Here is a 136571-nt window from a genome sequence, read left to right as displayed (position 1 = left end):
AGCAATAGGACTCACCTGCAATACCCCTATTTTTCCTTGGATCACTAGTATAGTGACAGTAAAGAAAACACGTTTTCAGAAACAGCAGAATTTACGGACTTTAGGATCATCTCACTGGACCACGTGAGGGTAGACAGTGGAGCTTTTCAAGTCTAGCTAACAGGAAGAAGTTTTCATAAATATGGGAGAGAAAATATTTGCAAACCGTATACTAAAAAAGGCAATATATATGAAAAACTCTCAAAACTCAACTGTGAAAGAATAATGGCAAAATATTCTTTTGCTTACATGATTCATAAGCCAGGTGTGATGCCATTTCAGTCAGCTTTCTCTTGGGATTGACCCCAACCAGGGCCAGGTGAGAATCCTGGCCACAGGAACCTTCACTCTATCCACACCAGGTATCTGGTAAAACATTATTTCTGGGTGTGTCTGTGAGGGTGTTCCTGGAAGAGATTTGCATTTGAATTGGTAGACTGAGTAAAGCAGATGACTCTCCGCAATGTGGGTTGGTATCATCTAATCCATAAACAAAATTCCTGAAGAGAACCGAAAGGAGGAGGAAGGGAGAATTCCATCTTCCTACCTGATCGCTTGAGCTGGGACATTGGTCTTCTCCCGGCATTGGACTGGGGACTTGTACCCCTGTGCTCTGGTTCTCAGACCTTCATACTTGGAATGGAACTACACATCCAGCTGTCTTGGGTCTCCAGCTTGCGGACAACAAATCATGTAAGCCTGTCTCCATAATCATGTAAGCCAATTCTTCATAATAAATGTGTATATATATCTTATTAATTCTGTTTGGAGAACCCTAAGACAGAAAATTGTACTGAGAAGTGGGGTACTGCTATAACAAATATCTAAAAATATGGAAGGGGTTTTGGAACTGGGTAATGGGTACAGGCTGGCAGTGTTTTTTAGGCGTGCTAGGAAAAGCCAACGTTGTCATGAAGGGACTGCCGAAGGTAGTGCTGGTGAGAGCTCAGAAGGGAAAGAGAAGAGCGGTAGAGAAAGGTTCCATTTGCTGAGAGAACACAAATAATCATGTATGGAATGCTGGTAGAAATATGAACAGTAAAGGCCATTCTGATGAGGTCTCAGGCACAATTGAGGAACGTGCTATTGGACAATGGAGCAAAGGCTGTCAGACTTCTTAGATTGTTCAGGACAGGTTGACAAAGTCCATTAAAGCTATTTGACTGTTAAGTTGCACCATTCTTAGAGAAAAGGGAAGAATGTCACCTGAAAACAAATCAGGGATCATCAGAGCCATTACCTTGGGTTCAACAGGCCAGATGACGTTCAGCCAAAGCCATGGGAGCAGTGCCTCTGGGGATGTGGGCCTGTGATCCCCTGTCTAACAGTCTTAGAGGTGCAACCCCCACAGACAGTCCCAACAAGATGTGGGATGACCCCCTTTGGCATTCCAGTGGGCCTGGAGGGTAGACCATAGATCTAAAGAGCATTATTTTGGAGTAATAAGGTATCACGGAGTTTGCCTTGCTAGCTTTTTACTTTGATATCATTAATCTACAATTACATGACGAACATTGTGTTTACCAGACACCCCCCATCACCAAGTCCCCCCCACATACCCCATTACAGTCACTGTCCATCAGCATACTAAGATGCTATAGAGTCACTACTTGTCTTCTCTGTGTTGTACAGCCCTCCCCAAGCCCCCCCTACATATGTCTGCTAATAGTATTGCGACTTTTTTTGCCCTTATCCCTCCCTTCCCACCCATCCTCCACAGTCTCTTACCCTTTGGTAACTGTTAGTACTTTCTTGGGTTCTGTGAGTCTGCTGTTGTTTTGTTCCTTCAGTTTTTTTCTTTGTTCTTAGATTCCAAAGATGAGTGAAATCATTTGATTCCTGTCTTTTTCCACCTGGCTTATTTCACTGAGCATAATACCCCCTAGCTCCATCCATGTTGTTGCAAATGGTAGGATTTGTTTTCTTCTTATGGCTGAACAATATTCCATTGTGTGTATGTGCCACATCTTCTTTATCCATTCATCTACTGATGGACACTTAGGTTGCTTCCATTTCTTGGCTATTGTAAATAGTGCTGCAATAAACATAGGGATGCATCTGTCTTTTTCAAATTGGGCTGTTGCATTCTTAGGGAAAATTCCTAGAAGTGGGATTCCTGGGTCAAATGGTATTTCTATTTTGAGCTTTTTGGGGAACCTCCATACTGCTTTCCACAATGGTTGAACTAGCTTACATTCTGACCAGCAATATAGGAGGGTTTCCCTTTCTCTGTATCCTCGCCAGCACTTGTTGTTCTTAGTCTTTTCAATGCTGGGCATCCTTACTGGTGTGAGGTGATATCTCATTGTGGTTTTAATTTGCATTTCTTAGATTATTAGTGATGTGGAGCATCTTTTCATGTGCCTTTTGGCCATCTGAATTTCTTCTTTGGAGAAGTGTCTGTTCAGATCCTCGGCCCATTTTTTAATTGGATTGTTCGCTTTTTGTTTGTTGAGGTGCGTGAGCTCTTTATATAATTTGGATGTCAACCTCTTATCAGATATGTCATTTATGAATATTTTTTCCCGTACTGTAGGCTACCTTTTTGTTCTATTGATGGTGTCCTTTGCTGTACAGAAGCTTTTCAGCTTGATGTAGTCCCCCTTGTTCATTTCTGCTTTTGTTTCCCTTGCCAGGGGAGATATGTTCATGAAGAAGTTGCTCATGTTTATGTCCAAGAGATTTTTGCCTATATTTTTTTCCAAGAGTTTTGTGGTTTCATGGTTTACATTTAGGTCTTTGACCTATTTCTAATTTACTTTTGTGTATGGGATTAGACAATAATCCAGTTTCATTCTCTTATATGTAGCTGTCCAGTTTTGCCAGCACCAGCTGTTGAAGAGGCTGTTATTTCCCCATTGTATGTTCATGGTTCCTTTATCATATATTAATTGATCATATATGTTTGTGTTAATATCTGGGCTCTCTTTTCTGTTCCACTGCTCTGTGGGTCTGTTCTTGTGCCAGTACCAAATTGTCTTGATTACTGTGGCTTTGTAGTAGAGCTTGAAGTTGGGAAGCGAGATCGCCCTACTTTTTTCTTCCTTCTCAGGATTGCTTTGGCTATTTGGGGTCTTTTATGGTTCCATATGAATTTTAGAATGATTTGATCCAGTTTGTTGAAGCATGCTGTTGGTATTTTGATAGGGATTGCATTGAATCTGTAGGTTGCTTTCAGCAGGATGGCCATTTTGACAATATTAATTCTTCTTAGCCAAGAGCATGCGATGAGTTTCCATTTGTTAGTGTCCTCTTTAATTTCTCTTGAGAGAGTCTTGTAGTTTTCAGGGTATAGGTCTTTCACTTCCTTGGTTAGGTTTATTCCTAGTTATTGTATTCTTTTTGATGCAATTGTGAATGGAATTGTTATCCTGATTTCTCTTTCTACTAGTTCATTATTAGTGTATATGAAAGAAACAGATTTCTGTGTATTAATTTTTATTTTTTTATTTTTATTTATTTATTTATTTTTATTTTTTTTTATGTTTACTGTTTATTTTATTTATTTATTTTTTTAATAATTATTTTTTATTGAAGGGTAGTTGACACACAGTATTACATTACATGAGTTTCAAGTGTACAACACAGTGGTAGAACATTTATATACATAATTCTAGGTTCCAGCTATCACCCTACCAGGCTGTTACAATATCTTGACTATATTCCTTATGCTATACATTACATCCCGGTTACTAATTTATTTTACCATTGGAAGTCTGTCCTTTTTTTTTTTTTTTTTTTGTGAGGGCATCTCTCATATTTATTGATCAAATGGTTGTTAACGACAATAAAATTCTGTATAGGGGAGTCAATGCTCAATGCACAATCATTATTCCACCCCAAGCCTAATTTTTGTCAGTCTCCAATCTTCTGAGGCATAACAAACAAGTTTTTACATGTAGAACAAATTCTTACATAATGAATAAGTTACATAGTGAACAGTACAAGGGCAGTCATCACAGAAACTTTCGGTTTTGCTCATGCATTATGAACTATAAACAGTCAGTTCAAATATGAATACTGATTTGGTTTTTATACTTGATTTATATGTGGATACCACATTTCTCTCTTTATTATTATTATTTTTACTAAAATGCTGAAGTGGTAGGTAGATACAAGATAAAGGTAGAAAACATAGTTTAGTGTTGTAAGAGAGCACATGTAGATGATCAGGTGTGTGCCTGTAGACTATGTGTTAATCCAAGCTAGACCAGGGCAATAAAACATCCACGTATGCAGAAGATTTCTCTCAGAACGGGGGGGTGAGGTTCTAAGCCTCACCTCTGTTGATCCCCAATTTCTCACCTGATGGCCCCCCTGCGACTGTGCCTGTCTTAGGTTGTTCCTTCCTTGAGGAATCTTACCTGTCTCTGGCTAACCAGTCATCTTCCGGGGCCATACAGGGAAATGTGAAGTTGGTAAGTGAGAGAGAAGCCTTATTGTTTGAAAAAGTTAGCTTTTTACTTCTTTGCATATTTATGCCCTGTGGCTTCTATGCCCAGCATTTGTCTTGAGGTATCTTTACCACTTGGAAGAATTATGATACTCGGTAAATTTGATATGAGGCACGAATTCTATTTAAGGGTTGTAATTAGGAAGGAAGAAGAAAAGCTATAGAAGTAGCAGGCGGAAGAAAACATGGGAAGATTGATTATTTCCTTGACATATCTTCTTGTAGAGTAACTTCAGCATGTATAGGTTTTAAGCTACTACTTAAATTGCACACACACATTAACATAATAGGAGTATAGTTACATAACCAAAGCATATCTGTAATTACCAGCCATCTGCAGTGAAACCAAGAAAACCAGTTAGGCACCTTAGGCATTTGTGAAAACTTATCTATGATATGGTGGATATTGTCCAAATGAACTTGAACAGTCTGAGAGAAATCAGACAAATTAAAACAACCCATTCCTGGGGACTGTTCACATGCCATATGTTCTTTTAACAATAAATAGTTTGTAGTTTTAAGACTTTGGAGCGCTACAATTTGCACTTCTCCAAATTCTTGGTTGAGTTCCAACAGTATAGATCCAGTCCAATTTTGTTGTGTTACTGTATGCACAGGCCAGCTTAGATATCTCCTTCCTCATTCCCATGGCAGGTCCAGGAACTGGTGGGATGAGTGCATCTACAGCTGTAGCAGTGCGTGGATCTTTGTTGGGGTTTTTTGATGATCATCTTCTGGCATGAGTCTTCCAGAGGGTGCAGATGTTGGAAGTTCTTTTTCATATCGTATCTTAGTTCATTTTCGGGGTAGCCCAATTAGGCTTTGATCCTCTGTTAGTCCATTCTTGAGTTCTGTGATTCTGCTGCTGTTTTTTTCCTTCAGTTTTTCCTTTGTTCTTATATTCCACAGATAAGTGAAATCATTTGGTATTTCTCTTTCTCCGCTTGGCTTGTTTCACTGAGCATAATACCCTCCAGCTCCATCCATGTTGCTGCAAATGATTGGATTTGCCCTTTTCTTATAGCTGAGTAGTATTCCATTGTGTATATGTACCACATCTTCTTTATCCATTCATCTATTGATGGACATTTAGGTTGCTTCCAATTCTTGGCTATTGTAAATAGTGCTGCAATAAACATAGGGGTGCATCTGTCTTTCTCAAACTTGATTGCTGCATTCTTAGGGTAAATTCCTAGGAGTGGAATTCCTGGGTCAAATGGTAAGTCTGTTTTGAGCATTTTGATGTACCTCCATACTGCTTTCCACAATGGTTGAACTAACTTACATTCCCACCAGCAGTGTAGGAGGGTTCCCCTTTCTCCACAGCCTCGCCAACATTTGTTGTTGTTTGTCTTTTGGATGGCAGCCATCCTTACTGGTGTGAGGTGATACCTCATTGTAGTTTTAATTTGCATTTCTCTGGTAATTAGCGATGTGGAGCATCTTTTCATGTGTCTGTTGGCCATCTGTATTTCTTTTTTGGAGAACTGTCTGTTCAGTTCCTCTGCCCATTTTTTAATTGGGTTATTTGTTTTTTGTTTGTTGAGGCGTGAGAGCTCCTTATATATTCTGGACGTCAAGCCTTTATCTGATGTGTCATTTTCAAATATATTCTCCCATACTGTAGGGATCCTTCTTGTTCTATTGATGGTGTCTTTTGCTGTACAGAAGCTTTTCAGCTTAATATAGTCCCACTTACTCATTTTTGCTGTTGTTTTCCTTGCCCGGGGAGATATGTTCAAGAAGAGGTCACTCATGTTTATGTCTAAGAGGTTTTCGCCTATGTTTTCTTCCAGGAGTTTAATGGTTTCATGGCTTACATTCAGGTCTTTGATCCATTTTGAGTTTACTTTTGTATATGGGGTTAGACAATGGTCCAGTTTCATTCTCCTACATGTAGCTGTCCAGTTTTGCCAGCACCACCTGTTGAAGAGACTGTCATTTCGCCATTGTATGTCCATGGCTCCTTTATCAAATATTAATTGACCATATATGTCTGGGTTAATGTCTGGATTCTCTAGTCTGTTCCATTGGTCTGTGGCTCTGCTCTTGTGCCAGTACCAAATTGTCTTGATTACTATGGCTTTATAGTAGAGCTTGAAGTTGGGGAGTGAGATCCCCCCTACTTTATTCTTCTTTCTCAGGATTGCTTTGGCTATTCGGGGTCTTTGGTGTTTCCATATGAATTTTTGAATTATTTGTTCCAGTTCATTGAAGAATGTTGCTGGTAGTTTCATAGGGATTGCATCAAATCTGTATATTGCTTTGGGCAGGATGGCCATTTTAACGATATTAATTCTTCCTAGCCACGAGCATGGGATGAGTTTCCATCTGTTAGTGTCCCCTTTAATTTCTCTTAAGAGTGACTTGTAGTTTTCAGAGTATAAGTCTTTCACTTCTTTGGTTAGGTTTATTCCTAGGTATTTTATTTTTTTTGATGCAATTGTGAATGGAGTTGTTTTCCTGATTTCTCTCTCTGTTGGTTCATTGTTAGTATATAGGAAAGCCACAGATTTCTGTGTGTTGATTTTGTATCCTGCAACTTTGCTGTATTCCGATATCAGTTCTAGTAGTTTTGGGGTGGAGTCTTTAGGGTTTTTTATGTACAGTATCATGTCATCTGCAAATAGTGACAGTTTAACTTCTTCTTTACCAATCTGGATTCCTTGTATTTCTTTATTTTGTCTGATTGCCGTGGCTAGGACCTCCAGTACTATGTTAAATAACAGTGGAGAGAGTGGGCATCCCTGTCTAGTTCCCGATCTCAGAGGAAATGCTTTCAGCTTCTCGCTGTTCAATATAATGTTGGCTGTGGGTTTATCATAGATGGCCTTTATTATGTTGAGGTACTTGCCCTCTATTCCCATTTTGCTGAGAGTTTTTAACATGAATGGATGTTGAACTTTGTCAAATGCTTTTTCAGCATCTATGGAGATGATCATGTGGTTTTTGTCTTTCTTTTTGTTGATGTGGTGGATGATGTTGATGGACTTTCGAATGTTGTACCATCCTTGCATCCCTGGGATGAATCCCACTTGGTCATGGTGTATGATCCTTTTGATGTATTTTTGAATTCGGTTTGCTAATATTTTGTTGAGTATTTTTGCATCTACGTTCATCAGGGATATTGGTCTGTAGTTTTCTTTTTTGGTGGGGTCTTTGCCTGGTTTTGGTATTAGGGTGATGTTAGCTTCATAGAATGAGTTTGGGAGTATCCCCTCCTCCTCTATTTTTTGGAAAACTTTAAGGAGAATGGGTATTATGTCTTCCCTGTATGTCTGATAAAATTCCGAGGTAAATCCATCTGGCCCGGGGGTTTTGTTCTTTGGTAGTTTTTTGATTACCTCTTCAATTTCGTTGCTGGTAATTGGTCTGTTTAGATTTTCTGTTTCTTCCTGGGTCAATCTTGGAAGGTTATATTTTTCTAGGAAGTTGTCCATTTCTCCTAGGTTTCCCAGCTTGTTAGCATATAGGTTTTCATAGTATTCTCCAATAATTCTTTGCATTTCCGTGGGGTCCGTCGTGATTTTTCCTTTCTCGTTTCTGATACTGTTGATTTGTGTTGACTCTCTTTTCTTCTTAATGAGTCTGGCTAGAGGCTTATCTATTTTGTTTATTTTCTCGAAGAACCAGCTCTTGGTTTCATTGATTTTTGCTATTGTTTTATTCTTCTCAATTTTATTTATTTCTTCTCTGATCTTTATTATGTCCCTCCTTCTGCTGACCTTAGGCCTCATCTGTTCTTCTTTTTCCAATTTCGATAATTGTGACATTAGACCATTCATTTGGGATTGCTCTTCCTTTTTTAAATATGCTTGGATTGCTATATACTTTCCTCTTAAGACTGCTTTTGCTGTGTCCCACAGAAGTTGGGGCTTAGTGTTGTTGTTGTCATTTGTTTCCATATATTGCTGGATCTCCATTTTGATTTGGTCATTGATCCATTGATTATTTAAGAGTGTGTTGTTAAGCCTCCATGTGTTCGTGAGCCTCTTTGCTTTCTTTGTACAGTTTATTTCTAGTTTTATGCCTTTGTGGTCTGAAAAGTTGGTTGGTAGGATTTCAATCTTTTGGAATTTTCTGAGGCTCTTTTTGTGGCCTAGTATGTGGTCTATTCTGGAGAATGTTCCATGTGCACTTGAGAAGAATGTATATCCTGCTGCTTTTGGATGTAGAGTTCTATAGATGTCTATTAGGTCCATCTGCTCTACTGTGTTGTTCAGTGCTTCCGTGTCCTTACTTATTTTCTGCCCAGTGGATCTATCCTTTGGGGTGAGTGGTGTGTTGAAGTCTCCTAGAATGAATGCATTGCGGTCTATATCCCCCTTTAGTTCTGTTAGTATTTGTTTCACATATGCTGGTGCTCCTGTGTTGGGTGCATATATATTTAGAATGGTTATATCCTCTTGTTTGACTGAGCCCTTTATCATTATGTAGTGTCCTTCTTTATCTCTTGTTACTTTCTTTGTTTTGAAGTCTATTTTGTCTGATATTAGTACTGCAACCCCTGCTTTCTTCTCACTGTTGTTTGCTTGAAATATGTTTTTCCATCCCTTGACTTTTAGTCTGTACATGTCTTTGGGTTTGAGGTGAGTTTCTTGTAAGCAGCATATAGATGGGTCTTGCTTTTTTATCCATTCTGTTACTCTGTGTCTTTTGATTGGTGCATTCAACCCATTAACATTTAGGGTGACTATTGAAAGATATGTACTTATTGCCATTGCAGGCTTTAAATTCGTGGTTACCAAAGGTTCAAGGTTAGCCTCTTTAGTATCTTACTGCCTAACTTAGCTCGCTTATTGAGCTGTTATATACACTGTCTGGAGATTCTTTTCTTCTCTCCCTTCTTGTTCCTCCTCCTCGATTCTTCATATGTTGGGTGTTTTGTGCTGTGCTCTTTCTAGGAGTGCTCCCATCTAGAGCAGTCCCTGTAAGATGTTCTGTAGAGGTGGTTTGTGGGAAGCAAATTCCCTCAGCTTTTGTTTGTCTGGGAATTGTTTAATCCCACCGTCATATTTGAATGATAGTCGTGCTGGATACAGTATCCTTGGTTCAAGGCCCTTCTGTTTCATTGTATTAAATATATCATGCCATTCTCTTCTGGCCTGTAGGGTTTCTGTTGAGAAATCTGACGTGAGCCTGATGGGTTTCCCTTTATAGGTGACCTTTTTCTCTCTAGCTGCCTTTAACACTCTTTCCTTGTCCTTGATCTTTGCCATTTTAATTATTATGTGTCTTGGTGTTGCCCTTCTTGGATCCTTTCTGTTGGGGGTTCTGTGTATTTCCGTGGTCTGTTTGATTACTTCCTCCCCCAGTGTGGGGAAGTTTTCAGCAATTATTTCTTCTAAGATACTTTCCATCTCTTTGCCTCTCTCTTCTTCTTCTGGGACCCCTATAATACGGATATTGCTCCTTTTAGATTGGTCACACAGTTCTCTTAATATTGTTTCATTCCTGGAGATCCTTTTGTCTCTCTCTATGTCAGCTTCCATGCGTTCCTGTTCTCTGATTTCAATTCCATCAATGGCCTCTTGCATTCTATCCATTCTGCTTATAAACCCTTCCAGAGTTTGTTTCATTTCTGCGATCTCCTTTCTGGCATCTGTGATCTCTTTCCGGACTTCATCCCATTTTTCTTGCGTATTTCTCTGCATCTCTGTCAGCATGTTTATGATTCTTATTTTGAATTCTTTGTCAGGAAGACTGGTTAGGTCTGTCTCCTTCTCTGGTGTTGTCTCTGTGATCTTTGTCTGCCTGTAGCTTTGCCTTTTCATGGTGATAGGAATAGTCTGCAGAACTGGGACGAGTGACGGCTGGAAGGACTTCCTTTCTTGTTGGTTTGTGGCCCTCCTCTCCTGGGAGAACAGCGGCCTCTAGTGGCTTGTGCTGCACAGCTGCGCGCAGACAGGGTTTCTGCTTCCTGCCCGGCTGCTATGGAGTTAATCTCCGCTGTTGCTGTGGGCGTGGCCTGGCTCGGGCAGCTACTCCAAAATGGTGGAGTCGTGTTGGAGCAGGAGCGGCTGGGAGGCTATTTATCTCCGTAAGGGGCCTCCCTGCTCCCTGCAGCCCAGGGGTTAGGGTGCCCAGAGATCCCGGATTCCCTACCTCTGGATTAAGTGGCCCGCCCTGCCCCTTTAAGACTTCCAAAAAGCACCCGCCAAAACAAAACAACGACCACAAAAAAAAACAAGAAAAAAAATTTTTTTAATTAAAAAAAGAAAAAAAATTTTTAATTAAAAAAAAAAAGGTGGTCGTTCGTTTTTCTTTATTCTCCGGTGCCAGCCTCAGGCCTCTGCTCTGTGTATTAATTTTGTATCCCATAACTTTACTGAATTCAGATATTAGATCTAGTAGTTTTGGAGTGGAGTCTTTAGGGTTTTTTTATGTACAATATCATGTCATCTGCAAAGAGTGACAGTTTGACTTCTTCTTTACCAATCTGGATGCCTTGTATTTCTTTGTTTTGTCTGATTGCCATGGCTGGGACCTCCAGTACTATGTTGAATAAAAGTGGGGAGAGTGGACATCCTTGTCTTGTTCCCAATCTTAGGTGAAAAGCTTTCAGTTTCTCGCTGTTAAGTATGATGTTGACTGTGGGTTTGTCATGTATGGCCTTTATTATACTGAGGTATTGCCCTCTATACCCATTTTGTTGAGAGTTTTTATCATGAATGGATGTTGAATTTTGTTGAATGCTTTTGCAGCATCTATGGCGATGATCATGTGGTTTTTGTCCTTCTTTTTGTTGATGTAGTGGATGATGTTGATGGATTTTCGAATGTTGTACCACCCTTGCATCCGTGGGATGAATCCCACTTGATCATGATAAATGATCTTTTCTATGTATTTTTTAATTTGGTTTGCTAATATTTTGTTGAATATTTTTGCATCTATGTTCATCAGGGATATTGGTCTGTAGTTTTCTTTTTTGTTGAGATCTTTGCCTGGTTTTGGTATTAGAGTGATGTTGGCTTCATAGAATGAGTTTGGAAGTATTCCCTCCTCTTCTACTTTTTGGAAAACTTTAAGGAGAATGGGTATTATATCTTCTCTATATGTCTGATAAAATTCAGCAGTGAATCCATCTGGCCCGGAGGTTTTGTTCTTGGTTAGTTTTTTGATTACCGATTCGATGTCATTGCTGGTAATAGGTCTGTTTAGATTTTCTGTTTCTTCCTTGGTCAGTCTTTGAAGATTGTATTTTTCCAGGAAGTTGTCCATTTCTTCTAGGTTTTCCAGCTTGTTGGCATATAGATATTCATAGTATTCTCTAATAATTCTTTGTATTTCTGTGTCCACATGATATTTTGAAAGCACATAATTTAACTGGTTTCACAGGTTCACAACTGGTGAGGAACTTTGCTTCAAGATGAATTGTACCTTTAATCTCATCCATATCTGAGTTAGATGAGATTCTGGAGTTTAGATAGTAGACTTGTTTAGATTTAAGACCTGCTGGGTCTGTTGTGATGCAATGAATATATTTTACATATCAGGAAGGCATGAAATTTTGGGGGCCAGGAGCAGAATTCTATGGAATGAACATTTGTGTCTCTTTCAGATTCATATGTGAAAGCTTTACCCCCAATAACTTGGTATTTGGAGTTGGTATCTTTAGGAAGTAATTAGGCTTAGATGAATTCATGAGTATGGAGCCCTGTGGGAAGTTGGGTTCCCTTGGCCAGGATCCTCACTAAACTTAAACCACCTGATGATGTAACTGACCTGTTGCTAGGCTACTGCTTCCACACCTTTAGGCAATAAACTATTATTGCACTGTATAGAGAGCTGGGTTCAGTGCCCTGGGTGGAGGCAGAGATGCTTGTGCTCGACCTACTGCAGGGAGAACAAGCTGGGTAATAAACCCTTTCACCCCAAAGAACGTTTTGCTGTCAATTTCTTTGCTCACATAGATTCTATAGTGAACTTGCCCAGGGCTGAAACCCATTGCCAAGAGCAGCACCATAGTGGGACTTGTCCTTTTATAAGAAGAGGAAACCAGAGCCCACTTTCATTGTACCATAAAAGGACACAGCAAAGAGATAACTGTCTGCAAACCAGGAAGTGGGCTTTCACCAGAACCTGAACATGCAGGTTCCCTGATCTTGGACTTCTTAACCTCCAAAACTGTGAGGAATAAATTTGTTGTTTAAGTCACCCAGTCTATAGTATTTTGCTAAAGCATCCCAAACTAAGCATTTATCCAGAGAAATGAAGAGTATGTTCATTCAAAAACCTGTACCCAGATGTTTATAATAGCTTTTCATTATAAATTAACATAATGGGCCCAAACTAGAAACAACCTAGATGATCTTCAATGGATGAATTATTTAACTGTGGTACATAGACTACTACTAAGCAAGAAAAAGGAACAATTCCTGATACACACAACACCTTTGATGACCCTTAAGGGAATTATGCTGAGTGAAAAGAGCCAATCTCAAAAGGTTACTGTATGATCCCATTTATGCAACCTTGAAATGACAAAATTATAAAGGTGGAGAATAGATTAGATTGCCAGGGATTAAGGAGGGACTAGAGGGAAATATGTATGCTTGTTAAAGGAATACACACTATAAGGATCCTTGTGATGGAATTACTGTTTTCTTGACTGGGGTGATGGTCATGTGAATCTACACATGTGATAAAATTGTATAAACTAGAGAGTCAAGATGGTGGCATGAGAGGTGAGACACAGAACTCTGCCCCAAACCACAGATAGTGTGAAAGTATAGTTAATACAACTAATCCTAAAACAGCAACATGAAAGAAGGCTGAACCAGACTGCATATAGACCTTAAGAACAGAGCAGACCTAATGGAACAGGGTAATGTACCAAAGCCTTGATCTGGTGGGATCCAAGCCCTTCCCCCACTCCCGCTCACCAGTGGGAGGGAGAAACAGAGCAGGGAGGTGGTGGAGGCCTAGAACTTCTGAACACCCAGCCCTGGAGATCTGCTTTGCAAGCAGAAACCTACATTGTGTGGTGATCTGGAGGATGGGGAGCTGGGACAGGTGGAGTGCTTGAGAGACAGATTCTGGCCATTTGTGGATGGCAGGATCCACACCTGGCCACTCTGGGACAAGGGAAAGGCAGGGAGTGTGAGAGGCTTTCTACCAGCGAGAGGGCTGCTGAAGGGGCAGGGTTTGCAAGGAGCTTGCTGTGCAGGAGAAGGGATAGGGGGACAAGATTGTCTGGGCATGCTCTGCCCAGCAGATTGGGAACTTTGAGGAGCTTCAGGTGCTCCATCCCCATGGCTGGCTACTTGGCTCTGAGGACCCCACTGTGACATGCAGCCTGCTGTGCCTTCCTCCTAGCCTGCTGGCACTGGCTCGCAAATTGGCAGTCACTGTGCTGGCGTCAGGCCAGCTGGAGGGAGGCCCTACCTACAACATTTAGAGAAGCCTAGCACAGAGGCTTACACCTTTGTGCTTGGTCCACTGGTTCTGACACTGGAGACAGGCATGGCAGATGGGAATCAGGGAACAGATCTTTCCTCCCCTCCCAGGCAACAGCTCCACTCCTCTACAACCTCTAACCTCACTATAGGGGCTAAGCAGATGCAGAGACTGGAGCTTCTCGGCACTGGAGGGCACCACACAGAAATATGAAACGTCAAAGGAACATGGTTCAGACCAAAATCTCACAAACCCCAGAAAAAAGGCCAAATGAAACTGAACTCACCAATCTTCCTGATAGAGAGTTCAAAATAAAAATCATAAAGATGCTTATGGAGGTACAGAAAAATATTCAAGAACTCAGGAATGGATTTAAGATAGAGATTCAATCAGTAAAAAATTCTGTATGTGAAATGAAACATACTATGGAGGGATTTAAAAGCTGATTAGATGTAGTAGAAGAGATGGTAAATGGAATAGAAATTAGACTAGAGGAATACAAAGAAGCTGAGGCACAGAGAGAAAAAAGAATCTCTAAGAATGAAAGAATCTTGAGAGAACTGTGTGACCAATCCAAACAGAGCAATATTTGCATTATAGGAGTACCAGAAGAAGAAGAAGAGAGAATAAGGGTCATTGAGGAGGTAATTGCTGAAAACTTCCCCAATCTAGGGACAGAGATAGTCTCTCAGACCATGGAGGTGCACAGATCTCCCAACACAAGGGACCCAAGGAAGACAATATCAAGAAATATAATAATTAAAATGGCAAAGATCAAGGGTAAAGACAGACTTTTAAAAGCAGCTAGAGAGAGAAAAAAGATCACATACAATGGAAAACCCATTAGGCTATCATCAGACTTCTGAACAGAAACCTTACAGGCCAGAAAGGAGTGGCATGATATATTTAATGCAATGAAGCAGAAGGGCCTTGAACCAAGAATACTCTATGCTGCAAGGTTATCATTTAAATTTGAAGGAGGGATTAAACAATTTCCAGATAAGCAAAAGCTGAGAGAATTTACCTCCCACAAACCACCTCTACAGTGCATTTTGGAGGGACTCCTAAAGATGAAAGTATTCCTAAGTCTAAATAGATGCCACTGAAGGGATAGAAAAAGTACAGGATATGATTCATAACATACAAAGAATGGAGGAGGAAGAAAAAGGAGGGTGAAAAAAAAGAACCTTTAGGTTGTGTTTGTAATAGCATATGAAGTGAGTTAAATTAGACTATTAGATAGAAAGGGAATTACCCTTGAACCTTTTGTAACCACAGATCTAAAGCCAGCAATGGCAATAAGTACATACCTATCGATAATCACCCTAAATGTAAATGGTCTGAATGTGCCAAAAAAAAGATGTAGAGTCACTGAATGAATAAAAAAACAGGACCCATCTATATGCTGCCTACAAGAGGCTCACTTTAAATGCAAAGACATACACAGAGTGAAAGTAAAGGGATGGAAAAGGATATTTCATGCAACTAATAGGGAGAAAAAAGCAGGAGTTGCAGTACTTGTATCAGACAAAATAGACTTCAAAACAAAGAAAGTAGCAAGAGACAAGGAAGAACATCACATAATGATAAAGGGGACTGTCCAACAAGAGGATATAACTATTATACATATCTATGCACCCAATACAGGATCACCTACATATGTGAAAGAAATACTAACAGAATTAAGGGGGGAAATAGAATGCAATGCATTCATTTTAGGAGACTTCAACTCACCATTCACTCCAAAGGACAGATCCACCAGACAGAAAATAAGTAAGGACACAGAGGCACTGAACAACGTGTTAGAACAGATGGACCTAATGTATATCTACAGAACACTCCATCCAAAAGCAACAGGATACACATTCTTTTGAAGTACACACGGAACATTTTCAAGAATAGATCATATACTAGGCCACAAAAAGAACCTCAGTAAATTCAAAAAGATTGAAATTGTACCAACCAGCTTCTCAGATCACAAATGTATGAAACTAGAAATAAATTACACAAAGAAAATGAAACAGCCCACAAACACATGGAGGTTTAATAACATGCTCCTAAATAATCGATCAATCAGTGACCAAATAAAAACAGAGATCAAACAATATATGGAGACAAATAATGGAGACAAATAATATATGGAGACAAACTCAACATTGCAAAATCTGTGGGACACAGCGAAGCCCAGGCTAAGAGGCAAATATATTGCAACACAGGCCTACCTTAGGAAAGAACAATCCCAAATGAACAGTCTAAACTCACAATTAATGAAACTAGGAAAGGAAGAACAAATGAGGCCCAAAGTCAGTAGAAGGAGGGACATAATAAAGATTAGAGCAGAAATAAATAAAATTGAGAAGAATAAAATAATAGGAAAAATCAATGAAAGCAGGAGCTATTTCTTTGAGAAAATAAACAAAATAGATAACCCCCTAGCCAGACTTATGAAGAAAAAAAGAGAGTCTACACACATAAACAGAATCAGAATGAGAAAGGAAAAATCACTACAGACACCATGGAAATGCAAAGAATTATGAGAGAATACTATGAAAAATTATATTGTAACAAACTGGATAATGTAGAAGAAATAGACAACTTTCTAGAAAAATACAATCTTCCATGTCTGACCCAGGGAGAAAGAGAAAATCTGAATAGACTGATTACCAGCAAAGAAATTGAATTGGTAATCAAAAAGTAAGTAAGAACAAAATGCTGGTACCAGATGGCTTCACTGCTGAATTTTATCAAACATTTAGTGATGACCTAATACCCATCCTCCTTAAAGTTTTCCAAAAAGTAGAAGAGGAGGGAATACTTCCAAATTCATTCTATGAGGCCAATGTCACTCTAAAACCCAAATCAGGCAAAGACACCACAAAAAAAGAAAATTACAGACCAATATCCCTGATGAACATAGATGCAAAAATATTCAACAAAATATTAGCAAACCAAATTAAAAAATACATAGAAAAGATGATTTATCATGATCAAGTGGGATTCATCCCACGGATGCAAGGGTGGTACAACATTTGAAAATCCATCAACATCATCCACTACATCAACAAAAAGAAGGACAAAAACCACATGATCGTCTCCATAGATGCTGAAAAAGCATTCAACAAAATTCAACATCCATCCATGATAAAACCTCTCAACAAAATGGGTATAGAGGGCAAGTACCTCAGTATAATAAAGGCCATACATGACAAACTCACAGCCAACATTATACTAAACAGCGAGAAGCTGAAAGCTTTTCCTTTGAGAAAGGAACAAGACAAGGATGCCCACTCTCCCCACTTTTATTCAACATAGTTCTAGAGGTCCTAGCCAGGGCAATCAGACAACACAAAGAAATAAAAGGCATCCAGATTGGTAAGGAAGAAGTTAAACTGGCCCTGTTTGCAGATGACATGATATTGTACATAAAAAACCCTAAAGAATCCACTCCAAAACTACTAGATCTAATATCTGAATTCAGTAAAGTTATGGGATACAAAATTAATACACAGAAATCTGTTGCTTTTCTATACACTAACGGTGAACTGGCAGAAAGAGAAATCAGGAAAACAATTCCATTCACAATTGCATCAAAAAGAATAAAATACCTAGAAATAAACCTAACCAAGGAAGTGAAAGACTTATACTCTGAAAACTACAAGACACTCATGAGAGAAATTAAAGAAGAAAGCAATAAATTTAAACACATCCCATGCTTATGGATAGGAAGAATTAATATTGTCAAAATGGCCATCCTGCTGAAAGCAATCTACAGATTCAATGCAATCCCTATCAAAATATCAACAGCATTCTTCAACAAATTAGAGCAAATAGTTCTAAAATTCATATGGAACCGTGAAAGACCCTGAATAGCCAAACAATCCTGAAAAGGGAGAATAAAGTGGGGGGAATTATGCTCCCTGACTTCAAGCTCTACTACAAAGCCACAGTAATCAAGACAATTTGGTACTGGCACAAGAACAGAGCCATAGACCAGTGGAACAGAATAGAGAGTCCAGATATAAACCCAAGCATATATGATCAATTAATATATGATAAAGGAGTCATGGACATACAATGGGTAAATGACAGCCTCTTCAACACCTGGTGTTGGCAAAACTGGACTGCTACATGTAAGAGAATGAAACTGGATTATTTTCTAACCCCATACACAAAAGTAAATTTGAAATACATCAAAGACCTGAATATGTCATGAAACCATAAAACTCTTAGAAAAAAACATAGGCAAAAATCTCTTAGACATAAACATGAGCAACTTCTTTATGAACATATCTCCCTGGGCAAGGGAAACAAAAGGAAAAATGAACAAGGGGGACTATATCAAACTAAAAATCTTCTGTACAGCAAAGGGCACCATCAGTAGAGCAAGAAATCCTACAGTATGGGAGAATATATTCATAAATGACATATCCGATAAGGGGTTGACATCCAAATTATAAAAAGAGGTCACACACTTCAACAAACAAAAAACAAATAAGCCAATTAAAAAATGGGCTGAGGATCTGAACAGACACTTCTCCAAAGAAGAAATTCAGATGGCCAAAAGGCACATGAAAAGATGCTCCACATCACTAATAATCTAAGAAATGCAAATTAAAACCACAATGAGATATCATCTCACACCAGTTAGGATGACCAACATCCAAAAGACAAACAACAACAAATTTGAGCGAGGATGTGGAGAAAGGGGAACCCTCTTACACTGCTGGTGGGAATGTAAGCTAGTTCAACCATTGTGGAAAACAGTATGGAGGTTCCTCAAATAACTAAAAATAGAAATACCATTTGACCCCAGAATCCCACTTCTAGGAATTTGCCCTAAGAATGCAGGAGCCCAGTTTGGAAAAGACATATGTATGCCTATGTTTATTGCAGCACTGTTTACAATAGCCAAGAAATGGAAGCAACCTAAGTGTCCATCAGTAGATGAATGGATAAAGAAGATGTGGTACATATATACAATGGAATATTATTTAGCCATAAGAAGAAGACAAATCCTACCATTTGGAACAACATGGATGGAGCTGGAGGGTATCATGCTCAGTGAAATAAGCCAGGCAGAGAAAGAGAGGCGTCAGATGATTTCACTCATCTGTGGAATACAAGAACAAAGAAAAAACTGAAGGAACCAAACAGTGTCAGACTCACAGAACCCAAGAATAGACTAACAGTGACCAAAGGGAAAGGGACTGGGGAAGATGGGTGGGAAGGGAGGGATAAGGGGGAAAAAGGGTTATTACGATTAGCAGACATAATGTAGCGGGGCGGGGGACACAGGGAAGGCAGCATAACACAGAGATGACAAGTAATGATTCTATAGCATCTTACTACTCTCATGGAGAGTGACTGTAATGGCGTATGTGGTGGGGATTTGATAATAGGGGGAGTCTAGTAACCATAATGTTGCTTATGCAATGGTTCATTAATAATACCAACAAATGTATTGTATAGGACTAAATACAAGTGTGCATGCACACACACAAACACAAATGAGTGCATGTAAAAGGTAGTTGGAATGTATATTGTCAATTTCTTGAATGTGGTATTATATTACAGCTATTCATAGTTATGCAAGATGTTACCATTGCAGTGAACTTGGTGAAGAGTAAATAATATCTCTATGTATTATTTCCTTTAACTGCATGGAAATCTACAATTATCTCTATATAAAAAGTTTTAAAAACTGAGCATAGAAATCCACCTTGTTTCATCTTATTCTATCACTCCCAGCTCTTCCTAGTTAGTTCAGTTCACTCCTCCCCATCCAAATCATCATGGTAACTTACAAATCATTATAAATTACTGGGAACATCATTAAGAGAGAGAATTAGCTGATTTGTTTTTTCTTGGATCTATTTGTGTAAATTGTCATTCTCTTCTAGTCTCTTGGGCCTGTTAGGAAATGTAGCTCAAGCCAGTCAACACTTGACTCCCCATCTGGAGCAGGGCTCCAATCCGTCTTTGAGTCTTAGAGAGTCAGGAATGCCACTTGGGATCTCCCCTACATCTAGAGTGCTTACTTATTTAATGTTGAGTTATTAGCTGGAGTGTAAACTCCAAAAGGATAGGAATTCATTCATTCACTGTTCATTTGGTAAATATTTATGGAATGTTTACGCTGTTGTGGACACTGTTCTAGGAGTCAAGGATATGCAGGGTGTGAAATTAGTAGGGGTGAAGTGTATGAGACTGAAAGCAGGAAGGCTGTCGCAGGAATTCCAGAGAGAAATGATGATGGCTACTAAGGTTGCAATAGTGGGATTAGAAAGAAGGGCCAAATTGAAGAGATGTTTATGAAAAAATGGACAAATGTATGTGAAGGATAATTCCCAGGACTCTGGCTTTAGTGACTTAGTCCCTGAAAGTGGGAATACCAGAGGGGACCAGGTTCAGGAAAAGAGGATATTCTCACTTAATTCCATTTTGGACATTTCAATTGGCACATGGAATATCCAAGTGGAATTGTTCCATGGGCAGTTAAGTTATGGAGTTGGAGTTGAGAGGAATGTTGCCTGGAGTTATCTGAAGGCACAGGAAGAAATGAGTTACTTAGCAAAAGTGTATAGATGCAGAGGAGGAAAGGAGAAGCACTAAATATAATGGCTGCCTTGATGAAGAAGAACTGTTTACTCTGTTTCCATAGGACTAAACCAAGGAGAAGCCAAAGGAGAATAAAAAGTTAAAGAAAGAGAGCCCACAAGTGTCTACTGTTGCAGAGAGAGCAAACGAAAGGATAATCCTAAGGAATTCTGAACGTGCTGTTCCCAGATCTTGTACACTCTAACCTTTGGGGTTGGGTGCAGCCTGAGGCCAGTAAACACCTGAAAGAACTACTGCCTCTAGGATCCAAGCCCTCCTTCATCAAAGGACCTTCTCATTATAATAGTCTAAATTTGCATTTTTCAAGGAACAATAACAACGATAATAGCTAACTCATATTTAATTTCGCACTTACAATGATCAAGTAAACACTTTACAAGAGGTTCATTAACTTGCCTAAGATCACATGAATAGTAATTCAGTTCCGTTAAGTCTAGAGCCCACAGACTGAAACAAAATGCTATGCTTTGTTTCCAGAAAAAGTGGATCGCCCTGAGGCAAACATTCTATTATATTTCTCACTAAAAATTCAAAAATAGGCAATTGGACATAATATAGATTTGTGAGTGATTTTGGTATAAGCAATTAATTGTCAATATTAGGAAGTTCAGACAGTGAAATAAATGGGAGAGAGATGGAAAGTTTGCAAGGCTAGTGTATTAAAGATGTTTTTGTTTTTACAGTTTTTTAAATGATGAGAGAAAGCTGCCTTTGTTAACTAAAGACAATGAGGCAAATGATCACATCAGAGAAAAGGGGGAAATCTGGGAAGGACCAGAGGAGATGACAGGTCACAAATGCAGAGTACAAGCAACAGGAACAACTTTGGTTTGGAGAAAAGCTATTTCACTGAAAAATGGAAGCAGAGGCAGATAAATTGCAGGATAGGGCAGGTGGGGGCTGCATACTTAAGATGGTCTCCATGTTCTCAGTAAAAAAGGTAGAAATGTCTTTGCTGTGAGGGTGGGAGACAAAAAAAGAGGAACCTTAGGGAAAACGGCACTGGTGAAGAAGCTGTCCTTCAAGAGGCAGCTGATTGGGAAAGGGGGGCATGTTCTTAAACCTGCTGGGTGGTACAGAAAGTTCAGCTGAGGTTAGAAACCAAGGCTTTTTCGGGACAACACTGAACAATGTTGTAATTTTTCTCTAGCAACTGTTGACAACCTGATGTAGGAACTGAGAAGCCTGTTGGTGGGAATGTAATTTCAGTTTTCAGTTAAGGCAGAAGAGTAAATACAGAAGGGGCAGAGAGGCTGTTCATGGTTTAAGCTAGATAGAGAAAGGATTGAACAAGAAAGATAAGTCATAGATTGGAAGGAAAAGGGGATCAAGAGACAAAAATAAGGGAGCTGGAAATAAAGAAAGTGGTGGTCAGAATATGAGATAGAAGAGTAGAAAAATTTAGAGGAATTTCTGGAGAGTAATTACAACATGCAATATTCTACTGAGTTTGCAATTCAACTAATTGAACTGAAGTACTTGCTGACCAACAGCAAGGTTACGTAATAGCCGAAAATGCTATTTGCAGAGTCCAAATTTTGCATTTACAAGACAATCAGGAACATCAAGTTTAATATATAAACAGGAAGTAAGAGGACTTTTGCTACTGGCACGTTCTGTTTCCTTATCTCTCTGGCACAGTTCATTCACTGCCCTTTTGGTTGGTATGAGGTAAAAAACCAGTATCTTCTTTCGTTTCAACTGCTACAGGACACATTCAATGCTTTTCTTGCTTTTAACCAGTATTTGTTAACTCCTAATAAAACCGTGCGGTCGTTAGGTGTTGATGAGATACAAATGAATAAGAGCAAATATTTATCCTCAGGAAGCTTAAGTGTGTCATTCAGATAGGCAACCATAGTACAGAATTATAAACCCTATAATTATGTTAAAACTGGGATCTTAATTGGGAGGGGGCACCTAATGCAACCCTGGGTAGTCAGAAAAGGCTTCTGTGAGAAGCCTCATCTCAAATGAAATAAAGAAGTAGGTATAATCCAGGCAAATGACCGAGGAGGGTGAAAATAAGAGGGACTCTTGATGTTAACAGAGGCATCTCTCTCTGAAGGGGCCTCTATTTTTTTCCTTGCTTCTCATGGTACCTTCATTCCTACAGGCCAGTCATCTTAGCATTCCCTACCTAAGGGACACTCTTCCCCACCAGGAATCACTATGCCAGAAGATCTACAGTTAAGTCTCAGAAGTATCTCTTGTTGATGTGACTTTAGATGTGTAAACTAACCTCAAGCCAGTTTCTTCATCTTAAAACAGGAACAATACTTACTTCAGAGTTATTGAAATGACCAAGTGAAGTTACACATGTGAGAGTGCTGTGTAAACTGTAAAATATTACACAGATGTGAACTATTCTTAGTATCTTCAGGTGGCATGCCTTATGCTTTTGTACTCTTGAGTCCATTATGGAGATTAAGAAACAAATAATCCTTGAGTCCGAGTGGAGCGAGCGAGCCGAGTGGTTGTGTGTTCGCGTCTCGGAGACCGGTAGCGCTTGCAGCATGGCTGACCAACTGACTGAAGAGCAGATTGCAGAATTCAAAGAAGCTTTTTCACTATTTGACAAGGATGGTGATGGAACTATAACAACAAAGGAATTGGGAACTGTAATGAGGTCTCTTGGGCAGAATCCCACAGAAGCAGAATTACAGGACATGATTAATGAAGTAGATGCTGATGGTAATGGCACAATTGACTTCCCGGAATTTCTGACAATGATGGCAAGAAAAATGAAAGACACAGACAGTGAAGAAGAAATTAGAGAAGCATTCAGTGTGTTTGATAAAGATGGCAATGGCTATATTAGTGCAGCAGAGCTCCACCATGTGATGACAAACCTTGGAGAGAAGTTAACGGATGAAGAGGTTGATGAGATGATCAGGGAAGCAGATATTGATGGTGATGGTCAAGTAAACTATGAAGAGTTTGTACAAATGATGACAGCAAAGTGAAGACATTGTACAGAATGTGTTAAATTTCTTGTACAAAATTGTTTATTTGCCTTTTCTTTGTTTGTAACTTATCTGTAAAAGGTTTCCCCCTACTGTCAAAAAAAATATGCATGTATAGTAATTAGGACTTCATTCCTCCATGTTTTCTTCCCTTATCTTACTGTCATTGTCCTGAAACCTTATTTTAGAAAATTGATCAAGTAACATGTTGCATGTGGCTTACTCTGGATATATCTAAGCCCTTCTGCACATCTAAACTTAGATGGAGTTGGTCAAATGAGGGAACATCTGGGTTATGCCTTTTTTAAAGTAGTTTTATTTAGGAACTGTCAGCATGTTGTTGTTGAAGTGTGGAGTTATAACTCTGCATGGGCTATGGACAGTCAACAATATGTACTTAAAAGTTGCACTATTGCAAAACGGGTGTATTATCCAGGTACACGTACACTATTTTTTTGTACTGCTGGTCCTGTACCAGAAACATTTTCTTTTTATTGCTACTTGCTTTTTAAACTTTGTTTAGCCACTTAAAATCTGCTTATCGCACAATTTGCCTCAAATCCATTCCAAGTTGTATATTTGTTTTCCAATAAAAAAATTACAATTAAAAAAAAAATAAAAAAAGAAACAAAGAATCCTTAATCATCACTACGTTTTTATAGGTAATTTTCAGTTCTGCCAAATTTAAGCTCTGAGTTGAATTGTTCCCTGAAGTTGTTTAAAATGTTTGAGTTAATGCCGTAAATTATTGTAATTCGTTCCCTACTCAAAAGCCACCACAGGAAAGGTGTAGCGGTTAAAGAATCACCCAGCAGTAGAGTGAGCAATGCAGTCTCTAAGATACATCGGCCATTCTGTGGATAAAAAGATCAGTAGACAGGAATTTGACAATCAGCAGGGCCTCTTGAACCATCAACATTTTCTTCCTCTTGCAGAGAGGCCCCACGAATGAAAAACCACTACGTGGAACTGGTTTCCTGTCTGGTGGGCAAAATCATTTGACAAATTTTTGGCAAAGAGGCACTTAGGAATGAGTTTGTATGCTTGAATCTATGTTACTAATGATTTGAATTTATGTTACTTTTAGCCTTTAGATAATGGGAGTAGGCAGACTTTATTTCAGTGTAATTACAATAGTTAACGTTACATTTTCTTTCCTAACTTTATAAGAAAAACTTCAAAATTACAGCTAGTTTGAAAGAAGTTTATGTACTCACCTGTATACCTACCCCTTAGATTCTACTATCCATATTTTACTACACCTTCCAGGCTTACTTTTTGAATTAAATATTTTATTTTGAGATAATTGGTGATTCCCAGGGCATTGTAAGAAGTAATAGAGAGAGAATATTTGTACTTTATTTGTTTTCCCCCAATGGCAGCATCTTGCAAAATTATACAACAATGTCTCAATAAGGGTACTGAAATGGATAAAGTCAACATATAGAACATTTCCATGATCCTGAGGCTCCCTCCTATTGCCCTTTTATAGTTCAACCTACCTTTCCTCCTCCTCAAACTCTAGAAGCTACTAATCTGTTCTCTATTTCCAAAATTTTGTTTTTCCCAAAAGGTTACATGTTACATAAATGGAATCATGCAGTATGTAACCTTTGGATATTAGCTTTCTTTTCTCTCAGCATAATTCTCTGGAGAGTCATCCAAACTGTTGTGTGTACTGGTGGTTCCTTCCTTTTCATTGCTGAGAAATATTCCATGGTGAGTATGTGTAACAGTTTGCTGAAACCATTCGCCTGCTGAAGGACATCTGGGTTGTTGCCAGTTTTTGGCTATTCTGCAAAAAGTTACTATTAACATTCCTGTACAGGTTTCTGTGCAAACATCATTTTCATTTCTCTGGGATAAATGCCCAGGAGTATAATTGCTGGGCATATGGTAGTTGCATGTTGAGTATTTTAAGGAACTACCAAAGTGTTTTCCAGAGTGACTAGTACCATTTTACATTCCCATCAGCAACGTATGAGTGATCCAGCTTTTCCCCGTCATTACCAGCATTTGACATTGTCACTATTTTTTATTTGAGGCATTCTCATAGATGTTTAGTAATGCCTCACTGTGGTTTTAATTTTCATTTCCTTAATGGCTAATGAAACTAAATATCTTTTAATGTGCTTATATCCCTTTTCAGAGAAATAAGTTTTTTGCCCATTTTCTGTTTGCAATTTTTTAACCTTGGAGTTTGAGAGTTCCTTATATATTTTAAATACAAGTCCTTTGTAGATATATGTTTTGAAAATATTATCTCCCAGTCTTTTTTTTCCTTTTTTTTTTTGGTATCATTAATCTACAATTACATGAGGAACATTATGTTTACTAGACTCCCCACTTCACAAAGTCCCCCCCGACATACCTCATTAGTCACTGTCCATCAGCATAGTGAGATGCTGTAAAATCACTACTTGTCTTCTCTGTGTTGCACAGCCCTCCCCATGCCCCCCCACATTATACATGCTAATCGTAAGGCCCCCTTTTTCTTCCCCTCCCTTCTCCCTCCCTTCCCACCCATCCTCCCCAGTCCCTTTCCCTTTGGTAACTGTTAGTCCTTTCTTGGGTTCTGTGATTCTGCTGCTGTTTTGTTCCTTCAGTTTTTCCTTTGTTCTTATACTCCACAGATGAGTGAAATCATTTGATACTTGTCTTTCTCTGCCTGGCTTATTCCACTGAGCATAATACCCTCTAGCTCCATCCATGTTGTTGCAAATGGTAGGATTTGTTTTCTTCTTATGGCTGAATAATATTCCATTGTGTGTATGTGCCACATCTTCTTTATCCATTCATCTACTGATGGACACTTAGGTTGCTTCCATTTCTTGGCTATTGTAAATAGTGCTGCGATAAACATAGGGGTGCATCTGTCTTTTTCAAATTGGGCTGCTGCATTCTTAGGGTAAATTCCTAGAAGTGGAATTCCTGGGTCAAATGGTATTCTTATTTTGAGTTTTTTGAGGAACCTCCATACTGCTTTCCACAATGGTTGAACTAATTTACATTCCCACCAGCAGCGTAGGAGGGTTTCCCTTTCTCCACAACCTCGCCAACATTTGTTGTTGTTTGTCTTTTGGATGGTGGTGATCCTTACTGGTGTGAGGTGATATCTCATTGTGGTTTTAATTTGCATTTCTCTGATGACTAGCGATGTGGAGCATCTTTTCATGTGTCTGTTTGCCATCTGAATTTCTTCTTTGGAGAACTGTTCAGCTCCTCTGCCCATTTTTTTAATTGGATTGTTTGCTTTTTGTTTGTTGAGGTGCATGAGCTCTTTATATATTTTGGATGTCAACTCTTTATTGTATCTGTCATTTGTGAATATATTCTCCCATACTGTAGGAATAGCTTTTTGTTCTATTGATGGTGTCCTTTGCTGTACAGAAGCTTTTCAGCTTGGTAAATTCCCACTTGTTCATTTTTGCTTTTGTTTCCCTTGCCCGGTGAGATATGTTCATGAAGAAATCTCTCATGTTTATGTCCAAGAGATTTTTGCTTATGTTTTTTCTTCTCCCAGTCTTTATATCCTCATCTTTCACAGAGCCAAAGGTTTTTATTTTGAGGAGGCTTAATTTATCAATTTTTCCTTTTATAAATCATGTTATTAGTGTCAAAACCTAGCACAAGGTCCTGAAGAATTTTCTCCTATTTTTTTCTGAAAGTTTCATGGTTTTACATTTAAGTCTATATTTAATTCTGATTTAATTATTGTATAAACTGTGAGACTTAGCTTGAGGGTTTTTTATTTTTGTTTTTTTTGCCTATGGATGTTCAATTATTTCAAGACCATTTGTTGAAATATCTATATCTTTCCTCCACTGAGTTTCTTTTACATCTTTGCCAAAATTAAACTGGGTGCACTTTTGAAAATCTATTATGTGCTAAACCCTGGATTGTCTTCTTTACTAAGTTTTTTTTCTCCTTTTCACAAAAACCTGCAAAATAGTTATTTAGCATCTGTTCTGTGCTAAGCACTGTGCTAACCTCACGGAATTAAGAGATGAATAAGACTTCCTGGAAAGCTCCGCAGAGGAAAAAACAAAAGCTAAACCCCCGGGAAGGAGCACAAGTCTGCAAAGAATGGGGGGATGGGGGCAGGGAGAACACTCCAGATAGAAGGAAAAGTATGTAAAAAGGAAGCAGCAAGTATTTTGTTTTGGCTAAAAGGAGGGGAGCATAAGGGAATTTTCTTGTGTTGAATTTAACGTATCTATGGATATTTCAATGGAAATGACCACCAGACAGTTGGCTGCATGAGTCTGGAGTTCAGGAGAGAGATTTGGGCTGGATGATATTAAGCTTTGGGAATTGTCATAGCACATTAATATTAGCCAGGGAGAAATTTAAATTAGAGTTAAAAGGAAAGAGAGCCAAGGAAACTTTGGAAACATTTGAACATTTAAGTGGTTAAAGAACTGAGAATAAACAGTTAAAGTAGGAAGAGATAGGAGAGTGGTATGACAAAAACAAACAGAGATAAGAAATTCTGGCTTTTGCTTTTCTGTTACGGGTAACATTTAGCATAAAAAAATCTATAAAGATATGTATTTCATAAAACTATTTTTAAAGAGTGTTTGGACTGTAATGGTGTATGTGCTGGGGACTTGATAATGGAGGGAGTTTAGTAACTATAATGTTGCTCATGTAATTGTACATTAATGATACCAAAAAAAAAGAGTGAACTAGAGTTTTCATCAAATGTAGTATTTAAAAAGTTAAATATAAACATGTTAATTGCTATTATGGAGTTTGACAATCAAGTAGTTTGATAATGGTGATAATATATTGCTATATACATTTAAAAAATTGAAGGAAAAATTCAAATAGGTTGAGTATTAAGAAAGCAAAAAAGTAGATAAGGAAATTTTTCTAGTTATTAATGCAAACCAACTTTCACCTGAACATCCTCCAAGTAATTTGGATTTCCACTTTAAACTCAGGAACTGGTGAATATACACATTAAAAAACAACAAAAACCCCTCCTTTTTACATAGCACCATTAAACGCACAAAATGCCCCTATAATGGGTTGAACAGTGTTCCCCCCAAATTTGTGACCATCCTGTTTTGGAAATAAGTTAAGGATCTCGAGATGAAATTATCCTGGATTTAGGGTGGACCTTAAATCCACCAACTGGTCTTTATAAGAGAAAGGAGAGGAAGATTTGGGCACAGAGAGGTGCACGGGCAGGTGGCAATGTGAAGAGGGATTGGAACGAAGTGACTACAAACCAAGGGACACAAAGGACTGCTGACAACCAGAAGCTTTTCTAGAAGCTGGGACAGAGGCATGGGACGGTCTCTTTTTCAAGTCCCCAGAGGAATAACCCTGCTGACACCTCGATGTCAGACCTCTGATGTCAGAGAATACATTTCTGTTGTTTTAAACCACCCAGTTGTGGTTTAAATTTGTTATAGCAGCCTGAGCACCTTAATACTGCCCTATCCCTCACCATCTTCCCAGGTTCCCAAAGGTATCATTAAATAAATAATTTTTAAATATTTATAAACAATATCATAGATTTTTATCACTGGCACTTATTTTTTTGGAGAGGGCAATATCCACAAAGTCATGCTAAGAGCCAGTTTTTTTGGATACAGCAATTCTAAGTGCAAACTAGTTTTACTCAAATAAACAAATTGCCAATTATTTAATTTAGTGCTGGCTGCTTAATGTAATTTCTCCTCAATCTTCTTCCAATTAATATTGATTAGTGTATGTTCATTGAGTTGGTTTCCTAAAATCAAACTCAATCCTGATTGGGAGAAAAGGGCTGAGATGGAGGTTAGTGATGGTTGCCTTAAAACCTGTCAAATGTCTGCATTATTAAAGATCCCTGGAGTCTGAGAAATACTATCTCATTGGTGTTGTTTACTTTCCTAATACTTACTTATGAAAGGGAAGTTTGAAAGCATAAACTGTTGGTAACTGTTTAACATAATAGCCACAATGAAAACATATTCAATTGACCTGTTCTCTGGCCTGGTTTTAGTTAGATGCAGGGTTTTCATAACATGTTGCCTTTGGACTTCAGTTTTTGATCACATATCTTTTCAGGCTCAGTCTGCATTTTGAATTTTGGCTATTGGGCATCTCTATGGTTTGAGGCTTCAAAGCTGACCCTAATGGTGTGATACTCTTCTAAAAATTTCATCTTTTCTTTGCTTTTGACAAATTAGGACTCTAAATATTACATATTATCTTTGAACATTTGTGGGTACAAAGTCTCCAGTTTCAGAGGGTTTACATTTTATGGCATTCTAATTTAAAAATATATTTATAATTATTTTAAATTAAGGCATCCAATTATAAAACAATTTGTAATGAAAAGTTGCATATATGTGAGAGGTTCTTTTCTAAATGGGGATTGGAGTGGGAGCAAGGAAGAGGGAGTGTTATCAAAATGAGAGGGATGCTATAAAAATGGACAAGGCCCTTATAACCTAATGGGGATATAAAGTCTTTGAGAAACTTTCAAATAAGACAATGTCTAAGATTCAGAAGCAACTAATTTATAAGCAAACTGTTGGAACTTAATCCAATTTTCTTTGGGCACTCTTGTGAATGTATTGTAATTACTATGTACAAACTGAAGGCCTAAAATAGAACCTTCCAAATGCTAAATGTTTTCATCTGGAGCAATGGCACCCAAATTATGTTGGACAAATGAGCAGAATGAGTTTTAGAAAATTTCCATGTAATTACTATTTAAAAGAAAAAGTCGAGAGCAGTATGAAATCCTTGGATTTATTCTCATGTGATATAATCATAAATCAGCCAAATTAAATAATCCATTGAGCATTTATTTAAGCCAGGGTTTCTCAGTCTTAGCCCTACTGATGTTTGGGCCAGATAATTCTATGTTGTAAGGAACTGCCCTGTGTAATGTAGGGTGTTTAGCAGCATCTCTGGCCTCTACCTATTACAAACCTGCCCTTTCCAGATGTAACAACCAAAATGTCTCCAGACACCTGGGAGAAAATTGTCCCCAGATGGGAACCACTGATTTTGAAGTCTTGAAAGAGAAAAGCAAACCACACACACACACACACACACGTTTTAAAACAAGAGCTTAGGTTTTTTTCTTCCAGTTTTGAGATACAATTGATGTATAACACTCTAAATACTTAAGGTGTACAGCATAATGATTGGATTTAAGACTTAATCTGTTGTGAAAGTTTAGTTTTAATCCTTACCAATTACTCCTGCCTGTTGCACTTGTAGTATCTTGAATCTGTCTCTATGGTTGCACTTACCATGGTTCATCATTATTTTAAAACATGGGGCTTGTCTCCTTTTCTCTCTGTGAACTCTTCCAGGACAGGGCTCTGCCTTATCTGAATGGCAGTGGGAGTCTATTAGTTGAATGACCTTTAGTGCTGGCTAAACACTAGAAATGTTCTTAAAGTAAGGGTTTCTTGGCAGTTCACTTCTTTTTAAGGGTATGGAATATCTGTTTTGCCTTTTGCCTCTTGGATTCATAATTCTTCTCTACTCATTTTAAATATTTCAATTAAAGAACAGTGGCGACACTAACACTTCATGTTGACTCAGCTTTGGGTAAGTGAACCATTTTCGTACTCAGTATTTCATTCTTCCTACTTTTAATCAGAAGACACCTGCAGACTAAGTAACAGAACTATGTGCAAAGAACAACTAGGTCATTATGTTTTGGAGTCCTTTAATGGTTTTGCCAAAATCAGCCTAGACCTGTTTTGGACACTTAACGTCCACCAAGGGCGCCCTCCAGCCGCTGGATAGCAACACTGAGAGATGCACGCAGCTTTTTCTGCGCCGGCGGTTGGAAGACAAGTACGTAGATATTGTTAATTTTCGAGGCTTGACTTAGTTTCCGAGGAATTTAACTCCACCTCTCCCGTCAGAAAGGAAAAGCAACGCCCCCAATCCCGCCCTTCACCACTCCCTGGCCTCGCCCACTTTCCTTTTGGTCTCCTTCTGTTACAGAAGTTCTGATTTTTTTCCTGGAAAGCTAGAGGAAAGTCAGGTACCAAAAGGGGAATTATTTTATCTTCTCATTTGTTCCGGTGGGACACGAGAGAGAAAATGACACTTTCTAACCGGCTCTCCGTGGGGAGAGGACATCTGTAGCCGGGAAAGCTTAAGCGCCGGCTTTTGGCTCCAGGTTTGATTGACAAGGACGGGCGTCACCAAAGCGCGGAGGCGGGGCGCGGGGGCCGCGGGGAACACGGGTAAAGCTCGAGACAAAGAGGTTTTGGCTGCCACGGTGAGAGCGAAGGACTCTGGGGTAACTAGCCTTTGCGCTCCAAGAGGGCATTCCGTAGGGTCTCTTTCTCCGGGGGAGAGAAGGCAGGCGGAGGCGCAGGGGGCCGGGCGGGGAGGGGGCGCGAGGTTGGGGGGTGGGGGCAGGGGGGGGGGGCGCTGTGCTGCGGTCACGTGGCCCCCGGCGGCGGCGGCGGCGGATTGGGGCTGTTCTTCCGGGTTGGAGGCTCAGCGCCGGGGCCCCATCCCGGGTCTGCCAGCGCGGCGTCCCCCTGCGCCCCGTCCGCGGCTGCGGGCCTCCCGCCAAGGTGAGCGGCGCGGCGCGGGCAGTGCGGCATGCTCCTGGGGCGCTGCCGGGAAGGGGACGCTGCTGGGGACGGACCCCCGCAGGGAGCGACACCTGTCAAAGAGAAGGGGGCGGGGTCGGCAATGACCTGACGCGGGGGCACCCGGGCGCGCGCTGGTCCCAGGTTGGGCCGGGAAGCAGGAGAACCGTGCCTCGAGGCCCCCCTTTTTTTGTCTCTTGTTGGGGCCACTGGAGGCAGTGGGCGAGTGAATTCGGGAAGTGGTCCTGGCAGAGAGCAGGGAACGCCGAGGCAGCCGTGCTGGTGCAAGTTTTGGGGTTTGTGGAGTGGCGGGAGTTGTACGGGGTCATTTTGGCCCGTAAGAAGGCGGGAGGGAGGGAGGTCATAGGGGACTCTGGATGGCGGGGTAGTGCACCCAGAGAGGTGGCAGCTGGACGCCCCGAAATTGTGCTTGAATCTTGAGGGAATAATGGGTGGGTGTACGGCTGGAGACTTAGGAGCTGGGGAGCGAAAAGTTGTGAGTGTAGATCCGGGCGGGCTGCTGGTGGCCGCGGCAAGCTTCGACCTGCGGATAATGGGGACTCGGCTGGCGGCCGAGGAGAGAGCGGAGGGGGCAGAGCTGATTGGAACCTCGCAGGCGGAATTGGTATTCCGCAGCCTCGGCCAATAGCCTGCGGGGTAAGGTTATAAATAGCGGTCCCCGGCAGATGCTAGCGAGTTGGCATCTTAGTTGCCGAGGGAGGGGCGGTACCGGTGGGTTTGGGCGAGGTCACGCTGCCTGCCAGTCCAAGCTTCTGTAGGGTATTGTGTCCTTGATTGGTATGTCCGGCTTTAAAGCATGACTTGTTTACGGTTGCAAGCGTCCTTTATTCGCCCTGCAATGCAGGACAGTCTTTAAGGGATCTGTTTGTAAGGAGTCTTGTAGGACAGGCTCTATTCGGATCCTTGGGGCTTGTTTGCCTACTTGTATTTAAAATGCTCCTCTCCACCGCACCCCTTTTATTTACAAATCTCGGCTGTTTTTTCTTTCTTTTTTTTTAATTGAATGGACAATTTAGGATTACTCTCTTGACCAGCGAATGTGCTCAAGCTGCTCACCTTTGCTGATGCAATCACTTTTCCACAAGTCTACACACCATTTCATTTTCAAAGGAAATTTCCTAAAGGTCCTTGCAGAATGTGTTCCATAGATACGCAGGTTTCAGTTTACCCAGCCCTAGTTATTCATTCATTCATTCAGTCAAACAGTACTGCTTGATTTCCTGTATTTTGTGCAAAGCACAGGGCCAGAAAAAAAAATAGCAATGTTGTGTCCTTTTAATCCTCACAACAACCCTGTAAGGCTGGTGCTATTATTATTTCTATTTTAATGATCAGGAAATCAGGTACAGAGAAGTGAAGTGACTGATTTGCCCAGCTAATTGTGGAGCTGGGTCTTCCAATCCACAGTTCAACCTGTTAGTTTCTCTGCTATTCTCTCTCAGGTACTTCCTCTCAAGGATTTTAATATCTGTTAGGGGAGTTAGTTACCCAAATAACATACATTAAATATCCATATTAAAAAAAGCGCCCCCCCCCCAATTTTGAGATGTAAAGTTTCCCTTGCATTGCTTCAGAGCGATAGAGGCACAGTGATAACAAAACAGAGACCTTTAAAGTGAAAGGAGAAAATGGTACGAGTAAGACAATACTGTTTTTGGTGTAAACAAGTACTGGCCTGTGATAACATGGCTCAGATACTCTCTGAGTATCTTTCAGGGTTGATTCTATTTGATTTGGGCTTAGTGATAGGGATTGCTCTTGCCAATAAAATACCTCCTGATCACATCTTGTATGCTCATAGCTTGAATCAAGTGGAATTTGTGGGGGGGAATTGGCCTCTGAGGGCTTGACTTTGTTGACATCTGTTGACAGGGATCTGTCCAACATCAGATGGCCATTTTTTGAGTAAATTGAGTAGGTAGAGTACATTTTCCAGATTCCAGGCCATGAAATAGGATGTTAGCTTTGAAGTATTGCAAAATCTCATCTCATCATAAACTTTTAGAGCCTAATGGGGCCCTCCAAACCACCTTTCCTATGCTCCTTTTATAGGTGAGCAGATTGAGGTGCATAGAGATTCAGGTCAAACAGTGAGTGAGTGCCAGACTTAGACGGTATGTGGACTCTATTTTAGCTAGCTTTGTTCCTTTGCTGATGAGGTCTGGGTAAACCTATCAGCTCTGTGAGAATGGTGGTTGTTGGGATGATGTGAGAAGAGAAACTAGGGTAAGTGTGGAGGTTGGGATAGGACTAGGTCATTGGTGATGGTAGGACAAAATCTCCCTCAAGACAAGAATTATCTTTTATGTATCTTTGTAGTTCCCTTGGTTCAGTGAATGTTTCGAATGTGTGGCTGTATTTTGAACTTATTTGCTCTCCATTCTCAGCCATAAATAATGCTACAAGTGGCCCATGAATAAATGAGGAGAGTGTTTATGAGACTCAGGAATGCTTAGGACTGAAATGCAATGACATATATGGAAACACTTTGAAAATATAAAGCATCCTATTCAAATGCGAAGAATTATTCATACTCATTTTTGATTGCATGCCTGAACACATCTTGAACACTCCCTTAGCTTTTTTCATATTACTCTGTCCATCTCAAATGCCTTTCCTTTTCTGAGTCCTGTAGGAGGACATGTTCTCCTTTGATCCCTTGAAGAACTTTGGACTTGCCTTACTCTGCTTGGTAGTGTTATGACTTGTTGACTTTCCTTATCTCCAAGTGTGGGCTTATTCCAGTTTGATTCTGCAGATGCTCCCAACAGCTGGGCCTCTGAGACTCAACCTTAGTACATATTTATTGAATTAAGGGGCATTTTAAGAATAAGCACCACCTGGATTGAGGATTACCATTCTCAGTGTTGCTTCCTGATATTTGCCAGAAGTTGCTTCAGAGAGTTGTGTCAGCAGTTCTGAATGAGTTAGGCCCTTCTTCCTCTGGAGGCTGGAAGATTATGGAGTCTGCTGAGAATAGGTGCTGGGCCCTCCGGAGGGCCTGTGATGGGGCAGAGCCTAAAGGCAGAGTTGGTGGAGTTAGTTGAACTTGACTGATAGAGTGGCGGGTTTTGTCTGCTTCCCAATTTTCAAGGAAAGAAGGATGGGGGAACATTGGGAATCATGGGGATGGTGGGGTCACCTTCCACATTCCCCTGAGGATCTGCCACTGAGAGCAGTGGAGGTAGCCACTGAACTCTAGGTCAGTGACAGCAAAGGTGCTTTGCAAATGGTGCTTTGCTGAGCCTGGTTAGAGCTGGCAAAAAGTGGCCACTTGTGTGACACCACTGGCAGAGTTCCTGGTTACACCAAAGTCAGCAAGCCCAAACTTGTGAGGTAAACATTTAAAGATAACCATGGAATTTTTCTGTTTTTTTTTATTGGAGTCATATGCTACACATATTTAACTTCTTGAAATGTGCACTTAGCACACAGGCAAGTCAGTTTGCATTTTCATGCCATGTCGGTGTGGGGGTCTCACAGCAGGAGCATCTTGCCGCACCCGGTTGCAGTGGGTTGCAGTGTTCTGTAGCACATGGTGGCTAAGCAGGTTTCTACTATACTATATTTTAGAAAATCTCAGGGAAATTCAAGAGTAACTTTGGTTATATGCAGTTTTTGCTGGACATGCAGACTTAGAAGATAACTTTCATGTAAGATGTGACTGGATTTTATGCCATCTTTTTTGGAACTTCCCAGCTACTTGAGGGATTGGTTAGACTTATGTGATCTAGCCTTAGAATTGGATAGTGAGTTTATAATTACAATTTAAGTGGGAAAGTAGATGCCAACTTTTAAATACCTGAATTGGAAACAGACTTTTGAAGTAGCTTCTGTAAGTACAGGGCATGCAAATACATTAGCTGTAGATGCTCACATATAAATGCTATCTTCCAAGCTCTTTGGATGAGTATTTTTCTGTTTTTGATGTTTAAAAGACAAAGTATGTTTTTCTCAGCACATAACCCTTTTCTTGTCTTTTCTCTTAGTGACTTACTTTCAAGAAAGTTGGGCATTCAGCAAGTTGGGAGCTCACATGAAAACATGGCAAGCCTACTGAAAACTGTGGTGACTGGCTGTTCATGTCCTTTACTTAGCAATTTAGGGTCCTGTAAGGTTCTCCCTGCAAAGAAGGATGTTTTACGAACCCTTCATACCCATCAGGCGCTGTGGTGTAAAGCCCCCGTAAAACCAGGTAAAGTCTCACTTCAATGTATCCAAATTAAACCTTGAAATCATAGGAGCTGATAGATGTCCTGATGATTGATAAAAGGAAAAGTTGAGCAGTCCTACAGCCTGGGGCTTGTGAATGGACATTTTGAATAAAAAAACCTAGTCAGTGCTTTCTTATACTTTCTTACATTTTCCATGTATAGATGTTCCTGATTATCAGTGCTAATAGAGAAGAAAAGTTAATAGAAAAAGAAAAATGATAAACCAGTTGGGTTATATCCAGGAAACTACTGCTCATGGTAATGAATGTTCGTAGCAGCTCTTCCTTGTTCCTCATCAGTGTTGGGGACTTGTACCATATATGGGCCATCTAGGCCCAAGAAATCAAGAAGCAGGAACTAAATGTATTAATTAATCTGCAGTTATGCTGCTCAGTTTAGTAAATGGCAACTTCATGTCATTCAGTTGCTCAGGTCAGCAACCTGGGAGTCATCCTAGATCCTCTTTGTAGGTATAGGTCAGCTCTACCTTGTATGTAGAATCTGTCTTCTCACCATCACCGTTGCTATCATCTTGGTCCAAGCCACCATAAACTGTCACCTGGACTATTACACAAGTCTTCTAAATGGTCTCTGTGCTTTTTGCCTCTGCCCCTCTGCAGTTTGTTCTATACATGACAGCGAGAATAATCTTTTTAAAATGGAAGGTCATGTCACAGTTCTACTCAAGATTTGCCACTAACTTCCTAGCTTATCCTGAGTAAGCGTGTAAATCTTTCAGTGGCCTACAAGCCCTTCTCTGCTAGGACCCCCACTTGCTTTTGTCCTGGGGCTCAGACCAGAAGCTAAGAAGGTTCTTTTAAACTAAGGCAGATTCCTATAAGCGTCTTGCCTAAAGACCCTCCAACCATTCTGTTTACACCTCATTGGCCAGAACTCAGACAGTGGCCACATGTAGCTGGAAGGGAGACTCAGATACTCAGTCTTTCATTGCAGGTGGCAACATGCTCGACTAAAAATGGGAGGAACAGGGATGGGCATTTGGGGAACAACCAGAAGTCTTTGCCACTCAGAAGAATGCCCTTTTAATTTGAGTTTGTAGGACTTTTTGTGCATTAAGGGCCCCTTACTGCTAGGCTTACTGCTAGGTTTTTTGATTTCTTATGTCTGCCTTAAGATTTCACAGCCTTTTGTCCTCACATGACAAGTCACTCTTGGCAGGGCATCTGCCCCTGAGAGCCCTCAACTTTATCTTCAGATTGTTTTTAAGTGTTCTGGAAAACCAGATTATCTAGTGTGATAAAACTGTATAAAAGTAAGTAACTGCATTGAGGACATGAGAATTGTCCTTCTAAGTAAAGGCATGGACTTCAAGGTCTCTTTATTGACTAAGACTTTTTTTGTTTAATTTCTGATTCTTGACTGTTTCCTAGATAATTGTTTTGTATCTCAATGATGAAGATTCTATTTACTTACTGTTACCACAACTTCATTACCACATTTAAAAGCATGAAAAGTCAGTGTTCATATTTTCTCAATTTTTCTTTTCTTTTCTTTTTTATAGTTGCCTTGCTCAAATAATGATCCAGAGTCTATGTGTTGTATTTGCTTGCTTAGGTCTGTTTTGATTTGTGCATTTCTCTCATTTTTTTTTCTTTTAATTTATTTGTTGAAGAGCTTAGTTGTTGCACTGTAATCTAAGAATTTCTTACATTTTGGTTTGGCTGACTGAATTCCCTTGGTATTTAATCAGTTTCTCTGTCCCTTGTATTTTCTACAACATTTAGCAAGATCTAGAGACTTGATCAAACTCACGTTTGCTTTTTTTGGCAGGGATACTTCAAAGGTTATGCTGTGTACTATCTGTTGCATTACATCAAGAAGTTTAATCAGTGAGTGTAGATACTAATTAGGTATTAGATTCATCCGTTATGAAGTTCCCATCAGTTTTTCACTCAAAGACTATAGCAGCCATTTGATGATCATTAGTTAAGTCCATGATATTATCAGGGGTTTCAAAATGATGATAGTCTATCATTCTGTCTTCATTTATTGGCCAGAATTTTTCTATAAAGAAAAACTTTTCCTGCATTATTTAATTACCTTGAGATTGTACTGGTAAGGTGGGGTGTAAGTTTGACTTTCCCATTATATACTGGTTTGGATAATAATCAGCTGATTCACTTCTGTGTTAATTTTCTGTTTCTGCTGTAATAAATGATCATAAACTTATTGATTTCATGCCACACAGATTTATTATACTTCTGAAGGCCAAATCTGAAATGGTTCTCACTAGGCTTCCATCAAGGTGTGGGCAGGGCTGCATTTTAGGGGAGATTCTGTTTACTTAACCTTTTTCCAGTTTCTGGAGACCACCTAAATTCCTTGGCTCATGGCCCTTTCCTCTGTCTTCAAAGCCAGAAGCATAGCATCTTCAAATTACTCTTTGACTCTTCTGCCCTGTTTGTCCATATTTAAGGACCCTGGTGATCACACTGGGCTCACCCAGATAATCCAGGATAATCTCTCTGTTTCAAGGTCAGTTGATTAGCAACCTTAATTCCATCTGCTACCTTAATTATCTTGCCGTGTATTGTAACATAGTCAATATGTTCTGAGGATTAGGACATGAATATCTTTGGGAGATTATTATTCTGTTTATCACCATTAATTCCTCCAAAGTCGACTGATGAAACTTAAAGAAAAATATTTACTTGTTTTTTAAGTATCATTATGAACTCATGGATTTTAACATCCTTGGGTATGTTTTACTACATTGCAATTTATTCTTTTTGATCCTTGGATGTATTTTACTACTTGGCAATTAATTATTATTTTTGGTGCTCAGATTGTCTCATATTTGGCCAGTGGAAGTGCTTTCAAGTTGGCTACACCAACTTGATGTGACATCGTTTGTCTTTGGTAGCTTCCTTGACTTATGGTAGGTAGGGTCTGGGTGATTAGAGGCTGTCAGATAAGTGAACGCCAGGTAAGTTTACATGATTTTACTTTGAATATCAATCCAAAATATTTGCCAACTTTCTGTTTTCCTCTAGCTCCTTCAAGTAGAGAATAAGATTCAGTATATGTTTGCCTTTGGCTTTTACTGTGGGCTCTAAGACTGTGTTCAAATGCAAATATTTTTAGGTTGATTTAATCTTTTTAAGGTCTCAACAAGTTACTCTGTAGAGATAATTTATTTTTTCATTATGTGTATCCAGAGTTCAGGTTGTTAGAGTGGATTTCCTAAACTTTAGTAAAACAGAGAAGCAGATACTCTTTATTTAGAAAAATCTGTTTATGCACACATGTTCTGTAAAACAACAGAAGAAACAAATGTTGTTTAGCTAAAGCTGGTCTGAACCTATATAAATATACAAGCTCTTTTGGGTTGCAAGGAACAGAATCACATCAGGCTATATTTTGTGACGACAGTTTATAGTATGGATTCTTGGGGAGTCTGGGAGCTCAGGAAACTCTTCATCTGCTTCTTAGAGTATGTTATTCTGGATTTCATAGCTGTGACTTCTCTTGGCATATCCGTTACTGATGTTTCTACTACAGTTGCTGCTGACCTCCTTTTGATGACTTAATGGCTGTGCTTACAAATAGCTTCTGTACCATTCTACCCTCTGTCCTTTTTGTGGGTCTTCCCGTTCTAACTTCCTGAGAGAGACCCTGATGGGGTTGGGCCAATGTAGAGTGTCCTTGTGTAAGTCATCTCATAGACTGCTGGTTTTCCCCATGTCTGGCCTGTAGACTATTATCTTTAACCCGACTGCTTATCCCTGGTCTACTCAGTTTTGGTAAAAAATGTAGGGTCTCAAAATATAACACCTGGAAATCTCTGAGGCATTGCCTGTGGCCAAATTTCCAGGAAGGGGACTTTGGGTGTTGTAGGCCATCAAAGTGTCTAGTATAGGATTATTCTTCAAAATAGCTAATTATTTCTGCCTTCCTTAAAGGTAAGGAAGGGGAGACTTAAATCCAACAGTTTGAAGAATTGAGTTAGCATGTTGAGTGTTCTCACAACTCAACTTTTTCCTAAGAAGAAACTAAGCTGCCATGTGCCTTGAAGATAGCCATTTGGTTAAATAAAATATTCAGAATATTCAGGAGAGTAGTCATAAAATTTGCCATCATTTATCAAAAAAAAAAAAGGGAGAATTAAGATTATGAATCAGGAACATAATTTTGAACAGCAACTTATATGTACAGTATATTTTGAATAGACTGCCTATTTCCATTTTCTGATTATTAAAACATTGATTTTTGGTGTTTTTTTTACTTTTTTTTGCCTTTGTAGGAATTCCATATAAGCAACTTACTGTTGGAGTCCCCAAGGAGATTTTCCAAAATGAGAAGCGAGTGGCATTGTCTCCTGCTGGGGTTCAGGCCTTGATCAAGCAGGGTTTTAGTGTTCTTGTGGAATCAGGTGCTGGTGAAGCTTCCAAATTCTCAGATGATCACTACAGAGCAGCAGGTGCCCAGATCCAAGGGGCGAAGGAAGTGCTGGCTTCTGATTTGGTGGTCAAAGTAATTATTCTTTTCCCCTCCTATTTATGGCATGCTGATTTTTTGAAATCTTTTCATAGAAAAATAAAATTACAGTCTGTTGTTATAGCTTTTCATAGTTTCAAATGATGTCTTTTGCTCAAAGAAATGGTTGCATGTTGTGAATGTTCTTCATGTTCCTGTAGAACTTTTATCAGAAAGTGTGATCAGTGCTTAACAATGGGAATAGAAAATGTGATCTTCATTTTTACATTTGCTATGTGGAAATTCCCTTTTATCTGGCAAGGGAAAATTTGTACTACATGATTTTTAAATATCCAGAATATGCACAGGTGAGTATTTAATTGCTGCTAGAATGGAAAGAAAGCATGGAACTCCTGGGACTGAATGTACAGTGATCTGATACCTAAGGAGGAACAGTGAGTTAACTGAGATAAATGCTGTTTCTAGAGGGGGCAGGACTATTCTGGAGAAGTCAGCATTGGGTTGAGTGGCAAGTAGCTTTACCTACCTTTTGATAAAAGGTCTTTGTATGTAATAGAAATTTATGTGCTGAAACATTTTAGAAATAAAATCTGAAGTAAAAATCATATAGAGAAAGGAAGAGAGACTGTATTAAGAGTCCAGTATAGGTGATTAATAAAGTTGAGCACTAAATTACATCCTAAGCCTTCTGCAACCTAGGCATCCTGAGAAGTATGGATTATATAAGGATGATTATCAGGTTAAAATAAATGCTTCACTTCTAAGTGAAAGACTAGCTTTTTTTGGTATTAATTTCTTAGGGGGAATCAATTACAGTTGTTTTTTTGTTTTTTGTTTGTACATGAAGTCCACAGAGTAATTTGATAGGGTCTTAAATAGTGGTTTTCGCAGAGGACATAAAACCGCTTTTTCCTTTGAAAAATTAATAGTAGAATTTATAGTATAGAGATAAATTATAATTCAGCTTTTAATCTTTAAGTTTTTTCTTGGTGATATAACTTGGCATAAGAAAAGAACTTAGGGAAAAGAGAGTAAGTATAGTCCATTCCAACGTATATTCTAGAGATCAGACCTTTTGAAATGTCCCACAATAAGGGGTCAGTAGGATGCATGTACATTTTGGAAATTCTCTGTGTACCTTTTTGAGATTCATAATGTGTTAGGTTAAAGGCACGGAGAAAGATGTATAATACAGAAACTTGTATAACCGTATCCTTGCATTAATAAACTACTTGACCTTGAGGCCTCTTTTTTGAGTCAAGCCAGTAAGTATCTTGAGGAATTAGTGATCTAAAAAGCACGTTCAGGGAAACATTCTGTTGGCCTATCTTGCTCAGATGCCAGCATCTCAGCTGAGCATTTGACAGGAGCCAGCGGAATTAATTCAAAGTTGTCCTCTAATTTTTATTAAATCTATAATATAGATTCTCACTGAGGAAAAACAGACCCTGTCAGAGAGTCTTAATTAAGTCCAGGACCTGAAGTCCCATGTATCACCAGATCAACAACTGAAATGGGAATAACAGATAAAGATTTCTCATAGGTAAATTGAGATGAAATGCTGTAAAATCAAAGTATTGATCCAGTGTTTGTGTTTCTGTTTCCTTTTAAAATGTTGTAAGTCCCAACACCGTTTTTTCCCCATGCTTACTTGCCTAAAAGCACTACTGTGAACTGGGAGCTAATGAAACGATCTACTTTAATTGAAGACTGATTTTAAACTTGGATATAGAACACATTTTCAAGTGGGCTTTTAAAAATTTGGCTTTGAAAAAGTGGACACTTGGAATTTTCATGTGGAGTGTGTGTTCATTGACTTAGTTGACACTAATTATCATAACAGAATATGTTGGAGTTTTTTGCTTAAACCTAATTCAGCAAGGCTAGTAGTTTGCATCATGTTCATCTATAAATATTTATCTGGAATTTTAGGGTGGCATAAGTCAATATGTACTACTATGGAGATTTTCATGTACAACATTTTTAATGTGTCCCACTCCAAATGTTTGTGCTTGCCAGAATTAGCAAGAATTTGAGCACACAACAAAAACTTCCTGTCCATTTATTCTAATATCTCTTAATCTTAGCAGAATAACAGATGTTGAGAGGACAGGTTTGTTATTGAGCCAACGTATTTTTCCATTGCTCTGCAGTTCATTGTCAGACCTGTTCCAACACTATTTCCAGGTGTGTGCTCTCTTTTCTCAGACCAATTCATAGGTCATGAGCCAGAGGAGGAATGGCATAGATCTTTGTGTACCTTGCCTTGTTTAGCAATTTAGTCAGAACTTTCTTGGTGAAAAACTACTTCTGGCTACTCTTTCGATCATGGCATATTATTTAAATTGTCCTACTTACTTAAAAATATGATAAAGGTATTTACGTTTTTAATCTGTGACTTGACTTTTTTCTCAGGTGCGAGCCCCCATGGTTAATCCAACATTAGGTGTTCATGAAGCTGACCTTTTAAAGACATCAGGAACACTGATTAGTTTTATTTACCCAGCCCAAAATCCAGACTTGCTGAATACACTTACCAAAAGAAAAACTACAGTTCTGGCGATGGACCAGGTTCCAAGAGTCACAATTGCTCAGGGATATGACGCGCTAAGCTCCATGGCCAACATTGCTGGGTAGGTTTATTCTTTTCCATTTCATTTGAACAAAAGCACTGTGGTACTACAGAAACATGCTCAGTGTAGCTCTTCTCTCTCGCAGTGATTTTACTTGTAATAATTGTTGGAGACTGCACCCTTTTGAGAGTGCACTTAAATTATTTTTAAGACTCATTTTATTATTTCACAGTCATAAGATAGCAGGTAGCTCTTCGTATTACACTGTGTTGTACACTCCTTTTTAACTCCTCTTAGATGTAAGTATTTCTTTCCACCAAAGGAAATGACTGTCACAATATACTGTAATTCATGTTTGTGTATATGTGTGTGTACATATGTACATTGGTTGAAATTGCTGTTTTTTCCCCCATTTTACTGAGATATAATTGACATATGACATTGTATAAGTTTAGGGTGTACAGCATTATGATTTGACATAGGTATATACTGTGAACTGATTACCACAGCAAGTTTAATTAATATAAGTTGCTGTTTTTATAGGTCTCAGAAATAGTTGGATATTGCCAGTTTCATGTGGTTCAATCTAATATATATACATTAGCAGATTTATCATCTTAATTAGGTTTTGCTTAGGTAAGTTCATAAAATAGTTAATGAATAGGGAAACTCTGTCATTGAAGAAGTTTCATCTGGTGTCAAAACCCAAATTGATGACTGAGAGCTAACTATGTCCTCTTCCTTTTAAGGCCAAGATGGCAATAAACTTCCTTTGCCTGCCAGCACCAAGGCAGTCCCTGTTTATTGTCTGGAGTGCTCTGTTGAGAAGGATTCTAAGGCCCATTCTGCCCAGAAATGTGCCTGGGCCAAAGTAATCCTGTCTGCCCTGGGGGAGGGAGAGGAGCAGAGCTATAGGAGTGTGGCATGTTGCTGACTCTGCCTAGGCAGTGGGCAAAATCTGGAAATTGGATGATGCTTATGAAATCAGCTCATCCAAGAATTAGATTTAAGAAAAATTTTTAATTTAATTTTTAAAATTGACATATCATTGATAGACAATCTTACATTGGTTTCCAATATACAACACAGTGGTTTGGCAGTTACCCATATTATTAAATCCTCACCACCACTAGTGCGGTTACTATCTGTCAACACAGAAAGGTATTAGAATCACTGAATATACGAGAATTAGATTTTAAGCATGAACTCTTAGTGGTGACAGTTTGCTAATATGAATGAGGCACCAACAAATGAACATGTTTAAAAAATAAAAGTGCATTTATAAAAAAAGACTAGCCTGAGTAAAGCCTTTTACAGCCTGACACATGAGCTTGAAGTTTTCTTAGGTTTTATGTCTTAGGGATAGCAAATGAAATATGCCACAGATTTTACTTTGGGTTTCAGCTGTTCACTTTCAGTATAAATGAGATGTAATAAGCTAAAGTGACAAGTTAAAAACACATGTTGTCTTCAACATGATTTGGCAAATGGTTGGTTTGAAGGTATTTTTTGTGGTGTAAATTATATACCAAGGAACAAAATAAATTTTGCCACATTTATTTAGTTTGTAGAAGTTCTATGTTATGCAGTGGGGACTTAACATTTTATATTAGAAAATGTACAATGTAACATTTTGAAAGGTTATCAAAACCAGTAACTCTAGATCAGTGGTTTTTAGCTTCAGAGTCTTCAGAGCAAATAAAATATTATGAGTTAATATAAACAAATCCAATTAAGAGCAAAGTGGCCTTAGGTGAATTAAGGGAAGGAGGGGTGTCCAGAAATATGTCTGTTTTCTGTTCCTATCCACTGTGGCTCCAGAGCTGGCTGAAATTTGAACCTTTGGGGATCAGTGGGACACAGTTCAAAGCATCGCTGTCTTGTGTCCTGAGCTGATATATGCAGAGGTCATAGTTTGAGATGAATCTAGTACATGTTCACACAATGTGTGATAAATCGTCATAATTGCCGTAAAGGCATGCTCCTTCCACTTCATTGATGTTCATTCTGAGCTTTTTAAATCTCATCAAAGAAATAGCTGCTTCTATTACTTTTTTCCACTTTCAACATTTTCTCATACATTTTCTGTGTGTTCAGTCTTTTTTTTTTCTCAGTATGACAGTTGAAAGTTATAGTAGTCAACATGACATGCTTTTGCAGCAATTAAAGTATTGTCTCATAAAAATATGATCAGGGAAAGGTTTTATTGTCACCTAGCTGGTGGATCTCATTAAATAGCTGCATTACAATATTAAGGTAGAGTGTGTGTTACCAAGTGAGAATGTGCGAAAGTGCCGTTTAAGTGGTAAAGTGATACGCAGATGAATTAGTGTAATATGTAAAAGTAGCCTATTAAAGAAAACATGGTATATTTTACTAGTTTTTATTGTAAAGAGTGTTTCTTTAGCTAGAAACACCAATATTTACCAAGCACGTACTATGACAGGCTTTTACATTAAACACTTCACCTGCATTATCTCATGTAGTCCTCACAACTCCAAGAGATAGATGCTTTCTCTGTACCTACTTTATAGATGAGGAAAGCAAGGATCAGAGAATTAAAGACACTTGCCCAAGGTCACAAAGCTAGTTACTGGTGGCACAAGGGCTCAAACTGAGGCCAGTGTGTCTCAGAATCCCATGCTTTCAGCCATTAGAGATCAAGGGAACTGTTTTTTATTCTGAGGTTGGAATTTTATTATGTACAAGCATATAGCTAATCTAATTTTTAAATTTTTAATGGTTTCCCGCTACTGTATAAAACACACAGTGATCAAAGAAAATTTGGATAGTATAATAAGGCAAAACAGAAAGTTTGAAGTATCTGTAGTCTCAATACGCAGAGAAAACCATTGTTAGTTTTCTTGCCTCTCCTTCATTTCTTTTTTATCCCCATTGCTCTGTAGTTTTTGTTGGGAAGACACCAGGAAGCCTCATGGCTTAGAGTCTGCCTTGGTAGGCTGGATGCCAGCATTAGACTTCCGGCTCTCCCATTCAGTAGCTGAAGTCTCATCATCTCCCTATAAAATGAAGAAAATAATTGTATCTATCTCCAGGACATTGAGAGCTATCATAAGATTAAACATAAAGCACTTAGAACTTCTTTTGACTCATGGTAGGTTACTATATAAATGTTAGGTATCCTCATTCTTCGACTAATTGATGGCTTATGATGATAGATGAGCCTGTGCTCTTTCACATTGTGGAATTATTTATCCCTTTATTTCTTTTTTAAGCTATAAGGCTGTTGTACTAGCTGCAAATCATTTTGGACGGTTTTTTACTGGTCAGATCACAGCTGCTGGAAAAGTTCCCCCTGCTAAGGTAGGTAACACTTGTCATGTGTCTTCCTGATGTGAATTATTTAAAGGCAAGGGTAGGTATAGTATTCAAATACAGTTATTTAACAGTTTGTTAGGTCTTAACTTCACACTGATGATTTTTGTGGCATATGCAAATAAGTGGTGGAGCCTCAAAGCTGCTGAAGATTGCTCAAAGAGAATTTTGACATTTCTGGAAGTGCTAGTTTCTATTTTTGACTTACTAATTTGAATTCTTAAAGGAATTTTGAATAACTTGTTCTGTGTAGTCTGTTTATTACAGATTTTTAAAGAAAGCTTTAAGATACCAGATACCATTCAGCAAATTCTTGATTTTCCAGTTGATCTGACATTTGATCCATAGAAAAGACTGTCTTGGGTTCCTCACTTTTTGTCGAATTTTGGGGCAAAAGGACAGAAAATAGGAAGTGGTGTAATCAGGGTATTTGGCAGAGAAAATGGCTATATTGTGACCCTTCAACACTGTGTACACTAAATGACAATATATGCACATTGGCAAGGTATAGGAAACAGGACTTTAAATGCTGTCATCTACCTGAAGAGGATACACTGTAGGGCATGTTTACTTGGTGTTTCCTACTTTTTTTTTATATAAGCCCTGAGCTCTCACATAAAATAAATCTCCTAGAAAAAATGGAAAAAGAATACTAGCAGCTTTGAGAAACCCAGTTATATGTTGCTTTAAAAACAGGCCAGGTGAAGAAAATGGCAAGTGGTTTAAGTGGAAGCCAGAATACTTAACAAGAAAGTGTGCCCAGACAACACAGAGATGTGGTATGTAAAATGATTTCATTGTGACTCTTTCTCAGGACCATAAGAAAAGGTCTGGCACTCATGGAGCCCAGAAGTTGAATGCTGTTCTTAGACTGGCTGATGTTTCAATGCACAAATCCACTACTCAGTTTTGGTTAGAAATCTTTCTTGAAGTGCATGCAAGTTGAGAGGAAAGTAGTGAATATAAAGGATTTAAAAGTGAAACTGAAGATAGGAGGCTTACAGGAAGGATAATCAGTCAGCTTTTAAAATGTGGAAAGTGGCTATCTTCACCAAAAATTTAAATTGCAACCCAAGAGACTTTGGTTACATGTCAGAAATAGCTTTCTGATACTGAAGGATCAGGCACTAGATGGGCCCATCAACGTAGCTTGCAGAATATTTCATGTGGATTTCCTTTAAATGTTGCGGGTTCTTACTTGTTTGGAATGAGCTAAAATCAATCACTGGATGGCTTGTGATATGCCAGGCACTGTTTTAGGAGCTGGAGATACGTTATGAGCAAGGCAAACAAGGTCCTCGCCATGTGGAACACTCTAGTAGGGGTCATGGTAGGGAGACAAACAAACAATCATAAATATATGAGGTAATTTTAGGTATAAGAGAAATGAGCAGGATGATGTGATAGTGAGCAATGAGAGCAGGCGCCTTTGTAAGGCTGATGGGAAAGGCTCCTCTGTCATGTGAGCTCAGGCTAAAGAACGGGAAGAAGGAAGCCAGGGCTCTGGGAGTCCCGGCAGAGGGCTCAGTGCATGCGAAGGCTCTGAGATGGAAGACAGGTCAGAGCGTTCTAGAAGAACAGAGAGACCTCTGGTCCTGGAGGGTGGGGAGCAGGTGGAATGCGACCTGGGATGATGTGGGAACTGTAGGTCATGGCTGAATGGTGAACGGCCTCTTACAGGTCTCGTTCTAGAGTTCAGGTTCTCTTGCAGATGAGGGAATACCTGATTTAGGATTGTTTTGGAGGTGCTTCTTGTTTCTGTGTGTCTCCTCTACTTTCACAAAAAATACACCATTTCTAATACTTCCGGTCGCCAAATGTGTGGGGATTTTCTCCACACCCAAGCAATTCTCTGATACCAGCCGGGTATTGTACGACTCGGTTCTAACGTTGTCTACCTGGAGGTTGTGTCAGATCCCACAGGTTAAGGACTTAGTCCCACACGACTGGCTCCACCCCCCTTCAGATGCCAGCCGTAAGTCCACGTGGTTACGTGTGCTTCTGACAGGCTGGCTGTATATCGTTCAGAGGTTCCCACACCCCCTCCTTGGTTCAGGTAATTTGCTTAGGAAAACACTTTATTTACTGTTGACCAATTTATTATAAAAAGATATGATAAAGGATATAGGTGAACATCCAGATGGAAGAGAAGCTTTGGGGCAAGGTATGTGGGAAGCTCCAGGCCCTCTCTGGGCACACCACTCTTGTGGCACTTCCATGTGTTCACCAACCTGGAAGCTCCTGAACCCCGTATGTGTGGGATCTTTATGGAGGCTTTGTCATGTATGCGTGATCAATCATCACTTTCATTTCCAGTTCCTCTCCCCTCTCTGGAGAATGCAAGGTGGGCTGAAAATTCCCAGCTTCTAAGCCATGGCTTGGTCTTTCTGGGGACCAGCTCCTATCCAGGGGCCGGCTGAGAATCACCTCATTGACCAGAAAGCACTGCTGTTACCCAAGAGATTCCAAGGGATTAGGAGCTCTGTCAGGAACTGGGGTCAAAGACCAAGTATTAGAACAAAAGATGCTCCTAGTGCTTTTCTTAACTTAGGACATTAACAAGGGTTTTAGGAGCTCTGTGCCAAGAGTGTGGCAGAGACCAATGTATATATTTTCTATTAGCTCCTGAGGATTAAAAAAATCATCTGGCTGTTCCATGGGAGAATGGATAGCAAGGGGAAGAGTGAGGAGACCTGTTAGGAATTGATTGCAGAAGGTAGTAGCAGTAGAGATGTGAAGAAGGGGGTGGATTGGGAGCTCTTTGGGGGTAACACCAAGAGTACTTGCTGATGGATTGGAGGTGGAAATAAATGCCAAGGGAGGATTCAAGATGACCTCCATGTTGTGGCTTGAACAGTTGCAGCTAGTGCCCTTTACTGAGATGGGAAGCTGCAAAGAACAGGCTACATGACTGGAAATCAAGAACATTCCCAAAGGTTGTTCCTTTCTCTTACCCTTTCCCCTCCTTAGGAGTTCTGTGTTAAACTCCTGGGTTAAAAGCAGTCAGGGTTTCGATTCCATTATTTCATGGAATAATCTTCTGTGAAGGTGTTCTGACTGCTTTATTGCAGTTGCTAAGCAGCTTGCTCAAAGTCACCCAGAACTAGTTCTTAGCAGGCATGATCTGACCTATGCTCTCTTTTACTGTGTCTTTTTCTCCACCCTGTTGCAGACAAAGATAAATTGCTTTTGTAAGATCCACATTGCTCTATTCTTGTGCAATTCCATCTTTCAAATTATAGGGTATTTTGTTGTTTCTAGATTCAGGATAACCTGGCCTAGTCAGTGATTTTTTACTTATTTTTATTTATGTATTTTTAGCAGTGTTGGGCTTCAGTGTGTGGAGTGGGGTTGGTGCCTTGGAGCCTGGAGCCTGCTTGTTCCCTCTGGTCCCTCTTTGTCCTCTTTCCTGCAGACCCCCTCCCTCAATACACCATCACCATCAAGATCATTTCACATAAACCTTGAGACACTGCCTAGAGGTCACTTGAGTGTAGTTTGACTAGCTTAGTCTTCTCAAAGATCCAGAAGGAGATGTGGGCATGATGGGTGGGTGGAAATTTATAAACTAACCTCTTTCAGTGGGTGACTTTTTTTTGTTGTTTGTTTTCCTGCAGCAACAAGGAGTTGCCTTCAGTTGACTGGGAAGTACAATAGGGCTTTTCTCTGGGAGGCTCACTGCAGACTGGAGACAACGTTCTTATTATTTTGTCTTAGAAGGCAGGGGAGACTCTTGTTTCTGAGGAATTCTTTGATTTTTCTTGGCTCTGATCCTTCCACGGTTAGGGAGATTAATTGCATTGCTTTGGATTTCAGGTACAGTTCATTCAAAATGGTTCAAGTTAGGGGGTGGGGCATCTGCTGTTCTTTAAGAAGCATTGGAGTTCTGGTGTTTCACCAAAGTTGTTATCCATCTTTGAAGATTATTCTGATATTTTATGAACTTAGAGAAACCTTAAAATCTGAGAGGGGAGAGGTAGCTAGAATGCTACACTGGGAATTTTAGTAGAAGAGTCTTTTATACAGAGGGAAAGAACCTGTTAATCTTTAATATACATAGTGCTGGTTGTGCTGTATGGCGCTTTTACACTGAGTTGCTGATTGTCAGGCTGTTTTTAATGAAGGTCGTTGGCCTTTGCCAACCATTGTTCCTTTGATATGTTTTTAAAAAGAGTGGTGGTTCAGTTAAAGAGTAGCCTGTCCACTCAGTACATTCACTGACGATGATCAACATTTGCAGTTGCTAAGCAGCTTGTTCTTCATTTCAGAAGACACTAGATACTGGATTTTGTTAAATGAGGATGATCATCACCACCACCACCACCTGGTGTCATACTGAATGCTAACTGTACACCAGCACTGGGAGTTGTTAGCTGATGATTTTTCTTAATCAGTTGATAATGAACTTTACTTAAAACCCACCGGTTCTGCCCTTCCTCCTAGATTCTGATAGTTGGTGGTGGCGTTGCTGGGCTTGCCTCTGCAGGTGCAGCCAAGTCGATGGGTGCAGTTGTTCGAGGCTTTGACACAAGGTGAGTGCTCTACTAGTGAGTGCTGTTAAGGTAAACACATTTTGTTTCATGTGGATTTTATGCTTTCTTGAGAATTTGTAATTTGCAGTAGCACACTGAAAACTGCTCTGTAAAGCTCTTCCCATTTAAAAATGTTTCCACTTTTTCGAAGTGAACTTAAAGGGGAAAGATATTACCTAGTGGGAAGAAAATTTAAGGACCCAGACTCAGTACCACAGAGAAAAAAACAACAACTGAAAACTAACAACTCACACTTTATTTTGTTTCTTCATGTGTATTAGCAATGGGGCCATTGTTATCACTATCCTGAGTTTCTAACATATCCTGTTGCTCTGTTGTGTCCTATTCCTGTTCAGAATGCGTTTAGGTACTAGGTAGGACATGAACAGAGATGTTTGTGAGTGTGTCAAAAGGGATTGTATATGCGACATTTTGGAGAACAGACTGGGGCCAGAGGGTGAGAGGTGTGTTCTGTGTTCCTGGATGGAAGCAGATAAAGCGGACTGGGCAACAGTAGAGCCTCTAAGAGAGAAAGTACTTATTTATGTTCATTGTGTATTCCTTTAAAGAGGACATGACAGTATTTTCCTAGAATTTCTTTAAAGAGAAGTTTGATTAAACTTGTTCTTCATTTCAGAAGGCACTAGATACTGGATTTTGTTAAATACCTATTGAGTATTGCTATCATTTATGTATTGCAATATTTTTTTGAGGTTGAAACAGTTATTTATATCAGTTGGGGTCAGTAGAGGAATAGTACTATTCTGCTATTTGTGAATATAGAATGATAAAAAAAATTTGCAACCAAAGTTGGAATGAATGTGACTATGCAGAGTGAAGAATGTTCTGTGGAATGTGGCTTACAGTGCTTACCTGGAGTTTAGAAAAGTGATGTGTCGATAAAAAGCTGACCCGCTGAAATGAGAAAAGGCCTTTTAGAAGTAATCAGGACACAAGCCAAGTATAGCTAGAGTTAAGCATGTCATTAGTCATACCTTCTCATTTTAATGTTTGCTGATGCGAAGTCTTTGAAGACCTCCAAACTTGGAGAAAGAGATTGTTCAAGTTTTCGATGTAGTGGACAATAGTATTAGAGTGGAAATGTATATATTTGGCTTAGAGATGATTTGCAACAATATTGGGTCAATGACTGTGAATTTATTAAAGTTATACTGGTATCATTGTTTTATATTGAGTAGACAGCTGGAATATGGCTGTTGCTAACTCCATTTTTATTTACAGTTTGTTAACATAAATAAAATATACAATAAAGGAAAATGTGGCTTAACTGATACAATATTTTTCTAAGAATTATAACTAAGTAATCTAATCACTGTTTTGAGACTAGGGGTATCATAAATATGAAATCCAAATTTATTAGAAAACACACTTGATTATAAGTTCTTTTCGGAAAACTGAATGGTATATGTTTCGGTTAAACATCCTAAAAACTTAAGGACAACTCATTGCCCAGTGATGTTAAAAGGGTGTGATTTTGGAAGTTTTTCAAATAATAGTTAGAAGATTTCCCTTGAAACAGTAGTACATGTCTTGCCTAATGCCTGAATTATTCCTATATTACAAAGTTTAGAAATATAAAACCTTTAGTTTCTTTTTTATCTCTCTCTGTTTTCCAATAAAGCTGTATTTACAAAAAAAAATTGGGAGGTCAAAAGCTATAGTGTTCAGACACCTGTACTAAATGTATATTCTCTCCTAGGCATTATGCTGTATGCTTTGTCTTATCGGTTTGTTACAGTAACTCTATGAAGGAGTAATTAGCTCTATTTTATACCCAGAAGGGGAAATAAAATCAATTTTATAGCTTACCCAGTTTATTTTTGGTCATAAAAATAATACATAGTATTTCTTGAATTCAGAAAAATATAAAAAAGTACAAAAAGTGAAAATAAAATAACCTAAAATCCTTTTTCCTGGAGGTAACTATTAACATTTTAGTAAATGTCCTCTTTTCTATACATTAATTCAAATAAAATTTTACTAAATAATTTTACTAATAGTACTATTTAACTTACTTTCTTTAACTTAACAATAGACCATGAAGATCTTTTCTTACCTACAAATATATTTAATGGTTTTATAGGATTCTTTTGTATAGAGACACAGTGGCTTATTTAACTAGTCCTCTATAAATGGACATTTTTGCTATATAAAAATAATACTGTGTATATGTATATGTAAGAACATACATATTTGGAGATATCTCATTATTTCTTTAGGATAAATTCCTGGAAATGGAAAATTTGGGTCGACAGATATTCACATCTTAAATTTTGATATATTGTAATAGGTTGAAGTGATGGCATTATTTTGAAGGCAAATTCTGTTTTTACTTACACGTACTCATTATTAAAAAATACAGAGAAGCATAAGGAAAAAAAAATACCTTGTACAATTTTATCAGCCAAATATTATAATTGCTAATGATTTTTTGGTATGCTTTCTTACAGATTTTTACGTGGATACATTTTGAACAAAGTCCTGGTCATTTTATATATACTTACACACACACACACACACACACACACACACACACACACACACACACACACACACACACACACACACACACACACACACACACACACACACACACACACACACACACACACACACACACACACACACACACACACACACACACACACACACAGACATAGAGACACACACACACATATTTTGAATTCATCTTATTTTGAATTAAAAATAGGAGACATTTCTAAAACTTTTTAAAGAGCTGTATCCCTTTGGCTGTAAGGAATAGAAAACACTAGCTCAGATTGGCTTAAACTATAGGAAAGCATATTCTGTGCCCTGAGTGAGAGTCCGTGGGAGGGACTCCCTTTTCACAGGAGGGTCAGCAGCTGTGGACACGCTCCAGGGTTGGCTTCTTCCTCTCTCTCCTCTCTGCTGCCCTCAGATTTGGCTGATTCCCTTTGTGGTCACAAGTTGACCTCCCTGGGAAGTCTGGGCTGCAAGCCTCCTTGCTCATGCCAGCAGACAGGGAGAAAACCTCTTGCTCAACCTTTGTGCCTACCATTTCTGTCCTTCCCTTGTGTCCTCTCCTTCCCTGACATGACAGTTACTAAGGACTGATGGGCTCAGACTAGTTTCCCAAACCTGCTTGATGGCAAGAATTATCTGCAGCTCTTGCTGAAAATATAGCCTATTGCCTCTCTGCTGGAGGTTGTAATTCAGTGGGTTTGGGAAGGGGCCTAGGAATTCGGATTTTTAACAAATATCTGGGGTGATTGTCATTAGGGGAATTTGGGATTTACTGTAGTGGGATAAATGTTGGTAAGTTTAACACTCTGTCTACCACAGAGTTGAAATCTTTATTGGCTCTAGTTTTCCAACCAGTATACAGTACTTGGCCAGCATTTATTTATTTTTTAAAACTAACTTTATTTTTACATAATTTAAATGCATTGGCTCTTTATATTTTACCATTTATACCATTTATCGGTTGCTTTTTTCTACAAACATAATTAATGAAGACAAGAGACAAAAATCAATTTGTTAAAATATTTCTAAATAAAAGAGTCATTTATGTGGGAAAAGTCCTCATTAGTCAGAACATTTACAAATGAAAACCAACTTGGGTGATTAGAATGAAATAAAATCTTCATAGAGATCAGATCTCACATCGTCATTAGCAGTGGGGCCATGAGAAACAGTTGGTTGTTGGAGTTGGCAGTGGTGAAATTCCTTTTGTCACTTAACCAAATAGAAGTTGGAGTTCCCTGTAATAGTTTTTTTTCCCCAGAAAAAAATTATTATTATACAAGTGTTACCTGCCTTTAGGAAAAAAAATGGAAATAGTTCAGGTGGAGATATCAAAACAAAGTCTCTAGTTTGAATATATACAGTTTGCTCTTTTGAAAAATGTGTATGTAAATGATGCTACTGATTCCTTCCTGTATTAAGGGTGCAGAATAACCCTTTGTCTTCAATAATCTCCAGAGCCGCAGCTTTGGAGCAGTTCAAGTCTCTTGGTGCTGAGCCCTTAGAGGTGGACTTGAAGGAGTCTGGTGAGGGACAAGGGGGATATGCTAAAGAAATGTCCAAAGAGTTCATTGAAGCTGAAATGAAGCTCTTTGCTCAGCAGTGCAAGGAGGTGGATATCCTTATTAGCACAGCGCTTATTCCAGGTATGTTGCTAAGTCCATGGTTATCATAAAGTGCTTTTATGAACGGTATTTTAAAATGAGGGTGCAACTTGTTTCACATTTAAGTTTCTGTAAGTAAAGATTGGTTTACTTTTCAGAAAATGAGGAAGCACATGAAAGGCAATAAAGACAAAACTCACTGCAGCCCCTAGAGAAAAGTGGTCACTAATAATTTGGTATATTTTCACCCAGTCTTTTTTTCCTGTCTATTTTTATGTAACTTCGTATGTGTAATATTATATTTGTAAGTGATTTCCTCTGTTCATACTTTTGATAATTGGTTTTCAATTTTTTTTCTGTTCTCTGTGTTAAAATACTACATTCTTGTTGGAAATTCAAACAGTACTGAAAAATATGAAGGAAGAAAGTACAGATAGGAAGTTCATGAGCAATAACTCTTACTATATTTTGATGATCACTTTTCTATACATGGTGGGGGGACACTTGGTGTGTGTATGTGTATGTATTTATGGAATTTCTGTGTATGTTTTTCACTAAAGGATACAATACTTTGTCACTTTCTAATTATTGCCTTTGACATATTTTGTTTTTGCAACCAAATAGTGAGCTTTTTGATGGCAGGAATTCCTTTCCAGTTTTTTCACAAAATTGTCTTTCTAAAGAATATTTATCACTCAATACATGATTTATGTCAAACCAATAAGCACCTATTAATCAGCAAAGAGTAGCTTGATCCAGCAAGATTTGGGAGTGAAGAAACTCTCCACTGTTCATATTCTTACCTCTTTTCTTCTGTCCTTTCCTTTTGTTGTTGAATATTGAACACCATGCTGATTCTAATTTCTTCCTTTCTGAATGAAAGTGGGCCAAGATAATGAGAACTTCCTGGGTTCATGGTTACTTGTAGTAGATCCCACTAAAGGAGACTTGCTTTCTCTAGGGGGCTGTGGAATATTAGGAGTTGCTTGTCATGAAGTTATGGAGGCGAGAAGTTCCCCTGTGGCACTCTTGCCATAAAAAGAACCTGGCAGTACTATAAACCTGATGGTAGGAAGGTGACTGGCATTATGACTGGCATTTTCAGAGGAAAAATGTGCCTCCCAAACCCTTCTTTCTGTCCTCCTCAGCCAGGTCATACCTGATAAGTGAGCTGGTCTCTCTGGACACCCCATCCCACGAGAGCCGGCCAGATGAAGCAGACAGGCAGGGGGAATATACGCGCTCAGCCCATGGAGGAGTTTGTGAATACAGGAATGAGGCTGGGTTGGCTACCGGAGAGGGTGGTGGATCAGGCAAGCCAGGGGTACGGGGTGGTGATTATGGAATCTGGTGATGACAGGCCTTAAGCACAAGCAGTGGCAGGAGAGCACCCATTCAGGATTTGCCCTTTCTTTTTGTGGCAGTGGCTCCTGGCTCAGTGGTTACTTGGGTGGCTTTGGAGAAGGGTTGGGGTGGCCTTTGCTGTAGCCACCGTCTGTCTGACCCTTGAAAGGTAGCTGCATGTTGGGGAGAGGAGTTACGAGTAGGTATAACAAATAACCAGGAGAGGGTGCTAGAACATTTACTCATGGAGTAAATAAGGCCAAGAAGCTGGTTTTAATCAGGTCATATACTCTTATAAAGAATTGGACATAGTATATAGAATTATTATTGATTATAATGCTCAGAGTGATAGAACTCAATACTTATTACATATAAAACATATACTGACTTTTAGGGCCTATTTCCTATATGTCTTATTTTTTTTTCATAAGTAGTTTAAGGTAAGTGTACGTTAGTAAAAAGTCAAATTGTATAATGAAGAAGACTTGTTGAAGAAGTTTCATTTATCTCTTCCATTGAGCCTTGCCTGTTTTGAGTCTTTTCTGAAGTCCTGGTCTGCTCACAACATGTTAAACTTGCACAAAGTCCTTAACCAGTGGATTGCGCAGAGCTTGCACTTACACAGCTGGTCTGAAAAGGACCTTTCATTCCTTTTTTTTTTTTGAAATCCAGAGAAGTTAATTAGAATATTATAAGGAAGAAGATGATCTTTCTAAAAATCATATCCATGGGGGCTGGAACCTGAAAGCATGAGCATTTGAAGGAAAACATAAAAAAGATTATATAAAGGTACAAATGCCTTTTGAAAAACAGTGTCCTGGCATTGCACCTTTATTGGTTTATGTCCTGAGCCTTTGCATGGGTCGCCTGATGGTGTGCCTAGCTCGTAAACGACTCTTGGAGCAGTTGTTCTAAAGTTTTCCTAAAGTGGATCCAAAGGGGATTAAGTCAAATGTCAGAAGTTCTCCAAGCTGAGATTCCTCAGACTGAGATATTCAGAAGCTGCATTGAAGACCTGACACGCATAAGGACGTTGAGAGGGACACAGGCAATTAGCTAACTGCATGTAGCAGTCTTAGGGAGTTGGTACATTTTCATTCCTCCTGGACACACACAGTCAGTAGTCTTGAAAAAACAATTGCACTTGCATTGATTGTGTGTGGAATGACTATTTCTGTAGCAGGCTAGATCTTGCTGCCTGAGATCTTGTACTGCATACTTGTACCATCATCTAGACCTCTAGATTGGGCTGGGTGATGGATGAAAGGCTAGAATTTTACTTAATGTAGATAACTTGAGGATAGCCCCACTTGTGGTGTTATGCACACAAGAGAAATCTCCCAATCTTCCTGCCCAGCTCTTTAACCTTTGGGGTTACCATTACAAAGGAAGGCAGCCCCTCTCTCTCTTCAGGCTGTTTTCAATCTTTTCTGCTAAACCTTTAAAGGCAGCAGATTTTTTAGGATCCCTATTGCTCTGGAATCTTTCTGGGGAAACTTCTTATAGACATGGTATGTTTAATTAGGAAGAGATGGACTCAGTTTGAAAATCTGATCCATAAGTTAGGGAGGAGGAATCATAGCGGTTTAGCACTGTCTGTGTGTGAGTCAGATGTCATCTAGATTCCAGTGAGCATGAGGGAGGAGCACTGTGGTGTACAGCTCATCTACCTGACAGAGTGACCCTTCTCTATTTAAAGCCTTTCCTGATGACCACCTAATTAAAAGTCATGAGCATCCCGGGGCATCTAGCTTTCCTGTGCCCCCCTTCCGCACCTCGGGTCCTGCCCTGATTTTATGATTGGACCATAGCTACTGGAAAGCCTGGGGTTTTGTGTAGGGTTGACTCCTGTAATGAGGCCCACTCAGGTTTCTGTCATCGTTAGATTAAGACACTTAACGTGTCAAGACTGGATCGTGTCCCCTCCCTGCCCTACCTCCACTGCCTCCCCTGTGCTGGAAAGTTTGTGCTTGTTGTTAAGGTATTCATTACCTTTCAGTCACTAGTCCTGATTTAGCTTTTGGGCCTCGTGTTAAGCTAATTTTTCGCCCTCTGGGCCAGCTTTCAGTTATGCTGGCTGCAGTTATCTCCTCAAATAGGCCAAGGACTTCAGGGCTTTGCACATCTTGTCCCTGCTTTCTGAAATGCTATCTCTGTCCTTCCCTGCCTTTTGAAATCCCATTCAACTCAGTTACCACTTCCTCCAGAGTTTCTGCCGTCTCCAATTCAGTGGTAGATACTTTTTTCTACGTTCATAACACTGTGCCCTGTGCCTGAGCCCACTGGTTCTCCATCTCGCTGCCCCTTCACTGCCCAGGTTCCCTGGGCCTGCCACAGAGTCCAGCTTCTCTCGGTCATAGCTGCTGCTTGCTGCAGGGCCTGCCACACAGCAGTGTCTCGCAAATGTTGCTGAGCTAATAATTCTGGGCACCTGCCTTAGGTTTCAGTTGGTAGAATCCCTTTTATACTTCCAGTGCTAGCCAAGGAATGAGAGAGAGAACACTCTGTTGGCTCACATTTAGGTAGGAGTGCCGCAGAGGCTAATATGAGGCTGGGAACCAGGCTTTCTTAAATTGTCAAAACTAGGACACTTGCCACATTTGCAATTTGAGGTGGCTAGCTAGACCACTCAGGGGACAGAGTCAGGAAGTAGTGGAAGGCCTGTTCAAGAGTTAGAAAGTATCCTATCAGCCAGGAAGGAAGATATTCATTGCTTGATTATAAATTATAATCTTTTAGGCCATATATATGTAGACTTCCTTTTAGGCACAATCCGGATTAGGTTAACAGTACTTTTTATTTTTATCCATACCAGGTAGGGACAGTAGAATACACCCCTCAGAGGACAGTTGTAATTTACATGACTTTGACAAATTGGGAGGGGTATTTTCTCCTGACATGCAAGGGCTTTACACATGAGACCAAACCTAAGCAATCTCACTCTCTCCCAGAGTCAGCATTGGTTCTCCAATTGGTGCTTCCTGACTCTATAAATCCATCATTCTTAGGGAGTAGAAATGTAGCAAAAAAGAATAACTTTCCACTGTAATTTTCAAACTTGTTCTTTGAGGCAAGAGAATAATTGATATGGTGATATACTCTTGACTTGTGAAAATTCCACAAACATAACATTGTTTTGATGACTACACAAAGTTTTTGCTTAAAGTAAAGATTTATTTTTCAGACAGGGCTTTCCCTTCTGTGAACATTGTGATCTTACAGGGCAAAACTATGTAGATCAGTGATTTCCAACTTTTTTTGAACTATTTAACTTTTTTTTACTGACTAATGTGACTTAACTACCATACTCCCCTTCCTTAACTGTATTGTATGATTGTATGGAATTTTGTAATATTACTTCTGCAAAGTTCCATTTGTGTTGAGGATCTTGAAAGGCCAGAAATACTTAATTTTGCAACATCAAGGGTTGTTAACCACAAGTTGTCTACATACCTCTTGGTAGCTTTCAACACAGGCAGGGCAACTTGTCATCAAGAGGAAGATATCCAAATTGCAGAGTTTTCCATTGCCATTTATCAGTCTTGATTTCTTAGAACATATTTGAGCACACTTAGTAACTGGGCCAAATCTAAACAAATTTTCTGTTCGGAAAGCTTAAGGCACAGAATTGTGTTCTGGTTTGGTCTGTTATTTCTCCAAAAGTGTGTTGCAAGATGGGGTAGCATTGTATTTTGCTGCCTGGCAGTCCTCATGTGGAAAGGATGAGGAGGCTGAGGCTGTCTCTAGTGAAGCAGCACCCAACAGAGTCACTGTTAACAACTAAGTACTTCCCTCCATATGCATTTCTATTTTTCCTTCTTTCCACTTTGCATATACTTTCTTGTATTAGTTAGGGTACTAGTTGTTACAGCAGATAACCCCAAAGCTCACATTATACAAATTGACTTCTTGATCAGCTAACAGTAGTGGGTGTGAGACACCCTGCTGGGCAGCTAGCTCTCCCTCACATGGTCATTTGGGGATTCAGGCATGGACAGTGTTGCCACCATTATGAGGAGGCTGAGAAGGTCACTTTGGGCACTGTCTGTTTCTGTTATGGCTGTGCAGTGAGCCAGCAGGGGGAGGGACATGGAGAAGTGTGCATGGGATCCTGGAAGTGGCTCTTTTTTTTTGTCTAAGACTTAGTCATATAGCCAAACCTAACTGTGAAGGAAGCTGGGAATTGTTGCCTAGCAGTGGGCCCAGGAATAAAAGACATTTCATTAGTTTGCTAGGGCTGCTATGGCAGAACCCCACAGAATCCCACAGACTGGGTGGGATTTTTTTTCTCACAGTCTGCAGGCTAGAAGTCCGAAGTCAAGGTGTTGGCAGGTTTGGTTCCTTCTGAGGCCTCTCTCCTTGGCTTGTAGATAGTCCTCTTCTTGCTGCAACCTCACATGCTCTTGGTTTTCCTTTTTGTGTCCACATTTCCTCTTGTTTTAAGGATACCAGTCAGATTGGATTAGGGCCCACCCTACTGGCCTCATTTTAAATTAACCTCCTCTTTAAAGTCCTTATCTCAAATAGAGTCACATTCTGAGGTAATGGGGGTTAGGGGTTCAATATATGAATTTTCTGGGGACATAGTTGAGTTCATAACAAATGTGGATTTTGATGAACAGCTGACAGCCTCTTTCCTCTTCCCCACTTAAACATTTTTAGCTCCTTAATGTTTAACCTGTTCATTGGGGGTTAGACCATGGATTTAGAGCCAGATAGATTAAAATTCCAGTTATACTGCTGAACAGCTAGTGTGTCTCTCTGAACCTCAGATTCATCATCTCTGAAAAGGGGGTAGAAATCTGCATTTTGCAGGGCTGTTTTGAGGACTGGATGAAGAAGCCCAGTGTCGGGCCTGACGTGTACAGCGCTGGTGCTCTTCCCCTTTCTTCCACTGGTGTGCCTGATATTGCAGATGGGACTCAGGACTGAAAAGCTTAGTGGCTTTTGCAATAGAAAGTCCAGACATTCTCAGGGATTGTGTGGAATGTCAAAGATGGTCCCTGAGGTCATCAGACTTATGGACGTATTCTTGAAGTTACAAAATCAGGATCCAGTAGATGGCGGTCTGGCCTGGATTTCCCTGTGGAGAAACATGACTTACATACTTGTTTTTTATCTGCGTTTTCTGAAGCCATCTATTTCATTAAAGCTTTCTGTCAGTTAATTCTCATTCTGACCCAGGTTGAATGACATGGAAAAGGAAAATAAACAGTGTAATTTCTACTAAAAAATAACTTTTAAATTATTTTGTAAAACAGTAAGATCAGAATATGTAATAAATATTAATTGCTTCAAATAAAAGAAATGGATTTTGGTAGCTAATGTACATCTAAACATGTATTGGAATATAAAGAATGTTATAATTTACATAAGAATATTACATATTCCTTATTTGTGCTACCTTAAGTTTGGTAGATTATTTTCCTTTTTTGAGAATTCCCATAGCTTACAAAGCCATGGTAAAATCTTGACTAGTTTTGATTTTTATCTATTCAGAAATTTGCAACTATGATAATCCTTAAAAATTAAAAAAAAAAGTTCTTTAATTGTTAGGTAAAAGGTTGATTTTAGGTTTCTTGTTTAAATAGATCTTTAGGGATTTCTCCAATCTGCTAAAACATGCCTTGGACTAATTATATTTCATAAGTATTACATTTACATGCATCCAATTTATAAAAGTCAAGTTTTTGCCAGTCTGATTTTCTCTCTGGTTCCTTCTACAAATAACTAATTATGCAGGGAAAATTTTCCTCTAGTCCTGGGCTAGAACTTACATGCAAAGTGCACTGCTTAACTCTTTAAGCTTGGGTGGGGTACTCTTCATGAACACAGTTGCCTGTAGGCTCTTATGGTAATAGAGATGGAAGTCACTTTGTGTTGCCCTGTGCAGCACTGGGCTGGCCAAATCTGACTCATTAGGTAAGGGGTCAGTGGATCAGATGTCCAGCAGTTTCTTGCCACATCCTATTACATAATCAAGTATCTCTTTTCACATGTATAAATGTGTGTGTGTGTGTGTGTGTGTGTGTGTATGACCTATTTCTTCATCTGTAACATTGCATATCTTAAGACCTAGTACTTGACCCTCATTTGTGATTTTAAAATTCCAAAAGAGCCTTTGGTGTATATCAGGTACCATATTTTCGGCCGCCAGAAGCAGAAATTCCAGCGCAATCTGCTGTAAAGAAGAAAGGTTTCTTGGGTTATGTAACTGAAAGAGTCCAATTGTAACTGTGGATAGGTGTGCTGATGTCAGATGGGCTCCAGCTGTGCTCCTTTGTAATCTGAGGTTTCATCCTTAGTGGTAGAAGACAGCACCAGTGTCAGGCCTCTGGTCCGCACAATGTAATATTCAGGACCAGGCAGGCTGGTTCTGATGGCTCCCTCTTGAAGAGCAAGGAAACTTCAGAAGCCCTTAGTAAACTTTCCTTCATTCTTATTGGCCTTAACTGGGTTATGTGACCATTCCTGAACCAATCCCTGTAGGCAGGGCAATGAAATGCCCCACAGTGATGTCTGGATTTCTGAGCTGGTGATTGATAAGGAGATGAGATTACACTCTGACCAGCCAAGCCCACCTCTGGAGCAGTTTCTGAGGTCATTTCTCCTGAAGCTCATAGACTGTGTGAAGAAAATGGAAATCAAAGTAGTGACAAGGGGGAAATGGAAGCTGGGAAAACACCAACAATGCTGTGTGCAAAGTTGTGTTCGTATAATGACGTTTCTTAATGTGTAAATACTGTAGTTCAGAATGTCTTTTCATGCTCTATTTTGCATTTAGTCGATGTGTAGTATTGTATTACATTAAAATTTATCCTTGTCTTCCTAATACTTGTTCATGAAAAATCTATTTTGGATTGGATATTCTATAATGTGTTATTAATCTCTTTGCTACTATATTGTTAAATATGCCATATTCTTGTTAATGCAGTTAAGTTTCTCTTGAGCTTGTCTAATTTGATGCTTTATAGGCCCAGATATCAGGAATTTCCCTGATTACATGCATTGAATAATTACAGTAAATAATGTTAAACGTTCTTTGAAATCATTATAAAAATTTTATGTTCAATCCATTTCATCATGGTGTCTTGTCATTCTTAATATTTTTAGTGGTTTCTTCCTAGTTTCTTTCTTTTTCTTTCTTTTTTTGTGGTATGATTAAAGTTGTTTGTGAAGGCTTGACTTTTTTCCCAGTGAGATAGTATCTGAGAATTTATCGATTTCAGATGATCATGTTAGGCCTGATTCATTCAGAAGAGAATATATTGCAAAAGTTTGGTAAACCTTTAGCTATTGGTATTGAGTTTAAGCTAAATCACTGTTTTTGAATTTAATGGTGCAGAGAGGCCAATGATATGTTCTTTTGCTATGTAGTGATAGTTGATAAAGCTATTTTTAGAAATGAGTAATTTTTTTCAATAAGTTTCTAACTTTAATACTTTTAAACTGCATCTTAGTATTTGTTAATGGGGAAATACATGAATATGAAAAGGTGCTATAAATTCAGTCATTTAAGAGTGAATTTGTATGAATCGCAGGCATATGTGCACACTTTAGAAACAATGCACATGTGTGAAGCTTTTTTTCACTCTACAGTCAATTCTTGATGCACACAGAGATTCAGAGATATTTTACAGTAATCTATGGTACCCTTACTCATCTCAAATAATGGCCAACCAATTGAGAAATTAAAATTAAAATTTTTAGATGACTGCTTTAAATATTCAGCTATTTTGGTTTTAAAACTGTGCCCTAACCTTTGAACTCACTGTCATTCTGAAGGTATCAGACCTCAGAGCTCTAAGTAAAATGTTCCTTCCCCACCTAGCCTGCCTATGATAGGCACTAAGTAAGTATTAGGTGGGTCAATGAATAAATAAATATTTGAATGATGGCCGTGAGTACATGATGTCCTACCACTGTCTTGGCAAAAGCAAGGAAATAAACTCCCAATTGGGAAGGAATAGATTGATCTTACCAGGGAGCTTAATGTCCAAGAACCAGAAGGAACCAAGAAATATTTCATGAAATTGGACATGCCAAATCTTTTTGTGCCAGGAAATATATTTTGTAAAATTGTCTCTCCTTGGTAATTTTTTCTATCATAAGAGATTTTTTAAAGGGAGGTGGTGTGAGGAAATGTCACAATCTTGGTCCTTTTGTGTATCTCATCTTTTGAAGATAAATGGTAAAATTAACAAATTTGAGTAGTCAAAAGGGGAAAGCCTTTCAGTTGTGTTTCTAAAAAAAAATACCTCTTTTCTGCAGCCTTTTATTAACTCTTCTTTCTCCACAGTTATGTCTTTAAACACCTGATAGGCTCATTTGATCTTTTTTTTTTTGAGAGGGCATCTCTCATATTTATTGATCAAATGGTCATTTGATCTTTTATCCTTATATCTACGATCCGTACCAGGCTGTCTCTGGGGTATGTGGGACATCTCTTTATGTTTGAAGGATTTGCATTAAACATTGGATGTATTCTTAGTTCTAACTTTTATGTTGTAAAAAGTCTGTGCACATCTTCCTGTTGTTATCCATCCATAGTTACGTTTCTGTCTCCCTTTATAAGTGTTTTGATGTACTCTTTGAAAGTCTGCCTTGACTGTATAGCTTCACTTGCTGTAGCAGAGAGGGCAGAAGACTTTGAGGGGAGCCTTTTCAATTGGTAAGTAAACAGATTGGTGTAATGGTATTTCTAAGTTACTTCAGTTTTCTAGTACAACTATGACGTTTTCTAGTAATCTATGTCTCCAACTTAAAGGAGAAACTAGTGAACATGCAGGAGTACTTTATAACTATTTTTTAAATACAAATAGTATGTGACTTTTGTTGGAAATGTAGGAAAGTACAAAGTAGAAAATAAAGATCATCCCTGACTAACATTTTACCATTTCCTTTCAGCCTTTTTAACATGTTAGATCAAGACACAATATCTTTCTTACTTTCCTCATTTAGTATTATATCATAAGTTTTCCCCCTTAATATAATATGATGTGTCACTGAAAACTCTTTGTAAATACACTTTTTAATGGTTTTGTAGAATTTTCTTATTTGGATGTACTGTATTTTATTTAACTGTTCCCCCTAAGTTGGCCTTTTTGTTTACTGACAGTTTTTGTTAGTTAAAAATAATGCTCTAACATTTTTTCTGCCTTATTCCTGTACCTGTATTTTCATTTGTTCCCCCAGGATTAATTGAATCTTTGAAGTATGGATATCAACATTTTTGGCTAGTTTGATATTGTGCTAAATAAACTATGTTTTCTTGAAAGATTGTGCTGTTCATAATCTCATCAGTAAACATCAGTTAATTGTTTCATTTCAACATTATTATGATTTTTTGACTTTCAGTTTGAGAGGCAAAAAATATCTCACTTTTTGTACTCATATGTCTTTGATTTCTCCTGAGTGTGAACTTTACTTTTGGTTGTTAACCATTTCTCTTTGAACTGACCATTTGTATTTGTTGTTCATTTATCTGTTGAGATCTTGGTTTTGTGTTCTTATTTGAATTTTTGTGAGCTGTTTTTATATTTTCTGTTACGTTTATGTTTTTTGATACTTGTAATATACGTTTTTCATTTTTAAGTCTATTGGAATTTTCCCCATTGTTTTAAGTTTAGGAAGTGCTTTTTAATCCAAAGACTAGGGGGTGATTCACCAAAGTTTTCTTTTTTCTCTTACCTTTTTCTTTATGGGTTGATGCTCTTCTTTTATAATTAATTCTGATCTAGGATTTTAAAGTGTGGTATTAGGTTTGGGCAGCTTTTCCCCCAATACCTAACTAACCATCTTACTCCTTTTTCATTTTGCAATGCCACATTTATCATACCTGACATTTTTTCGTTGCACCCATTAGGGTAAGATTGCATTTGAAACTGCCTTCTCAGTCTTTCCCTCTCTTGACCTATTTTTTTGAGGGTTTGCTCATTTGGAACTTTTATGTATTACCCTCTTCCTCTTTTGGCTCTATTTTTTTCCCTTCTGTTTTCAATTTTCATTTCTGCACTTTTCAGAATTTTCAAAAAAATTAATCCACATGTGAATGCTTGAAGACAGCTGCACTGTTATATTCATCATTGTATTCCCTGTAGCCCTTATTGAAAATTTTAAATTACTAAATTAAAACAAGCTCTTATAGAAAATTTGAGAGATAAGGGAAAGTACAAGGAAGAAAATAAATTATTCTTAGTCTCACTGCTCAAAAGTTGTTCTGGTATTGTTAAATGTTATACTATATAGAATTTACTAGAAATTTTGTAGTACATAAAATATTTTATGTATATGTAGAAATACATATGTATATGAAACATTGATATATGTATATAAAAATTTTTTTTTACTGCATGGTGGGAGCACTTTATATGTACATTTTGTTGCATGCTTTTTACTTATAATAATTCCATGTCTTTTAAATATTCCTCTGTGATTTAAATAAAATTTTTGACTTACCCTCCAGTCATTTGACTGTATACTAAATTAATTATGCTACGTGAAAGAATATGCTGTCCTTTAAAAGTGATTGAATTCCAGAGTGATAAAATGGACAGAACACCTGTTTTCTTTGTTAAAATGCAAGCGTGTGTATGTATATGTGTGCACTCGTATTTAAAGTGTGTTTAAATGAAAGATTTAGACAATCACTGCATGATTAGTGAAGCTTGAAAGTAAAATCAATGACAGATAGATGGTACGCATGGTGTTTTCTAGAGAGCCTAAATGGTTTTAGCCATTTGATACCTCATAAAGTGAGTAGCATTACAGTTCAGAGACTGATCCTTAGTTACAGATGTCCCAGAAGAAAGAAGAAATCCGTACTTTCTAGGGCAGGATAAATTAGTTAGGTGCTAAATGAGATTTGTGAAGTTGATGGTCATGAGGTTGGTTCAGTTAAAAGTCAGAAAGTTGGACCCGGGTCCAAGTGGATATAGCAAAAGAATAGTTGAAGGGCATATCGACCTAAGACTAGAGGGTACAAGTAAGGTGAGAGGAAAAGCTGTAATGAGAGTCTGGTTTATAGAGAAGAGGCTGTGGGCCAGAGAGGGTGGGGTGATGACAGTAATGACACTGGTGACAGTGATGACAGTAAATTCTGGGAAGATACAGGTTAGCACTTTAAATTTGCCTCTTCATGTGGATGCTACCAATATGATCCATAGCTTTAAGTCACTGCAGAGCTGAGCAGCATGACCTTTCTTTTGGGAAGAGTCCTCAGATGTATGTGATTTGCATCCCCAAATACTCATGCTTGAGAAAAGTTCAGTTAAATATTCAAGATACCTTTGTTGGACTAAAGTGTGAAAACTACTACGATGCTGTCTTTGGGGAAGATATCTCCTCATTCTTGCTCTTTCATGGAGACACAGAAAAGAGAACCAGAGGTCATCTAAGAAACCACATGGCGGCTAGCCTGGTGTGGCTGGAGCAGAAGAGCCAATGGGGCAGGAATGGGAGGAAATTAACTTAGAAACAGTGCTTCTGTGAAGGGAGGAAGGCCTTCAGTACTGGGAGGCTTAGAATTTAAACTTTGTCTTGGAAGTATAAAATTTGCATCTAGAAAGAGGTACTGTTTAAACACCCACTTGTATCTTTACAACTTTGTTTTCATTTGATATAAATAAAAGTTATTTTTCTTTTTTGAATAATATGAATTCTGATCAAGTAGATTGAAAAACAGATTATTACATGCAAGTTTTATGTTTAATTGCTATTTATAAAATTGACAGTGTTTTTACTAAAATTCTATAAACACAGAGTTGGAAACTTTCAAAAGAAGAGGTAAGGATAATCTGGCTGTAACTTTCTGCTTGCTTACTACCAGTCTCACAAGTTTATTTTTTCTTTAGCTTAGGTATTTACATTGTTTTATCAAACTTGAACAAGGTAATGTATTGATAGTGTGGACCCCCAGTGAGCATATTAATGTATATTGGCTTGAAAAATCTTTATGTTTGGTACCTTGTCTTCTATGTAAGAATTAGTGAATGAGTTTGAAGTGTGAAATATCTCATGAAGAGATTGGTCCATGAGAACAGGGGGATCTTTTATGTTTATCCACCCGTATATTCCTAGCATCAGGTATAGGGCTTGATTCACTAGAGGCTCAGAGTCAATAGTTGCTGACTGGGAATAAAAGTGTATGAATGAATCCTTAGCCTTTTGGAGTTGTGCTATCCTACGTTTTCATTTCATGGCACTTCCCTGTCTTCCCTCCAAGTTATCCTGTGTAAATTAGAGTAGATGAATATATCATATAGGAAAATCTGGTGATCTTTATTAAGATGATTGGAAATACTCAATTTTGTAATTCATAAATTACTATTGAATATTCCCTTGATATTTGTGATCTTTATGAACTGCCCAATTTAGGTGCACATAGCTTCCTTGTAGCTTATTATTATGCATTTTCAAAAAAAGCAGACAAAATGTTTATCTCTTTATGAGCAGTACTGGATGTAAGCCATTTGGGAAAAGCTGTGCTAGCTGAAATTTCCATGCTGAGCAAATGGCAAGACTTGCTCAGTGAACAGCTCCCTCCTGCACACTCGCTTTGCAACTCACACTCACATTTCTTCCTTAGGAGAATGAACAATCTCACCAGTGTGACAGACTTTAGGGGTTTCTCTAAAGAGTTACAATTTCAGGTGGTATATTCCTGTGTACACAGAGACTGTTATAATTTGAATACTGAGTTAAAAAAAATTATAATTTCTACTGTTTTCCTTTGATTTTATTAGGTAAAAAAGCTCCGGTTTTATTTAGTAAAGAAATGATTGAGTCAATGAAGGAAGGTTCAGTTGTTGTGGATTTAGCTGCTGAGGCTGGTGGAAACTTTGAAACCACTAAGCCAGGAGAACTTCATGTTTATAAGGTATGGCAGAAAGCTTCTGTCTGTGAACCAGTTCCCACATCTTTAGTGATTTGTGAGAGGGTGTTGATTCCTTTAAATATCTAGAGAAACTGATTGACATTTTAAAAAACAAAAAGTGGGTACATTTGAAACTCCTTTTGAGATATATACTTGTTTGTATGTGTGTATATTTATAAAGATATAATTTTAAAACTTAGTCTTGACTGTGACTGAGCATTGTCCTAGAAAGACTGTAAACATATGGTAATAGACCTTTCTGACTATATTTTTGTTCATTTAGGGAGTTACTCACATCGGCTACACAGACCTTCCCAGCCGGATGGCCACTCAGGCCAGCACCCTGTATTCCAACAATATCACCAAGCTCCTGAAGGCCATCAGTCCTGACAAAGATAATTTTTATTTTGAAGTGAAAGATGACTTTGACTTTGGTACAATGAGTCATGTCATTAGAGGAACTGTTGTGATGAATGTAAGTAAAGAGGTCTGTTCCTCTCTGTGTCTTCATTATATATTTGTTTTAGCTTTTATGTTTGTGGAAGAGTGCTATTCTGGAATTGAGATATGTTCTAATAAAGTATTGATATGCTGGGTTTATGTCAAAATTTTTAAAATGCAGAACGATTTAAAGAGAAATGTTTCAAAGACTTACATATACATGTGAATACATACACTTTATATCTTTACATACACTTACGTTACAGATTTCTATAAACTGATAAGTTATAAATGATATTTAAAATTAATTTTAAAAGAACAGTTTCTTTCCCCAATACTATAGCTATCTTCCTTATATTTTGAGATGCTGATTGACTTAAAAAATGCTGTTTTTCTAATTCTGTTAGGATGGTAAAGTGATTTTCCCTGCTCCCACACCAAAAAGCATTCCTCAAGGTGCCCCAGTAAAACAGAAGACAGTGGCTGAGTTAGAAGCTGAAAAAGCAGCTACCGTTACACCTTTCAGGAAGACGATGACGACGGCTTCTGCATATACAGCAGGTGAACATCGCATTTACTAAGATTTAGTCCTGATGATTTGAATTTTTTAAGTGATGTTTTAGTTGTCAAAATTAGCAAGTGAAATGCTGTTGTCCCTCTTTGGATTCCATAAGGAACTGGGCCTGTTAGAAGCGGTTTTTCATAGGCATGTTAACTTCTCTCATCTCTGTAGAATGGGAGACTCCACTGATTGCAGAAAGAAACCTCAAGAGAGGCAGGCGCTGTGTGAAGTATTGGAGTGAATGCATGTGAAGTAATAACACAGGCTGCTGCTAATAACTTTTACAGGAAACACTTTAAATATAGTCTTTCATATTTTTATCTACATCAAATATATTGAGTAATGATGTATGTCGTATTGTGTTGGTGTTAGGTGCATATAAATGTGGCTATTTATTTTTTGTGGTCTATAAAACATAAGTTATGGTTATCTGCACAGTTGGGTAAGACTGGGGAATCAATTTTTGCATTGAATAAACACTACAATCCAGGAATAGCCCTTGAACATTCGACTGACATTCCAAGTTATTCAATTTTTGTAAAATTCACTTTTTAAATTGTTATCTTTATCTTTATACTTTGACATAAATTCTTTGGTATTTTAATTCATGCTCATGAAAACATGAAGAAATTACTGTAAAATAGTGATAAATATTCATTCTGGCTATGAGTTGTTAGAGTCTAAAATATGGATATTTGATTTTAAGTTGGTTTCTCTCTCACAGAATGAATTAAAAATGTTTAGATCTGCTTAGAGCCAAAACACAAAACAAAAGCGAACTATAAAGAATTAAGGACCAGCACCAGGCACACAGAATTCTTGTAGCCTCAGCATTCTTCAAATTCCCATGTGTGTCCAGATGTTTTAAAGCTAAATATGTAACTCTCCTTGAATACTCCTTGAATAAAGAGCAAGTCTCAGCAAAATGACTGAAAAAAATCTTTAGTTGTGAACATTCTGAATACATGGGGCAGTGTCCCTACTTGCACTTATTTGTTAAAAAAAAAAAGAAACTAGGTTATTGTATTGTCCATTAAGAATATTATCAGAAGGATTAAAAATATCCATTTCTCTTCGAGAATCATAAGGAAATATAGCAAAGCATGTATGATGGTTTATTTTTCTAGGTTTCTCAAAGTCCAGGTTTATTGCATTTTAATAGCTATGACAATGGCATAAGGTAGTGAATAAAAAGATGGCCTTATATATATATATATATTTTTTAACCTTAAACCTCCATCTATATAATAAAGGCAAGTATTTTTCTTGTGTGTATGTTATGAGTCTATCTGAATAGCGTTCTTCAAAGAATGTGATTTCTTTTTTCCTTTTTCTTTCTCTGCCTTTGCCTTCTTTTTCCTGTTAAGCAGATTATAGAAGTGTAGCACATTTGACTTTATTAAATGTATTATAGGAAAGACATTAGTTTATTAAGTGGTTGGTAGGAAAACTTTCACATGAATGATTTCTATCTCAGATGCCCAACACCGTGAGCTGCAGATTATTGTAATTTAGTGCTTCTTGACTAATGTAGATGTTTAATGAGCGCTGGGCATTGTGTTAAACACATACTTTAGCTCCTTTATCCCTTAGAAGACCTCAGTGAGGTAGGCATGTTATTACTTTCTGTTTCCAGGTGAGGACAGAAAGGATCGATGATTTTACAAATGAGGCTACTCTAGCACAGAGAGGTTAAGTAACTTGCCTGAGATCACACAGCAAGCAAGCATTAGTGCCAGGACTTGAGTCAGTCTGGCTTAAGAAAACATATTTTTAACCACAACCCTGTACAGCTCTCTGATGTTTAACTGGAACACAAAACAATATTCTATCTAATGTTCTCTCCAGATGGTTGACAGGCCATGCATTGGAACCCTGAAGATCTCAAACTTGGGTAGGAAAATATAAATTAAAACTGCAGTCTTATTGAAGGCCACACCTGCCATTAAAGTAAAATGAATATCAAATCCTAGATGTTCCAGCTGTGCCACTTTAAAAAAAAATAGTTCATATCAAGGAAAAAAAGTACCTTATTCAGGAAAGCTAAATTCCAGCTCCCTGGTCACCCATTATCATTCTGTTTTTACTGACCATTAGGTAACCCTTTCTTCTGTTGCAGAACAGCCGTCCACATGTTTGCTATTAGGAAGAGGCAGTAATTAAAGATGTATGTTCAGAGCTGACTGTATTCTGCACATTCTTAATTTAATTTGTTTTTTGTTTTTTTTTTCCTTTTCTTTGTAAAACCCTGTTTGCTGACTTGGTGTTGAGGCTGGAGCTGACTGCCCAGCCAGCAGTCCAGTTCAGATTCAGGAGCAATTGCAAAACTTCTGTCCCGGGTGGGTGGAAGCCATATGTTTTGGGGAGGTACTGGAGTGAATGAAATCCTTCCTACTCTTAAAACCCTCTTCTTCAGCCAAATCTGAAAGTGACATGAACTTGGCCTCACTGAAGTCCTGTCTTAGAAAGGTTGTGTCTTGCCCAAGTAGAAAATGCTTTGGTAGAGCTTCTAAAGTCTAAAATTCTGGAATGAAAACACTTGTGTAAACACATTGGCATTGTCAGTGAAAGTTACAACAGAGAAGAGGATACGCTACACCAAGGAAAATGGGCAAATTGTTATTAAGGTAACCCATAAATTTTACTAGATCTTTACGATTTGTTCTCGGGGGTGGTGGTCAGGAAGTTGGGTTTTGTTCATGATACCTTTAACAACCCCCACCTGCAAGCTCCCAGTCACAGAATGTCAGAAGTATCTCCCTGGCAAGGAGAAGCATTGACTATTCCACATGTCTGTGTGTGGGTGTGTGTGTGCTTTTGATCTTCCCGAGATGATTGCTGCCAGCTCACAGTCTTGCCTCTCTTTCTCTAGGGCTCACGGGGGTGTTGGGTCTTGGCATCGCAGCTCCCAATTTGGCCTTTTCCCAGATGGTGACCACTTTCGGTTTGGCTGGCATTGTGGGCTACCACACTGTCTGGGGAGTGACCCCCGCCCTCCACTCACCACTGATGTCTGTGACTAATGCGATCTCAGGTTCGTTCCTGTCTTGTTTTCCTTCATCTTAGGTTTTCGTGGGCTTATTCAACTTTAGGGGTGCTTTCAATGTGGTTTATCAAGTCCTTGTTTTCAAATTGTATCTGAGGTTTGGCATCTGAGGTTGTGGTGTGGGCACTCGGGCTCATGGGGGGTCCAGGGGTGAGGCTGTGAGTAAGAGGCCGAGGGAGTGTGTCAGGCCTCTGGGCTGCTCCCATCGCAAGCTGTGCAGAGCCACTGTTTGTTCTCTCAGTTGTGATTTCCTTTAAAGAAAGGATTCCTCTGATAAAATTTGGAAACCAGCGTTTTCACAGAATCATAGTTGTGACATCCTTTATGGACTTGCTTAGATTCAACTGAACATTCAGCCTAGCAAGTCTACAGTAGGCCACACCTGCCATCAGGTTCACTGCGAGGTATGCCGAGCAGTAGGCACAGCTAGCCAGCAGGGTAGTAGCTGGCTTTTTTTTTGGTGTGAATCTGCACAGCAGTCCATGCAGCTGTCCACATGGCTGCCCAGAAGCTGTTCTCTTTTGCCTGCAGCAGTGGTTCACATCTGAGGAATGAGACCCACCAGGTGTGGGAGCTAACATGGCTTGGAAACCTCATGGCCCCAGTGGGCATCTCTTATAACAATGCCGTTAGCATAGCTTCCAGAATCTCTGCAGGGAATATGGTCAGTTCCAAGAGGTACTGTACTCAGGAAAACTCAGAGGTATGGCTTCAGCATCGTAGGGTTATCATTCATGCTTCCAGTTCAGATGCAGATTCTCTGACCAGAGGTCCCTTTTTACCCTAAGCAGTGTTGTCTAATAACATTATTGATTATATCTTTATCAGGGGGACAGAGTTAGAAAGTTAAAGGAAGACCAGGTTCTTACGCAGTTTTTTGCCCATGATAGTACTTGTGTGAGAATGGTGTGCGAGAACTTTCTACTTTGTGACTGCGCATGTGAGGTCCTTCAGCCATGACATATGATCTGGCGGTGTCCCAGTGACGATTCACCATGTTGATGCTTTCTTCATAGGGCTGACTGCAGTTGGCGGGCTGGCGCTGATGGGAGGACATCTGTATCCTGCCACAGTCTCTCAGGGCCTGGCCACTCTCGCTACGTTCATATCCTCAGTCAACATTGCAGGTGAGACTATGGTGGAGGAGCCCAGAGTGCTGTGTTGAGTGGAGACGAGGAGCAAGCACAGATCAATGGGAAATAGACATTCTGGTTTTAAGAATTGAATTCTGCCTTTAAAAAATGTTTTGCTCAGACCACAGATGCTCTCCGTGAAGGAAAATGAGTTATTTGCCCGTCTGTAATTTGTAGAAACTATTTGACAAAAGAATACTGCCTTCCCCAGTGTCCCAAAACAAACAATGATGTCTTGCTACAAGCTGACTGGAAAGTTATTGAATGCATAGTTTTGAATTAAGTTGACTTAGAGCTATCACCATGACATCTCTAAATGGGAATAATTTTAGATAAAATGTTAGCCTTTTGCCTTATCCCAGCCCATGCTCCTGAAAACTGAAAGCCTAGCACATCACTTGTGTTCGAAACTCATTCGATGCTGTTTTGATGCTGAAAATTCTTTAATGGTTCCAGGACAGTTGGTGCTTGCTGATATGGTGTTTTTTCTTTTATCCTTTGGTGTAGGGTTTAACAAACAGAATAACCTATTAGAAAAAAAATACTGGCCTTTGATCTTTTGCATTCCCAAGCTGTTTGAATGGCTCTTTACTCTTAGTCATGCAGAAATAGTTGGTTCTGCACTCTGATTAGCAAGTTTTCTTCCAGAGTATATTTAGGGTTTCCTCCCCTTTCAGTGGAACTGGCTAGAATAGAATAACTTTTAATTTGGGGGTTCTAAAATGTTGCTTAAAACGACATTTATCCCTAGATAGTAAATATATGCTTAAAATAGAGAAATTGTAGAACTTTAAAGGATCGTGTTGCTCAGTGAGATATTGCTTTCTGTTTTACGTTTACTTTGATAAGGTGGCTTTCTGGTGACACAGAGAATGCTGGACATGTTCAAGCGTCCCACTGACCCCCCGGAATACAATTACCTGTATCTGCTCCCTGCTGGTACCTTTGTTGGGGGATATTTAGCTGCTCTCTACAGTGGTTATAACATTGAACAAGTAAGAGGCTTTTTTGCAAATTTTTATTTTTGCCATTGCATTTTCTTCCTGATTTGATTTAATATTATCATTACCAAAATGTAAACTCTTGTCAGGCAAATACAATGATAGCTTTAGAAATGCCTTGGTCAAATAGAGCATTCCCGTTCTCTGAAGATCAGGACCCTGAATTTCTAGACAGATTTGCCTGCTAACTGAAGGTGCAAACTTGGGTTTACCTGTTTGTCCTGAAGTTTTGCCACATGTAAAAAGAGTCGAGAAGATTCTTAGTATCTTCTTTATGTAGCTGGCTGGGTTGTTGTAAGCATACAATGAAATTATCAGTAAGAAATTTGGATAGTTTCTTTTGTTAAATACTGTTCAGTCTTTTTCCTACTTACTTTCTTATCCTAAAAATCTAGTGTACTATTTCTTGTTGTCAGGAAATGTTATATCAATTCATTTAAAAAGGATAGTTTAAAAATGAATGCTCTATAGAAAAACAGAACTAATCAAGTTGAATTTTGGAAGTTTCATGTCTAAATATAATTATAATAAGAGACTTAACTATGTTGGGAACTCAGTATTTTCCTTTTCTTTTCTAAGACTATCATTAGATTGCAGCCTGACAACAGAAAAAGCATGTCTTTCTTGATGTCTGCTTTTTCCATGTAATATTTGTTGAATGAACAAAATATTTTTTGAGAAGAGTTGAAGCAGTGAGTCAGAGAGACCAATATCTGAATCCAGATTTACTATTTGCTGATCATTTGACTTTAGGAAATTTATGTAACCTCTCTAAGCTCTGGTTTTCTCTTCTGTTAAAATGAGGATGATGATTCTTTCCTCCTGTGAATCTCATGGGACTGACTTGCAACATAAGTGAATCATATGGCATGGTCCTTACAACATCAGGGCTTGGCTTGTTCATAGCATTTGGTTAGCTCTGGATCCCATAGTAATTCCTTTTGCACTTAGGTTCTTTTATATACCTTTTTTCATACTCTCAGACTATTTGAAATGCTACAAATCTGAGTATCATGTATTACTGTTTTTTTTTGATTATCCAGACTTAAGAAAATGATGGAGAATGTTAGTGATGCAGTTTAAATTTTAGTGTGTTGTCTCTGTAACCATTACATTTTGAATGTCAACAAAAATCAAGCACATATTCTTCCACTACTTGAAAACTATTATCAGTTTACATTAATGGTATGATTACAAGTACAACTTAAGGTATTTAATATATTAATTCCTAATGATAGAAAAAATAATACTGAAATATTAAAAGCTGTTATTGGTTCCTCTATTGTCTGAATTTAAAATTATCTTCAGAGAATTGTGTTTCCTCAAGAGAGATCCTCTGTAAGCTGATAGGCAGAAGGTTTTGACAGTGTCTCTCTCTTTCTCCTCCACTCCTTTCTCTGAAAAGCTCATGTACTTGGGCTCAGGTCTGTGCTGTGTGAGTGCCTTGGCTGGCCTTTCCACCCAGGGAACCGCTCGACTTGGCAATGCTTTGGGCATGATTGGAGTGGCCGGAGGCCTGGCAGCTACCCTTGGAGGCCTAAAACCATGCCCGGAATTGTTAGCTCAGATGTCTGGAGCAATGGCTTTGGGTGGTACCATTGGTAAGCACTTGTGGGATTTTGCCTTTATGTGAACCCATGCCCATTTTTTAGGCTACTCTTTTGACTCAGTTGATGTTCTTTGTCATTGAATGCTTGCATTTGACTGAAGATTATACCAATTGTGATGACTTTTCACCAAGGTAAAATATATTAGAAACAAGGTATTTATAACTTTATGCTACTGAGGCTATCCATGTTTATTGTATCTGCATGGGAGAAGTGCCATGTCATGGTGGGCTGCCAAACCTCTTTTCCAAACTCCATATTTAGTGACATCAATTTTGCTACCTTGAAGTTGGCCATGGTATTGTATTTGTACCATGGAAATCAACAAATGCTACAAATCTGAGCATCATGTATTACTGTTTTTTTTTTTTGATTGTCCAGACTTAAGAAAATGATGGAGAATGTTAGTGATGCAGTTTAAATTTAAGTGTGTTGTGTCTGTGTAACCATCACATTTTGAATGTCAACAAAAATTAAGTACATATTCTTCCACTATTTGAAAACGATTATCATATTCATGAAGTTGTCATTCACATGGTTGACATGGTTTCTGTAATGTATTTATTATCACATTTGCCTTACACATGGTTGACAATGAATGAGTGAAGTTCTCTCATAATCTTGTTTCACTTTGTCTTTCTTGTGGATGTAAACAAAAATACCCACACCAGTATTCACATGGGAACTATACTCATCCATCACTTGCAGACACTAGGTAGGCTACAGATACATGATTTTGGCAAAAATCAACAAGAGCATTGTGTGAAAGTCAATTGGCTTTATGGAATTTATGGTCAAGAGTATTGTATGGTTTGTTATTATTTGAAATTATGTGCTATACACCTTTTTATCAGTAAAAGCTCATGTCTGTATTTATATATACGTGTTTTTATCCTGAGGAGCTAGTGGTGAAATATTTACCAGCACATTAGCTTTAGGTCTCCCTTTATGTCTTCCTGGAAAAGCGTTGTGTCCTTTCTTGACAGTCCCTAGAAAGGCTCTTGAAGGAAAATGCTTGTGCTGTCCAGGGCAGGAAAGCCTTTAGACATGACCTGAGCAAATATTCTGAGCTGTATTCTTCTATCACCAGCCTGGAGCCATGCAGCTCCTTCAGAGTCTCCTAATTTGGACGTTTATTATACAGATATTTGCATTTCTTTACCTTAGGACGTGGCTCCCATCCACCCACTTAAAAACCTAGGCTTTCTTCATATTCTAGCTGTTTCTTGTGTGCTCAGGAGCAAGTACTGGCTTATGGAGAAGGCAGTATGGGTTATTTGCACAAGGGCGAGAATTTAAGGGACTTAGTTGAAACTTTTTAGTAATCTGAGGAAGTGTTGGGGGAGTGTTCAAATGTGAAGGGAAGAGGCATATATTGATGCTCTGTGTTTGGGTTCTTTGGAATTGGTCCTTGGTTAGGTGTGTTGAGAAAGTCTGCCATTTGAAAGGGTGTTTATCACCAGTGTCTTTGTCTTCTGTATAGTCCCTATAAGAGAATATTTAACCCACACTAGGAAAGAGATAAGTATTTGTTATGGAAATCCTTAAGTGCAGTCTTTTTTATTTTATTGAGGCATGACATATAATAATATATTAGTTTCAGATGTACAACATAATGATTCCGTGTTTGTATACACTGTGAAGTGATCACCACAGTGTCTACTTAACATCTGTCACCGTACATAGTTACAAAATCATTTTTTCTTGCAACGAGAATGTTGAAGATTATTCTTTTAGCAATTATCAAACATGCACTGTGGTCTTGTTAACTATAATCGCCCTGCTGTATATTATATCCCCATGACTGATTTATTTTACAGCGGGAAGTATGTACTTTTGACCCCCCTTCACCAGTTTGTGCATGTCCCCCACACCCCACTGCCTCCCACTCCCAACCCCAGCCTCTGGCAGCCTCCAGTCTGTTCTTTGTACCTGAGTTTGGTTGTTTTGTTTTGCTTGTTTTTAGATTTCACAAGTAAACGAAATCATAATGGTATTTGTCTTTTGACTTTTGACTAATGCCATCAAGGTCCATCTGTGTTACAAATGGCAAGATTTCCTTCTTTTATATACTTGAATAGTATTCAGGTGTAGCCTTTACTGTGGCAACTTCTCAAAGGTCTGTCAAGTTTTAATTTCTTTTTGACCTTCATTTCCCCACAGGATTGACAATTGCCAAACGCATCCAGATTTCGGATTTGCCTCAGTTAGTTGCTGCTTTCCACAGTTTAGTGGGCTTGGCGGCGGTGCTAACTTGCATAGCTGAGTACATCATAGAATATCCACATTTTGCTACAGATGCAGCAGCAAATCTCACTAAGATCGTGGCCTACCTCGGTACTTACATTGGTGGTGTCACGTTTAGTGGGTCTCTTGTTGCCTATGGAAAACTACAGGGTAAGTGATTCAACATCGTGCTGAGGTAAATATGTATTGGTAAGGGGGTTTAGAGGTTCATGTCAATTTCGAAACTAGCTTAACAGTAGAACATGTTAGATGAAGAGTCTATTGCACTCAGAAATAATGTAAAAGCCTCCCCCTGCAAAGAGAAAAGATTGCTTTCTTTTATTGATCCTTAACAGGTCTCAAAGCTTTGAAGCTATTTTTCTGCAGACAGCTTGTGGAGGAAATAGAAGTTTTTGCAGAGAGACTAGTTGATCTTTAAACATAATAATAACATTTCATATGTCATATAACATACACATGAACAAAATAACATCTTCAGCATCCTTTGGTGAGAGATGCCTGTGTAGAGTTCACAGAAATAAGCTGGAATATATATTTTCCAGAATAGAGAGAAGCTTACTGAATAAGTTTGGTGATTAGTATATAGTACTTATTTTGAAAACAAATACATATTTTAGGGCTCTACCATGACCCCTTTTGCTATGGCTAAAACCAGTCATGAAAATGGAAGTGGAGGAAAAAACAAACCAACCCACATAGACTGTTTCCAGTGTTTTCATGTAAAAGGGAATCTTTAGAGAAACTGGTTTGTGATTTACATATCTGTACTTGCCTTTTAGTAATCAAATCATTAAAATTAAGGAGAGAACTTCCATGAAACATAAAGATGACAAAAGAACTTTGAGCCTAAACGTTCTTGTTTTATGCTTTGTCTTAGAAACAACTAGCAAACCAGGACTCTTCTCCCTTGGGCTTAGTTGATAGAATCAAAATATGCTAATGTGCTAGGACTGTTTTGAAGTTTTAAATAAATAAAACCACACTTAACAACTTCTGTGTTGGTCATATGGGGAAAAAAGTCATTTTTCAAGATTCCATGACAAAGAATAAAGAAAGTTTGAGTGATCAAAGGAAAGAACAGTTGAGTCCTATTTTTCCTACTTCCCTTAATATTTGTTATGTGCAAGAACTCTAATTTGCTTTTATGTTTCAGTATCATGTTTTTATTCTGATACTAAATTTTGTTAGTTCAGGATTAAATGACACATACTGACGAGTGAGTGTATGTATGTGTGAGTGTTTCTTATGACACATTCTGGGTTCTGACTGCTTTGTGCTTGGTCCTAGGTATCCTGAAATCCGCCCCTCTTCTGCTGCCTGGAAGGCACTTACTCAACGCAGGCCTGCTGGCTGCCAGTGTGGGTGGAATAATCCCATTCATGATGGACCCCAGCTTTACCACCGGCATTACCTGTCTGGGCTCCGTGTCGGCTCTCTCCACTATCATGGTAAGAAGTCAGAGATGGAAAGCACATACTTAGTGAGGAACTGGGAGTATTCTGTAGGATTGCAGTCTAGTCAAATTTCTCTTTTTTTAAAATCTCTGATGGAATTAAATGTTTAAAAATGACATTACCTTTTTAGAATCTGGAAAATATGGGAAAGTGTAAGAAGAAAAAACGGTCTTTCTTTTCACTTAATTTATTCCTTTCACAGTTGTCACATGTGACATCTCTGCTGCTCTGGAGTCTTTTCAACAGGATCAGTGTGTCAGTGAACAGGAATTTCAAAAAGCCAAGTGTTTCAGTTGCATAGTTGCATTCATTAGGTGTCTACTGTGTAGCAAGGCCCACAGAATAGAGCTTTGGGGTTTATGCAGTAAGTGTGAGGTAGTCCCTGCCTGTTAGTTGCTCTCACATTCATTGGAAGCTATGACACCGAGTCAGATGTTTATATATAAAATGAAATGCTGTTATGATGGTGTCTCCAGGGAGAGAGTTCGGCGAAGACCTTCATGATAGGTTTGGTCCTCTTCCTCCTTCCCAATTTTTCCACTTAGTATATTGATACAAATTCTCTAGTTATCTGTGTGCTACAGTATAGTATTTTATTATATCAGCATATGATGCTTTTGCACACAGCTCTTGTATTATTCACTGGTTGCTTTATGTCTGTCTAGTCTCACGCCTACTTTGCAGACAGGGTTTATGTTTTAAGTTTTTTAAATAATTGCAGTGCTCAGCACAGAGTTAGACATATAGTAATTGCTTATCAAACACATACTGGCTGCTTGAGTCAGAAGCACAAGATTTACAGTGTTAAAATGATACTTATTTTTATGTAATCCTTAGAGTTAGGCCATGATTTCAATACGGAAACTTAGGAAGTTAGCAAAATAACTTAAAATCCTTTTTATGACAGCTGATGATCCAATTTTTTTTTCTAGCAGATGTAGCACTGATATTTGTTTATTTTAAACAAAAGAAAAGTGGTTTTGATATTTTTACCTAATAAAGCAGAAGAGGTAAAAATCTCGAAACCTATAGCATAGAAATGTAAAGCTTTAAGACTGATTTTTGAGAAGAGGTAATTTTGATATTTAAAAGGTACTTAATGGTTATATAAGAATGGGTATAAAATATTTTGTGAGTTTATATTAATTGATTTTGATTTAAGTAACATATGTCATAACAAACTCAAAATGTGCAGGAACATGTGGAATAAAAAGCAAAAATCTTTCTCCTCACCATCTTTTTTTTCTTTTCCTGTGTTGAGTGATTTTGGGTTACATTGTGAACATTGTGAATGATGAATTATAGAGACTGAATTCTGTTGTATTCCTCCAAAGATCATTGATTATCATTTTTTTTTTTTTTTTTTTAATAATTATTTTTTATTGAAGGGTAGTTGACACACAGTATTACATTACATGAGTTTCAAGTGTACAACACAGTGGTAGAACATTTATATACATAATTCTAGGTTCCAGCTATCACCCTACCAAGCTGTTACAATATCTTGACCATATTCCCTATGCTATACATTACATCCTGGTTACTAATTTATTTTACCATTGGAAGACTGTCCTTTTTTTTTTTTTTTTTTGTGAGGGCATCTCTCATATTTATTGATCAAATGGTTGTTAACGACAATAAAATTCTGTATAGGGGAGTCAATGCTCAATGCACAATCATTATTCCACCCCAAGCCTAATTTTTGTCAGTCTCCAATCTTCTGAGGCATAACAAACAAATTCTTACATGTAGAACAAATTCTTACATAATGAATAAGTTACATAGTGAACAGTACAAGGGCAGTCATCACAGAAACTTTCGGTTTTGCTCATGCATTATGAACTATAAACAGTCAGTTCAAATATGAATACTCATTTGGTTTTTATACTTGATTTATATGTGGATACCACATTTCTCTCTTTATTATTATTATTTTTAATAAAATGCTGAAGTGGTAGGTAGATACAAGATAAAGGTAGAAAACATAGTTTAGTGTTGTAAGAGAGCAAATGTAGATGATCAGGTGTGTGCCTGTAGACTATGTGTTAATCCAAGCTAGACCAGGGCAATAAAACATCCACGTATGCAGAAGATTTCTCTCAGAACGGGGGGGTGAGGTTCTAAGCCTCACCTCTGTTGATCCCCAATTTCTCACCTGATGGCCCCCCTGCGACTGTGCCTGTCTTAGGTTGTTCCTCCCTTGAGGAATCTTACCCGTCTCTGGCTAACCAGTCATCTTCCGGGGCCATACAGGGAAATGTGAAGTTGGTAAGTGAGAGAGAAGCCTTATTGTTTGAAAAAGTTAGCTTTTTACTTCTTTGCATATTTATGCCCTGTGGCTTCTATGCCCAGCATTTGTCTTGAGGTATCTTTACCACTTGGAAGAATTATGATACTCGGTAAATTTGATATGAGGCACGAATTCTATTTAAGGGTTGTAATTAGGAAGGAATGATTATCATTTTTTATTTATTTGTTTCTGTAGGCAATTAATTTGGCTGGTTTCATATGCCAAATTCTGGCTCCCTGTGGTAGGGGGGCGGGGGCAGTGAACTCTGTTGTTATTTTATCTTTAACAGGATTGCTTGGGTCATGCCACAAATGCATAATTCAGGAGTCAGCCCGAGACTTGAACAGAGCTTATACATGGAATTTGGGGTTCCTCTCTCTAGCCTGCTCCTTTTTAGAATTTCCTTTTTCATTTTCCAGCTGTCTTAGTCACTCTAAATGCTGTGTTTGGGTCTTCAAACTAGTAAGACTGTGGGCTTATATTTCAATTTTAGCCATTTCTCTTGGCACCAACAGGTCATGTTAACCTAAGCCATCTTGGTTAACTCCATAAAAGCTGGGAAATTCACTCAGTGATGTTATTTTTTTCCAAGTGTAGATCCCTTTCCAGTTTTTGCCTGCTTTTCTTCACTGCCTTTTAGAGATTTTTTTTAGGGGAATGTGGTTTAGTGTTTACACTGTTACATCAGTGGGAGGATTGGTCAGATAGAAGATACTTGTCACCACCAGAAGTGGAATTTATATGTAAATATATTAATTGGAAAATGGGAATGATTAAGAACCAGGCTGTTCAATGTCAGAGGTTTTATTTTAATTTGTTAATGGTGAGTCCTTGTTCGGTTTCATCTAGGGCGTGACTTTGACGGCTGCCATCGGGGGTGCTGACATGCCCGTGGTCATCACTGTGCTGAACAGCTACTCAGGCTGGGCCCTGTGTGCGGAGGGCTTCCTGCTCAACAACAACCTGCTGACCATCGTGGGTGCGCTCATTGGCTCTTCGGGTGCAATCCTGTCCTACATCATGTGTGTGGTAAGAAACACTGAAATTAAAGGAAATGGCATTCTGAAAATAAGGATGTGTTTGTCATTTCTTTTATCTGCAGTAAAAATGACCATTAATTCTTACTCTCTTCAGCAGAAATGTCAGAATTTTTGGTTTGAATAAATTTGCAAGACTGTGTTTAAAGGTACTCAAGTGCAGATAATTAGGGAAATTAAATATAAAGATGAAAATCTTCTGACTCTCTCTGGTTATAAACACTCAAGATTTTGGTCTGTTTCCTTCTTTTTTTTTGTGTATTACACATCTGTGCATTTACTTGTCTGATCATATTGTATACTGTTTTGCACTTAATTTTTTTAATCTTACAAACTATATTCTTGCTTTTTTTCTTAATAAAAATGCGTTAAAAATTATTTTAAGTACATCATATGGATGTACAAAATTGATGTAGTTTTTTCCTAATGCTGTACCTTATAGGTTGTTTGATTTTTTAATTCCCTTTTATATATAAACATTTCTTTGGCATTTCTGATTTTTGTCTTAGGATCGATTCCCAGAAGTGAAAGGATAGTCTCTTTTTTATGGGCTCTTCCTACTCATTGCTGTGTTGTTTCCAGAAAGCCTGCTCCAATTTACACTCCTCCTGGTCGTCTGTGAGAGTGTGCCTGTCTTGAAGTTTTGTGGTTGCCATGATTTAAAAAAAGAAAAAAAAATTAACAAATAGCTTTCTTGCTTCCTTTTCGTTTGTAATTCTCTTAATGGCAAAAAAGATATCCTGGTAAATAATTAGAGGTTTAAGTAGGAAATTTTTTCAAATTATAGATATTATTTTCTAAATAATAGTTTTGAATGACTGTGCGAAGTTAATAAGCATGAGACTGAGTGAAATTAGAAGGTAACTTTACACTGATTATAATTCCAGTAGACAAGGACAGTTGTTCTACCTTCCTTTTATTAAACAGTAAACAAAAAATATTTGTTTTACAACTCAGAATTTCTCTAATGTTTTACTTGAAAAATCTCATTGTCGATTTAATGCTGAAGTTATATTTTCTAATAAAAAGTTAGTTTTCTTTGGCCATATTGTAAAACAAAGAATTTGATAGCCCAAGCTCAAAATAAGCTAAGAGGTTTTAAAATTAAATCCCCAGGTTGTTCAGGGAATTTGGAAAGGTGGAAGTTGTGTCTTCTATTTGAGAAGTGTCAGGCTTTGGGTTTTTTAAAAACAAATGTTTATGAAGAAGAAAAAATTGATCCGTATGTGTTAGAAATAATTTTCTCCAAGAACAAACTTTTTGTCCCTTAGTTTGACTCAGCTTCATTTGGTGAATTTGAATGACCAGCAGGGGGCAGCAGACTTTTATTACTACTTAAACTGGTTGGTCCAAATACTGATTCTAAAACGAAATGGGAGGATTTGAGTTTTAAGAAAGCCAGTGGCATCCTGACATGGGCAGAGGAATGGAGGGCTTGTAGCTAGTTCTTCGAGTGTCATCATGGGGACCTTTTTGCCTTTATCCTTTTTTACTTAAAAAGGTTTTCTTTAGATTCTTAAACATATCAACAGTATTTCCCAAATTTCTGTTTGTATCTGTTTTATTTCCTCTCCTTTCTAGTCTTCATTTTAGTTTCTTCATTATTACTGGTCATAGGTGTAGGTCATATACCACATAACCTAACTTTTACAGTGGCAGTTCTGTAACAGAACTAGAATGCGATGGTACTTGTTGAAAATATACTCTTTTCTATATGTACTTCTGTAGTTGTATTACATTCTCTTAATTTTTTTCTATCCTTTCATATTTCTTGATCTGTTTTCTCTAGTTGATGTTTTTTTTTTTCCTTTCTATTAACACTGCCTCAGGCATGCCGTGTACTGTCAGCATCCCACAGATTTTTTTATTTCTCTACTGTATATAAGGCTAACAAGATACTGTTATAGTTGCCTGTCACTGTAGTATCACACTAGGTCAGATTGCTACTCTGTCTATAATAGCAAATTGCATTAATTAGCATTCAAGGAGAGTTGAAGCTTTAAAAATATTCAGTTACCAAAATAAAAGACATTTAATGTGGGAAATTTAGAAGAAGATAGAAAAGGGTAAATAAATTTATAATGCATTAATTACCATGTAACTGTTAACATCTAATATTCTAATTCTAGTCTTTTTTCACATGCATATGCCTAAATGCATTTTATGTTTTATCACTAATAATTTCTATGTTCAAACTAAGAATTTTTAGTGCCTACTTGTTATTATACCACATAAGTATGTCATAATTTATACATGTCCATGTTATTTGTTGTTTTTAACTTTCTTTTTCTTCAGTATTATTTTCTGTGTATCATTGATTACTTTCTTAGTTTCAGTTTTTATAAATGCGATTAGTGGTATAAAGGGAGTAAGATCTTTCTGTTGGTTGCTGATAGTGATAAAGTGATCTCCCCAAAGGATTGATTCTCTGATTGGAGCTCTCATCTGTGCTGTGTGGAGTACTTGTTTTGCTGCACACTCTCTATTTTGTCTCATTACGGAACAACCAAGATAATAAGAAAAATAAACCTTCTGTATTTTTCAATTTTGAAGATAGAAATTTTCTTTCCTCCTAAATTTTCCTGACGTCTGACTTTTCATATTAATCTTCATTTTTTCTTAGCTTATGCTTATTTATTATGAGAAATTGTTTCTTTATGGTTGGAATAGTAAAAATGAAATAGCTGCCTGTAATTGGGCATGGCTCAATACTGCGGGCATTATGTTAGGTGCTTTACAAATATGAGCTCATTTAATTCCCATACTAATTCTGGAGGTAGGAAATATTCTCATTTTACAAGGAAATGATTTAAAGATGCTGTTTATTATTTACTGTTGTGTGTATGGAGCCTGACCTTAGGACCTAGTATATTCAAATGAATATAATTATTAAATGAATAATAGATGAATATTTTATCTGTTACCTCATTTCATATTTTGGAATCCTCTCTGGATAGGTTATGGTAGCAGATTTATTGCCATATATCAATATCTGTTAATACCACTAATATGTTTATTTTCATTATTTTATAATTTATTGAAGGAAGCATGCAAGTCTAAGCCAGAACAGAGTGGATTTATTATGTGAGAGGGAATGGAATGCATCCCAAGTGGCTAATCAGGAGTCCCTAAATTTGAGTTTCTGTTCTGCAAAGAATTATTATGGGTGTCCTCTGAGTCTAATACTGTGGTTACACAACACCCAGTATTATAAAAACTGAAATGTCAACAGGGTCCAAACAACTAGCTCAAATAAATGACTTGCTTTATATCCAGATGTCATATAGACATTAACCTCTTTATGATTTTACAGACCATTTACTTGAGAAAATGTCCAGATTGCCTGGGAAATAGGGAGCTTGCAAAAATGAAATAGCATTTTCAGACCAAAATCAGACCAAATTTTCTGATTTTTGCACTTTGCCGCCTGGTTCCAAATGAAAATAGAACAGAATGAGGTGGTTGAAAGCTAAACCAAAAGTAATTTTTTTTTTTTGCCTTGCAATCAGTTAATTAGCACCTACAAAACATTTAAGGGAGAGATGCTAGTAAATGGTATATATGTTCTTATTGCTTGCTTTTGTCTATTCTCTGACTTTCCTTTGTTTTCAGATTTATTTCTTAGAGTTTGCTTGGAATTATGTGAATTAAGTGTTTCTTTAATGTAGCATACAATTATAAGGCTTAACTTAAAAGGAACAGTCTTGGACAGTGTTGCAAATACTTTGTCTTGGAAGCTCAGAACTCTTCAATCTGCAGATTAGTGGTCACAGGATAGTCTCATTAATCACTTAAGCAAGCAAACAAAAAGAACCAACCAAACAAAAAAACCTAACCAAAGTCCTAAACCCTGAACATTTGTTGAAAATATAATGTTGCAATGGTAAATTCAGAGATGAAAAATAATTTAGTTTTTAACAGACCACATGGAATTAGCTTAATGGTGATAGGGTTGTGGAGATGTGTTTAGCAAGTTGACTTTGATTGTTGAACTACTATGTGGTTCCCACTTTTTCTCCCTAAGGTGCCCTCAGAAGTGGGTATATGTTAATTAAATGTCCTCAGAAAATTCTTTCCTTCTTTCCCATTCATTTATATAGGAAAAAAGGAATGTTCCTTTTAAGCCAAGTTAGAATAAAATGGTTATATCCTTCTACGTCTGACTCTACAGGTCAAGATGGAACCTCTTGTATGCTTGACTTTTGTTTTTAAAAGTTAACTATGACTATCTCAACGTCTGAAATAGTCCTTTGAATCAACCTTTAAGGGCAAAAATTTGGTAGAACATATTTCTGGTAATTTAAGTTCAGAGTTCTGTAACTCAAAACCTTCATCAAAATCAACATGTGTTGAATGTTTGGGAAGTCTCAGGTATGGCTGTTTGGATTTTCATTAAACCTTGGATTTAAGCATAGGAGATTGTGTTGAGAACTTAAAACTCCATGTCAGATGGGACTATAAACTTAATTTAAAAGCATTACTTTAATTTTTCTCTGACCCTCTTATCCATCAACAAGTATACATAAAGATATCCCAGGTTGTATTTTATATGTAATAATCTCAGCAAGTATACCAGACTGGGCTCTGTAAAATGTGAATGTTTTGTTAGGTAAATGAGTTTAGGTCAAAAGAACAATTAAAAAATTCCTGACAACATTTCCATCAGTCTATCCATTCAAAACTTGTTATTGACGGGCTGCCTTTGGTCAGGTGTGGCCCTCTGCTCATCTTCTCTGCTCCTCTTCCTGCCGCCTTCCCCTCTCTTCCCCAAGCAGACAGGGCTGTCTTTGAAAAGGGGTCATGGTTTTTTTTCCCTCATGTGTTACTTATTACTGAAAATCTCTAGGTGCTCTTTAATAATATAGTGTTGTCTTTTTCAAAAAAAGTAATAAATTGACACATACACCTTTTAAATGGTTTAAACAATGGATCAATGATATGTTATTACAACTCTTTAAATAGGGTTTAATAATTTTTTTGGAACTTTTTCTGAAGTGATAAATTCAGTTTTGACCATGTAGAATGACCACTTTGATCATGTACAGTGATTTGAAGTCTTAAAATGCTTTTGCTTATTCAGAACATATAGCTGCTTGTCTTTTCTTTAGTCACCACACCTCCAGAGGTCTACAAAGTGTTTTCAAAACCAGATCAATTACAGTCCCATATTTTAGTTGTGGCGTTTGTATGAGACATTGTGGGATGACTGCAAATGAGCATGTCATGAGAAGTGCCTTTTTTTTTTCCAAATTATTTTTCTAGTTAAAAAGATGGGTGTAAATTGTAATGAAGCAGTGTGCATATAAACTGACTCATCTACATTTTTGGAAGTGAAATATTTTAGGAGCCTACTAATGAATCCAGTTATTTCTATTATAGCTTCTTGGAGTTGCAGTTGACTTGGAAAGTGAGACAATATCAACATTTCTTTTTTTCTTGACAAGAGGGCAGCAGACTTCTAAATAATGTGGATCCCTATCCTTTGATTCTTTCCTGTTGCCTCTTGATAGTTTGTTCTGGTAGCAGAATTCACCTGAGAGAATAGTAGAGTCACCTTGTAAAATTTCTTACAGTTCTCATTTTCTTTTCCTCTGGTGAAATACATGTAAATATGGAGGTATAAATTGCTCAGTTGATATGCAAACACTAATAACTAGATCTGAATTTTTCATTAATTTCTTAGTGTCACTGGTAATTTTTCATTAAATTCTTTTTAAAAATTTATTTTTACTGAAAACATCAGTGTGCATTTGATCTTATATATGTGATCTAAGTCAATTTCTTAGATGATCAAATAAAAATCTTTAGATGATTCTGAATGTTATATACACAGGATTCATACAATTTTTTAAAAAGTTACATAGATTAAACTCACAGCTGATAATTTTCCTCTCTAGGCAATGAATCGCTCCCTGGCTAATGTGATTCTTGGAGGCTATGGTACTACTTCAACAGCTGGGGGAAAACCCATGGAAATTTCTGGCACACATACAGAAATCAACCTTGACAATGCAATTGACATGATTCGAGAAGCTAATAACATCATTATTACTCCAGGTAAAAAAACAAAAACCAAAAAGCAAACTTCATATGATAGCTGTTGCACTGATTAAAACAATAGGGGAAAAATTGAACTGAAACTTTTCAATTTTGAAAACATAATGGAAACTTAGAAGCAACCCTGTGATTACTAAGTGAAAAATACTGAGAATTCTCAGCTTAGGTTAATATTTTGGGGATCCTGTAGACATTCTATAAATTGATGTAGTAGGGTCTATCCATGTCTTTCTGTGATTCTGTACAGATGTATCAATCATCTTTGAGTCTTGTTATTTTTCTTGTCATCCATAATTCCTGGTCCTATTGTCAGGGTTAAATTAGATATAGTATATGAAAGTGTCAGCTCACTCATTAGACTTGCTTTTAATAAATGTTAATCTCTTTCTTTTCAAAAGTAAATATTTAAAAAATAATGTTCCTAACAAGATGAGGTAACATGGCCTAGTAGAAAGAATTTGGTCTGGGGAGGTCACAAAACCTCACTTTTATTCTTAATTTTGCTTCTAACAATTGACAGGACGTCGACCAACTCATTTAATCTCTTCAGGCCTCAATTTCCTACTCTACTGAGGTTTATTCCAGTTCTTTACTTTTATCACAGAATGCCGCGGTATTAGAGACAGTACATTGTTCTTAGATTAAGATCTCTGTTACGCTCTTGTAGGAGGTTTCTATAAAAAAAGTCTATTATTGATTTGACATGTGGGTACTTTGCTATTTGGTTATATAGTCAGATGTGAATAACAAACAGCAGAATTGAGTGTTCAGGTGCAAGCCTTCTCAGTTGGGAGCAGTGTCCTTTTCTAGAGGCATTTGAAACATGTGGGTTGGGGTTTTTGGTTGTCTTAAAGATGGGGCTGCTACTGTCAGCTAATGTGTGGGAGTAGATAATCCCAATATGCTCTAATGCCTGGGACATTCCTGCATAATGCTTTGTCCCAGCCAAAGTGGCAGTGGCATTACCTGTTGAGAAGCACCGTGCTGGAGGGTAAAGGTGGGAAGATGTAAAGGACACATTGTTTTTCTCTTGGAGATTTTCCATCTAGTGAAGAAATCAGATCAATAAATAATGCAAGGTGGTTTATAATAAAGGCTTAATTGGACTGTGTGGACAGTTTTTCTGTAATGGGGGATTGAGGAAGGATTGTTGGGAGGGGACGGTTTGTTTTGGATCTTAGAGGATGGATGGTGTTGGTGGCAGAGGGAATAGCTTGAGCAGAGACTTTGTATTTGGAAAAATGCATGTAGAAAAGTGGGGACAGATGAGATTCATTGTACAAGGGAGAATGGACAGAATGTAGGGGTAAGAGGATAAGGAAGAGGACTGAAGTTTTTGGTTATACCTAACATCAGAAATTTGGAGCATTTTTTTTTTTTCTTTTGGGCAGTAGGGGAGATTTTTAAGTTCTTTTTTGAAGATAGTAAGTTTGAGGTGGAGATGGGTCAGTGGACATGCTGTATGGAGCTCAAATGACAGGCGGAGCCCAGAGACAGATTGGGAGGCATCAGACAAGTTGTTAAAACCATGCAGTGGGCTGAGATTTTCCAAGGGGAGTGTGCGGGACAAAGTGAGAGCTTTGTCATTTAAGGGGGAGAGCTAAAGGAGAACATTTATTTAAGGAAATTGAGGAAGAACAGTGACAAAGTAAGGAGGGTTACCAGGGGATTGATGTTAACAAAGCCAAGAATGAAGACAGTTTGAAAACATTTCATGAGGCAGAGTTGGAGAGAGAGAGAGCACAAGCATGTGTGTGGTGTGGGCTGTGGGGACGAGGGGGATGCCGTGCAGTATCGGACACTGCAGAACATTGAACAGGGACCGTTAGATTTTGAATCCGAACTTAACACCAGTAGTTTCAAAAGTCTGCATTATAATTTGCTTTCATTTCTAGTTCTGTTACCTAATTGCCTTTTCTGGTGTCAAAATATGTTTTGATCAAGAGAGAAATTGTAGTTCATAAAATTTCAAAATAAAAACCACCTTCTTCTGTGTTCTTAATGTTCTTTGTAGGCTATGGTCTCTGTGCCGCCAAAGCGCAGTACCCCATTGCTGACTTGGTAAAGATGCTCTCCGAACAGGGCAAAAAAGTCAGGTAAGTACTTGCAGTGAAAGCTTGTAGTGTGTGAGTGAAAGAAAAGGAAAATAGACAACTCTTTTTTAAAGTGGAGTTTTACATACATAGTCCCTAGTTGTCACTTGTAAAAAACACTATTCTCGTCTTAGTCTTACTACCTAGTCTTCGTTATCTCTGTCTGATAGCATCAAACCAAAGTAAGTGTTCATTTTAGAAAGAGAAATTTTATCATAATAAATTCCGGGATGTTTATTAATGGGGAAAAACAGAAGTCCTGTTTCTTTGTGGTTTGGTTTGGGGAAGGAGGTCAAGCAAAGCATTTGTGTCTTTTTGGTTTCTGTTGTTCACACTGAAGAAAAACACCTCAAGTGAAGGTGTTTGAAGAGTGAGACCCCATGGTGAACCTGTGTGGTCTGGTTAGTGTTTGACTGGTGGAGCTCTTACACTCTCAGGGTGGGAAGGACTGCCGAACATTTTCTTTTCCTAAAGCTACACACTTTTGAAATAGGAATTAGAGCAGCAGCTGGTTCTGCCACTTGCCCATTTGGGCACTGGACTCTGCCTGGGAGGATGTTAAGCAGAATGGTAAAGTTGAGGACTCTGCATTTCTAGATTATTTCCCATGGCCCTGGATAAAGGTTTGAGGAATGGAAAAATGGGGTCTGTGGGTGATTAACCCTTGGAGAACTTAGTGTCTGTCCCTCGCACTTTGGATTCCTGTTCTGGAACTGCTGTTAGGAGTCAGTGAAGGGACCTTCAGGGCTTAGGCCTGGAGGGTAACTGCTGCTTGCTTTATGGGGAAGCTGGGTCATGGGTGGTTTCATTGCAATGATCGGGTAGGTCAGAGACAAGATAACTCTATTATTAAATAAAACATTTGTTCACCAGGATGTTAGTGTATGTTGACAATACTGTTGCTGTCTCTCGATAAAAATTCCTTTTTCATGCCAGTCTTAACACTTCTGTCTGGGGACAGATGATAAGAAAATAAACCAAACCATGTGGCTCAGCCTAATCAGAGTATCTACGCCAGATTAGATGCAGAATCCTAGTCTTTAGCTTGAAGGTCCCAGCTACTCATAGTCGTAAAAGAGACTGAGATAATGAAGATAATGAAACCAGAGGTTATCTAAAGTGTTTTAATGTCAGCTGCATTTCCTTTCTTCCCCATCCTTCCTTTCTTATTCCTTCTTCTGCTCTGCCTACGTGCCATCTATTGTTTGTGTTTTTCAAATACATAGAGTCAAAATGTTACATTGTGGTAGGACCAGCTTTTCTGTGATGTAAATGGTTTCTATGTTATTGTGATCCTAGGTGAACTGAAGATAGAAGATGAGAAAAGCCAATGACTTTGCTATATAAATCTTCGCGTGGGAAGTCTCACTTTAGCAACTTACTCCTATTTTCATGTAGGGTTTAAACAGTGCTTCCCTTTTAGTCATAGTCTTGCCACCTAAAGCATTTGCAGACTTACAAGTGGAAAGGATGTGTTAAAAACTATTTTATGATTTTTCTAAAATGAAATTGTTTTTCATTATTCAATCCATATGTGAAAAAGTCTAATGTATTAGTAATGCCTTCTGTCACCACATAAGTGTTTAGGAGATGAGTGGCAATCATAATCAAATAGAGAAAGAGGGCTTTCATGTCTTAGTTTTCCTTAGGGAAGTGAATGATTAATTCGACATACCTCTCTACTACTCACTGATTGTCCTAGGATGACCGGACATCTTGGAGAATCAGTTTAGTGGCAAGGTTGAACAGCATCTCAAAATTGTTCACCAGCTTGATGGAAGGCAGGATATGAAAGGAAAGGAATAAGAGTGATAGAAAAAGTGATCTGAAAAGAAAAGGGTTAAGTCAGATGGAATTTTAGTTTCTGACCAGATTAAAATTAGAAGTTTGTCCACGAGGACATACTACTGTTTAGGATGATTTCTGTCATACTGCTTGGGGAAAGTAATTACTTGACTTAAGATTTATGGGAGGTATTTAATTAAACATTTGTGAATAGTTTCTTAGTTATTTGTTTTTTATTGAAGTAATTTTGTGAATAGCACATCAGACTTTTCATGAGAGAGCTTCTCATCATTTCACATAATTGTCGGAGTTCATTCAAATAATTTATTAGTAATAAATTTATTGATAATTTATTATGTAGGATTAAAATAAAATTATTGTTCAGTCTGATTTCTCAGGAAAAGTTAGCCATATATACTGATCTATTTCATATGAAAAATGAAGTTATGTATTAATACATTATTTTTTTTTTACTATAGTATGTTAAATTATCAACATGAGTTTTCTATCAAGTATGTAAATCTCACATTTGAATTAACTGGAGGAGAACTATTCTTGCCAACACAATGACAGTAGATTATCATATTTTTCCTTTCTAGCTTCTGTCTAGAGATTTTTTTTTTAATTTAAAGGGCATCATAGAAACTTTGTTGAGTTTTCTCTGTGTGCCATCATCTCATAGGACAAATGCAAATTTTCTTTCCAAAGTTAGGAATATATATATATAGATGTTGGCCTTTTTAAAACAGAGACGGTGTCTGTTTGAATAAGAGATGGCTGCGGCATTTACCTTGTGCTTTAATGGAATAAATCTGTATTTACAGTTCACGGTAATTTAGCCCTTTCATCACTCTGCGGAGCTCCCACGGTGCTCATTGAGTGCAGCTGCTGGGCCTCTGGTTTTAGCAGATCTTTGTGCCTCAGGACCCCAGCATGCCTACCATCCAGATGTGGTGACATATTCGCACACATCCCCTGTGGAAATGTGCCAGCGTGGACATGCGATTGTCATCAATTAGTTATGCCCAAGTGGTGCCAAGAAAAATTGCATCTGTCATACAGTCTGCTGGCTTCATGGCCCATGATTGATTTAGAGACACTCCTGTTTTCCTTTACTTTGGCTATAGTCATAACATGCTCAGAGAGATTATATAATGAAGCATATGACATTTCATGACGAGCTCATTTTAGGACGTCATGGAAGTTCACTGACTTAGACTTTTCTTAGTGGCCAGGCTATTATCGCTACTTAGTTGCCCAGATGCCTGTGTAACTTACCTCACTTGTGCTTGATCTCCAAAGGCATTGAGTTATGGAAGTCTTATGATACAAGAGTAGAGACATTTTTCTCTTTATTTCCCAATTGGATTGATGTGATAGGCTTTTCATTATAAAGCAGAGGTAGTGCTCTCAATGAATAATTCTTAGAAAGGGTGTAATCTTTCTCTTTTTTCAATTAATCACTGCTTGGTTTTCTTTTTCTAAAGTACTAGTGCTTCAATTATCACTGAAGTCTTTTGAATTTATGAAAACATGTTTCAACTTCTTGGATTGATTATGTTGCTTTCATGTTAATGTTCAACTATATCCTTCTACTAATAATTTATTGGTAGAAATTATTAATTACTAGGTACTGAGAATGGAAGGAAGCCTAAGCCCATTTCCAACTCTCAAAACATTACAGTTTAAAATGAAAACAAATCTACAAATAAAGGAATCAGTGAGTGAATTCCATTTAATGTGATTGTATGCTGAGAAAAGTAGAGTAGAAGTAGGAAAGCAATTCAAAGGAGAGGAGCAGTTAGCTGTCGGGGACATCTTAAACTCTATACTGTTCAGAATATGAAATTTTTTGCAAGTTTTTAAAAAAAATAATTTTTTCATCCTTCATCTAAGCACATCTAGCTACCAGTGTTATTTGCAGTTTAATAGTGTTTCACAGTGTTCTGTGACATGGCTATAGGTTGAAATACATGTTGTTTTTGCTAAGAATTCCATTCTTTGAAGATACTTGAAGATGAAATATTTTGTCACTCTAACTGCATTTTCCTGTTGTTCATGGATTACATGTAATTTAAATAAACAGAGTTCAGCCTTCTTGGGGTTGTTCTGGGGCACAGGAAGAGCTGGGATATGCAAATTTTGAAGTAATAAAGGTACTGCTTCTGAAGAGAATAGAAATTAGGCTAGATATAAGATCTAGTACAGTATTTGAGGAAAGAAATAGGCATTATTTAGCAGTTTCATGCCCACTTTGCAATACTTTCTTTTTAGACATGACTATTCATGTCCATGCAGTGACCATTTGCTGAACAAATGATTATACAGTATTTTGTGCCAGGCACTCTTCTAGGTCCTGGGAATATATCAATGAATACCCAGATAAAAATTCCTGGCCCTGTGGAGTTGACATTTACTGAGAGGTTAGTTACTAGGCATTAAGACAGTCTAAACTGAAGATACTTATAGCCCCAGTGTGTCTCCAGTTCACATGCTGGTTGAAATGAGGCTGATAGCTTTAGAATGGTTATTGTAAGTGAGTTTCAGTTACAGCTGGTACTGTTTGGTGATGAGCTAGTCAGTGCTTCTGGTTTTGTGAAAAATATGGTGTGTTTACACTTTGCACTGCGTCTGCTTTCTTGAAAAACATAGTGGGTCTGATGGACATTATTTGTGTAATTGGTCAAATGAGTGCAATTTTTGTTGAAGAGAGGAAAAGCAAGGGAAGTCCGTGCACTCACATCTACGTTCTGTCTAGTGTAGACTTGCCAGTAATCCCTCAGATCAGAGGTGCCTGTTGTTCTCCTAGAAAGTGGCCATCTTCCTCCCAGATTTTGATTGTTGCCCAGGTCACCATTGACTTTGTACTGTCCACAGCATATTGATGTACAGAGAACAGAAAACTATATTAAAAGCCTGTGATTTAGGTGCTTTGTAAAGCTTGTGCTAGCCATAGCATTCTAGGACTCTTTCCTTGGAAACTCATGCCACACACATTCCACTGGTCTGAGGAAGAAACTCTCACTGTTGATGAAACTAGTGCCTCTGACCATTGAGGTGATTTTTGACTTCTGGTTCTAGTGTTAGTCATAATACTCTTTGAGCTTATTTTCTTCAGTGAGGTTGATGTAAACATGGCAGAGTATAAATAAAGGCACTCTTCTCATTTCATGTTCAAAGTTTTCAGTATCTTATTTATAATTTCCGTCTTGCAGTGCTCACTTGCGATTGCATCCCAACAGCCATTCAACAACATCATTAAAGTAATTCAGACAGGAAGGTGAAATTATGTCTAATTTGTCCTAATGCAATTTTCCAGAGTATAATACTCTAGAACATAAGTGGCAAATATATATTCTAGAATATTAGTTTTTTCTCTCATATCATTCTTCATAGTTTTGCTAGGTTATTTTCAAATAAGTGTGTCAGTTTCTATTCTGGGCTTGGTAGCTGGATTTGGCTCAGTGTTGGAAAAGCCAGGTTTGGGAACCATCTATAATAATTTCCTTGGAGTGGAAAAGGTAGTTTTGTGACATGGTTCTGCAGAGGACTGTCGGTGTTGGCACTGGATCATCTGACCTAATCCTCTTTCGATGACTTCTTGTTCTGAGGGTGGTCACATGTGCAGATGAAAGTGAGACTGCAGTCTTCCGTCAGACATTTTCTCATTTACAGTCACAGGACAGGTACTATTGTTCTGTATAGGAAAAATTGTGTCCCTGAGACATTTTTGTAAGCCCCTTAACATTCATAATTTTTTTGCTGAGAAAGGGAAGGCCATGATGAACACACCAGATTTCAGGTCAGGGTAGCAGTGCAGCCCTTTTTTGCCATAAAAAAAAGGAAAGAAAGGTACATAATGTTCTCTAATTCTGGGTGTTGGAAAGTTCTAGGAAATTAAGCAAACATTTCTTTTCATTTCGAATTGTATGCATGAGTGTCTGAACCACTGCTTCTGAGAAGGACTTTCACAATTTTAGAAAGCTGGGTGTCTATCCTTTTGCCCAAGAAGCCTTGCCAGTAAGTTAATTCCACAACCTTTCTCATTAATCAGTTTTTGTGGACAGCAACTGCCTTGTCAGGAAGATTCTTCTCCTACTTCATTACCATGCTTCTCTGCAGATGGATAGACTGACCCCACCCAGCTCGGCTCAGCCCTTTCACCAGCAAGATTAATTTGTGTGGCATTTACCCTGCTTCATGTCTTATAAAGTTCTATTCTATACTGCATTTACTAAAATTATTTTTTCTAAAAGATAACTTTTCCTTGTGGTTACAATAAGTGACATGTATTTGTCAATCAGAAGTTTGGATCAGAATGTGATAAACTGAAGATACCTGCCTTTTCAGATCCTATATTATTTTTCACAGGTGAAATGCACAATTAAAAAACAAATATTGAATGCAGTAACAAATCTTTTTTATTACCTCCACTGGCCTATTTCAGAATGGAGCATCGCCACCTGCAAACATAGAATACAAAAGTCCTTAGAGGCCCAAACCAGTGCCTCTTTACTGCATCTGCAGTGAACGCTCAGCCTGTTTTGTGACAGAACACTGCATACATATTCGGTGTTCTCATAAACGAGTTCTAAGTAAAGGAATCCTGCCTTAGGGAGCAGTTGGGTTGGATAATCTTTAAGGCTTACTTTAAAGGTTTTATTGATTCATAAATATTTAGGGTTAAAAACAGGAAGAATAAGTAGGCTTTTAACATATAAACCCTCTTTTTATTTTCCCTTTGGTATATCTTTTTCCTAGTTAACTTGTTAACTTCCAAGGAACCTAGGGTAATGTATTTAGGAAAATTGTGGGATGATGGTATCTGGAAGGCAGAATTCCAAAATGCTGTTCATGTATTTTATCCTGTATACAGTTTGATTTTAAAATATAAAACATAGTAAAAGAAAGGAAATTAAGCCTTTTAACAGCTCAAGTATGAAAATAGATTTTGCACAGTGACTCCGTAGATATATAACCAAATAGTTGGAGGTTGTAAAGAGATTTAAAAAAAAAAATGGAGATCCTTTTTCCTATTCATAATAGTCAAAGAGTGCAAAATGGAGAAAGTACTCTAAATATTTTAGAGTGGGGGCCAGTTGTCCCTTAAGTTTCTTTGTTTTATTTTTGTTGAATTGGGATACTTATTTCTTCTTCATGTTTTATTGCTGAGCTAAATTTGTATACTTTCATAATGCAAGAAGGAAAGTAGTTTGTTTGCACAGTTGTGTGGGATGTTTTATACTTGTGACTAGTCCCACAGGTCCCAAGAAGAACTGTTGATCAGGACCTGTTGTCTTCATGGCCCGTGATCATGGGACTTCACATTGTTGTGTCCCCTTTAGAGCATGTGGTGTCTGAAGTTGTGAAAAAGTGTAATAATGGGGTTTATATCATCACATATTATAAAAGAGAGTCAAAAAAATATGTTGTCACAGAGAAGACAAGTAGTGACTCTATAGCATCTTACTACACTGATGGACAGAGACTGTAGTGGGGTATGTAGGGGGACTTGGTGCTGGGAGGAAGTCTAGTAAACATAATGTTCCTCATGTAATTGTAGATTAATGGTACCAAAAAAAACAAAAGCCTACAGGGAAAAAAAAAATCACATTTGTCTCATATGTTACCACAGATCCCAATAGAAAAGTCTGTCAGTACTGAGAAGCTGTCAGACTTATTGGTGGGACACAAGTTTTGCAAAATCCTGATTTTTCTTTTCAGTTTACATTTTATCAAGGCAACAAGTACTGTCAGTTATCATCTGTCAGTTGATTTTCTTGAAGGGACAGGCCAATGTTCATTTTCAAGGAAGTGTCCGCTAAATATCCAAGTCTTAATAATTATAGTTTGTGTTGTTCCTTTCTTCAAATAAATGGTATCCCATTAAAAAAGAACAAAAAAAATATGTTGTGTTTTGAATTGCTCCTTTTCCCAAAGTTTACCCAGCTCAATGTGGTAATTTTTCCTTTATTCTCTGTTGATTAATTTAAGAGAGTCTGAAGATCAGGTTGTTCTTGAGTAGATTATTGTACTTTTTTTGAACTGTGCCTGGGTCTGTTTTTAATTGGTGACTCTGACCTTTTATTATATAGTGTTCCATGGAAGACTATATCATTTCATATTTGAGAGAGATAATTGCAAGAAGTGTTGACATTTTTCTTGGTTCAAGATAATTGAAGTGGTTACCCTGACTTGATGTTGATGTTGTATCTGGTTGGAGGAAACAATACTTTTTTGCCTAACATATCTGTAGAAGGGTTAAATGTGGGCTTTTGAAATTTGATTCTATCAAAGTAAATGTGTATTTGAATATTAGGCTAAGTTCAAAATGAGTCCAGTGCTCACAGTTATTGGTCACTGTCAAAACTACATAATTTCGAAGATGGCGGCGTGAGTAGAGCAGCGGAAATCTCCTCCCAAAACAACATATATCTATGAAAATATAACAAAGACAACCCTTCCCAGAATAAAGACCAGAGGACACAGGACAATATCCAGACCACATCCGCACCTGAGAGAACCCAGCGCCTCGCGAAGGGAGTAAGATACAAGCCCCGGCCCCGCGGGAGCCGAGCGCCCCTCCCCCCAGCTCCCGGCGGGAGAAGAGCAGGCAGAGCGGGAGGGAGACGGAGCCCAGGGCTGCCGAACACCCAGCCCCAGCCATCCGGGCCAGAGTGCAGGGCCCTCGATACTGGGAAAACAGGGCAGCAAGAACAGTGAGCAGGCACTGGAGGCTGGGCGACAGAGGACATAAGAAAAGCGCGCGACCATTTTTTTTTTTTTTGCTTTTTTGCTGCTTTGTTTTGGCGAGCGCTTTTTGGAAGTCTTAAAGGGACAGGGACCCCGATATTAGGGAAACAGGGCAGAAAGACCGGTGAGCAGAGGCCTGAGGCTGGCACCGGAGAATAAAGAAAAACGAACGACCACCTTTTTTTTTTTTTAATTAAAAAAATTTTTTTTTTTTTTAATTAAAAAAATTTTTTTTCTTGTTTTTTTTTGTGGTCGTTGTTTTGTTTTGGCGGGTGCTTTTTGGAAGTCTTAAAGGGGCAGGGCGGGCCACTTAATCCAGAGGTAGGGAATCCGGGATCTCTGGGCACCCTAACCCCTGGGCTGCAGGGAGCAGGGAGGCCCCTTACGGAGATAAATAGCCTCCCAGCAGCTCCTGCTCCAACGCGACTCCACCATTTTGGAGTAGCTGCCCGAGCCAGGCCACGCCCACAGCAACAGCGGAGATTAACTCCGTAGCAGCCGGGCAGGAAGCAGAAACCCTGTCTGCGCGCAGCTGCGCAGCACAAGCCACTAGAGGCCGCTGTTCTCCCAGGAGAGGAGGGCCACAAACCAACAAGAAAGGAAGTCCTTCCAGCCGTCACTCGTCCCAGTTCTGCAGACTATTCCTATCACCATGAAAAGGCAAAGCTACAGGCAGACAAAGATCACAGAGACAACACCAGAGAAGGAGACAGACCTAACCAGTCTTCCTGACAAAGAATTCAAAATAAGAATCATAAACATGCTGACAGAGATGCAGAGAAATACGCAAGAAAAATGGGATGAAGTCCGGAAAGAGATCACAGATGCCAGAAAGGAGATCGCAGAAATGAAGCAAACTCTGGAAGGGTTTATAAGCAGAATGGATAGAATGCAAGAGGCCATTGATGGAATTGAAATCAGAGAACAGGAACGCATGGAAGCTGACATAGAGAGAGACAAAAGGATCTCCAGGAATGAAACAATATTAAGAGAACTGTGTGACCAATCTAAAAGGAGCAATATCCGTATTATAGGGGTCCCAGAAGAAGAAGAGAGAGGCAAAGAGATGGAAAGTATCTTAGAAGAAATAATTGCTGAAAACTTCCCCACACTGGGGGAGGAAGTAATCAAACAGACCACGGAAATACACAGAACCCCCAACAGAAAGGATCCAAGAAGGGCAACACCAAGACACATAATAATTAAAATGGCAAAGATCAAGGACAAGGAAAGAGTGTTAAAGGCAGCTAGAGAGAAAAAGGTCACCTATAAAGGGAAACCCATCAGGCTCACGTCAGATTTCTCAACAGAAACCCTACAGGCCAGAAGAGAATGGCATGATATATTTAATACAATGAAACAGAAGGGCCTTGAACCAAGGATACTGTATCCAGCACGACTATCATTCAAATATGACGGTGGGATTAAACAATTCCCAGACAAACAAAAGCTGAGGGAATTTGCTTTCCACAAACCACCTCTACAGAACATCTTACAGGGACTGCTCTAGATGGGAGCACTCCTAGAAAGAGCACAGCACAAAACACCCAACATATGAAGAATCGAGGAGGAGGAACAAGAAGGGAGAGAAGAAAAGAATCTCCAGACAGTGTATATAACAGCTCAATAAGCGAGCTAAGTTAGGCAGTAAGATACTAAAGAGGCTAACCTTGAACCTTTGGTAACCACGAATTTAAAGCCTGCAATGGCAATAAGTACATATCTTTCAATAGTCACCCTAAATGTTAATGGGTTGAATGCACCAATCAAAAGACACAGAGTAACAGAATGGATAAAAAAGCAAGACCCATCTATATGCTGCTTACAAGAAACTCACCTCAAACCCAAAGACATGTACAGACTAAAAGTCAAGGGATGGAAAAACATATTTCAAGCAAACAACAGTGAGAAGAAAGCAGGGGTTGCAGTACTAATATCAGACAAAATAGACTTCAAAACAAAGAAAGTAACAAGAGATAAAGAAGGACACTACATAATGATAAAGGGCTCAGTCAAACAAGAGGATATAACCATTCTAAATATATATGCACCCAACACAGGAGCACCAGCATATGTGAAACAAATACTAACAGAACTAAAGGGGGATATAGACTGCAATGCGTTCATTCTAGGAGACTTCAACACACCACTCACCCCAAAGGATAGATCCACTGGGCAGAAAATAAGTAAGGACACGGAAGCACTGAACAACACAGTAGAGCAGATGGACCTAATAGACATCTATAGAACTCTACATCCAAAAGCAGCGGGATATACATTCTTCTCAAGTGCACATGGAACATTCTCCAGAATAGACCACATACTAGGCCACAAAAAGAGCCTCAGAAAATTCCAAAAGATTGAAATCCTACCAACCAACTTTTCAGACCACAAAGGCATAAAACTAGAAATAAACTGTACAAAGAAAGCAAAGAGGCTCACGAACACATGGAGGCTTAACAACACGCTCCTAAATAATCAATGGATCAATGACCAAATTAAAATGGAGATCCAGCAATATATGGAAACAAATGACAACAACAACACTAAGCCCCAACTTCTGTGGGACACAGCAAAAGCAGTCTTAAGAGGAAAGTATATAGCAATCCAAGCATATTTAAAAAAGGAAGAGCAATCCCAAATGAATGGTCTAATGTCACAATTATCGAAATTGGAAAAAGAAGAACAGATGAGGCCTAAGGTCAGCAGAAGGAGGGACATAATAAAGATCAGAGAAGAAATAAATAAAATTGAGAAGAATAAAACAATAGCAAAAATCAATGAAACCAAGAGCTGGTTCTTCGAGAAAATAAACAAAATAGATAAGCCTCTAGCCAGACTTATTAAGAAGAAAAGAGAGTCAACACAAATCAACAGTATCAGAAACGAGAAAGGAAAAATCACGACGGACCCCACGGAAATGCAAAGAATTATTGGAGAATACTATGAAAACCTATATGCTAACAAGCTGGGAAACCTAGGAGAAATGGACAACTTCCTAGAAAAATATAACCTTCCAAGATTGACCCAGGAAGAAACAGAAAATCTAAACAGACCAATTACCAGCAACGAAATTGAAGCGGTAATCAAAAAACTACCAAAGAACAAAACCCCCGGGACAGATGGATTTACCTCGGAATTTTATCAGACATACAGGGAAGACATAATACCCATTCTCCTTAAAGTTTTCCAAAAAATAGAGGAGGAGGGGATACTCCCAAACTCATTCTATGAAGCTAACATCACCCTAATACCAAAACCAGGCAAAGACCCCACCAAAAAAGAAAACTACAGACCAATATCCCTGATGAACGTAGATGCAAAAATACTCAACAAAATATTAGCAAACCGAATTCAAAAATACATCAAAAGGATCATACACCATGACCAAGTGGGATTCATCCCAGGGATGCAAGGATGGTACAACATTCGAAAGTCCATCAACATCATCCACCACATCAACAAAAAGAAAGACAAAAACCACATGATCATCTCCATAGATGCTGAAAAAGCATTTGACAAAGTTCAACATCCATTCATGTTAAAAACTCTCAGCAAAATGGGAATAGAGGGCAAGTACCTCAACATAATAAAGGCCATCTATGATAAACCCACAGCCAACATTATATTGAACAGCGAGAAGCTGAAAGCATTTCCTCTGAGATCGGGAACTAGACAGGGATGCCCACTCTCTCCACTGTTATTTAACATAGTACTGGAGGTCCTAGCCACGGCAATCAGACAAAATAAAGAAATACAAGGAATCCAGATTGGTAAAGAAGAAGTTAAACTGTCACTATTTGCAGATGACATGATACTGTACATAAAAAACCCTAAAGACTCCACCCCAAAACTACTAGAACTGATATCGGAATACAGCAAAGTTGCAGGATACAAAATCAACACACAGAAATCTGTGGCTTTCCTATATACTAACAATGAACCAACAGAGAGAGAAATCAGGAAAACAACTCCTTTCACAATTGCATCAAAAAAAATAAAATACCTAGGAATAAACCTAACCAAAGAAGTGAAAGACTTATACTCTGAAAACTACAAGTCACTCTTAAGAGAAATTAAAGGGGACACTAACAGATGGAAACTCATCCCATGCTCGTGGCTAGGAAGAATTAATATCGTCAAAATGGCCATCCTGCCCAAAGCAATATACAGATTTGATGCAATCCCTATGAAACTACCAGCAACATTCTTCAATGAACTGGAACAAATAATTCAAAAATTCATATGGAAACACCAAAGACCCCGAATAGCCAAAGCAATCCTGAGAAAGAAGAATAAAGTAGGGGGGATCTCACTCCCCAACTTCAAGCTCTACTATAAAGCCATAGTAATCAAGACAATTTGGTACTGGCACAAGAGCAGAGCCACAGACCAATGGAACAGACTAGAGAATCCAGACATTAACCCAGACATATATGGTCAATTAATATTTGATAAAGGAGCCATGGACATACAATGGCGAAATGACAGTCTCTTCAACAGGTGGTGCTGGCAAAACTGGACAGCTACATGTAGGAGAATGAAACTGGACCATTGTCTAACCCCATATACAAAAGTAAACTCAAAATGGATCAAAGACCTGAATGTAAGCCATGAAACCATTAAACTCCTGGAAGAAAACATAGGCGAAAACCTCTTAGACATAAACATGAGTGACCTCTTCTTGAACATATCTCCCCGGGCAAGGAAAACAACAGCAAAAATGAGTAAGTGGGACTATATTAAGCTGAAAAGCTTCTGTACAGCAAAAGACACCATCAATAGAACAAGAAGGATCCCTACAGTATGGGAGAATATATTTGAAAATGACACATCCGATAAAGGCTTGACGTCCAGAATATATAAGGAGCTCTCACGCCTCAACAAACAAAAAACAAATAACCCAATTAAAAAATGGGCAGAGGAACTGAACAGACAGTTCTCCAAAAAAGAAATACAGATGGCCAACAGACACATGAAAAGATGCTCCACATCGCTAATTATCAGAGAAATGCAAATTAAAACTACAATGAGGTATCACCTCACACCAGTAAGGATGGCTGCCATCCAAAAGACAAACAACAACAAATGTTGGCGAGGCTGTGGAGAAAGGGGAACCCTCCTACACTGCTGGTGGGAATGTAAGTTAGTTCAACCATTGTGGAAAGCAGTATGGAGGTACATCAAAATGCTCAAAACAGACTTACCATTTGACCCAGGAATTGCACTCCTAGGAATTTACCCTAAGAATGCAGCAATCAAGTTTGAGAAAGACAGATGCACCCCTATGTTTATTGCAGCACTATTTACAATAGCCAAGAATTGGAAGCAACCTAAATGTCCATCAATAGATGAATGGATAAAGAAGATGTGGTACATATACACAATGGAATACTACTCAGCTATAAGAAAAGGGCAAATCCAATCATTTGCAGCAACATGGATGGAGCTGGAGGGTATTATGCTCAGTGAAACAAGCCAAGCGGAGAAAGAGAAATACCTAATGATTTCACTTATCTGTGGAATATAAGAACAAAGGAAAAACTGAAGGAACAAAACAGCAGCAGAATCACAGAACTCAAGAATGGACTAACAGGTACCAAAGGGAAAGGGACTGGGGAGGATGGGTGGGTAGGGAGGGATAAGGGGGGGAGAAGTAGGGGGGTATTAAGATTAACATGCATGGGGGGGTAGGAGAAAAGGGAGGGCTGTACAACACAGAGAAGGCAAGTAGTGATTCTACAACAGGTTGCTACGCTGATGGACAGTGACTGTAAAGGGGTTTATAGGGGAGACCTGGTATAGGGGAGAGCCTAGTAAGCATAATATTCGTCATGTAAGTGTAGATTAGTGATAGAAAAAAAAAAAAAAAAAAAAAAAAGGGCAGTTCCTGTGTGGTAACCTCCAACGAGTTCTACACAAGGGTATAAAGGGCATATAAAAGTGTAGGCAAAGGGTCTGTTTGTGTTTATACAGAGGATCAAAGCCTAATTGGGCTACCCCGAAAATGAACTAAGATATGATATGAAAAAGAACTTCCAACATCTGCACCCTCTGGAAGACTCATGCCAGAAGATGATCATCAAAAAACCCCAACAAAGATCCACGCACTGCTACAGCTGTAGATGCACTCATCCCACCAGTTCCTGGACCTGCCATGGGAATGAGGAAGGAGATATCTAAGCTGGCCTGTGCATACAGTAAAACAACAAAATTGGACTGGATCTATACTGTTGGAACTCAACCAAGAATTTGGAGAAGTGCAAATTGTAGCGCTCCAAAGTCTTACAACTACAAACTATTTATTGTTAAAAGAACATATGGCATGTGAACAGTCCCCAGGAATGGGTTGTTTTAATTTGTCTGATTTCTCTCAGACTGTTCAAGTTCATTTGGACAATATCCACCATATCATAGATAAGTTTTCACAAATGCCTAAGGTGCCTAACTGGTTTTCTTGGTTTCACTGCAGATGGCTGGTAATTACAGATATGCTTTGGTTATGTAACTATACTCCTATTATGTTAATGTGTGTGTGCAATTTAAGTGGTAGCTTAAAACCTATACATGCTGAAGTTACTCTACAAGAAGATATATCAAAGAAATAATCAATCTTCCCATGTTTTCTTCCGCCTGCTACTTCTATAGCTTTTCTTCTTCCTTCCTAATTACAACCCTTAAATAGAATTCGTGCCTCATATCAAATTTACCAAGTATCATAATTCTTCCAAGTGGTAAAGATACCTCAAGACAAATGCTGGGCATAGAAGCCACAGGGCATAAATATGCAAAGAAGTAAAAAGCTAACTTTTTCAAACAATAAGGCTTCTCTCTCACTTACCAACTTCACATTTCCCTGTATGGCCCCGGAAGATGACTGGTTAGCCAGAGACGGGTAAGATTCCTCAAGGGAGGAACAACCTAAGACAGGCACAGTCGCAGGGGGGCCATCAGGTGAGAAATTGGGGATCAACAGAGGTGAGGCTTAGAACCTCACCCCCCCGTTCTGAGAGAAATCTTCTGCATACGTGGATGTTTTATTGCCCTGGTCTAGCTTGGATTAACACATAGTCTACAGGCACACACCTGATCATCTACATGTGCTCTCTTACAACACTAAACTATGTTTTCTACCTTTATCTTGTATCTACCTACCACTTCAGCATTTTATTAAAAATAATAATAATAAAGAGAGAAATGTGGTATCCACATATAAATCAAGTATAAAAACCAAATGAGTATTCATATTTGAACTGACTGTTTATAGTTCATAATGTATGAGCAAAACCGAAAGTTTCTGTGATGACTGCCCTTGTACTGTTCACTATGTAACTTATTCATTATGTAAGAATTTGTTCTACATGTAAAAACTTGTTTGTTATGCCTCAGAAGATTGGAGACTGACAAAAATTAGGCTTGGGGTGGAATAATGATTGTGCATTGAGCATTGACTCCCCTATACAGAATTTTATTGTCGTTAACAACCATTTGATCAATAAATATGAGAGATGCCCTCACAAAAAAAAAAAAAAAAAAAAGGACAGACTTCCAATGGTAAAATAAATTAGTAACCGGGATGTAATGTATAGCATAAGGAATATAGTCAAGATATTGTAACAGCCTGGTAGGGTGATAGCTGGAACCTAGAATTATGTATATAAATGTTCTACCACTGTGTTGTACACTTGAAACTCATGTAATGTAATACTGTGTGTCAACTACCCTTCAATAAAAAATAATTATTAAAAAAAAAAAAAAAACTACATAATTTCTCTAGGTTTTTTAAAATGTAGTTCCAAGTACAAAAAATTTCTGGCTTTTTTAGGACTATATTGATATTTACTGGGATTTCAAGGTAAATATTAGGAAACCAATTCAGGAAAATGTTGACATCAGGCCAACATTTGTTTTAATGTAAAAATGAAAGTTTCTTTTTATATAAGTGATCATTAAAAATGTGTATTTATTTGAAAAATACAGATGAGCATTTATATTACAAAAATGTATTTGAATAGAATATTATAATTGCAGGTTACATTTATTCAAGGCTTATGTGTTCTATGCATCATTCTGAAGTGCTTCATATAAATAAGGCTTTTAACATGAATTATCTCACTTAATCTCACAATATGCTCTGGAGAGGTTTTGTTATCGATTCCATTGTACACATGGGGAAAACAGGCACACAGAAGTAAATTGTCCAAATGTTTGGAACCCAGGCAGTGACACTTTAGAGCTTTTAACTATTATTCTTCACTGCTTTCCTAAATTCTTTTTCTGATACAGAAAGTTTGTGAGTCAGTACCTTATTGGGCAGACTGTGTTACTGAAAAATCCTTTCCTTCCTGCCTTCCCTCCCTTTACTTCCCTGTAATAGAGTGCCAGGGACTGGGATCTGAAAAGTAAGACATGAGTCTTGTACTCAAATTGCTCCCATTTTGGGGACATAGTCATGTCAACCAATTATTAGGATGCATTCACAGGGATGATGCATTCACAGGGATGGTGCATAAAGAAAGAAGAGTTCTGGGAGCACATAAGATCTTCTGTGATCTCATTTTAGTGATTTCTTTCCCTTCCATAGAATCTTGTTGTAGACAGGGAGAGCTGATTGTATTTTGTTAAGCTGATTGTATCTCTTCAAGGGGAAGAACTACAAGGCTGGTAGGCTTTGCATATTGAAATTCTGGATATTCTTTATGTGATGATGGAACATTGATGAGCTTTGGCCACCAGTTCGTGGAAATTGCTGGTCATGGCCAAACCAATGCCTGATATAATTAACTTTAATACATACTTTGGAGATTAGCCAGTTTCATGGGCCAGAATTATTATAAACTCACATTGGCTCATCAACGTGCACATTTATATGTCTGCAAATTTAGTGTGTTCTGTTATTTCTCTCAGTATTGGCATTCTCTTGTAATGGCCTCGCATGTGTTTTTCTCCAATCTTAGAGTCTTAAAGTTCAGTATAATAAATTATTATGCAAGCAGATAAAAAGTGATCTGTCCTTTGGGATATTTCGCATAACATGTTGGTTAGCTTTGTGACCATTTACCCTTTACAACTAGCTCATCAGAAACATTGTCTTTATGCGGTCTGTAGCTAATAAAATATTACAATAATAACTAATATATTTAGAGGTCTTTGGTTTCTAATTTGGTCCAAGAACCTCAGTTAAAGCATAAAGATGATAGCCAGATAGAATAATTTAAAGATAAGCAAAGGCAGTATTAAAACAATAATGAATTAAAACTTAAAAATTACTGGAATCAAGGAGGGATGCAAAAATGAAATCCAAAATAAATCAATCACATAGTGTATATTGATTTATTCAGTTAAAATGGAAGCCCTAGTTCATGGAATTTTAGGACTGGAAAGGGAGTCTGTGGGGTGCTGAATAATCACCCCCAAGATTTCCACCAAACCTGTGAATGTGTTATTTTATACAGCAGAAGGGACTTTGTGGATTTAAAGCAGAAGAGTTTTGAGATGGGGAGATTATCCCATCCTGAATTATTTGGGTGGGCCCTTGTAATCACCAACGTCCTTACAAAAGAGAGGAAGGAGGGCCAGAGTCAGAGAAGGAAGTGTGAGAGTGGCAGAAGTCGGAGTGATGAGCCACAAGTCAAGGAGTGCGGGCAGCCTCCAAAAGCTGGAAAAGGTGAGGAGTGGGTTTTCCCCTGGAGCCTCTGGAATGAATGTAGGCTGGCCAACACCTTGATTTTAGCACCGGGAAACTGACTTTGGACTTCCGACCTCCAGAACTTTCAGAGAATCAATTTGATGTTTTAAGCTACTGAATTTGTGGTGATTTGTTACAGCAGCAGTAGGAAACTAACACAGACCTTAAGTGTCATGTCCGCTACAGTGACTTAGTCTTCTCACCAGGCAGGTTTTGGGAAGAGAAAGGGACCTGGGGGAAGCAAGAAACACTTATTGGTGATCAGAAAGATTAGGGGATCAGGATAAATTTTTGGTGTCCAAGATTTACTATTAACATGTCAAAAGAGCACAAGTGAGTAAGTCACGGCTGCTAGGACAGTGGGATTGAGGTAGAGCACTGTCTTGCAGTTCTGGAGATCCTGAGCGCCACCTAAGCATCTCTTACTAGTGGTTAAGACCATTGCTTTGATTCCTCCCCCTCCTCCCATAAATGAAGAGCCAGCTGCTGTAATTGTCTTGATTCTGTCCACTGCCAGCCAACCATCCTTAGCATTAAATGTGAAATACTCTGGAATCCACTTTGTACTGAACTGGTGGTTAGTATGTCAGCTCAGATTAATGAGCCTCTTCCTGATCCACAGAAAAGAAACCTGAAACTTCCTAATTGGGACATTTGTTTTAAATTGTTAACAAAAAGTCTTTAAACATTTTTTGTATTTAATTCCAGTTCTTTCTTTTGTACTTGAAGACCATTTTCTTGTCTTCTGTTTAGTGAAAATAAGGACTGTTTGGTCAACTTCTGTTTTATTTGCTTGAAAACAATTCTGCTTAAAAATCAAGTTTTGCCTTTTTTTCTAGCCAGTTGATTTTTTTTCACTTAGAGTGTGCTGTTTTCCAAGTCACTGGGTGTTTTGTGTTTCTCTTGAATCTTATCCACATACTCTGTGATCCTTTTAAGCTGTAGCTCCCAGAAGTAAACCTAGTTATTCAGTTTTTTCATTAGGTCTAGTCAGTGATAATGGTAGGAATACCTTTTTGTGAATGAGGGGAAAACATCCTTGCTGTTGATACATAATGGTGACTGGAAATTGACACAGTTGAAATACAAATTAGCATGAACTTTGAAAATCAGCTGATTAATAACACAGTTTGATATGTTAGATATATTACTAAGCACCTCTATAATGTGAAATGACTTTTTCAAACTAAAATTTTTTATTTTAAGGTAAGTTCTTTTGGAAATTATTTTGTTCCATGATTATTCCAAAATAATGACACATCAAGACCCTAAAATTTAACTGTAGGATCTCTGCCTTTGTTGGGGCACATTCTGTGTGTCCTTGGTTCCCTGACACATACTATTTAGAAGAATGTTGAGTTAAAATATTCTGTCAGTATCCATATATACCAAACAGTGCATTAAATACACAATAAGTTATAGTTTCAATGTAAGTTATTCTTGGTAGTGATTTGGTTTGCTAATCTTCGTAATCTATTTTGTTTGGTATTTACAAGGAACTAAATGCTGAGGAGAAAGAGAATATGGATTCTGTTCATGTGAACAAATGCCCGTTGAGCAAAGTGTACAGACAGTTAACTGGTTGTAATAACTACTCATTCTTATTATTAATCAGTTTCAGTAAAGTAGCTCTCAGAGAAGGCCCTGAAGGTCTTTAACAGGTACTGATTGTTTTCATCTGAGCCAATCTTTATCATGTTGGATGCACAAGGCATCCATTTGTGCATCTGCTTTGCTTTGTGCTCTGCCCTCTTTCTCACAAATTCTTTCGTATTTGTGGGGATTATACAAATTCAGTCTTTCTCCTTTTGAAATTTGAAATTGAATTATTATACTTAAGTGAGCTTTACTTTCTTTGAGTCTGTTATTATCTTTTTCTTACTGCTTCTGTTATTACCCATGAACGTAAGGTATCCTGGTAGTAGAAGAAAAGGTTAAAAATCCTGAACTGAAGACTGTTGCCTGTTCACAAAATCACGTACCTTTGAAACTTCCCATTCATTATGTTTCTTCTTTTCCTAAATTCATGCAATCAGCAGGCTTAGGACTATATTTTGGTTACTTCAGTATAAGGCATTTTCTTTCTGTGTTTATTTTTTAATACCCATGCTTAAAATATTATATTGTTGTCAAAATATTAAAATTATATTTATGTTTAGATTTGAGGTTTAGTAATAATTCCCATTTAATGAGTGTATACTTGGGTGCCTGGAGAAATGTTTTCAAATATTTCATCTTGTTGCCACCATACAAGTATTAAATTTTAAAAGTTGATATCTCAACCAAAGAGTTTGTGTGACATTTTGGAAATGCTTTCTCTGAGGCAGTTTAAAAACAGCTGCAGTAGTGCCGAATACAGATTGTATTACTACATGAACAGTGTGAACATAAATTGTTGGTATTTTGCCTCATTTCTTTTGTTTTCAGGAGTGATGGAAAACTGGTTTTGACATTAGAATACCAATGTCTAATAAAAAAGTCATCTTGCTTTTAGAGAACATTTACAAATTTTTACTCAAGTTGAACTGTTACATTCCCAAAAATGGTAGGAGAATTTGTGGTTGAAGAATTTAAAACCTTACGAGATGGTGAGGAAGGGCATTAGACTGCCCTTAATTTTATTCTCACTACAATAAAACTACAGGTAGCCCACTGAGGGAGAGGTGATGAATTCCTTTTAAGAGAGTCTTAGATTATTAATAATTCATCCTATACAGTTCATTTCTATCTCACACCCCTCATAATTTTTCAGAATAGACTCTCCCAGCATTTAAGAGGTGCTGGTCAGTGTTTAATAGGTTATTTCTCAAAACCTCTTGTACACAGAGCTTTATATAGCCCTTGGCATGATGTTGTCTGTTAGTAACAGCTGCTGGTTACTACTCTGTGGGAAAACTGTGATGGAGAGTTGTTAAGTAACTTGACCAGCATCACACAACTAGTTAACCTGAGCTGTTAACTGACAAAAATACCTCTTAAATTGCTCAACTGTACTGACTATACTCTATAGTAGTTGAAAGTTAGGACTCATGAGGCGGAAAGACCTGAGTCTGAATCCCAGCTTAAGTATTTACTAAAGTTGTGCAAATTGCATAGCACGTACAGTCAGTATTCTGTACAACCACAATACAACCACAAATTCTCCTACCATTTTTGGGAATGTAACAGTTCAACTTGAGTAAAAATTTGTAAATGTTCTCTAAAAGCAAGGTGACTTTTTTATTAGACATTGGTATTCTAATGTCAAAACCAGTTTTCCATCACTCCTGAAAACAAAAGAAATGAGGCAAAATACAAATTTTACAGTCAGTATTAGCCATTATGCCTAAATATATGCTAGCAGTCTCTCTTACCTACATTCTTGCTTGCTTCTTTTTTGTTAGATAATAGCAATGCAGCTCTAAAACCAGTTTTACTTAACTAAGTATTGAATTTGAATCAGCTGCTGTAAATTCTAATTCTTGATGGAGATTGCTAAAGATGATTAGGGGTAGGATGAAATAATATATGAGAAAACATTTGTAAATTGTATCACAATATGAAAGCATGAAGTCGTTATTTTAAGGGAAGTTATTTTTTTCTACTGTTGAAAACTACATTTTCATAGAAAATTTGGAAAACATTAAAAAGAAAGAACTAGAATGATTATATGTTGTATAGCTACCTAGACATAACTGTTTTGTTTCCTTTTAGCCCTCAGTTTATGTTGTTTCATAAACAGTGGGAACATTTCAGCAATCCCAGAAGAGAGAGTATGTAAAGGGGAATTTGGTAAAAGTGAATATCTGTCACTTGATGTCTTTTTTTTCCTCCAATTACAAGCCCCTCAAGAATTCAGCCTCTTCATTATCAGCCTTAAAGATGTAGAAAACCATTTATCAGTTATTGAGGTAGTATAAATGGTCGTTTTGTAGCTCCTCTTAAGTCCGCTTTTTGGAAGGGTCAGTTCCTATCCTTCTTTAATCTGTTCCTAACAGGGCCTGTGTTAAGAGTGGGGAGGCCTGCCTGGGTGGCAGTTCCTGTGAAAATTAACAGGACATTTAAAATGATCATACGTTTTATATGAACCACCAATGTGTTGTGGCTGCTGGAAATGCTAATGCAGTCTTAGGGCTTCATCAGTAAAAGATCTGAGGATGTGATTTGCAAGCAGGGCAGCAATCGGTCAGGAAGTCCTGTCAGTCATCGAATAGTTGAAAGAATTGAGATTGTTTAGCAGGCATCCTAGGGTAGCTCAGTGGAATCCGCATGTGAAAGGGAGAGTGGACTCATAGTGGTTGCAGAGGCAAAACTGCAGACCTTGGAAAGCAATGAGATGGAGAGTCTCTTTGGCTTAATATAGTGAATGTGGGTGTGTGTGTATGTGTGTGATACAGGGATTGTCTAGTAATGAGATAGACCTTAGAAAAGATTAATACGTTTCTGGTCACTGAAGGCATTTAAAGTGAGTTTGGATATATCCCTACCAAAAGGTCCTCTAAAAATACCTTTCTTCAGTGAATTAATTCATTCACTCACTCACTTTTTATTGAGCTCTTCCTATGTGTCAGGTACTGTGCCCTGTGCCAAGGAGACAGAGATCAATTCTGTGGGCAAGAGTCTGGATTAAATTACTCCAAAGATCACATTATGGGGAAGTTGATGCTTCAGTTTCTTTCCCCTTAATGAAAGTGCAGAGCTCTGATTTGTGTATTACTGTGCCTTTTAAACACTCCATTGTGTTACTGGCACATTTCTTTTGTGATGTGGAGTAATACTTAATATCACTCTTTGAAAGATTGTAAGCCTTTAACTAATGTACATGACAATATTTTATTTCTCTCCCTTTGAACATAGAGGTTTAAGTTGAATGTGGAGTCAGCTTTTGATGGAATAATGTTGGTTTTTCATGGCAAACCTTCAATTCCAGGCTGACTTAATGTAAGTTTTTTAAGATTCCAGAGTTAACCAGAAAATATGATGAGAGAACACAGTGCTTACTAAGTGTAAGATGATATTATTTTTTAATATTGCTGGAAGGTCATTGTATTTAAAACATATATGGAAGAGTTGGGTTCTCAAGTTACACTTATTTTCTGAGAGGAGTTGCAGTGTGTGTATACTAAGATATTGCATCTCCAGTTCAATATTTGTAGATTGACTGTGTATCTGGACTAATTCTGTTCCCGCCTGTATAGATCAGATAGTAGAAGCAGAAGCAGACGTGCCAAGAACAAAGTGTGCAGATTTGGAGGTGATACTGGGGACTCTGTACACTTTGGCCCATCAAGTAAGGCCAGCTGTTCATTTGTTTCCTGTCTAGGTTTGGAATTCACCCAGTTGCAGGCCGGATGCCTGGTCAGCTTAATGTGCTGCTGGCTGAGGCTGGGGTGCCATATGATATTGTGTTGGAAATGGATGAGATCAACCATGATTTCCCAGGTAAGTGATGGGGTCAGTGCTCAAGTTCAAATATTCCTAGTGTGAGTGAAGCAATGCCAGTCATAGGACACGAATTGTGGGATTATAAAGACATACTAGTCATTTGAGGAGTCACCTGCTCCTTGTAGGTGTGCATTGAAATTAAATAGATGAAAGACAGTGAGGTGTAACAGATTTGTGAGCAGCATAGGTAAGTTTGTTCCTGTGAGATCTGAGGGATGGTGAAAATATTGGGAGGCCTTACAGTGTGGTACACTCCAGAGGACTCTGAATGAACCTGGCCTTGAAGTCTAGGTCCTGACTCTCACTTGCTTCTGACCTTGAACTAGGTACTCAACCTCAATTACAAAATTACTTCTAATTCTTGCCTGTGTCTGAGATCTTATTGGTTTCCAGTGGTACCAATTCATGATCAATAAAGTAGTTTTCTGTTTTCTTTAAAGTACCAGGACTTCCCTAGATAAGGTGCTATGCCCTATGGCTGGCCTTGGGTAGATGCTGAGTGCTAAGGACATTTGGCCCAAGATCATGTTTGTTAAAATTAAACCAGTTCCATTCAGCCATAAGAAGAAAACAAATCCTACCATTTGCATCAACATGGATGGAGCTAGAGGGTATTATGCTCAGTGAACTAAGCCAGGCAGAGAAAGACAAGTACCAAATGATTTCACTCATCTGTGGAGTATAAGAACAAAGCAAAAACTGAAGCAACAAAACAGCAGCAGAATCACAGAACCCAAGAATGGACTAACAGTTACCAAAGGGAAAGGGACTGGGGAAGATGGGTGGAAAGGGAGGGATAAGGGTGGGGAAAAAGAAAGGGGGCATTACAATTAGCATGTATAATGTGTGTGGGGGAGGGTATGGGGAGGGCTGTGCAACACAGAGAAGACAAGTAGTGATTTTACAGCATCTTACTACGCTGATGGACAGTGACTGTGAAGGGGTATGTTGGGGGGACTTGGTGAAGGGGGGAGCCTAGTAAACATAATGTTCTTCATGTAATTGTAGATTAATGATACCAAAAAAAACCACAAAAAACAACACTGAAGGAACAAAACAGCAGCAGAATCACAGAACCCAAGAATGGACTAATAGTTACCTAAGGGAAAGGGACTGGGGAGGATGGGTGGGAAGGGAGGGATAAGGGGGGAAGAAGAAAGGGGGCATTACAATTAGCATGTATAATGTGAGGGCGGGCATGGGGAGGGCTGTGCGGCACAGAGAAGACAAGTAGTCATTCTAAAGCAATTCACTACGCTGATGGACAGTGACTGTAATGGGGTTTGTTGGGGTGACTTGGTGATGGGGGGAGCCTAGTAAACATAATGTTCCTCATATAATTGTAGATTAATGATACAAAAAAAAAATTAAACCAGTTCCCTCTGGCAAGTATCCATTGTAAACTTAAAAAATTATGTTTACTTGAGAAAAAAATGAAATTGTTTATATTTCTAGATTCCCATGGCATTTTTGGCAAAGTTCTAAGGTAGTTTACACTACAATCCTTAGAGAATTTAGGCCATTTTAATTTTATGCCCCCTTTAAATTTCACTGTTGCTAAATAATTTGTGAAATCTGCCAGTTCCAGTAGTTATGGACTTAGATCATTTTCTTGTAGGCATCAACTTGCATCTTGAGTGGTCATTTGAAAACTTGAAAATGGAATACATATTTTATAAAATAATGTATCTGGCAAGATCATTGGGATAATAAAAGAACTGTAAAGTCAGATTTGGGGAGGAAGCCTAATAATGTAGAAAAGAAAGAAGTAGCATCTTAATGAACCTCCAGTTAGTGTGCTCAAATTCAGACACAGGACCTATTGTTTTTCAGCTGTGTGGCACTGGCCAAGTTACGAAACCTCTCTGATAAAGCTCTTTGTACAGTACCTGGCACAAGTATGTGTCCTAGCTTCCGTTATTGGTATAAAGTCAGATCACTGTAATTTGCCTAAAAAGAAGTGAAACTGACCCGTTTGAGTTTACTCTTCTCTTTTTTCTTTTATTACATAGACACCGATTTGGTCCTTGTAATTGGAGCTAATGACACTGTTAATTCAGCAGCTCAAGAAGACCCCAACTCTATTATTGCAGGCATGCCAGTTCTAGAGGTCTGGAAATCAAAGCAGGTAAAATTTCAGACTTGAGTGTTATTCCAGTAACCAAATGTCTCTCAATATATGCACACAGAACTCTCCTCAGTCATGTGAAGAGAAATGACGTTGTCTTTTAGGAGGCCCAGGAGTTAAGAGTAGGATTAGGGCTCAGCTGTCTATCCAGCTTCCGTCTGTTCTGTGGTAACCAGAGGACCTAAGTGAACACTCTGATCATGATTAGAACTAGATGAGGTTATGTGGATAGTTTAACAAAATCTGTAACCACAGCTGAAAAAAAGAGCTGTGAGCTGTTGGAATGAGTCTGGCTGAATTCCAGGTTGAGTTCGATGGAACAGATGGCTTCCCTCTGGGACAGAGAGTCAGCATCATCACCTTCATATATGAAGACGAGCACATTTTTTCATTTAATTTTTTTGAAAGATAATTTACATGTTATTATGGAGTGTTTAGAAGAAAGGTGATTTAGAAATCCAAACAATAACATGGCATTAAGAAGCAAGCCCTGCTCACACCCATTGCTTTGAAAAAGCGAACTTCTACATTTTTGAGAGCTCAAGGCATGTGAATTTTCCTCTGCCTCAGCAGTGGGCATGTCCTTTAATCACTCTCAAGACTTTTTAAGAATCATAATGACATCATGTACATTTTCCATTGAATTTTGTTTCTCTTTATTGTAAATTGACTTTGAAATAGTACTTGTGATGAGTGAGTAGATGGGTCATGTGCTTGTTCATAGATATATGGAAAATTGTAGGTCATCAATATTCAAGTTTGCAGAGTATATTTATATACTAATGCTATATGAAGCATGAACAGATTTGCACTACTTCCATTTTTTGGTAGATTGCATGTCCTGAAAGACCATGGAAAGGCTTTTCATTTCATTAAAAACTGACTTGATATTCAATAGGAGAGCAACACCCACAGTTTGTGTTACTGTAAATATTTATAACATTCATATTAGAGATAGACTTACCTCTTGCATTTGCTTTGCAGGAGTATAATACTAGTTACTAGCTCTGTCCTTGTGACAAGCTAGATTGTTCTATGGGCTTTTGTCTTAGAACATTCTGATAAGCTTTAAAGTGATGGAGTTGGAGTCATACCATTTTCCCACTCAACTACATTGACCTTAGGATTTGTTACTGGAAGTTTGTGCACTAAGAGTTCATTCTTTTTGGCCCATACAGAGAAAAAAAGCTTATTATTATGACTAGAAAATGCTACACATAGGCTTTATACAGAAAAGCATTGAGAAGAAAATCACTTGTAATCTTACCACTTAGAGATAAACTATTGTTAATGTGACTTTTTTCTCTCATGGGTGGAAGAGTGTGGGCACATAAAAAAAAATAATGTTAATACAATGTAGACATGTACTTTAAAAATACTCTGTGTACTTTCAAAGTCTCTGCATTAAAGAATTAGAAGCGGTACATGTTTTTTTCAAGGCCAGGGCAGGGCAGTGTTGTGTGCCTAAAACATCATAGCCGGGTGCACTGAACACTCTCTCACTTCATCTTTGGTTTGCAGGTCATTGTTATGAAGAGGTCCTTGGGTGTTGGCTATGCTGCAGTGGACAATCCAATCTTCTACAAACCTAACACGGCCATGCTTCTAGGCGATGCCAAGAAGACATGTGATGCACTGCAGGCGAAAGTTAGAGAATCCTACCAGAAGTAAAATTAAGATCAAGCTGTTGTCTGACAAAGACACCTCCTCCGTTGTGGGAACAGGCAAATTAAGTATCAGGATAGACAGCTGATGTACATCTTAGCAAAGTTCTTGGAAGACAAGGAAGACTCTGAAGAAAGCAAAGCAAATTCAGGGAGATTTTTCCAAGAGCAGTGACCCCTTACTTTTAAAAAAGGACTGAAAATTCTAAGTGTCTTTCTGTGCATTTACTTGTTAGAAATTCCAAAAGTATTTTATAAAAGATGAAAGAATAGCCTCATTTTAGATGCAATCCATTTGGAATTTTTAAATTCTTCAGCAGTAGGCAGTGTTTTAAGAAATCAAGTCTTAAGGATTTTAGGACTTAGATTACACTTAGATCTGAAAAATCTGACACCATGCAATATCACGGGCACCTGCATTTATGTTTTTTCAACAAATGTGACTAATTTGAAACTTTGATCAATTCCTTACCTGTCCTCATACCATTTAACCATAATCTGAATTAACCATGCCAAATTGATTTTAGTTTTCAAAGTGTACTTTTGGTCCCAGATTTCAGGGATGTATTTTCTCACTTCTGTTTTAATAATGAAAGTAGATAATCTTTCAGAGATGCTGGAAATAAACCATTTTGCAAGGCTTGTTTCATATACCAATGAAACATATTATTTGAAATCAGTATTAGTTGTATTTTTTAAAATCCCATTTCCAGAGATCTCTAATTTCAATTTATAATGTGTAGTACTGTACTAAGTGCACTTGAATGAACAACTATTTGACTAATAAAATGAGTTCATTTTGTTTGTATAGAGAGCAGTGGTCTCTTTTGACAAAAAGCTAAAATTCTGCCTGTTACTAACATCTGGGGAAGACTTGATACTATGAAACAGATAATCAAGAATGTTTTTTTCCCCTCAAATCAGAGTGTTTTCAGTCTATGTAATTGATTACATTTGAGAGAAAAGGTGGCATCTTTTTTTAGCTACCTCTTTGTTTAAGCACCAGTAAACATCATGCCTTTTTTGCAGTAAAAGTGTAGATTTTCTTTGTGACTTTGCTACTGTGCCAAAAATTCTGTATAGGTTGACTGTGTGATGAATACTGGAGTACTTATCTCTCTGTATACTTTATTTGGTACTAAGTTTCCTGAAACAATTACAAGCACATGAAAACTATCTTTAAACCAGAGAAAAAAATAATGGGTGTGAAATTTTACTGTAATGCTTATGTTGACTGAGTTTGTAACTCACAGTATCTGTTGATTGGGTAGTCAATTTCTGTTTTACAGGCCTGAGATTAAGGTGTGTGTGTGTGTGTGTGTGTGTGTGTTTTAAAGCAGGAAAGACTCCTTTTTAATTTTTAATTGATAAATGCAACTTGGTGATGGATCTCATGTCATTAGTAACTTTGAGATTTAACTTTATCATGAAAGTATAGTATCTTTATTCATGCCCTTTTCTTTTTCTCAAAGTAATGGTTGGTATATCTGGAAAGCAGCAACTTAGATTTTTAAAAAGATAATCCCTGCATTCAGTTTAAACTGAAAGTAATTATACTTGGGCTTATTAATTTATTTTCATTATTTATAGTAAATATTTTTCTATATTTATAAGTTAGGATGATCTCATTTTTTGATACTCTTAGATATTCTTTGATTATCTTTTGTCATTCAGTTGTGTTAAATGAATTGAAAATTCATGCTCCAGTTGGTTTTATTTTACTTTATTGTTTAGGATATTCATATAATTTTTGGATACATAATTTCTTAAATTAACACTTTAAAGGTTGGTGGTCTTGGATTACTAATTATGGCAAAGTCTAAAGTTCACAAAAATAATTTTCATCCATGCTATTATTACTCCTTTTCTGGTAAGTTATATATACAACTGGTAGATATGACTTATTTTTATTCTTGTATTGTTTGCAATATCTTTTTGATATTCAACTAGAAATATTTTTTAAAAATCCACACTACCCTATAGTTGTTACCAAAAAAAAAAATTACACTTAAGTCATGAAATGCTGATGTTGATATGTCTTTTAGACCTTATTAGCCATCCTTTATTATCTGTTGTTTATCTTAAATTTGGAGTTTGTGTTTTAAGTTACTCATCTAAGTAAAGAATGCATATAAGTAAGTGTATAAGTTTTCACATTTTCTATCTATCTATCTATCTATCATCTAACTTTGGCCAGTTTTCTGGTATATAAATCTTTTTATCATTCTATATAGTTTTTTTTCTAGGGGTTGGAATGGACATTCTAATCTCTTTATGTGGTAGGTTCTCAGGTCTTTAGTGAGTCGGAATATCAGTTAAGTGTTTGGTAATGAAGCTGGAAAGTGGGTCTTGATTTTCTGATTCTGTCTAAGTCATCGCCCTAACTTTTAGATTTTGCTGTTTTCTCATCCAGCACAAATATGGGATATATAATGTATCACTCAGCTTTAGGGTTTAGTTCAATTTATCTGAACCCAAAGACTAATTCTGTATAGTTAATAACTCCTAACCCAAGTGTTCATCTACACTTGGCAAATTTTCTAGCCCCTTAGAGCATAAGTCTTCCAAATTAAAGCATTTTAGTACTGGAAAATTGAACAACTCTTTTGTATAGCTAAGGGAGAATAGTTCAGATATCTAACTTACTGTTCTTGCAATTTTTTGAGAGTCTTTGCCAACAAATATTACTGGTTTATAATGTTAACAAAAAAAAACCACCCCGAATTTTTCACTCCAGTGACAGCAGTTTGCATAATCCATGTGCTCTTTAGATTTTCAAAAGAAAGAAGCATTAAGTTAATTAACAAGGAAAAAAACCCCGACTTCTCTAAAGCTTTTAAAATGTTTATTTAGTAAGGCAGTAGAAATGGTAACATTTGAATTTCTAAGCACAATTCTTAACTGTATATCTTAGAAGTTACATATTAGGCTAAGGAACTGAACTTTTTAAAATATTTAAGTGCTTATAGACATTTAACATGGTGTATACTGTAATTTTGGATGGAAGTCTTGGCTGCTGGGTAAAATAATGATGTAGGTGATGAGATAGTAATTAGAATGATGAATATTTGAAACTCTTACATGAAATGATTAGGATATTGGTAGGAAAAAATAGATCATAGTAAATAATTTATTTGGGGGAAGAGTGGAAAATCATATTGGATAGGTAGAGAAAGGTCAGTTTATGATTATGGAAAACTTCAAAAGCTTAAACTCTAAGTAATGGAGAGGTATTACATCTCTGCCATATTGATTGTCAAAGCATATGACTGCCTCATTGTGTATAAAAATTTGTACTTTATATTCTTGCCAAACATTACAACTTTGAACTCTGCTTTCCTGTTCTTTCCAAAAGCCTATTTGTGAAGAATAATACTAACGGGAAGATTGCCCTAGGGCTATGGAGTCCATTTACCCTGGATATTCAAATGTTGCCCATAGACCAAACCAGACCTTCAGAGACCTGGGTACTTGGACTGCATTGATTGGGTCATTGTGAATAACAAAGACATGAGACATGAAGGCCCTGGGACTTAGTGGGTAAGCATCGTCCAGCTCAAGACCAAGTTCAGGGGCTGTACACCAGGCAGCAAGAGGATGGTGGGGGTTGTCACCGACTTTGGGAACATTTGAGGAGGGGTTGTGGATTTGGGGTGTGCAGGTGACACATGGGATAATGGTGGCTGGTTCTTTCCCCCACTGGGGAGAGAAGTGAAAAGGGAAGTATGAACTCAGAAAGGGGTTCACGGGTGCTCTTACTTCCTCTGTTGGAAAGAGGGAGCAGGAAGATCTAATGCTACTTTTCACCCTCTTTCTGTTGCCTTTGAGAAGATGAAAAACGCAGCAGGAATATGACTTGATGTAGGGGATAATAAAAACCTTTGGAAATGGTCCATTTAGAAATTGAAATAAAGCCTTTATTTTTTTTCTATCCCCCTACTTTGTTTTTGGTTTACTGTAGGAAAAGCAGAACTTGGAAGCTTCTACACTGAAATTCAGAACTAGATATAGCCAGTGAACTTTATCTAAACCAGTCCTTTTCTGGAACTGATTTTCCAAAGGCTATTGAGTTGCTATCAGTCAGCCTTGTCTTTTTTCCCCCCTCCCTCCCTTCTCCCAGTTAGGGAGTCCACATTCCTCAAGAGTACAGAGCTTAAACTAATATCGCAGGGTCTTGTGCCTGGGTAGTTCTACTCAGACCTTGTGATTCTTGTCCTCTGCTCCACACCCAGGCAGCTGTGTCCCTGGGTTGGAACTGAAAGGTCACATCTGTACCTCTCAGAGAAATGGGAGAAAGTGTGAGTAACCCCTCTGTAGTATATCAGCAGGGAGATGATTTCTTCCTCAGAAGGACATAACAGAAAATTATGGCTTTATCTTTAGAGAGTTTTGTCATTACTTTCTGAGTTCACTGGAACACTATGCTTTAGAAATCACTCCTAGAAAAGGTCTTTTAAAGCTTTCAGAGCTTTACTGATTCATGGAAAATTTTGTTCTTGCAAATTATAGCTAGCTCTGTGGTTTTGTCCCATTGGGATATATATGGACATGGAAGCTTAGACATAATTCAGGTCCACACCCTTGTGCCTGATTGGGGTAACTGTTTCATTAGTGCTGGGTATAATTACAGTAACTTGGAAACATGGTCTTAATAAAGATTAGAATCACCGTTGTAAATGAGACCAATAGAACCCTTAAAGTCTGTAACAAAATCTTACGGTGATACTGTACACATAAGAATTTCAGAGTACATCTGCTGCCTTTGGTCCTTGTAATGCATCTCGTTCAGAATACTGTCTATGTAAGCAGTACCAAAGGGTGGATTTTAGTCATGAACTCAGGATGAGTAGTTGTATAATGGCATCACTGTGAAAGGTGCTACTGTTTTCTACATAATGAATCACATTTGGTCGTGCTTATATTTCTAAACTGTATCCCTCTTGATAAATTAACCGCAAAGGCATTTGGTAAGTATATTACCATGCAGGGCAGAGAAAGGGAGAGAGTGCATTTTTCTGTACTCCGAAACAGACTTCCGTTCAGGATTCATCTGGAAATTCATCTTAGTCTTTTTTTTTTTAATTTGAGAAAGATTTTGTCCCCTCATTCATTTTAGTAGGTCAATGAGTGGGTAATAGTAACAGTAGGTACTAGTTACCCAGTACTCATTTTGTGCTAGACCACATCCTATCAACATTCTGTGGGTTTTCAGTGCATCCTGCAATAGAAAATGGCAGAGTGGGATGTAACTCAGCTCTGGCTGACAGTAGGGTCCACTTAACCACTCTGTTGATGTTTATTAGCAAAAAGAGCTGAAGGAAAGGACAGCACTCATGAAAGGGAAGAACCATATCATACTATTTAAATACCTTTTAAAAAACCCAGTTGAAATTTCAGCAAGAAGATGCCAACCACTTACAAAATGACAGAAAGAAATGTGAATTTCATAGATGGAACAAGTTTTGATAGAACAAACCCGTTCTTTCCACATAATACTACAGAAGTTGCTGGTTCTGCAGCCATGATTTATCCTTCTGCCCATTGTCTCTTTAAGCAGCCGCTGCCATTTTTGCTGCATACACAAAAGCCTGAAGCCTGAGAATGCTTCTTAGAAGCAGAATAAAGGAACCTTTGGAGTGGATCCTCTACCTTTCTGGGTTTTGGAATTCCAGGACCATACTTGTTGCACCTCTTTGCCTGCATTGACCTCTGACATCTTCCCATCTGACAGCCAGTCAGACCACATCTTTTTGCTGTGAATTTTCATCTCCCAGGCCACAGATGCAGAGGTGCCAAAATATGACTTAATTTCTATACAACTGAACTGGAATGCCCTCTCATTTTCCGTGGTGATGGAAACTTGACCTTAATTCAGGGTGTTTCTCTCCTCCTCCTGGGGCACAACTTCATACAGAGGCAGAGTGGGTGAAGAACAAGGTGAATTACATGACAGTTTGAGGTCAGTGGGTTGAGTCCTGGTTCACCTGTCCAGTCTGGCATCTGAGATGAATAGTGTTTTTCCTACCTAGTCTTGCTTACTAATATCTTTGCACACTGACATCCACTGATTTCCTTTTTGGTTTGAATGAAATAAAATATAAGATTGTTTAGAGCAATACGGAGCGGAAAGGAAGAAATACTCAAAGTCTAGGATATGATAATCTCAGCATATTCTGGAACATTTGTCCTATTCCTACAATTTATATTTGTAGGAAAGCAGAATATTAATGTTATTTCCACAAAGAAAGTAGTAGGTGCTCTATTATTTAAAATAATTTGCAATAAAATTGATCCAAATGCTTCAAGCAAAGACATTTAAAGGACAAGCCATTTAGTTGTTTTGAGACTAACTGAATTGCTCTAGGGATCTGTATCTTTAAGGATGTAGTGAGACATTGAGTTGTTTTGGAGAAGATTTTCCCTGCCCCCTGTCCTACAAGCAATGTAAAGTGTTCTACCATCTAATTAGTTTATCAGCAATGCTTTGGTATTAAATCTATAGCCAAAAAGTTGAAAAAGTCATTTCATTCATAGTTGGAACACATCAGAAGCAAAGGCATAAAGGTAAAAAAGCTGGTCTTTGGAAAATGACTCTCTTTTTAAGAACACAAATTAGCATCTCTAGCCCATCTAATTTTTTTGTACTGATGAAATGTTTTTTTAAAAATAGTGATTTCTGTGTATGTTATTGATTGTAATTTTCACTGGAGAAATTGAGCACAGAACATCACCATCTCCCTGTAACTACCCTGTTGCAGGTGGAATAAGAACCGTATCTTCTGCCAATTACTATATGATTTTCTTACATTACATGTTGGTCATTTTAATAAATGTCATGTTTCCTATCTTAGGTATAAGATTTTTTCCAGTGGAGTTGCCATTCCCACTAGAAGAAGCCATGCAAAGAGCTAATGGGAGCAGTGATGACATTGTCTAGAGTGTAAAGTTGATAGAAGAAATTGCTTATGCTTGAAATGTTTTGAATTCTGGTCCTTCCACCATTGACTTGGTTGGATCTCCTATGTATGAAATACATGATTAGTGGCAGTGACAAGCCAACTGTGTATTATTGGTCGTGTGCCTATGCTGTGCCAGGTCACAGTCACAGGTGGCATAGTCACGTGCACAGAAGTACGGGATGCATGGAAGAACAATATCATTTGGTGGAAGAGCAAAAATTAAATGATTTGCAAGTTATGGAGGTAGCTCATAGAATGATTATTGGTGCCTGGGTAATAGTAGGAAGTTCTGGGGAGCTTTTGCAGAGAAGGGTTCTGGAAGATGAATAAGATGTATGGGAACACAAGGAAGGAACGGGCATTTTAAATGGAGGAGAAAGCATGTGGAAATTCACGGAATGAAGAAATTTTAAATAAACTAATTCTCTTTAAATGTATAACCTGATACAGATTTTTAATTTTAGTTATTAACGTTTTAAATAAAAATGGTAGAGGATCACCATTTCCCGGTTACCATGAGGAGCAGGCTTGGGATCAGGACTCTTGGAATAGTCACTTGGTTTTTTTAACTGCCTTTCAATAGTCATTTGTTACTTTTGGTACAGACTAATCTCCGTCTCATTAGGCTGCTCTCAAGCAACAGTAAAATGAAAAATAACATTCCTAGTAGTTTTCACAATGTGTTCCTTACCTCATCTTTGTCAGAGCATGAGTGAAGGAGAAAATGTGTTCTGTGTGTTAGCAGGAAGCTCAAATTACCAAGAAAATATTGAGTCAATTGAAACCGGGCAGCAGTAACTAGTAGTGCTAGTTTCTCTACCGTTTTCTGAGGTCTGGGGTTCTCTTTGCCTCCTGGGTTGGTCTCAGAAGATCAGGCGATCAGGCAAGACACAGCCCTGTTTTGGATGGGTGGTGAGCATAGTTCTTTTAATTTTGTGTCATCTTAGCTAAGCTGGAAATACACTTCCTAGAATTTCCTTCCTTGTCTGATTCTAGGTTATCTTCCAGAGAAATTGTGTGAGATTTGGTAGATGAGGTGGAGCCACAGCCGTTTAACGCTGGAGGCTTGTTCAGAGCCCCGGGTGCTGCCGCAGCCCCGTACACACTGTGACGGAGCCCAGGCTCCACTTGTTGACCTTGCATGCCAGCTGAGATCCCAGCACCTGTTGCTCCTGTTGGATTTCTTTCTTCAGCTCCTCAACACCTTGGGCAAGGCATGTGTGCAGCACCACAGTGAAGGGCACCAGCGTGCAGGGCACCTGCATCACTGAGTATTAGAGACAGACAAGGCCTTCAGTTTGTCCTTGCTCTCCCTGACTTCATGTCCGCTGCCCACGCTGCTCACCAGCAGTCACTTCAGGCCCACCACCTGGACGGACCCAATAGCTTTCATAGGCTTTCCCTTCACCATCAACATCCACAGTGGTGTAGAGTCGAATTCCTAGTAAATCTCTTCTTTCCTATCACAGTGGTTCTGCTTCCCTGATTGAACCTTAACTGCTACAGTTCCCTTAGAAAAAATCATGAATGCTGATGTACTTGGTTTGTGTTTCTGAGTGGTGATGAAGAATTGGGATGGCATGTCATGGAAATTATAGGCAATTGAACATCTCATTTAATAATTTCAACCATTTCTCCTAACAAATATCAAAATTAGGTGACTCACATTTTAACACTGTTTACAAATGGATTGAATGATGAATTCATTATTGATTTTTCCCATATAAATGATTGCTTTTTCCAAAGAACACAATTGAAAGCATTTGTAACAATCTGTCTTTGTGACATAGAGCAGGGGTGTGAGGGGAGAATGCAGATAGGATAAAAGGCTGAAGCCAGGTACTTTTAATGGTTTTGGTGATAGCATATGCAACACATTAAAGGACTGACGCTGTGTTTACAGCTTCCAAGAGCCCTTGTTCTTGCATATGTGAATCAGTCTTTCTTTGACGCTGGGCTTGACCATGTGACTTGCTTTGGTCAGTGGGGCATTAGCAAGTGACATGCTAACAGAGGCTTGGTAAGTACACTGGAGCTTGGATTTTGGAAAATTCCCTCTTGGAAGCCTGTTGCCACGCAGTAAAGAAGCTTGGGCTGAATCCTGAGAGGCAACCTGGAGAGACTCTTGGAGGATTAGGCCTTGTCTTGGGCTTAGCAGCTGAAGGCAGCTGCGTAAGCAGCATCCATAGAGTGAGAGAACCACCAGCTGAACATTGCCAAAATTCTAACAACTCTGAAGTAACAAATGGTTGGTTGGGGGTGGTTGGCTGCACAGCAGTCTGAGGAGTGAAACGAGCTATGACAAAGCATTAATAACAAACCTTTTTTTCCTTCTTTTTAAAAAAATCTATGCATTAACTTAGTTTTGACTGTTTCCCTTTCTACTGCTTCCATAGATTCCTTACTTCTTTCCACTGTCTCTGCATCCCCTTTTCTCTTGGAAGCATGGATGGGCATTCTCTTAGGCAGCATGAGTTGGCAGACACTTGGAAACCCTGCTCACCCAGAATATTTTTCGTATCAACCTGTCCTTGTACTGGAAACTTGAACATTATTTAAATAATGCATTTTTTTCCCCCCTCAGCTAAGAATTTCCCTCTCCAAGGATGAGCATACAGCTATATCCCTGGACACATAACATTGTTTGTCATTCACCATCAAGGTAGGACTAGTTTGTTAGTTTGCTTTTCTAGGAAACAGCTGAGAGGGACTGTATAGGTCATTTCTTGTCAGAAGGCTGTGCCCACATTTGCTTCTGCCTGCTAGGCTCTCCTCTACTTTGTCATTCAGTTAAATATTGCTTTTCCTTAAGCTCTTGACTCCATTAGTGCTATTCTAGGGAAGCGTCCTCGAACTCCCTGATTAAGTGGATTTTCCTATTCTAGGTGCTCATGGAACTAAATATCTCTTCTTCAGAGCTATTTCAATTCAGCCTTTTTTATATGCAATTATACTTGTACCTCCTGGGACTAGAAACTCTAAGGGGATAATGATCGTCTCTATTTTTCCCCACTGTAATATTCTCAAAACTTAGCATATACTCTGACACATGGAATGTACTCAATACATATTTATTAAGTGAATGAGTGAATGAACTGAGATTCTGAACAATTAAATTCTCTCTTTGTTTAGAAATGTTTGTGCCTCGACTGAGTGTTTTATTACTATTGTGGGCAAGAAAGCAGGCCCCTGGCATTCTAAAAGTTCTATGAGATGTTTCAGGAAGGGAGATTAAAGCCAAGAGTGCTGTGCCGAAATTGGACTTACAGTGATGTGGGCACCCTTACAATGCCTCATCCATTTAAATTCTCACCCATGGATAAAAAACATTCCCAGAAGCAAGGAAACTGTTAATAGCTAACATTAGTACTAGCATGAATTGTACAAAACATCCCTGGGCTGCCATAAATACTATTCCTGTTTTCCATGCAATAATAGTGAAAAGCTTTATTTCTTTTATAATTAAACAATTTTGGATTTATTGAGGGAGAATTACAATGCTTTTTAAAAATTCAGGTATAATTGACATAAAATATTATGTGAGTTTCAGTATATAATGTAATGGTTTGATGTTTGTATATACTGTGAAATGGCCACCACAGTAAGTCAGAACTATAATGCTTTAATACCCTTTGTAGTTCCCAGGTTTATCTTCATTAAGCTTTGTAATAATTAAACAGAAAATTTACTTATTGTGGGTTGACTAATGTGAGCAGGAAAAAGAAATGTTGGAAGTGTTATATTTTACCTTAATATTATTATTCTGACTTTGGGTTGAGCAAGAAGAGCAATCATGGTTTAACCAGTACTCAACTTATGAGTAGCAGTTATAATTCTCTGAAGGTTGTGAGTCAGAAGCCTCCACTTTTATTTCCTTAGGGACAACTGCTGTTTGTTCTTCAATTTAGAATATCTAGGAAGTAACCGACCTGGAGAAACTTTCCCAAAATGTGATGCTAGGGCAGGTAAGAGAAACATGGATTCTATGGTTACAGAGGTTTAGGAAGTACTCGATTAAACGAACTTCAACAGTATTTTTCTCTTTTTGATCAGAGGACTGATAATATGCACAGCAAATCTCAAAAAGAAAAAGATAAAAGGATATAGTGTACAGTATTTCCCATTGTCATCTGATCACTGAATTTTCAAATTTAGTTAAGCATTTTCATTAATTTATTTATTTTTACTTAGCATGTTCTTTGGGATTTAAATGTGTTCTACTAAACATTTTAGGAGATGTAACCTAGAGAGAGGGTTCCTCTTATGCATATGGAGAGTACAGACATTACCAAATCTCCGGTGATGTATTTCTCTCCTGTCCTTTCAGATAACCACCTTCCTATGAGCCTCCTGTTCCAGGAACTACTTACTATGTTCCTGTCCTTTTAGCATGCTAATTATAGTAACTCATTATGTGGCAGGCGTGATTCTAGAGACTTTCAATATAATAACTCATTAATCACAACAGAGCAATCCTTTGAGTAGGTACCCCATTTTACAGACGTGGAAGCTAAGAATCTAATTAATTAAATAGGTGGCAGAGTCAGGATTTGAACCTGGATGGTCTGGCTCCACTCTGAACCACAATACTATGCTGTCAAAGAACTGATTTGCCAATGAACTTTTAGAAAACAACTTGGTAAGTTGAGAACTGCTTGTAATTTGTGACCTCTTTGGGATGCTAAACAAAGAAGCAAAGAAGTACAGTTTAAAATACCAATTTGACATCTGCTTAACTTCATGCATGTGTTTGGCACAGCTAATTTTTCCAAAAGATTTCTTCACCTTTTAGAAACACAGAATCTGTCATTTTGGTGTGGTGCCATGAGAAGGATTGTGTGCTTATTTCCTAGGATATGAGCTACTTGTTTTTAAGTGCAGACTGCTCTTGAATTTTCCTTTCCTTTCTTCTTTCCCCTTTTTTTAATGCTGTAGCTATAGACCTTACTATGTATTAAGCATCTGTATCCAGACAAGAAGCTTCAAAAAATTCAGCTATAAAATTCACATCATGTTCTGGTGTTAACTATCACTCCTTCCTTATTAGAAAGTTATGAAACCTGTAATCTAGTCTGGTTTGGGCAATATCTCTCTCCTGCCTCTATTTCTTGTTCTCCTCTTTGTTATTATCTGGGTTCTTTATCATTTCTGACCCTCTGCTTTGTCCCCTGCTGGCCCATGTGCCCTACAAAGGTTGCTTCTTCACAGTAGAGCTAATTGAGTTGCAGAAAATTGTTTTCCATTCTGCAATTGCTCATAGTTGAAACTCCTCTCTTCTATTTACTAGCCTAAGAATTCTGCTAAACCACCTACTGGTTCCTCTATATTAACCCAAAGTTGGTCTTTCTGATATACTTACTTATATAATAAATGTAAAACTAAACTAAAATAAAAATGTATTGATTATTAGAGGCAGAGCTCAGCTGAAGCTGTATAATAACCTAAGGGCACAAGGCATATCGCTCTTAGTTTTAATTATGGTTTTGGTTTTTTGGACTAAATTGCATAAAATTATCAAAGATTTCTAAAACAAGAGATCTTAACATTAATTCAGTATTAGTTTATCTTCTCTACTTAAAAGCTGTTTTCTTTCCTTTACCAATCAAAGCTCTCAGATGGGCAGTTCATTTTTGCTGATGCTCTCTTGACTTTTCAGAAACCTTTGTTGTTGGCTCCTACCCTAATGTGTAGCTGAAATTACTCTTGAAAGTCAGTGATGACTTCCTTATCACCAAATGGAAGTCTCAGAACTCATATTCTTGGACATTTCTGTAACATTTGACATCATTGACCAGCCTCTATGGAAAATGTCCTTCCTCTAGGGCGCTGCTATTGAAATTAATACAGTCTATGAGCACATTACCTCTTTGACACTTCTTTTTCTGATACTGAACTTAACTAAAATCCTGAACTATTTCTCCACACATGCTCCTGATAATTAATTCACCTCCCATTTACACTCTGTAGTTGTTTTTGTTTTGTTTGTTTTTTTTGTTTTTTTTTAAATAAATGACCCATTTGGGTCCATTTTCTATCCTTGGTAGATCCTGAGTCTGCTAACCAGTAGGTTTACTGTTCCTTCTAACTTCGTGTCACCTGCCAAGTATCAATTTTCTCACTGAATTCCTGGAGTTAAAAATGTTTTCTCATTTTGTAGTTCTTAGGACAAAACTTCAACACAGGCTATAGACCTCTCCACAGTGACTTTGATTTGTTAATCAGGACAACTGAGGTACCAATGGCAATTAATGTATTGAACTCACATTATGTAACTTTTTGTCAACAGGGTATCTTTAAAAGCTTTGTCAAATGTCTTCTAAAAATGCACAGAAATAGGAAACTGACAAAAACAGAAATGAGTTAATTCTGGAAGAACTTGTTTCCATGAATTAATCATGATTCACACTCAACATTGTTCCGTATAAAAATGCTCCTAGTCTGAGATTTTAATAATTTGTTCTAGAATTTAGTTGAGGGTGGTTAGCTTTATTTCTCCTCTGTCATTTGCAATATTTACTTCTTGCCATTTTTGGAAGGTCGGGAATATATTTGCTCACTATCAATCTTGTAGCATTTCTCCTATTTGTCTTGATTCCTCAAAGATGTCTGACAACAGATCTCAAGGCATATTCTGTAATTATATTTGGAAATAGCATGTACAAGTCTCATTTGGGCACATTTTAGATGAGTTAGGAGGTTCTTTATAAGGTTTCTCTCTTCTACCTTTTCCACCTGAATTTTACTCTACATACAAAAAAGTAAGGATTTGAGGAAATTATTGTTTGCTCTGCTTCTTGTTATTATGGCATCATTTACCATAGTCCAAAGACTTGCTCATCTCATGCTTTCATTTTTCTCTAAATACAACTTAAAAAGTCCAGGTTGTTGTTCTTTTTTTCCTCTTTCCCTTTTATTTCTCATTTTTCCAAAATGAGTCTTGAGCTCATTTTGTACTTTTGCTTTTGTTGGCCCTATTCTTATACCCTCTTTGCCATTAAAAAAAATATTATTCTTGGTAATGAATCTTTTTATTATCTTTTGTTCACTTCCTTTTAAAGTTTGGGATCCTAGGAATGCTGTACATTGTCTTGTATAAAACATACCCACCAGCATCAACTAAGATTCCTAGGTTTTTTAAAAAATGAGAGCAATAATCTAAAAACATCTGTAAACCAACTTGAATGCAGAATCCTAGATATGATTTCTCTCCAGTCTTCTATATTTGTCTCACTTCCAGTCAGTTTTTGAACTTGTATTCCATTGATTGATGTAGTATATACTGGATTGTATAATTAGTATTGTGTAACTAAACTCAAACTGGCATAAATATACTTGGGAACAAAATCCAGTTAACCTCTTTGTGAGCATTCAACTCAGCTGGTAGGAGCAAAAGTTCATGAATATTTTAGAGTAGCCTACTAACTGTAAGCATCAGTATGTAGTGCATGTGAGTCAATGTAATTTACAGACAAGATGGAGAACTTCAGTTAACGTGGGGATTTGGTTAAATGGAGGTTAACTAAAGGAGCTCTTGTAGAATAAGATGTGCTCCTTGCCATCTGATATAATTGCAAAACAGTAGCCAATTCTATCTGACCTTTCTGACTAGAATTGATTAATTCCACTCTACACTATACTCTATCATAACACCTATAATACTTTATTTCTTTAAAGTATGAATATACTGGACTGTGAGCTTCTTGAGGGCGGATTGTCCTTGATAAATGGTTAGGTGAATATGTTTTTAAAAAAACGAACCCATTTTAGTGTGATAAATGAAAAGGAGGAGGAAGAAGCAGAGGATGGGCTGATATAGAAAACCACATTTCAGAACCCACCCTGGCATGTTTGTACAGTGAGATGTGCCACTTAAAATACTGAGGACACCATGGTTGTGGTGGTAGAATGGCCAATGGAAGTTAGAAAGCAGGCTAATTTTCAATTTCTGAAAATTCAAAACAATAACAAAACTTGAAATACATAATATTTTCAACATTAGCCATAACGTTTGCATTTAACAAATCTCATTCTTTAGAACAATGGTAAAATGATCCTCATTTAGGCAATTTGAGTACAGATTAAATTGTGATCACCTGTAGGTTCTCTTCTGTAATTACTCTGTTTCTTCACTAGATGGTGCCTGTGAGCCAACTAGGAAAAGGATGGAGTTTATGGTTTACTCACTTCAGGGGAAACAAGGGCAATTTGTGACTTAATTCGGATAAGGCAATGAAAAATTAGAAAAATTTAAGACAGCCCTTCAGAGTTGTTATACTACTTGGAGAAAATCTCATCTTCCTTTTTGGTAAGAATGTTACTCTCTTGGAAGAAAAAAAATACCCATTAAGACCATAATGATCCCCAGATTCTTAATGTTTCGTGGGCTAACTGTCCAAGCGTAGTAATTAAAAAATTCTCTTTACTCTCCTCAAAATACAACATTAATCTTTGGGTGGGAGCAAGACCATTTAAATGATTATATGATGATATTTCAGTCATAATGTTATTTTGTGAAATGTGTTGTCTAGATTTTAAAACATGTCTGATAGTGTCTAAAATACTCCTTTATTTTCACTCAGAGGCATTAAAGTAGAAGTGAAAAGGGAAGGCTGTGGATTCATACTGCTTGAGTTTAAACTCGAGATCTACTGATTACTAGCTGTGCACTCTTGGTAACTTACCTCTGACTTTCCTTTTGCTCATCTTAAAAAAAAAAAAAGGGCTCCATGGTTTCCACCTCATAAGATTGTTGTAACAATATATGTTAAAGACTTAGAGCAATGCCTGGCATGTAGTAACTCTCAAAAAATGTTGCCTTTCAAAGCATTTATCATCATGCTTCATTTACTAATGATGACCGGTACATCCCCAGTCACATTTAACTGGGAAATACCAATTTAATTCAGTTCACACTTCTTTCCTTTCTTTTTCTCATTCTAATATTCTAACCTATTACTGCTCTGCCTGTTTATGAAACTGACTTATATTAAATTGACCATATATTTCTTTAGCAAGCAACCTGTCCCTTAAATTTCAGTAGAGGCATTTATGTTCTTATTTGTGGTGTTTGGGATATCTTAGCTTCTTCTGAGTTTCAGGAAAAGATGGTTTTGTCTTCTTATTACATCTCCTGAGATTGAATGATTGCAGTAACTGACAGCAAACTGATAGTTTCTAGCCAAGAAAGAAAAGTGTATGAGGAAGAAATTAGACAAAAGTATTTTTTTCTTCTCAAAATGGTGACAATGTGGATATGAACAGGAACACAGAAGGAGAAACATTCACATAGATATATCAAAACTGAAGAGAGGCTATGTCCACATCTGGGAGGAATCATAAACAAATCCAAGTTGTTATTTACAGACTATTTTTAGTGTGCATGGAGCCCTTGGCCCCAGTTCACAGTTATCAGCATATGATATGATTGACAGGACCTGTGTCCTTTGCTCTCAAATACAGGCAATGATATGTGAAAATAAGGTAAGTGATTTCTTTGATGGTTACCAAGGGCCACAGGGCCACAGGGCCGCAGGTATTTACCAAGAAGTTACTCTGTGCTGGGTGCGGTGGAAGGAATTCTACCTGAAGGATCCCATTTAATCCTCAACACAACTCCACAAAGTAACCATTAGTATCATTCTTATGCTGGCATTGAGGAAACTGGTGTTTGGA

At 38.1% G+C, this 136571-nt stretch overlaps 2 protein-coding genes across 6 annotated transcripts; both read left to right on the top strand.

The window, feature by feature from the left end:
- Nucleotides 1–22961: 22961 nt before the first annotated feature.
- LOC118925238 (calmodulin-1-like) lies at nt 22962–23641 on the top strand. Its single transcript, XM_036910928.2, has one exon. It carries the CDS (start codon nt 23026–23028, stop codon nt 23473–23475), a length of 450 nt encoding a protein of 149 aa, XP_036766823.2. The 5' UTR covers nt 22962–23025; the 3' UTR covers nt 23476–23641.
- Nucleotides 23642–31374: 7733 nt separating this feature from the next.
- Nucleotides 31375–120752, top strand: NNT (nicotinamide nucleotide transhydrogenase). 5 transcript variants are annotated; one of them, XM_036910932.2, is made up of 22 exons: nt 31375–31486; nt 36059–36264; nt 40548–40777; nt 43157–43374; nt 46551–46638; nt 51094–51182; nt 55167–55354; nt 69400–69533; nt 69814–70005; nt 70379–70532; nt 73406–73567; nt 74596–74706; nt 75562–75707; nt 77119–77314; nt 79484–79717; nt 80855–81015; nt 84161–84340; nt 90246–90405; nt 92420–92501; nt 116027–116145; nt 118161–118276; nt 119798–120752. In XM_036910932.2, the coding sequence occupies exons 2-22, from the start codon at nt 36114–36116 to the stop codon at nt 119945–119947; spliced, it is 3261 nt and encodes a 1086-aa protein (XP_036766827.2). In that variant the 5' UTR covers nt 31375–31486; nt 36059–36113; the 3' UTR covers nt 119948–120752. The 5 variants fall into 5 exon arrangements, with proteins under 5 accessions (XP_036766827.2, XP_036766828.2, XP_036766826.2 ...); XM_036910933.2 differs by lacking the exon at nt 31375–31486 and adding an exon at nt 31499–31624; XM_036910931.2 differs by lacking the exon at nt 31375–31486 and adding an exon at nt 31640–31726.
- The last annotated feature ends 15819 nt before the right edge of the window (nt 120753–136571 follow it).

Source organism: Manis pentadactyla, chromosome 2 (assembly GCF_030020395.1).
Source record: "Manis pentadactyla isolate mManPen7 chromosome 2, mManPen7.hap1, whole genome shotgun sequence".
NCBI lineage: Eukaryota > Metazoa > Chordata > Mammalia > Pholidota > Manidae > Manis > Manis pentadactyla.
Note: the sequence above shows the minus strand (reverse complement) of the source record. Positions and strands in the feature narration are given on the sequence as shown.

What these genes read in the sequence shown, in the direction of transcription:
- NNT (XM_036910932.2), top strand. Translation starts at nt 36,114, where the DNA reads ATGGCAAGCCTACTGAAAACTGTGGTGACTGGCTGTTCATGTCCTTTA. An exon ending in CGGCTCTCTCCACTATCATG is followed by an intron (nt 81,016 to 84,160) that starts GTAAGAAGTCAG and finishes GGTTTCATCTAG; the next exon opens with GGCGTGACTTTGACGGCTGC. An exon ending in GAACAGGGCAAAAAAGTCAG is followed by an intron (nt 92,502 to 116,026) that starts GTAAGTACTTGC and finishes TTTCCTGTCTAG; the next exon opens with GTTTGGAATTCACCCAGTTG.
- LOC118925238 (XM_036910928.2), top strand. Translation starts at nt 23,026, where the DNA reads ATGGCTGACCAACTGACTGAAGAGCAGATTGCAGAATTCAAAGAAGCT.